Consider the following 144,179-nt stretch of genomic DNA (forward strand, 5'->3'; position numbering starts at 1 on the left):
AGACGGAGGAGAGAGAGCGAAGGAGCCATCGCGCGAGAGAGATGAGAGGAGAGCTGTGAAAGTGAGGGAGAGAAAGAGAGAGAGAGGGAGATACAGTAATTCTCAGGCGGTGAAAACTGGACATCGCTATAGACGCATAGGGAGGAGGGAGGGGGTGGTGGTGGTGATGACGATGGGGGGAGCGGTGGCGCAGTGGTTCGCGCGCTGCGCTACGAACCCGGCCACCCGACTTCGATTCCCGCTCACGGCCAACACCAGCACCAGTGACGATTGTCTGAACCGGTCCAGACCCTCCCCTAGGTCGACTCAGCCTCAAATTAGTACCTGGTGCGGTGTGTAAAAACATCGCCACTGGGGAGACAAAAACGGCCGGGCGTGGTGCTGGCCACCCACCCCCTCGTGTGCCGTGCCGGCCTTCATAGGAGCTGCTCGCTAACAGCACTTGCCCCAACAGTCCGTTAAGGCTACACGGGGGATCTTTGTCTTTTTTTGTACGATGTTGGTGGTGGTGGTCAAGGCGGCGGCGGTTAAGGGAGGTAGGGGGTGAGAGGGAAGGGGGTGGATGAGATGGGGGGGGGGGGATGGCTGGGTGAGTGGTGGATGGGATGGGTGGTGGGGAGGGGGGGCACCTTGCGGTTGGGTGGGGGGTATTATGGGGGGGGGGGGTGGAGAGGATGGGGGGGGGGTCCGTTCCCTCTCGCGACCAATGGCCTCGTGGTGCCCGTCTCGCATAAAACGCGCCGGGCAGGGCGGGGGCTGACGCAACGACCTTGAGTCCTCGAGCGCTCAGCACACGGACCGACCCCGCCTCTGTCACCTGCCTCACTCTCTCTCTCACTCTCTCTCTCTCGCACTCTCCACGCCGGAGGAGCTGCTGCGCCCTCGACTTCCTCCATCTCGTGAGAAATCGCCCAGGTGAGCGCGGATGATTAGACGCGTTCCGTGCATTCGGCGCGTCTTATCCGCGCTTGCGCAAACAGGTGCGCGCGTGCGTGTGTGTAGGTGTGCCTGTGTGTATAGGTGTGCGTGTGTGTAGGTGTGCGTGTGCGTGCGTGTGTGTAGGTGTGCGTGTGTGTAGGTGTGCGTGTGTGTAGGTGTGCGTGTGCGTGCGTGTGTGTAGGTGTGCGTGTGTGTAGATGTGCGTGTGTGTGTAGGTGCGCGCGCGTGTCTAGGTGTGCGTGTGTGTAGATGTGCGTGTGTGTGTAGGTGCGCGCGCGTGTCTAGGTGTGCGTGTGTGTAGATGTGCGTGTGTGTGTAGGTGCGCGCGCGTGTCTAGGTGTGCGTGTGTGTAGGTGTGCATGTGTGTAGGTGTGCGTGTGTGTAGGTGTGCGTATCGGTATCCGCGTGTGTGTAGGGGTGTGCGTGTGTACGTGTGTATAAGTATGTCTGTGCGTGTAGGTGGGGAGCGGTCGTGCCGTCGTTAGCGCACTGCGCTACGAACGCGGAAAACGGAGATTGGATTCCCTAGGTCAACTCAGCCTGAAATGAGTACTTGGTGCGGTGTGTAAAAACATCAGCACAAGGGAGACAAAGGCGGCCGGGGGTGGTGCTGGCCACCCACCCCCTCGAGTGCCCCCAAAATGTTATAGGGGACAGTAGGAGGGGGATGAATTGGGCGTGGGTGGTGTGTCGCTATGTGTGTAGGTGTGTGTGTGTCGATGCGCGTGCCTGCGTGAGTACGTGGGAGCGGTGGCGCAGTGGTTAGCGCGCTGTTCCACCACCAACATGGCGACGTCATGGACCGATTCCTGACCACCACGGCCAACATCAGTGGCGAGCGATATCCGAACCGGTTTTGGCCGTCGGCTAGGTCAACCCAGCCCTAAATTAGTAGCGCGTTGCTGTGCGCAATCAATCACCAGCACTGGGGAGACACAGGCGGCATGGCTTAATGATGACTGCATCGTGCAGTGTGCCGGCATTGTACGTATCACGTTGAACTTCTGTCGCACCGTACGTAGCCAACCGTGCTAATCGGAGGTGCGTTAATAGGTGCTCGCGAACAGCGCTTGTCCCAACAGTCTGTTGAGGCCATACGGGGGATCTTTGTGTCCATGTAGCGTGCGTCGTGTGTGTTGGTGTATGTGTAATGGATGTGCACGTGTGTGTTGCCTTTGTCGATGTTTTCGCATTTCCGTAATGAAGGTGCCTGCGTTAGATGTGATACAAATAAAAACAAATGTATAATTACAAACACGCACCTACGCATTTACATAGCGCAATATTATGATCATCATCTGAGCACACATTGCATGTTATAAAAACTAAATTGCCGTTTAACCGCATAACAAGTAACAACATAAAACGCCCGTAAAACATTAAAAAAAATCGCCATCGCATAAACCTGACGCGCAATTTCATTAAAGCTCAACAATGGTGCCACTCCACAACAGAGGTTTTTTTTGTTTGTTAGATCGCGTAAATATAAATGTGTCGTTAAAATCGCCACCACCACCCGACACAGCCAATTCGTAAGGGTTTTGTCACGTGAACCAAAGAGGCCAATTCGTTACTAGTTCAGCCTCAAATGAGTACCTGGTGCGGTGTGTAAAACATCGCCACTGGGGAGACAAAGACGGTCGGGCGTGGTGCTGGCCACCCACCCCCTCGTGTACCGTTCCGGTCTTCATACGTGCTTGCTAACAGCACTTGCCCGTACAGTCTGTTAAGGCTATACGGGGCATCTTTGTCTTTTTGTGAGCTCGGATACATGGAGGAGGAGACCTCCTGGGTAGTTTGGCACACCATTAGGCTGACCCCCAGTCCATGCTTCACGTAATTGAGGGATGATGATGATGATGATGATATTTTGGCAATGTGAATACAGGAATTCCAGAGTACGGAACATCTGTATCTGATAGAGAATTGGCTATGCGTGGTGCGGCATGAAGCAACGCACGTTAAGTATCATTACAGATGACGAGAAATGCATTTTCTCGCGATGTGAATGTGCATGGGTTCGCAACATTTTGTGGTCTTTCAACCTCCGCGTTCGATTGTTGGGATGCGTGGGTTGCAGGAATTCCAAAGTCGCCCTCACTGTCAGTTGACGGTACAGTGACCTTAGGTTATGCGCCATAGACTGTCTCTATATAGACTGTCTCTATAGAGACTGTCTCTATAGACTGTCTATGTGTTTGCCTATATGCTGTCGTGCATACGTGCCGTGCGAAAATTAGGTTTCAAATTTGGATTTCGACAAGATTTTTAAACACTAATTCCCTACATTACTTCGTTGTGTTCACCGCTGAGAGTACATTCGTTACTAGGCGTAACAAGACAAAGGTACAATATTATATTTTACGTTTTTAGACCATGGGGTGGGGGGTGGTCAGTGTTGTTAGCGAGCATCTATTAAGGCCAACGTTGCACACGAGGCAGTGGTGTGGTCTGAAACGCGTCCAGCCGCCTTTGTCTCTCCGGCGGTGACGTTGACGCACCGCGCCAGACGCTCCTTGTTAAATGAAGGCTGAGTCGACCGAGTGGACATGAGAACAAAGACCGCCAGGACAGATTTAGACATCACTCGCCGCTGACGTTACAGCCGTGGCCGGGAATCGAACTCAGGTGGGTCGGTCGGTCGGTCGGCTCACAGCTCAGCGCGCCGACCACTGCGCCACCGCTCCACTCCAGTATCAAAAGGTCCCATTTCGTAGCTGCTCACCCCGAGCTATAAATGTTCTGATCGTGGCATTGTCTTTGTGCTGGTCGCCTTTTGGCGTTCTCTGCTCTGACGCTACTGAGACATGGCCCCAAAGAAGGCTCCTGTCTCTGGCGTAGGCCAATCAGCTTCAACGGCAATGCATACAAATGATCAGAGCATGTTTGTTTGCACGTTTACCACAAGTACCTTGTGGTAACTGCGAACTTAATTCCTTGCAAAAGGTTTCTATTTGGTGTTTGAACATCTTAACACCTCCTGTTTTATTATTGCCAGCAAGGGTGTAACCCTATTGTTATTTTTTCATACTTTGATACTGGCTAAAAGGTTCCATGTTGTTTTTGTTGTTGTGACTTTCTGAACCCGTGATCCTACTGGACATCTGTGAAACAAACGAGCTTCATAGCTCATCGGATTCCTCCTCCTCCCGACGAAATAAAGGCGCCAATGCGCCTTGACAATGCTTACCGACTGCGGCACAAAATGGAAAAATAAAAGCGAAAAATGGGTGTGGGTTAGTTGACGGCTGTTAGCAATGGGGGGTTAGGGGGGTTGAAGGAGGAATGTATGGAGCGTGATAGTGGATGAGGCTGGTCGAAGGGGGGGGGGGGTAAGAGTGAAGGTGGATGGTACGGTACGAAGTGAGTGCACGGAGTGATAGGGTCAACCGGTTGTTCGGCTGAGCGTAAATACCAATAGATTCAGGTAGCAGGGGCAGTGGTCTGACAGACCACGTGACCCCGCAAGCGTTGCCGTAAACCACGTGACACTCAGTTGCTGCTACCGGTGTGCGCACGTATTGACTGATCAGGCTCCTAACGATGACCTCGTCCTAGCGAATCGATTCATTGCGATGATTTAGTGCCGCGATTCGATTTTATTTGATTGCAGTGCATTGTCAATGCCTCCTCCGGTTTCTGCGGGAACTCGTGACGTGCAACGAATCCGATTAAAAATAGAATCGACGAATCTATATTGGGCATAATCGATTTTTTTTATCGATGCATCGTTACTATTATGAATAAAAAAAAATAGGATGATTTTTTTAAACAACTGTAAACATTCTTTTCATTGGCTACATACACACAAAGGGAAGGGGAGTTAAGTCAAGGATGTAATGGAGGGAGAAAGAGAAAACGAAAGTGAGAGGGAAGGAAGGCGAGAGAGGGGAAGGGGGAATGGCGGGGCGAAGATGTCGGGGATGATGAAGAGGGTGGTGGTGGTGGTGATGATGAGAGGGGAGGAGGGGAGAGATTGGAAACTATAGAAGGAATGAGCGATCAGAAGAAGTGAAATAAACTAAGCTAAAAGTAGAATGTTTCACTTTTTTTACCAGGTAAGGCCCACTGAGCTATACAGCTCTTTTCAGAAGCGACCTGGCCACAAATGATAGCTCAAAGAAATGGCTTATCATCGTGTGGACATTCACAGTAGCCAAATACTCTAAACGCGTGACGTTGATTCTAAATGTGGGGGGGGGGGATGGGGGACTGAAGGATCCGGAGAAAAATCCACGCGACCACGGGGAGAGAGACACAGCAAATTCAAAATATACAGCAGGCGTCAGGGTCGGGATCGAACCCACGACCTCCTGTATACCAGGCGAGGTAGTTAACATCTCCTAGCCACCGTGGCGGCGTCCTGAACGCAGGAGAAGCAGCGTCTGTTTTCACAGTGGGCGGGGAGAGGGGAAGGACTCGGGAGAGTGGTGGCCACGCCCAGAAGTCACGTGATTTACTGGAGGGTTTGGCGCTGGTATAGATATATAGATTATTCATTGATTTGTTCTGATAACCAACAAAAATGACAAAGATATATTGTATTCACCTTATAGAATTTTGCGGCTGTTTGCGAGCACCTATTTAGGTCGGCACGGCACACGAGGTGATGGTGTGTGTGGCTGGACCTCACACCCGCCTTTATCTCACCAGGCACACGACACGTTTAAGGCGAGGTCAACTTCGGGGGAGGCTCAGGACCGGTTCAGATAGTCGTCACTGGTATCGGTGGCTGTGAGCGGGAATCGAACTCAGGTCGCCGCGTTCGTAGCGCAGTGCGCTGACCACTTCGCTCACAGCTCCCCACAAGCCTTTAAGCAAGACGCTACTGCTGACGATAATAATACAATAATAATGACACTGTTGCTGCGACTGCTGATGATAATCAAAAAGACTACACTGCTGCTGCTGATGATATCGCTGCTGCTGCTGATGATGATATCGCTGCTGCTGCTGCTGATAACGATATTGCTGCTGTTGATGATATTGCTGCCCTTGCTGCTGCTGATATTGCTGCTGCTGATATTGCTGCTGCTGATGATGATATTGCTACTGTTGCTGCTGCTGATATTGCTGCTGATGATGATAGTGCTGCTCTTGCTGATGTTGTTGCTGCTGCTGAGGATATTGCTGCTGTTGATGATATTGCTGCTCTTGCTGCTGATATTGCTGCTGCTGTTGCTGCTGATGTTGTTGCTGCTGCTGAGGATATTGCTGCTGTTGCTCTTGCTGATGTTGTTGCTGCTGCTGAGGATATTGCTGCTGTTGATGATGTTGCTGCCCTTGCGGCTGCTGATATTGCTGCTGCTGTTGCTGCTGATGTTGTTGCTGCTGCTGCTGCTGCTGAGGATATTGCTGCTGCTGATGTTGCTGCTGCTGCTGATGATATTGCTGCTGTTGCTCTTGCTGATGTTGTTGCTGCTGCTGCTGATCGCCACACTGTATCACGCATCGTCGTCGTAGTGATAAGTCCCTCGGGGCTATCGAACGGCAGCAGCCGCGATCGCCGATCGCCGAGTCCAGCGGTCGGAGCGAGACACGCGAGAGAGAGAGTGGGGGGGGGGGTCCATCACGCGGCAGAGGTCGCAACCGGGTACCTGATACCCGTACCCTACCCGATACCCGGCTACCCGTACCCGGCCAGGTACGAGTACCAGTTTGCGACCCTGGTGCGGCCGGGTACGGGTACGGGTAGGCCGTGAGTCACTGGTGAGTAACCGTTTGTCACTCATTTCGGGTAGGGTACGGGCACGGGTAGGGAACGGGTACCCATTTGCGACCCTGGTGCGGCCGGGTACGGGTACGGGTAAGGAATCAAAACCCGTTTGCGACCTCTGTCACGCGGTCATTTCACGACCGCTCTTTGGCGCGTATCGCTCCGACAGAGCCCAGGGGGCAGAGGTCTCGACAGCGGTCACCCACTAAGGGCAGGGAACGCCACTGGCGTCCGGAATAGAGGCCCGCCCCTGGTCTATCGCATCGATCGCATCAAATACATCCACCACTCACGACCACAACTCATATAGCCCCACGGCCAATGCTGCTGTCATCTGTACCGACCGCTGCCAATCAATCACTAACTCACAGCACAACCACCAACCCCTAATCGTGGCTCTTATCATCTCGACTACCCACCACTACCGATATCTCCTTGTAGCCTTAGGGGCCGTCCATAAATGATGTCACGCACCTGGGGGGGGGGGGGGGGGGGGGTCAGACATTTGTGACGATGTGTGACGAGGTGGGTGGGGGGGTTGAGAAATGTGACGTCACGTAAAATGCGCAACTTTAAATAAATATATATTTTTATAACAACACTCATTGTTATAAGAACACTCCTACAACATCAGAGTGCAGCGCCACATTAAATACGCACTACAATGACAATAGTTTAAAGCGATTTGAAGCAAGTTTTATTTTCAAAATGGAAATATGGTTTTTGGGGGGGGGAGCAGAGCAGAGCTTTGTGACGTCATATTTGAGGGGGGGGTCTGACTTTTTGTGACGCCGTGTGACGAGGGGGGGGGGGGTCAAAAATCGTCCAAAATCGCGTGACGTCATTTATGGGCGGTCCCTTCGCACCACCGAAGACAAAAATATTTCGCCCACCCACCCAACCGTGTAGCCTCAACAGACTGTAGGGGCAAGCGCTGTTAGCGAGCAGCAACCTACGAAGGCCGGCACGGCACACGAGCGGAGAGGAGGGGGGGGGGCGGATGGGGGGGGGGGTGATTGACCATACTTCACCATTCTGGCCAGTGTGCAGTTGATGGACGGGGGTATCATCTAGGACCGGTTCAGATAGACATATATAACTCAATCGCCCGCTGATGTTATCCTTGGCCCGGAATCAAACGCCGGGCGTCGTACGGAATAACAGCCGCCGCAGTGCTCTAATCACTGCGCCACCGCTCCCTCCACCTCCCCTCCGCCGCCCCCCCCCCCCCCCCGTATATACATACACGTATATACAAAGACAAAGATCCCCCATATAGCCTAAACATACTGTCGGGGCAAGTGCTGTTAGCGAGCACCTATGAAGGCCGGAACGGCACAGGAGGGGGTGGGTGGCCAGCCCCACGCCCGACCGCCTTTGTCTCCCCAGTGGCGATGTTTACACACCGCACCAGCTACTCATTTGAGGCTGAGTCAAACTAACACGTATATGCATACACGCACGCCGTCGTATACGTGACGTCTCGGCCTCCCACCACTCTCCTCTCCCATAAGACCCCCCACCCTACCCCCCCCACCCTACCCCCCCACTCTACCCCCCCACCCTACCTCCCCCCGCCTCTCCTGCCCCCCCCTCCCCGCCCTCGCCCTACCCGTGTTTCCTGCTGTTCGCGGATTCCATTCTCTCCACTCCGCCTTCGACTCCGCCGGGTAAACGAGCTCACGTCCAACTCACCCATCATCCATCCTCTCGCTCGCTCGCTCACCCACGTTCATCAATGCTTCGCGTGGGAGGAGGGGAGGGGGGGATTAACGATGGTGATGGTGATCATGATGGTGCCGGGTGATGATGGTGCTGAACCCTGTGTGTGTGTGTGACGGAGTAGCGGTTACGGTCCGATGGGATACGGGGTGGCTGGGTGGGCAGGGTGGGGTTGGTGACGGCGAGGGGGATGGGTGGGTCGGGGAAAAGAACATTGGCTGACCTCCCCCCTCCTCCATAAACCCCAACCCCTATGCGCGCTATGGAATGTGGAGCTTGGAGCACAAGCGAGCTAGGGATTTCAAACGGTCGGATATCCGTATGGAAATTCTCGTGCGGTGCTGTGCTCGCCGATGCTGCTGATGATGCAACTGATGATGCTGCTGATGCTGCTGCTGATCCTGCTGATGCTGCTGCTGTTGATCCTGCTGATACTGCTGCTGATGATGCTGCTGCTGATGCTGCTGCTGCTGATCCTGCTGCTGCTGATGCTGCTGCTACTGATCCTGCTGCTGCTGATCCTGCTGCTGCTGATCCTGCTGCTGCTGATGCTGATGGTTGTGTCGGTTGTCTGTGGTGATTGCGCCGAAGATTCTGAGAGTCCGTCTGCTAATTGCATCTCTCGTCTCATCCGTCCAATTCAGTTCAGCTCGTCACGTGTGCGTCTTCCTTCTATTCATATCTACGTTTCGTTCAATACGCCGGTCAGAACTGTCTATCAAATCCAGTCCTTCATTCATTCGCGCGGTTCATGCGTCCATACGTAATTCATTCATTGAAACAGGCGTCTGTATATTCAATGATTCATTCATTTAGGCTGCTCTCTGTATATAACCATTCGTTCACGCACCCGTCATCCGTCTATCCAATATACTCACCTATTACATCACTCAACTGTTCGTTCTATCTATCTATCCGTTAGTTAATCCATTCATTGGGCCAGTCTTCTGTAACGCCTGTCCTAAACGCATAATCTGGCTATTAATCAATCCATGCATTGGTCGCTCAGGCTGTAGCCATCCATCTGCCCTCTCATCCATTCAGGGTGTGAATTTGCCACGTGGCCATTGAGCCATCCAGCCATCCCCTCTGCCTCTCCATTCAGACAGCCATCCAATCTGCCGTCTGCAAAGCCATCTCTGGGTATTCTATACGTAATCTAATCTGTCTACACAGCAGTCCATCTAAAGATTGATCTACGTAGCCAAGATCGCTTTCTAGCCAGCTATCCAATCAGCCGTCTGCCAAGCCATCTCTGAGCATTCTATATGTACTCACATCATCGATCTGTCTACACAGCAGTCCGTCTATATGTTGATCTATATAGCAGCTATAGCTTTCTAGCCAACTATCCAATCAGCCGTCTGCCAAGCCATCTGAGTATTCTATACGTACACCCATCGATCTGCCTACACAGCAGTCCATCTATAGATTGATCGATGTAGCCACTATATCTTTACAGACAACCAGCCATCTGTCCATCGATTGTTGTATCCATCCATTTACCCATCCCTCCATCTATAGATTTATTGATCCATCCAGCAAGTCGATCATCCAACGTATGGAGCGGTGACGTGGCACAGAGGTTCGAATCCGGAAGGGCGCCCTGGTTAATAACGCGGGTGGATTAACCATAGCCTAGCACTCGCCGTCTGCTGCTTCACTGACAGTGGACGTTAAAGATCCCGTGACGCCATAAGAAACGAGTAGGCTAATCGTTGCGTGCCGGTGTCACGGTCGGAATGGGGTGCCACGGGGGCGAGGAGATGTTAACCACCTCGCCTGGTATACGGGAGGTCGTGGGTTCGCCCCCGACTATTGACGCCTGTTGCTGGATATTTGGAGTTTGCGGTGTCTCTCTCTCTTCCCGTGGTCGAGTGGATTTTTCTCTCCGCACTTAGAATCAGCTTCGGAGTTTGTGGCTGCTTTACATTTCCACACGATGATGATACGTCGCTTCGTTGAGCTATCATTTGTGATGTTCAGATCGCTTCAGAAAAAAAAATCTCTTTAGCCCAGTGGGGCCTTATCTTTTAAAATAAAATAAAAATCGTTTACTGTAGTTCTAAGTTTTAATAGCGCAAATTTAATAGCGAATATAATAGCGCATGAATAGATTTAATGGCACAGATGTGAATGGCGCAGATTCGCATGGAGGCAAACATCGCGCCCCCTTACTGTCAGACGAGGGCTCAACTTGCAGGTCGAGTCACGTTGTTCCGCACAGGGACAGCTGCCACTGGGAATGGGGGGGGGGGGCTTTGAACGTTTGAGATGCGATGCGATGTAAGGCGCTTTGATTTGCTGACACTTTTAAGTAAATGCCAAACATGTTTTTATAAATTACCATTATGGTTATATTCTTACGTTTGAGATGAGATGCGATAGAAGGTGCTTTGATATGCTGACACTTTGAAGTAAATGCCAAATATGCTTTTTAAAAATAAATTATCATAATTGTTATATTCTTACGTTTGAGATGAGATGCGATGGAAGGCGCTTTGAGTTGCTGACACTTTTAAGTAAATGCCAAAGATTATTTTAGAAATATATTATAAATATTGTTATATTCTTACGTTTGAGATGAGATGCAATAGAAGGCGCTTTGATTTGCTGACACTTTTAAGTAAATGACAAAGATGTTTTTGAAAAATGTATCATCGTTTATTATATTCCACTGGACATCTGTAAAAAAAAGAGCTTCATCGCTCATCGGATTCCTCCGGTATAAATATTCTGAATCTGATGGAACGCGATGGGTATTTGCGCTGTGTACAACGCGTGCACTGTGAGTGTCAGCACGACAGATGCGCCCCTCGAGTCTCGCCTCGAGATGCCCTCCCCTGTAGAGGACAAAGAAACAAGTCAACGCGTTTGTCGATAGCACCGCGTGTGTGTGTCTGTGCGTGCCCTTAAATAGGACACATATAATAGGCGACGTTTCGGGAAATGGCCCTTCTCCATAGCACGTACAAATAATAAAATCCCCAGGGAGAGGCAACAAAAATAAAAATAACGATGAGAAATGTGTTTTTGATAGAATTCGATCTGAAACAAAATAACCCCCCCCCCACCAACGCACAATTCAATATCTCAATAGTCGCCATGCAACGTGGGTGAATACGAACTGTGGTGGCCCTTTAATAAATGACGTCACAGAGTAGCAGCAACAACAACCACAACAACCGCCGCCATTCGCCACTTGGTGGCGGTGACGTCAGCACGGCGCTTTTCGTGCCAGGCTAGGTGCACGTTGAGGCCGCGTGACGTGTCGAACGCCCGCTGGCATGAGGTCACGAAGCCAAGGCAAAGATCTCCCGTGTAGCCTTTAACAGGCTGTAGGGGCAAGTGCTGTTAGCGAGCAGCACCTATGAAGGCCGGCACGGCACACGAAAGGGGTGGGTGACCAGCACCGCGCCCCACCGCCTTTGTCTCCCCAGTGGCGATGTTCACACATCGCACCAGGTACTAGTTTGAGGCCGCTTCAGACAATCGTCACCGGTGTTGGCCGCGAGCGGGAATCGAACTCGGCTCGCCGGGTTCGTAGTGCAGAGCGCGGTAACGGCTTGGACGTTACCGGACCACCCCCTCTCACCTGTGCTAGAGGTAGACGTCGTTGCATCTTCTCTGTCCCAGTGTTTCCCGGCGTATTGGAAGAGGGGTGCAAATACCCACGCTTTGAATGTCCATGTCGGCTCGCCAATCAATATGACCTTGACCCCCCCCCCGTGGCATATCGAGCTGCGGTTGGGTCAACGCAGGCCGTGCTGGATGGTCATTGAGTTTCAAAACCTCTTGAACTGATTAACAAGATGTGGGAGGGGGGGGGGGGTGTTGGGGGCCCGGAGAGGGGGGTGGAGAGGGGAGGGGGTGGGGGAGACACGTGTACATCGTAAACCGCACGCAACACACAAACCGATGTTGCAAGGTCAGAGGTTTTTCTTGTTGTCGTTTTCCCCACAAAGCGATTTTTCTTCTGTATTCCAGTAACACGCCGGATTTATGGTTGCCGCGCTTAATTATTAACACCGCTACCTGCTTTAAAACGAAAATTTTTTTAATTGTATTTTTGATTTTACCAGGTTAAGGCCAACATCTACGTAGCTCCATTTTCAGCAAGCGACCTGACCGTCACAAATGATAGCTCAACGAAGTGGCTTATCATCATCATCACCATGTGGAAATTTCACATCAGCTGCCAAATACTCCAAACGCCGTGATGTTCATTCTAAATGTGGAGGGAAAAACCGGAGGACCTGGAAGAAAAATCCAAGTAACCATTGGGGGGAGAGATACACCGCAAACTCCAAATATACAGCAGACGTCAGGGTCGGGAACCCACGACCTCTTGTATACCAGGCGAGGTAGTTAACATCTCCTAGCCACCGTGGCGCCTACCATTTATACCAAGTGGGAAAAAAATAGAAAACACCCGAACAAAACCCACGCCTTGCACACGGGGGAGAGCAACACTCTTATCCCCGTACAGATGGAAACAGATGGGAGATTAATCCACTCGCTGTACTGCCTTGTACAGCAAGAGGGCTAGGCACTGCCGCATAAATATCTCACTTTTTTCACTGCACCGACTCCGATGAATTGGTCACGAGTCGGGCGTTAGTGTTCGTACACGTGGCTGTGCCTGTGTGCGTGTGTTCTTTGTACATAGGCCGACGCGTTAAGCATCGCCACTCGGGAGACAAAGGCGGCCGGGCGTGGTGCTGGCCACCCACCCCCTCATGTGCCGTGCCGGCCTTCATAACAGTTCTTGCCCCAACAGTATGTTAAGACTATAGGGGGGGGGGGATCTTTGTCTTGGTACATAGGATGATGTGTTCCTTCCCACCCTTCGTCTGCCTGTCTCGCCGACATCAGTCCGTCCATCTATCCGTTTGTCAAATCTGTCCGTCCGTCCATGCGTCTGACGTCCGTCCGTCATATCCGCTCGCCCGTCTGTCCGTTCGTCTGTCTGACGTCCCTCCATCCGTCCATGCGCCCACCTGTCCATCCGTCCGTCCGTTCATTCGTCTGTGGGTCTGACTCCATCCGTCCGTCCGTCTGACGTCCGTGCGCGTGCCCGTGCGTGTGCGCCGTCAGGAGGAGCCACCATGCCGTTCAGCAACACCCACAACGCGTTCAAGCTGCGCTACTCGTCCGAGGCCGAGTTCCCGGACTTGAGCCAGCACAACAACCACATGGCCAAGGTGCTCTCGCCCGAGATGTACGCGGCCCTGCGCGAGAGGCACACCCCCAGTGGCTTCACCCTGGACGACGTCATCCAGACCGGGGTGGACAACCCGGGTGAGTCGCTCCGAGCGTTTGTCACCGCGGCAGCGGCGGTCGTGAATGGTGATTCATAATAATAGTTGTCATTGTAATGATCATGACGACGACGATGACCCTTGCGTACGAACGATGGGAGTGAGAGGAGATCAGGAGCTCTATAAAAAACTAAACTATTTTACCAGGTAAATGTCCCACTGAGCTGCGTAGCTCTTTTTCGGAAGCTACCTGGCTATTGCAAATGACAGCTCAACGAAGTTGCCCATCATGTAATGTGGACATGTATAGCAGCCACGCACTTTCAACGCGTGACGTTTATTCTAAACGTGGAGGGGAAAAAATGGAGGGATCCGGAGAAAAATCCACGCGACCACGGGGGGAGAGAGAGAGAGACGCAAACTCCAAATATACAGCAGGGGTCAGGGTTGGGATCGGACCCATGACCTCTTGCATACCAGGCGAGGTAGTTAACATCTCACCACCGTGATGATGATGAGAGAGAGAGAGACACGTAAACTCCAAATATACAGCAGGTGTCAGGGTCGCGATCGGACCCACGACCTCCTGCACAGCGGGCGAGGTAGTTAACATCTCACAACGCCTCCTACTCCAACACCCTCGTGTGGCACTGTGCCGGCCTTAAACAGCCGCCGCCACCGCCGCTGCTGCTGCTGCTCATGCTCACAGCACTTGCCACCCCTCCCCCCCTCACACCACCACAGGCCATCCGTTCATCATGACGGTGGGCTGCGTGGCGGGAGACGAGGAGTCCTACGAGGTCTTTAAGGAGCTCTTTGACCCCATCATCCAGGACCGGCACAACGGCTACCTCCCAACGGACAAGCACAAGACCGACATCGACGCAGACCACCTGAAGGTGCGCGCCACGCCGCTCGCGGGGTGCTGGCCCGTCTGTCCGTCCGTCTGTCCGTCCGTCTGTCTGTCTGTCCGTCTGTCCGTCCGTCTGTCCGTCCATCTGTCTGCTGGTCCGACTCTTTGTTCGTCTGGCTATCAGTCCGTCTATCCGTCTGTCTGTCGGTCCAACTGTCTGTCCACCTGTTTTCTGGTCCGTCTACCTGTCAGTCCGTCCGTCTGTCTGTCTGTCTGTCCATCTGTCTGCTGGACCGACTGTCCGTCTGCCTGTCAGTCCGTCCGTTTGTATGTCCATCTGTCCGTCTGTGTACTGGATCTACTGTCTTTACATCTGTCTGTGTGTCTGTCTGTCCATCTGTCCTTCCTTCTGTCCATCTGTCCGCATATCCTCGGTGGTCAAAGCCTTACAAGGGTTAAAGTCACTCGTGTGTTACGTAGAATTAATTCACCGGGTAAAGACGCTGCGTCCGTGTGTCCGCACCCGGCCGCGGTGTGCGTCGAACGTCATCACCGGGGGAGACAAAGGCGCCTCCCAACAGCCCTTAGCCCCGGCGGTCTGTTCGAGGCTACGCGGGGGACCTTTGTCTCTGCTGTGCGTGCAGGGGGGGGACGACCTGGACCCGGACTACGTGCTGAGTAGCCGCGTGCGCACCGGGCGCAGCATCCGGGGATTCTGCCTCCCCCCTCACTGCAGCCGCGGGGAGCGCCGAGCCATCGAGACCCTCTCCATCGAGGGTGAGAGTCGGGGGGGGGGGGCTGGGGTTGGGGGGGGGCAGGGAGGGGGGCACAGCTCATCGTCATCATCACTGTCGTCATCACCGTCATCATCATCGTCATCATCGTCGTCATCATCGTCATCATCATCGTCATCACCATCATCATCGTCATCACCATCATCATCGTCACCATCATCATCATCGTCATCACCGTCATCATCATGGTCGTCACCATCGTCATCACCATCATCGTCATCACCGTCGTCATCATCATCGTCACCGTCATCATCATCGTCATCACCGTCATCATCATCGTCGTCACCATCGTCATCACCGTTTTCATCATCGTCGTCACCACCATCATCGTCATCGCCCATCAAGGGTGAGTGGGGGTGAAAATCTCATCGTCATCATCATCGTCCATTGAGAGTGGGAGGTGGTGAGACGCAGCGTCTAATTTAGGCCAGGTGGTCCGTCCAGCTCAATGACCCGGACAATATTATCCATACCCGGCACACCACATCCATTGTACATCTCTCTACGGCTGTGGCTAATGTGGTCACGTGCCAGACACTTCTGTTAATCCCGCAAAGAAAAAAACAAATTAGTGACACCACTAAGCCCCGTCTCCTCCCCCAATTCCCCCTACCTCCTCCCTCCTCCCCTCTCCCTCCTCCCCTCCTACTTCCCACCAGCCCTGAGCCAGCTGGATGGGGATCTGCAGGGGAAGTACTACGCGCTCAAGAGCATGACTGACGCCGAGCAGCAGCAGCTGATCGACGACCACTTCCTGTTCGACAAGCCCGTCTCCCCGCTGCTGCTCGCGTCCGGCATGGGCCGCGATTGGCCCGACGGCCGCGGGATCTGGTACGTGGGGTTGGTGGTGGCAGTTGGTGGCGAGCATCAGCTGGCCGCCCCGGTTAATACCGCGGCGGTCGTGGTAATTGACCGTGATGATCTGAATTGTATGTTTCACTCAAGGCGCTCGATGACGCAGTCTTTACAAAACGGTGGCAGGGAACGGAATGATGGAGTTGGCAGGGGGGTGCGAGTGCTTGCAAGGTTTCGAGGAACGAGTGACAGCAGCGATATAGAGGGATACTTGGGGGTCACGAAAGGGCTATAGGGGAGGGACGGGAAGGAGTGGAGGGGGCGAGGGGATGGAAGAGGATGGGCATGGGTGATGGTAGACGAGAGGTGAGGCTTTGAGAGAGGAACGGGAGGAGGTTAATGAAGGGGACTTCTTCATGTGCAGAGGCAGTGTTGAGTCTATGGTGCAGTGTTGAGTCTATGGTGCAGTGTTGAGTCTATGGTGCAGTGTTGAGTCTATGGGCAGTGTTGAGTCTATGGTGCAGTGTTGAGTCTATGGTGCAGTGTTGAGTCTACGGGCAGTGTTGAGTATATGGTGCAGTGTTAAGTCTATGGTGCAGTGTTGAGTCTATGGTGCAGTGTTGAGTCTATGGTGCAGTGTTGAGTCTATGGTGCAGTGTTGAGTTTATCGGCAGAAGGATAGACAACAGGATTGGGCACAGGGAGAAGGAGGGACAGAGAGGGAGACGAGAGAGGCGAGATGAAGTGGGGCAAGGCTATGGAGAGATTTGAAGACGCGCTTCACGTGGTGATGACGAGGAGGATGGCGATGCCACCACGACTCCTACGCGCCCATCTGCTTCTCTCTCGGTGGACGTCACTGGCAGCTACCGTGTGCCGGCACAGTCAGTCCGGTTCACCATCGGAAAATTTTACAAATTTCCGCTGCGTGACTCAAATCGCGAAACTTAAGCCGAACTCTCCACTCCCCCCTCCACCTCATCCTCTTACTCCTCCTGATACTCCTCCTTCTCCTCCTTCATCACCTCCTCCCAGAGGTCGCAAACGGGTTTTGATTCCTTACCCGTACCCAGCTGGGTACGGGTAGCCGGGTATCGGGTAGGGTACGGGTATCGGGTACCCGGTTGCGACCTCTGCCTCCTCCTCCTCGTTCATCACCTTAATTCCTCCATCTCACATTCTCCTCCCACCTCCTCCGTCTCCCTCCCTCCCCACCACATCCTCCTCCTCCCTCTTCCTCCTCTATCTCACGATCGCCTCCTCTACTCTCACCCTCTTCCTCCCCTCTCCTCCCCGTGGTGCTGGTGGTGGTGGTGCTGGTGCTGGTGGTGGTGATGCTGGTGGTGCTGGTGGTGGTGCTGGTGGTGGTGGTGATGGTGGTGGTGCTGGTGGTGGTGGTACTGGTGGTGGTGATGCTGGTGGTAGTGGTGGTGATGCTGGTGGTGTTGGTGGTGGTGCTGGTGGTGGTGCTGGTGGTGGTGATGCTGGTGGTGGTGGTACTGGTGGTGGTGATGCTGGTGGTAGTGGTGGTGATGCTGGTGGTGGTGATGCTGGTGGTGCTGGTGGTGGTGCTGGTGGTGGTGGTGATGGTGGTGGTGCTGGTGGTGATGCTGGTGCTGGTGGTGATGCTGGTGGTGGTGTTGGTGGTGGTGATGCTGGTGGTGCTGGTGGTGGTGATGCTGGTGGTGGTGGTACTGGTGGTGGTGATGCTGGTGGTAGTGGTGGTGATGCTGGTGGTGGTGATGCTGGTGGTGCTGGTGGTGGTGCTGGTGGTGGTGGTGATGGTGGTGGTGCTGGTGGTGATGCTGGTGCTGGTGGTGATGCTGGTGGTGGTGTTGGTGGTGGTGCTGGTGGTGGTGCTGGTGGTGGTGATGCTGGTGGTGGTGGTACTGGTGGTGGTGATGCTGGTGGTAGTGGTGGTGATGCTGGTGGTGGTGATGCTGGTGGTGCTGGTGGTGGTGCTGGTGGTGGTGGTGATGGTGGTGGTGCTGGTGGTGATGCTGGTGCTGGTGGTGATGCTGGTGGTGGTGTTGGTGGTGGTGCTGGTGGTGGTGCTGGTGGTGGTGATGCTGGTGGTGGTGGTACTGGTGGTGGTGATGCTGGTGGTAGTGGTGGTGATGCTGGTGGTGGTGATGCTGGTGGTGCTGGTGGTGGTGCTGGTGGTGGTGGTGATGGTGGTGGTGCTGGTGGTGATGCTGGTGCTGGTGGTGATGCTGGTGGTGGTGTTGGTGGTGGTGCTGGTGGTGGTGCTGGTGGTGGTGATGCTGGTGGTGGTGGTACTGGTGGTGGTGATGCTGGTGGTAGTGGTGGTGATGCTGGTGGTGGTGATGCTGGTGGTGCTGGTGGTGGTGCTGGTGGTGGTGGTGATGGTGGTGGTGCTGGTGGTGATGCTGGTGCTGGTGGTGATGCTGGTGGTGGTGTTGGTGGTGGTGATGCTGGTGGTGCTGGTGGTGGTGATGCTGGTGGTGGTGGTACTGGTGGTGGTGATGCTGGTGGTAGTGGTGGTGATGCTGGTGGTGGTGATGCTGGTGGTGCTGGTGGTGGTGCTGGTGGTGGTGGTGATGGTGGTGGTGCTGGTGGTGATGCTGGTGCTGGTGGTGATGCTGGTGGTGGTGTTGGTGGTGGTGATGCTGGTGGTGCTGGTGGTGGTGATGCTGGTGGTGGTGGTACTGGTGGTGGTGATGCTGGTGGTAGTGGTGGTGATGCTGGTGGTGGTGATGCTGGTGGTGCTGGTGGTGGTGCTGGTGGTGGTGGTGATGGTGGTGGTGCTGGTGGTGATGCTGGTGCTGGTGGTGATGCTGGTGGTGGTGTTGGTGGTGGTGCTGGTGGTGGTGCTGGTGGTGGTGATGCTGGTGGTGGTGGTACTGGTGGTGGTGATGCTGGTGGTAGTGGTGGTGATGCTGGTGGTGGTGATGCTGGTGGTGCTGGTGGTGGTGCTGGTGGTGGTGGTGATGGTGGTGGTGCTGGTGGTGATGCTGGTGCTGGTGGTGATGCTGGTGGTGGTGTTGGTGGTGGTGCTGGTGGTGGTGCTGGTGGTGGTGATGCTGGTGGTGGTGGTACTGGTGGTGGTGATGCTGGTGGTAGTGGTGGTGATGCTGGTGGTGGTGATGCTGGTGGTGCTGGTGGTGGTGCTGGTGGTGGTGGTGATGGTGGTGGTGCTGGTGGTGATGCTGGTGCTGGTGGTGATGCTGGTGGTGGTGTTGGTGGTGGTGATGCTGGTGGTGCTGGTGGTGGTGATGCTGGTGGTGGTGGTACTGGTGGTGGTGATGCTGGTGGTAGTGGTGGTGATGCTGGTGGTGGTGATGCTGGTGGTGCTGGTGGTGGTGCTGGTGGTGGTGGTGATGGTGGTGGTGCTGGTGGTGATGCTGGTGCTGGTGGTGATGCTGGTGGTGGTGTTGGTGGTGGTGATGCTGGTGGTGCTGGTGGTGGTGATGCTGGTGGTGGTGGTACTGGTGGTGGTGATGCTGGTGGTAGTGGTGGTGATGCTGGTGGTGCTGGTGGTGGTGATGCTGGTGGTGGTGATGCTGGTGGTGCTGGTGGTGGTGCTGGTGGTGGTGGTGATGGTGGTGGTGCTGGTGGTGATGCTGGTGCTGGTGGTGATGCTGGTGGTGGTGTTGGTGGTGGTGCTGGTGGTGGTGCTGGTGGTGGTGATGCTGGTGGTGGTGGTACTGGTGGTGGTGATGCTGGTGGTAGTGGTGGTGATGCTGGTGGTGCTGGTGGTGGTGATGCTGGTGGTGCTGATGGTGGTGGTACTGCTCGTGGTGGTGCTGGTGATACTTGTGGTGGTGCTGGTGGTGGTGGTGATGGTGGTGATGCTGCTGGTGGTGTGGGGAGTGGTGATGGTCGCGGTTAGCGCGCTGCGGATTATCTGAACCGGTCCTGGACCTCCCCTAAGTCGACTCAGCCTCGAATGAGTACCTGGTGCGCTGTGTAGTAAACATCGCCACTGGGGAGACAAGCGCGGCTGGGCGTGGTGTTGGCCACCCACCCCCTCGTGTGCCGTGCCAGCCTTTATAGGTGCTCGCTAACAGCACTTGCCCCCACAGTATGTTAAGGCTACACGGGGGATCTTTGTCTTTGATGCTGGTGGTGCTGGTGGACAGGCACAACGACACCAAGAAGTTCCTCGTGTGGGTGAACGAGGAGGATCACCTCCGCGTCATCTCCATGGAGAAGGGCGGCGACATGAAGTCCGTCTTCCAGCGCTTCTGCACCGGCCTCACCAAGGTGAGCAGCGGCCTCCCCCCTCCACCTCCACCCCTCGCCTCCATCCCCTTCTGCTTTCCCCTCCCTCCTCCACCTAGTCCCCCTCCTCCAATCATCCCACATCCTTCCCTCCTCCTGGTCCTCCTACACCTCGATTTAACCGTCGGTCTCCGCCACGTCTTGCCCCCCTCCCCCTATGTCCCCACCCCCTCCCTCCCCCTGTCGCCCCCCCACCCCCCACACCCCCACCCACCCCGCCCCCTTCCTCCTCGCCCCACCCACCCACCCACCTCATTGGCCCCGGCGGCAGATCGAGGATATCTTCAAGCAGAAGGGCCACCCGTTCATGTGGAACGAGCACCTGGGCTACGTGCTCACGTGTCCCTCCAACCTGGGCACGGGGCTGCGTGCCGGCGTGCACATCAAGCTGCCCCACCTCAGCAAGCATGCCGGCTTCGGGGACACGCTCAAGCGCCTGCGCCTGCAGAAGCGCGGCACGGGTACGCGCGCGCGTGTGTGTGTTAGTGACCGCGCGGGAGAGAGAGAGACACCGCAAACTCCAAATATATAGCAGGCGTCAGGGTCACGATCGAACCCACGACCTCCTGCATACCAGGCGAGTGAGTTAACATCTCCTAGCCATCGTGATGATGATGAGAGAGAGAAACACCGCAAACTTCAAATATACAGCAGGCATCAGGGTCGGGATCGAACCCACGACCTCCTGCATTCCAGGCGAGGGAGTTAACATTTCCTAGCCATCATGATGATGATGAGAGAGAGAGAGACACCGCAAAATCCCAATATATAGCAGGCGTCAGGGTCAGGATCAAACCCACGACTTTCTGCATTCCAGGCGAGTGAGTTAACATCTCCTAGCTATCGTGATGATAATGAGAGAGAGAAACACCGCAAACTTCAAATATACAGCAGGCATCAGGGTCGGGATCGAACCTACGACCTCCTGCATTCCAGGCGAGGTAGTCAACATCTCCTAACCACCGTGATGATGATGAAAGAGAGAGAGACACCGCAAGTTCCAAATATATAGCAGGCGTCAAGGTCAGGATCGAACCCACGACCTCCTGCATACCAGGCGAGGTAGTCAACATCTCCTAGCCACCGTGATGATGATGAGAGAGAGAGAGAGAGACACCGCAAACTCCAAATATATAGCAGGCGTCAGGGTCACGATCGAACCCACGACCTCCTGTATACCAGGCGAGTGAGTTAACATCTCCTAATCATCGTGATGATGATGATGATGATAGAGAGAAACACCGCAAACTTCAAATATACAGCAGGCGTCAGGGTCGGGATCGAACCCACGACCTCCTGCATACCAGGCGAGGGAGTTAACATCTTGCCCCCCTCTCTGGCAGGCGGCGTGGACACGGCGGCCGTCGGCGGCGTCTTCGACATCTCCAACGCCGACCGCATCGGCTTCTCCGAGGTGGAGCTCGTCCAGATGGTGGTGGACGGCGTGAAGCTGCTCGTCGAGATGGAGAAGCGCCTCGAGAAGGGCGGCAGCATCGACGACCTCGTGCCGGCGCCCAAGTGAGAGGAGCCCGGTGCCCTCTTCGGTGATGGTGGGGGGGCGGGAGGAGCGGTGGTGGAAGATAAGCCGCTCGCCTGCTCGCTTGCCCGCTCGCCCGCTCGCCCGCTCGCTCGCTCGCCCGCTCGCCCGCTCGCTAGCCCGCTCGCTCGCGTGTCCACTGCTCGCCACAATACTTTGCCTGTCCGTCCAGCTGCCTGCTCACCGAAACGCTCACCTGTCAATATACTGAACCGATCAAATTGTCCGTCCGGCGAACTGCTTACCGAAACACTCACCTGTCTATATACTGAACCGATCAAACTGTCCGTCCGGCAAACCGCTCACCGAAACACTCACCTGTCTATATACTGAACCGATCAAATTGTCCGTCCGGCGAACTGCTCACCGAAACACTCACCTGGCCGTCCAGCCCTCTCTGTTCATCGATTCGCTCAGCAGTTCGTCCGTTCGCTTGGCTTGCGTGCTATAAGCTCCCTGATTCAGCCGTCTACCCACACACCTGGGAATCCAGATACCAACCAGTTCACCTGCGCGCCCACCCACGTACCCACGCAGCTGAAAGTCAGTATACCCATAAACCTACTTACACAGCCACCTACCCAGCCACGTGCCTACCTGCACAGCCACCTGTACACCCGCTTCCCTACCTGCCCAGCTACCAATCTGCCGAGCCACTTACTCGCATACCCCAACCACCGCAACCTTACCCCACCTATCCAGCGCAACCGCCTACCGAAGTGTACCCCACGTACCCATCCACTCAACCACCTCCCCACTCAGCTACCTTTATCATTACTCTGCGTTGGTAGCTCACGTGACGCCATCCCGCCTCACCCCCCTAGCCCCCCCCCCCGCCCCCACCACATCGAGTGATGTCTAATGATGTAGCCCCCCCCCCCTCGTGTTACAACGCGCGTGGTGTGATTTATTTTTTATGATTATTATTGTGATTAATTGTTAAACAGTAGTATATTTTTTGGGGGTTGCAATTTAGTGGTGATGATGATGACTCCGATTATGAAGGTTGACATAGGTCGTGATTAGGGCATTGTGGTGATGATGATGGTGATGATGAAGGTGATGATGATGGTAATTATGATGATGATGGCACCCGATGAACGTTAACTCTCATCGCGAGAGGCAATGATGATCGTAATGATGACTTCATACATTGTGATGATGATGATGGTGGTGATGATGTTGATGCGGTTAACGATGCTTTCTTAAAGAGGTTAGAAGCATTTCAGATGGCGGTACCACACTCGTTCTCTTCCACCTAAACCCCACACGGACACACACACACGCACGAGTGATCAAATGCTGCTAAAATGAACACAAGAACGTTGTACGCCACGCGTATTACACACACACAGTGAGAGATGCGTCACCACACGTACACACACAGGTACACAATATATTCCTAATGACATCACCATTAGCCTAGGGAAATAGATGAGGTCAGCGTTGGTCTGTATCGGGTCCCGCGTGACGCTACTCCCCTCTACCCTTGCCTCTCTTCCTCTCTGTCTCTCTCTCTCTCTTACAACTAAATTAACAAACACACAGAGACAGGGCCGTCCATATGGTTGGGCAACTCATCCAGTGTGACACCCCCCCCCCCCCACAACGCCTTCAAAATAAATCGAAAGTATTACATCTGACACCGTGATGTCGAAGCGCGGGCGCCCCCCCCCCCCCACTCCACTCCTCCCACCAAAGCGCGGGGCCCGGGGCGGTCGCCCGTGATTAGCCGTGCACTCGAGAGAGGGACGGCTCTGCCCAGAGGCTGAGAGGCCACTAAACTCACGCACCCCCCCCCCGGTCCTCCTTGATTGAAGAGGGACCACGGGACCACCCAACCACCCCCCTCTGTCACACTCCCCAAACCGCGCTCTTACCAGTGGACCTTGTTTTCTATGGAAGTCGCTCGAAACTGCGATCGATAGAAAACAAAATAAAAGCGGATGAGACGCGAAGTGTTTATGGCGCTGTGACTTCCTCTGTGCGCGTGTGGAGTGTGTGGAGTGTGTTGAGTGTGCGTGCGTGGTGAGTGATGGTGGCTTGCGTGTGTGGGCAATGATTGTGACCGTGTGTGTGTGGAGAATGTGTGATGAGTGTGAGTGGTGAGTGATTGTGACTGTGTGTGTGTGTGGAGAGTGTGTGATGAGTGTGAGTGGTGAGTGATTGTGACTGTGTGTGTGTGTGGAGAGTGTGTGATGAGTGTGTGTGGTGAGTGATTGTGACTGTGTGTGTGTGTGGAGAGTGTGTGATGAGTGTGAGTGGTGAGTGATTGTGACTGTGTGTGTGTGTGGAGAGTGTGTGATGAGTGTGTGTGGTGAGTGATTGTGACTGTGTGTGTGTGTGGAGAGTGTGTAATGAGTGTGCGTGGTGAGTGATTGTGACTGTGTGTGTGTGGAGAATGTGTGATGAGTGTGTGTGGTGAGTGATTGTGGCTGTGTGTGTGTGGAGAATGTGTGATGAGCGTGAGTGGTGAGTGATTGTGACTGTGTGTGTGTGGATAGTATGTAATGAGTGTGAGTGGTGAGTGATGGTATGAGTGGAGCGGTTAACGCCCTGCGCTACAAACCTGGCGTACCGAGTTCGATTCCCGCTCACGGCCAACACCAGTGACGATTATCTGAACCGGACCTGGGCCTCCCCAAGGTCGACTCAGCCCCAAATGAGTACCTGGTACGGTGTGTAAATATTGCAACCAGGGAGACAAAGGCGGTCGTGTGTGGTGCTGGCCACCCACCCCCTCGTGAGCCGTGCCGGCTTTGCAAAGGTGCTCGTTAACAGCACTTGCCCCAACAGTCCATTCAGGCTATACGGGGGATCTTTGTCTGTGGTGTAGCCCATGGTGGTACACGGTTCTAGTAACCGCACGGTAATATTATTCCCATTTAAAAGAGACAACTTTTCCGGTATCGATCCCGATGGGAGATCTCAGGGGCTCCGCTAAGCACCCTTTAAGGGTGTGTGTGAGCGTCTTACGGCTGTGGATATTTGGGGTGGCGTTTAATACATTTATGTAAGCGCAGCCCTGCAAGTGCTTGATCACGCCGCTGCTGACGGAAGTGGCCCCTCTATTGAAACAAACGTTTTTTATACTTTACCAGGTAAGGCCCACTGAGCTCTATTCGCTCATTTTAAGAAGCGACATTTCGTCGTGTGGAAATGTCTCGCAGCCAAATACGCGACGTGTGTGATGTTGATTACAAGTGTGGAGGGAAAACACCGGAGGATCCGGTGAACAATGTACGCGACCACGAGGAGATAGAGAGAAAGACACCGCAAACTCCAAATGTACAGCAGCAGGCGTCAGGGTCGGGATCGAACCCACGACCTCCTGCATACCAGGCGAGGTGGTTAACATCTCCTAGCCACCGTGATGATGATGAGAGAGAGAGAGACACCGCAAACTCAAAATATACAGCAGCAGGCGTCAGGGTCGGGATCGAACCCACGACCTCCTGCATACCAGGCGAGATGGTTAACATCTTCTAGCCACCATGATGATGATGATGAGAGAGAGAGACACCGCAAACTCAAAATATACAGCAGCAGGCGTCAGGGTCGGGATCGAACCCACGACCTCCTGCATACCAGGCGAGGTGGTTAACATCTCCTAGCCACCGTGATGATGATGAGAGAGAGAGAGACACCGCAAACTCCAAATATACAGCAGCAGGCGTCAGAGTCGGGATCGAACCCACGACCTCTTGCAAGCCAGGCGAGGTGGTTAACATCTCCTAGCCACCGTGATGATGATGAGAGAGAGAGACACCGCAAACTCCAAATATACAGCAGCAGGCGTCAGGGTCGGGATCGAACCCACGACCTCCTGCATACCAGGCGAGGTGGTTAACATCTCCTAGCCACCGTGATGATGATGAGAGAGAGAGAGACACCGCAAACTCCAAATATACAGCAGCAGGCGTCAGGGTCGAGATCGATCCCACGACCTCCTGCATACCAGGCGAGGTGGTTAACATCTCCTAGCCACCGTGACGATGATGAGAGAGAGAGAGAGACATCGCAAACTCAAAATATACAGCAGCAGGCGTCAGGGTCGGGATCGAACCCACGACCTCCTGCATACGAGGCGAGGTAGTTAACATCTCCTAGCCACCGTGATGATGATGAGAGAGAGAGACACCGCAAACTCCAAATTACAGCAGCAGGCGTCAGGGTCGGGATCGAACCCACGACCTCCTGCATACCAGGCGAGGTGGTTAACATCTCCTAGCCACCGTGATGATGATGAGAGAGAGAGACACCGTAAACTCCAAATATACAGCAGCAGGCGTCAGAGTCGGGATCGAACCCACGACCTCCTGTACACCAGGCGAGGTGGTTAACATCTCGCCACCACAACTGTCGAACTTAGAGGGGGGTAACTCGGTCTCCTCTTCCACGGTGAGCAGAGACAAAGACGCGTCTGGAGAAGAGATTCGGAGCACCCACATTTGACCCCACGGCACGCGCCACCTGCCGTTCGATCAATGGGCGAACAGCAGCGGCGAAGTCGTTGATAGTGCGGGACGTGGACAGAGGGCGCAGGAGAGGAGTGAGCGTGGTGAGGGGGGGGATTGCGGAACCGACGTTCAAATTGGCACGCAGGCAGATGGAATCAGGTCAGCTTTTAAGAGCGGTGGCGCTGCGGTTGGGCACGCCACGGTTCCCGCTCGCGGTCAACCACCAGAAGACGAATATCTCAACCGGTACCGGTCGTGGGTCTCCCCTAGGTCGGCTCAGCCTTCGACGAGGCAACGTCGTGCGCTGTGGCGATCATCATCGGCGCTTTACGCACTGAAAGCACTTGCCTCAATTGCCTGCAAGAGGCTGCACGGGTGACCTTTGTCTTTGCTTGACAGGTGTGCGCGCGTGTGTAGAGGTGGATGGGAGGGTGGGTGGTGGGGGGAGGGGCTGCGAGGCCCCAGTGTCGTATTTAATTGGAGCAAGGGAGGGGGTGATGACAGGGGGGGGTGAGGTGGGGGTAAAGGGGCTAGACGAAGGTGGAAAGGGCGAGAGGGGAGGGAGCAGGTGAGGGTGGGAGGGGGCCACGTGTGGAGCGAGGGAGGACGCTGGGCGGGGGGGGGGGAGTGGGGGGAGCGGGCGGAGTAGGGGGGAGGAAAAGGGGGGGGGGCGAGTGGGGGTGGGTGATGATCAGGGACGGAAACAGAGGGGAGGATAGGGGAGGGGGTGGCGGTCGAGACCCCCCCCCCCACCCCGCTAGGACAGGGGGAGGACGAGGAGGCTGTGAGTCGAACTCGCAGCGTACAGCTGCTGTGAGTACGCATTGTGTGGGAGTCCAGTTCACCATGGGAGTCCAGTTCACCATGGGAGTCTAGTTCACCATGGGAGTCCAGTTCACCATGGAAGTCCAGTTCACCATGGGAGTCCAGTTCACCATGGGAGTCCAGTTCACCATGGGAGTCTAGTTCACCATGGGAGTCCAGTTCACCATGGGAGTCCAGTTCACCATGGAAGTCCAGTTCACCATGGGAGTCCAGTTCACCATGGGAGTCTAGTTCACCATGGAAGTCCAGTTCACCATGGGAGTCCAGTTCACCATGGGAGTCCAGTTCACCATGGAAGTCCAGTTCACCATGGGAGTCCAGTTCACCATGGAAGTCCAGTTCACCATGGGAGTCCAGTTCACCATGGGAGTCCAGTTCACCATGGGAGTCTAGTTCACCATGGGAGTCCAGTTCACCATGGGAGTCCAGTTCACCATGGAAGTCCAGTTCACCATGGGAGTCCAGTTCACCATGGGAGTCTAGTTCACCATGGAAGTCCAGTTCACCATGGGAGTCCAGTTCACCATGGGAGTCCAGTTCACCATGGAAGTCCAGTTCACCATGGGAGTCCAGTTCACCATGGAAGTCCAGTTCACCATGGGAGTCCAGTTCACCATGGGAGTCCAGTTCACCATGGGAGTCTAGTTCACCATGGGAGTCCAGTTCACCATGGAAGTCCAGTTCACTATGGGAGTCCAGTTCACCATGGGAGTCCAGTTCACCATGGAAGTCCAGTTCACCATGGGAGTCTAGTTCACTATGGAACTCCAGTTAACCATGGAAGTCCAGTTCACCATGGGAGGCCAGTTCACTATGGGACTCCAGTTCACCATGGAAGTGCAGTTTACCATGGAAAGTCCAGTTCACCATGGAAGTGCAGTTCACCATGGAAGTCCAGTTCACCATGAGCAGGAGTCGGAAACCTGTAGTTCCAGAGCTGTTATTTATTTAGGACTACCCGTCTCGTCTTCACCACACAGTGCATTGCGGCTCTTTAAATGTTTGTGCATTTTACACCGAATTCGAAATAGAACGATCCTCTTGTTGTTATGTTCGTCGGATCCTGATATACATCTGTACGTCACAGGTCATTTATCGACAGGTCTCGCAGTGGTGGGGTAAAGTGTGGGTACTCACAACTGGCAGCAAAATGTTTACTACCTCGCTTGGTGTGCAGGAGGTCGTGGGTTCGATCCTGATCCTGACGCCTGCTGCTGTATATCTGGAGTTTTCGTCTCTCTCTCCCCTTTGTCGCGTGGATTTTCCTCCGGGTCCTTCGGTGTTTCCCCTCCACATTTTGAATAAACATCATGCGTTTAGGGTATTTGGGTTGCAATACATTTCCAAACGATAAGCCACTTTGTTGAGCTATCATTTGTGAAAGCCGGATCGCTTCTGAAAAATAGATAGCTTAGTGTGGGCCTTACCTGGTAAAATTAATATTTTTTAGTTTAGTAAATAAATACGCCAGGCCAGCGTGCGAGAGGAGGATACAAGACCTCTATACTAGTCTATAGGGTCTCCCCAGAGCTCACCTCGAGTGTAGGCCTCTTCCGCCAGCAGTGGCGAGAGCGAGACATTGCAGGTGCTGCGCTTCTACCCTTTCCCACCCCACCTATTCCTGTTTTTTTTTACAAAATTACACTTCTTCAACAACCTAGTCGTTCTTTAACAAAGCCAGTTCAACGAAACGTCGAGATATGAATGCCTCGTCAATTGCATCAAATTAATTATCTTTTATTTATACTGTATACATAAATGCACATGTACTGGACACCCAAAGACAAAGATTCCCGCCCACCCCCCCTATTAGCCTTAACAGACTTGTTGTGCCAAGTGCTTTTAGCGAGTAGCACCTATGAAGGTCGGCACGGCACACGAGGGGGTGGGTGGCCAACACCACGCCCGGTCGCCTTTGTCTCCCTAGTGGCGATGTTTACACACCGCACCAGGTACCGGACTCATTTAAGGCTGAGTCGAGCAGGAGGGGGGGGGGGTGTCCAGGACCGGTTCAGATAATCGTCACTGGTATTGGTGGCCGTGAGCTACACGACCGCTCGCCGAAGCGCGCACATTAACGCACACGTGTGTACGGAAATACACGTGCACAGGAACACGCGTGTACATATGCATGTTGAAGTTCTTTCGCACCTCCGATTAGCACGGTTGGATACTTACGGTGCGAAAGAAGTTCAACGTAAGCACGTACGTAGCCAACCGTGCTAATAGGAGGTGTCGGGGGAGGATAACTACGTACAGGACAACAGTGCATTGTCCTTGTACTGGACTGAAGTGTACAGGAACACACACGTGTGTACAGGTGACCTCTGTGTCCACATATTAGCAAGCCAGCACAAGTTCCCCACCCGCCTTGCCACGGCAGAATAATGTCACGCAGAATTTTTGTTACAAAAATATTTCTCCAATATATGTTGTTCCGATTGTGCTCTCAGCGTTCGGGTATTGAGACGAAAGGACCCCCCTATCTCTTTGCGTGCAGAGAAGTGACGCGCGGAAGTGGACATCACAGAGGCACATCTGAGTGATCTCTGGAACCACAACGTCGCAGGCGGCGCTTTTCACACTCACCCTGCCGCGGAGAGCGACCTTCAAAAGCTGCTCATGATTTTATATTTTAAGGGCAATGTTGATGACATATTTACGTCCTCGTCTGTTTACATATTGTTGCTGTGGTCACCCTGTTTTAATACTTCCGGAGTTTTAATCGTGGAATTGTTCTGTGATCAGTCTTGACAAAAATAACCTGCCCCAGACGATTTACGCTGCAGGGAATTTACTATCACGGTTCGAGATTGTGCAACGTTGTCAGTTTTCCATGTGACACGATTGGGTTTTTTTTGCGCAGATTTATATTTGCTTCATCGATGTACAGTACAGTACTCGTGTTCGTTTTGCTTGCGTCTTATTGGTGACCCAGGTCGGGTCACTCTTGCAGGTGAGACTCCATATTTCCTGACCCCATGAGTTATCTGATCCACGTTAAATCAAATCAATATTATTCAGAATAAAGGTATTTTGTGTTCGATCGCGTAAATAGAAATGTGCCGTTATCCCACCACCACCCGACACAGTCAATTGGCAAGGTTTGTAACCTATCCAAATCGTAGCCAATGAGTGGCTACTTCAGCACAAACGGTGTGTTGGAGAGTAAACCGAAATCAATTATAATTCGAGTACTGTGACGTTTCTCAGATCTATTTAGGACCAGAAACGGGAAAGCTTCTTCACAATTCTGGCTACATGGCCCGACGAAGCTAGCCGTTGTCCAAATCACCAGCGAAACGTCACGGCGACTCGAATTGCAAATTGTCGTGGGTTTACTCTCCAACACGCCGGTGGGGCTGAAACAGTAACTCGTAATCTGCCACGAACCAAGAAGATGAATCCCTGCAGTCACGAAAGGTTTAAATCGACATTTAACCGCCACTACGGGGTGGGATTCCACAAAACTTTAAGATCTTTCAACAAACTCCGGGATAAGAAGGCTCAGCTAATCGAGTCTCTCACCTTTCTGAATAGGTAATACCAATTGCATTTACACTAACCTCTGCTGCTGACCCATAAATATGCTAAATTCCTCTTGATATGCAAATTATTTTGTCAAGGCGCTCTTCCCCCCTCTATCCCAGCTTAAATAGTCGCTCCAAGCCTGAGACGTGTCATTCAGACTTCTCGACAGATCTGTTCTCCACCTGAGGACGGCTGCTTGCGTTGTGGCCAAAACGTCGTGGGAATTATTTTATTATGTTTTATTTTTATTATTTTATTATTTCCATTCTACGTTACTTTACCGAAAGAACCAAGAAGATGAATCCCTGCAGTCACGAAAGCTTTAAATCGAAATTTGGCCACGTATTGTTTACGCGGGTCGGTTGTTGGTGGTATAAACCCTCGAAGAGACGACGAATCAGCTCGTCTGAAAGCCGATGCCGACAGCGCGACGGGCGCTGAGATTTGTAAAGTGCTGCAAGTTCCAAGCCGCGAACAGCAGAGGGCGAAACGGGGGGAACCCGCCCGTTGGAACGAATGAATGCCGAACAAAGGCAACGCATCTCGTCAAGAACACTGTGACGTTTTTTTTTAAAGGAGGAGCTAAATAAATGGAGTATGGTAATAGGCGAATATGTATGTACTTGAATATATTCAACAAATAATGGCGCGGATGCACAGGTTAGAGATTATGGTGGTTAAAATCTGGCTTTTTCACTGTTACCGGTAACCGAATGAGAAAAACCGGTTAAACCCGGTTTGCCACACACACACACACACAAATGTCTCGCAACAAACATAACATTATGGGACCCCTTTTGGTGGCATGAAAATTTAGAAAGATATCATCGGCTTTAACCTTTCCGACATTAATACAGGAGGTGTTCAGACGTTCAAAGGTATATTAGCTGCTCGACCCGAGCTATCAATGCTTTTGTACCTTGGAGGCAACACTTTTATTTATAACAACGTATCACGGCACCCCTTTACCCCGCTCACTAAGGAGGTACAGCCTTCGGGCTCACGTGCTCTATCACTCGGGGTAAGCTAAAGCCCTCTGGCTAGGGGTGACCTAGGGGAGACTGGCTGACCCGATCCAGCCAAGGTACGGGTCCCGACCACTGGTCCGTACTCGGGACCGGCCCTTACAAGGACGTCGGGTCCGGGGGTCCCAGGGTCCTAGCCAAGCTGGTTTTCAGTCTTCGTAGCACTGCCTCGAGCCGACCTGAGAGCCGCCTTTTATACTCGTCCCGGGGACTCTTCGCCCCCGGTACCGCCCCCTTTCTGGAATCTTCCAGAGAATCCTGGAAAGGCCCCTTCCCTCCCCAGCCCTCACCTGGAGTAGGGGAGGGGAACCCAACCTCTCTATGATCCGGCTTTCTCTCTCTATCCCCTTGTACATGCTGGCACCCCCTACAGACCGCTGGCCGTAACTGCAGGTAGGTGAACAGGCGGTGTGTGCATACGTATGTCCGACGCTGCACTTTGGTGCTTGCATTGCCCTGGTGTTGTTCGCCTTTTTGGCGTTGTTCTCTGACTCACTAACACCGGTGGAGAGACGGGGCCATATAGGAGGGCTGCAGCTCCGGCGTAGGCCAATCAGTTTCAAGGACAATGCACAGCGTTTTTTCAAAGCACGTTTATGAAAAATAAAAATAGGTAAAGTCACGTAGGTATAAAGTAAAATAAATCACGACGTTTCGGGCGCAACACAAGCGTCCGTCATCAGGTGGGGAAGCATGGTCTGCTGCTGAGGCAGACTGTTTTAAAAGATTAATAAGAATAGGTTTTAACCCTTTCTGGCATTAAAACAGGAGTTAAGACGTCCAAACACCAAATAGAAACCTGTTTGCAAGGTATCAAGTCTGCATTAAACACACGTACTTGTTTGTGGTGAGCATGCAAACATGTTCTGATAATAAATAGCATTGTCTTTGAAACTAATTGGCCTACACCAGAGACAGCAGCCTTCTTTATGGCCTAGTCTCACCAGTGTCAGACCAGAGCACGTTTGTTATTCATGTTTTAACACAAGCCTCATGCGTAGTTAATGCAGACTTGGTGTGTCTATTTGGTGTACGCACATCTTCACACCTGTTAGTATTAATGCCGGGAAGGGTAAAGCCTATTCCTATTTTCCATCAGACGTCACGTCGTATGTTTGTTTTCATTCAGTAGAATAAAATTATCATTCGTTAAAACACGACTCCAATACCCAACAAGACAACGTAAATGTGATGGCGAGAAAAAAAAACCCACTCAATACATTCATAGCACTGGGTGGCCTTGGAAACAATACCATCGAATAGGCGACGTGTCGGGCAATAGCCCTTCTTCATGATAGCACACAGAGAGGTCGACTGAGGCCATTCTACCTCCCTGGAGATCGCTGTATACATCTCCGGCCTCTCTGTATACCATGAAAAAGGGCCATTTCCCGAAACGTCGCCTGTTTTACATTGCTCCTTGTAAAGGTCACACTCAGTGTTATTGACCCCACGTGTTGGTTTGAGCCGTTGTTGTTAATTGTGATTGTGCATCGTCGCCAACGCGGCAGCAGCAGCAGGGAATCTGTGTTAATGAACATTTGCTGCCATCTACCGATACGAGGTCGGTGATGTCGGCTAAAACAAAAAGGCACGTAAAGACACACCCCGACTTACGAACGAGTCACAGAGCTCACTATGTTCGTAAGTCGAGGACCGCGAGTACCATTTAAACCCCTCGCTATTCATGAGTTTCAACATATACCAATTAATTCTACACGCCACCTCGGCTGCCCACTTTGTCCTCAGGTGTCGTAATAAGCCCGCGTGCCACGGGATAGGCACGACCCTGAAGCTCCTCTTGAACGAGCGAGTGTGCGTTCTTAACTCTGCGCTTTGCTTGCGAGTTGCCCTTAATCGTGGCTCCAAGGCGTCCAGCGAGAGGGGAGCGTGCGTCTGCTCCTTTGCTTCAGTGATAATGCGTCACTTTCGCAATGATCGTGAGCCCGAATTCAAGTGTAGATGCAACTTCTCCTCCACGCTACTATGATGTTAGGGGTTGTTTTTTTCACTACCGTTGTCTAAGAGCTCATGGGACCCTTTTTTGCCAGCATCGAAGGATGAAAATGAAGAATAGGTTTTACCCCTTTCTGGCAATAAAACAGGAAGTCTACATCATGGGACCTCATTTGCCAGTACCAAAATATGATAATAGGTTTTCCCCTTTATTCTGGAAACAAAAGAGGTGTTAAGATGTTAAAACACCAAACTGAAACTTCTTACAAGGAATCATGTCTGCATTAGCCAATATACTTGTGGTCAGAATGCAAACAAAAACACACTGATAATAAATGCAATGTCTTTGAAACTGATTGGTCCACACCAGAGACAGCTTTCTTCTGAGCCTCGTCTCAACCGGTGTTAGACCATAAGACGCCAAAAGGCGTACAGCTTTCCATGTGTTTAATTTAATTTATGCGAGCCACACACTTTTTCTTGAGCACATCAACATTTGATTAATTTCGGGGGTAAAAAAAACGTCTGTTCTACTTTTGAGTGCAAATAAAAGTGTGTGCATTGAAAAGCTTTTCATGACCAATTTTGTCGTCATACTGATAATAGCTCACTTCCTTTAGTCGCGTGGCTGCTGTTGTTGTTGGAGACCAGTTGTTAAGATGCCAGCTGATTGCTTGCTGCGTCGAGAATTGCGGAGTGTTCCTGGGTGGTAAGTGTTATTTTCCAATTGTTTATGCCTCAAAAGTACAGAAAATGGCTATTATTCTCCACAAACTTTGCTTTTGTGATCAGGACACTTACTACCCAGGAACAAACATTGTGTTACATCGTGTTATGCCTCCACGTCCATATATAGAAATCTGCGAGCCTGATAGGCTGTGTGTGAGTTTATTCGAGCTGTGTGTGAGCCTAAGGACCCATGTATGAGCCTGGTTTTATATGTGAATCTACATATCTATGTGCAAGTCTGTGGGTTGCAGAGTAAATCTATAGATCTGTGTGCGAGTCTATGGGTCTCAGGGTGAATCTATAGATCTGTCTTTTGTGTGTGGCTGTTGATGCTGTACATTGAGGTATGTACCATGTTGCACTTCTTTCACACCGTACGTAGCCAACCGCGCTAATCGGAGGTGCTCGGTTGAAAAACAACAAACTAAACACAACAACAAGCAGTTCGAGGTGGTCTATGATGCAAGATGATTGCCGAGTCAGGAGTAGTGGAGTGTTGAATAACTATAATCGCTGCTGGGACGACGATGCCTCCTCATCTGCCTCCGTATTTGTGGATCGGCCACCGAGTCTTGAGTCGCCACCCGTTCCATGGCTCTGTGTCTGGGTGGGTACAACAGTCTCCGTACTACATCATCACCACCATCATTGTCATCAATTATAATACACTTGGTTGGTGCAATGGATGCGGTGGCGGTCAATGAACCTCGCGGATGATTGGGTCTTTCAAGGCGTATGATGTTCATGATGATGATGCTGCTTCGTGTGTTTTGTGCTGGTGATGCTGGTGGTGGTGATGCTGGTAGTGGTGCTGGTGGTGGTGATGCTGGTAGTGTTGCTGGTGGTGGTGATGCTGGTGGTGGCGATGCTGCTGGTGGTGATTGTGGTGGTGATGGTGGTGGTGGTGCTGGTGGTGGTGCTGGTGGTGGTGCTGCTGGTGGTGGTGATGCTGCTGGTGGTGTGGGGAGCGGTGGTGGTAGCGGTTAGCGTAATGCGCTACGAACCTGGCAACCCGGGTTCGATTCCCACTCACGGCCAACGCCAGTGACGGATTATCTGAACCGGTCCTGGGCATCCCCTAGGTCGACTCAGCCTCAAACGAGTACCTGGTGCGGTGTGTAAACATCGCCACTCAGGAGACAAAGGCGGGCGTGGTTAGTGTGCACTTGCTTGAAGTCATCTTTACCGTGAGTCGCCGCCACCTCGTGGCTATCGTTGCGATGAGTCGGAGTTGTGATGACGCGGATTGCCGTCTGCATGTAAATAATAATATTAATAATGTATAATAATATCCATCTCCCCATGTACATGGTGCAGCCTTGCATGCTTCAGAAAATCAAAGGGCCGTTGATCATCTTCATGACGATTATCTGAACCGGTCCCGGGCCTCCCCTAGGTCGACTCGGTCCTCAAATGGGTAAAGTACTGAGTTGCTATGTGGAACATTGTCGCCACTTGGGGGAGACAAAGACGACCGGGCGTGGCGCTGGCCACGTCATCGCTTCATGCCTGCTTCTTCACACGCACTACTTTGCTAACAGCACTTGCCCCTGCAGTCTGTTCAAGGTTACACGGGGGACCATTGTCTTTGTGGCCTTCAAATGAAAATAAACGTACATAAATATACAGAACCGACGTTTCGGTGGTTGGCCCTTCTTCAGTTATCATCTGCGACCGACATCAAACCTTCGATGATGGACGAGGCGCGAGTGTCCTCATAAGCTCACTCCGGCGACCGCTTGAACTCATACCTGAGATTGAAAACTAATTTCTTCGATTAAAAACACTCATGTATTTACAGCAGACACAAGGTTTTGTGGGGGTTGCGTGCCACTTCCCGAAACGTCTTATAAATCCGGAGAATGTGCTCATTTTTTTCGGTTCAAGTTTGCTTGGTTTCGGCACGACACTAAACGGCTGTTGCTCACGTAATGTCCCTCTGCATATTTTCAGACAGCTTTTTTTTGTAATCAAAACCTTTAGATATATTTTTTTAGGCATATTCTTAGGTTTTTTCGGTAAAGTCACGTAGGTAAAACATCAAAATTAATGAAAATAAAATAAAACAAAAATCACGACGTTTCGGAGGCAACACAAGTCTCCGTCATCAGGTGGGACCGTCACAGCCGAATGATGTTTTACCTACGTGACTTTACCGAAAAAACCTAAGAATATGAATCCTTGCAGTCACGAAAGCTTCAAATCTAGAATTTTTTAGGCATAGTTTTTCCGTAAACGTGAGTTACTGCAAATCCGGGTTTAGTGCCGTTTACGCAACAGTTCCACGTAAAACCATAGTTTTTTCAATTTAAAATGTTAGATAAACTGGTTTGAATCAGTTTTGAAGGCCAAATAATATGGAACAGCGTCCCCTCGTGGTCAACCGTTTTCCTTTCATTTGGTTTTGGTTCTTGTTCAAACATGTTGACACCGCGGTTTACAACAGATGTGTGTGGATTAATGAATTTGTTAATGTGGACTACAGCTCAGTGTTCGTAACGGTAAGCACTTACTGTATGGTTTCATGCTACAAAATGTCATGCTCCTTAATTTCAAATTGACATCATGCCAATAAGTTGCCGACCACTTTGGCAACAACGGTGTCCTAGATGTACATCGTTGTAAAAAAAAGTATTTCTTGCCAAATATTTTTTTTAAAATTGCTAATGGAAACTAACATTCCATAAACCTAACAAAGAACGTGGACATATTAAAAAGTGTAAAAGTTGAATTTGGTTTTCTATTTTCGAAGGAATATAGTTTTCGATCTTAGTTCCATGTTTTGGTTTTAGACATATCTTTGTACACAACTTAATCTGTACAACTTTTTTTTCTCTGTGGGATCGTGCGTCGGCAGTGGTGCATATGCACAAATAACAAAGAACCCAAATACATTCGTCAATAACAATGCACAAAAATAAATATATAATAAGTGATGTCTCAGGCAGTGGTGTGCCTTCTTTATAAAACACAATTTAAATTTGCATATAAATTACCACAAAAAAGTACTTACTACACTACATACTGATTAGTAATACTGTTCTGCCTCACGGCAGGTGTTTGTCTCACGGCAAATGTGGGGGTGTATGTACACAGGAATTTCCTGTTTTTATGCCGAGTTTGGTCACATGACCAGGAAGTTACGATTTTAGATTCCCTCTCAACCACGCGGGTGTCAGCCATTACACAGAGTACAAAATGGAGGCACAAATAACGTCTCGGTGACCACAGGTGCATCTGTTCATTGTGGGACTTTAAGAAGCATTGTCTGTAAGTTCGTTTATGTTCTTATAATACTGGAAATGCTGTTATAATGTTAAAATGACCGTTATAATGCTGTAAATGCCTTTATAATGCTGTTAAATTGTTATGATAAATGAGGCCCAGATACCAACGAAGCATGCCACTTGCCTTATTGTGAATGTTACTTGTAATTGAATAAGTCGAGTCAGACTTGTACCCATGTAACCTTTTTGCGATCTTGAGAGCAAGGATGACGAAAAATCTCATCCACAGTTCAGTGTTGTGTAAGGCTATACATTTAGGGCTGCAGTATGGTGATTACACGATGTGCCCTTAACACAGTAGCTTATTGTCTTGTATAGCTATTCAGTACTAATGTAGGTGCCTGGTCCATCCAGGATATATTGTTGAGTTTCATGTTATCTAAGACAATGTTATGATGCTGTAGTGTTCATTCATTGTATTGATATTTCCGAGTATTAAAAGATGCTGTATTTGTGCTGTGTTTTTCCATGACTTTTACCTCGTTCAATTCATTAAATACGTTTGGAGTCGGATGTTCACCCTGGCTCTGAAGCTTTATTGAATGCGAGGTTATCTACTCGGATAGTGGTGCAACGCAGCGCACAGCGAGGCCGAGACAAATACTCAAACACAAACATCAAATTGAAGAAAAAAATCATGAAATGTATATTCCAATGCTATCAGTAGCCACTGCGTAGATATACAGATAACAATGTTTTGCAGTCGAGACTCAATACTTTGCACACCAATACGGAGCTCAACATCAAGATGTTATCGTAGTCAAGCTGTTGATGCCACCACACCTCACCAATGCCATTTTTAAATCCTTTATATTAAGTTCGCTTGCTTGCTTGCGTGCTTGCTTGCTTAGGACCGTGCAAATCTTTTGGTCGTTTTTTAACCCACTTCCCGTGATCCAATCGAGCTGACATTTTCCACACAGACTCGTTGTTCCAGACAATTAATGTTCGTGAAAAAAAATTCCCAAAATTTTACACTTTTTAGGCAAAAAATAATATTTTACATATATTCAAAAGAACTCATTCTTGGCTTTGGCTGAACATCACAGTATAAGAGCCCAGAGCGTAACCCCTCCACAGGCCGTGGCGGAGTAGCGCAGTTGGTAGCGCCCTCGCTTCCCATGCCAAAGGTCACGGGATCGATCCCCGCGTCCTCCACAGGCGAATATATTTTTTAATCCTTTATATTAAGTTCGCTGCCACGCATATAAAGGATTTATAGTGAAAAACTTTGTTTTTACGGGTTATACTTATTTATCCTCCACAGCTGCTGCACAGTACACATGCAACCTACAAGATCTGCCCTGACAGTATCCCATCATCTGGCATTTCTAGTCTTCCCCCTATGTTACTTGATGCTTGGACAGCACTCCAGACCTGAACTAGCCATTTACGCCACTCCAAACTTATCTCTCCACTCTTCCAAAGTGATGTTCATAGCCCATCCACAACCTGGCCCGGCTAAATGAGCACAAAGAGTCGTAATTCTACTTTATAAGTAGATACAGACCAGAATCTACACGTTAACATCTACATAAAATGCCATGTTAGTTACATCTCGAGTTACAGAAACTGCTTAACTAAAAAAATATATCGATTCCATTTCGATGAGAATGTGTAAAGCAAGCTATATACAATCCTATTAGTTGGATACAATCTACCGGTCATTAATATACACGTGGTCCTATGGCAGAATGCTAAAAGTGTACTCAGGTCATGGGTTAAATTCTCAAGGGTGGTCGACTCAGTCCATCATACTCGAGGGTGCCGATAGAATTAGCGCTTTGCAGGAAGTGCACAATCGTTTCGATAGATTTGTCGCTGGCACGGGAATGTGCAAATTTTAACCCCAAGTTCAGGACTGCCATTGTAGACGAGGCACTGCCCATGCTCACCTGAATATTCGGACCACAATGTCTATAATGATGGGTTATTGCCGGTACACAGGTAGATCTCCACAAATCCACATTCCAATTGTCTGTGAATCCTAAAATGTACGGCACCTCCCACGGTTCACAAAAAAGCTCATAATATTGCAGGGGCGATACTCCTGAAAATCCGAGGGGTTTTTTTTCCCCTGAAGATGTCATTATTTACGTGGAGATGCAGGGAGAAACAGAGATACAAGAGGGGCAGATGGAGACAAGAGTCAAATGGAGCTTTAACGAAGATTGAGATACAGAAACGAATGGAGATAAAAAAAAAAGACACGTAGATCCGGCAACAAGAGGAGAGGCGAGAAACGTCCGGAAAATCAAACAGAGAAAAGACCCACGCGGGGATCGATCCCGCGACCTTTGGCATGGGAAGCGAGGGCGCTACCAACTGCACTACTCCGCCACGGCCTGTGGAGGGGTTACGCTCTGGGCTCTTATACTGTGACGTTCAGCCAAAGTGATGAATGAGTTCTATTTGAATATATGTAAAATATTTTTTTTTGGCCTAAAAAGTATAAAATTTTGGGAATTTTTTTTCATGACCATTAATTGTCTGGCACAACGAGTCTGTGTGGAAAATGTCAGCTCGATTGGATCACGGGAAGTAGGTTAAAAAACGACCGAAAGATTTGCACGGTCGTAAGCAAGCAAGCACGCAAGCAAGCGAACTTAATATAAAGGATTTAAAAATATCGGTGCACAGAGACAAACCAATCAAAGACAGATATACAAAGGCAAACGGAGGTATAGTACATATACAAAGGTGTATCTAGAACAGAAAAAATTGTGCTTACGTTATCTGTGGAATAGTTAAGCATTTCTGCATTACTTTGACTTGGATATTAAGTCTCAACATGCAAAAATCTTTAACTACAGATCTACATCGCAGAATTGGTCAATTCGGCTTTTATATAATAAACATTGAGAAACTCCAACAATCCACTTTTTTTTACAGATTGGAGTCGCAGCAAGTCAGTCCGAGCTGCTCCTGCAGCCCCCGAATAAAAATTGCGGATTAATGGAGTCGCATGGCCAATACCTCTTACAATAAAATTTCGACTGTAATATTATTTCAACTATATTGCATCCACTTGTAAAATGACTTGAGCATTGAGAAAATCTATCTTGAACTACAATTTTAACTCAAGCAATGTGTTTTTTTTCTTTCAACACGGAATGTAAAAGTGATGTGGCAAGTTGCTCTTAATACGCTCTATATGAATGGGCACTTTTTTTGCACACTTTTGCAAAAAAAAAGTACATTTCAAGCTGTGTTCAGTCTTTCTCTGGAGGGTTGCCAAATGACAAAGTGGCGTAAACAATATCGCCTTCGTTCTCAACGCCTCCTCCGTAATTATCGTCGCCAACACCGGCACATTCATCGGCAACATCGGCGCATTCATCCCCATCCCTGCCGTAGCCGGGGCCAGCTCCGTCTTCGTCTCCTGAGGGCCTCGATGCTTGCTCAGGATGGGTGGTCTGACCGTCTGCCGGACCACAGCATGCCTCCACTTGATCTTCCCGCCGAGGGTTCTCCAACACAACTCTTGGCCCCTTGCGCTTTAAATCATAAAGAAAACAATGTATCACTACAATCCTCAACACTGCCAATGACGTAGTGCTGTAAATAAAAAAAAGATGTAAAGTAGGCTAAATAATTTCATCAATTTCCCTTCAAAGCAGCAAGAGGGGAGCAGGGAGCGTTGACATTAGTGGTGATGGCATATTACAATCGTTGTCATCATCAGCCATGATCAATGCACTGTTGGACAAAGTCGCTTTAATGTCAGATAAGTACACAACAGTGTAAGTAAACATTTCCTCCTGCAATAATTTACAACTTAGTCGTAATTTAATTAAGCGTTCCAGTAGATAAAAAAAACATCCATAATATTGGTTTTGGGTTAGATCGCGTAAATATATAAATGTGTCGTTAGAACCTGCCACCACCCGACACAGCCAACTAGTAAGGGTTGTCACGTAAACAGAACGGGTTCTAACGACACATTTATATATTTACGCGATCTAACCCAAAAACCTATATTATGGATGATACTAGTCGTGAAAGCCTACGTGTTAAACCAAAAAAAACACTCCGTCCATCCAATGGAGGGAGGTTCACTGGATTAGTCGTTAGCTCTTTCACAATGAACTGGAACTTGACTTCCACAGGGAACACATAATTTAAATCAAGGATGACGTCTCCGTTCAACCATATACCACTGTACTACCAAGACCTGGGGCCCAAGTACCAAACGGCTTTCGAAATTGCGTAGACCAAGATTTTTCCCAATTCCAATTCCACGTGGGACAGGGTATATAGGCAAGGGGATTTGCGTAATTTTCCATTGGATTGTTGGGGGCAGTAGCGAGCAACCTTGAGTCTGCCTTGCGTACACACACCATCACAAACATGCACACAGACACGCACGTCCACACGAATGTGTGTGTACACACGAGCGTGCACAATCGTATACAAATACTTTCCCCACACATGTATACACTGTCCCAGATAGACAAAGACAGCATCTCCCACAGAGCATTTTAACAGACTGATATCGAGCACGTATGAAGGCCGACATGCTACACGATACACACGTACATAATACACACTCTCTCATGCACACACAAAGACATTCCTGCATACAACAAACTGCCATTCATCACTAAGTGACGATGACATCGCCACGGCACTTGTCCCAAGCTAGATGCACCTTGAGGCCACTTGAAGTGTTGAAGGCTCGTTGGTAGGAGGTCATGGAACAGACTCAGGTGTCATGGGTCGACTGAGATGACTGGCAGATCCATCGCCTGTGGTCCCTACTATGCCAACTTGCTGCGTGCTTTAGCGGCCCGGTGCTCCGCTCGTTGTTGAGAGCTTAGCTCCTCCACTCTCGACTGTTTCTTGAGGGCGACTGCCTCCAACTGTCCACTAGCGTCCTTCATGAGCCCCCTCCACAGAGGACGATTTTTAAACCGCTTGTAACAGTCAGCAAGTCCAACCAGCTCCACATCCTTCTGTACTGCATCAGCTCCCACTGGGATTTTGCACACAGCGTTGGTGTACGGTGTTTTTTCTGCAATATTTTGCTGTCTTCTTGGATTTGCACTCAGTCCCATATTCACTTTTAAGATGTTTTTTTGTTCATGTTTTTGTTTGTTGCGGTTGCACCCGATTCAAGAGCCGAATGGCTCACATGGCTATACCTAATAAATTAACTTGACCTTGAGCTCCATCTATTCTGTAGCTCGTGACACGCCCATTTAGCCCCTTTTACCCGGCCATACAGAAGCTGCTTGGGTATGTGGTGGCTGGGCATGCGGGCTACATGACCCAGCCAACGCAGCCTTGCCTGCCGGAGGAACTCACAATGGACTCTTTTAAGGATCTATGGTCTCCTAAAAACAATCCAGTCTGCTTAAACCCAGGATGGATTGTAGGCAGGGCAGCCTGGATGGTTTAAACTTTCGCAGATGTTTCTTTAAAAGGCTCCAAGTTTCGCAAGCGGAGAGGAGGGAGGGCATAACTATGGCCAAAGAGATCCGGAGCTTCGTATGCAGCTTCCACACAGAATTACGCAGCTGATCACAAGTTGATGCCACTTGATTGATTAGGAGTGAGACCTCTGCTACAAAACCAGAGCTGGTTATAAGCACAATACCCAGGTATGGACAATTCTCCACTCTCTTCACAACTGCCCACCATCACTCATGGGGAGTGGAGGGAGGGAAGGATTTAATTACGTAAAATACCCAGGCAGATGCTTTGTTTTTGTAGGGCTTATAAGACATAGATAACGCGATTGCGTTCATTGTTCGTCAAGTTATGGGTGGCCAATCTCAAATTGAAACCGGAAAAATGTCATCCATTACAAACATCTGTGCCGTATCTGGGCCATATTGTCAGCGCGTCCGGAATAGCCACGGACCCGGACAAGACGGCGTGCGTGCGTGATTGGCCAACCTCCAAAGTTGGTGGGTGAAGTGCGTAGCTTCCTCGGGTTTGCGCCTTATCACCGACGGTTCGTTCCGCATTTCGCGACGATTGCCAAACCGTTACACGCTTTGACCGCAAAAAAACAGAAGTTTCAGTGGGAGGAGGAGGCCGCGTTTGTCACGTTGCGTGATCATCTTGCTAACGTGCCTCCCCTCGGCTATACAAATTTCTCCCTGCCGTTCGTATTAGATACGGATGTCAGTGACACGGGCATAGGAGCTGTCTTGTCCCAGGTAAAAAACGATGGAGAGAGAGTGGTTGCGTATGGTAGCCGCGTGCTGTCTGCCGCGGAGCAACGATACTGTGTGACACGCAGGGAACTTGTGGCCATGGTATATTTCATACAGCAGTATAGGCCGTATCTTTACGGCAGGGACTTCGTTGTGCGCACAGACCATGCGGCTCTCCAATACTCCTTGCGAGTTGACCAGCCGTCCGGCCAGCTTCCACGCTGGCTGTAAATACTGCAGGAGTACTCGTTTAAGGTAATCTCCCGAAAGAATTTAAGAGGCACTGCAACACAGATGCCCTGTCCCGCCTGCCGCTGAGTGTGCGATGCGCGTGCTCGACGGGTGCTGCCAGGTGTACACCACCTGAGGCTGGGTCACCGCATGTTGTGGCGGCGTCAAGTCACGCAGTACCAGCCGAGGTGGTCACACCTGGAGACAGCACATTGGGCCTCACGCACGCCGAGTGGGGACGGCTGCAGGTAGAGGACGTGACACTTTTGAAATTGCGGCGCTGCACTGCGGCGAAAAGCGGAAATTCTGTCACGACGGGAGTGTTCCATATAGTCCTTCATGAAGGACTTTTGATCAGGTGGGATGAGGAGCTGCAGCGCTATTGTACAGTGGTTCCCACCGCCCTGCGGGTAGGGTGACGCGGGTGGTGCACAAAAATAAGTTAATGCATCTCGGAGCCCGGAAAACGTTGCTGATGCTACAGCGAAATTTTTATTGGCCGGGTATGTCAGACGATGTGTACCGCCTGGTCAAGGGCTGCACTGATTGCGCGCCGCAAACCACCGTTGAGAAAGGCTCAGCCTCCATTGCAGTCCATCACAGTGTCCCGAATTAACGAGCTGGTTGCGTTGACATTCTGGAGCCGTTTCCGGCTACCCAGAAGGGAAATAAATTCCTCTGGGTCGGTGTGGAATATTTTTCCCGGTGGCCAATGGCTTGCCCCCTACCAGACCAATCACCCGCATCCATTGCCGATGCATTTTTGCATAGCTACGTGATGGAGAAGGGAGTGCCTGAGCAGCTTCTCACGGATCAGGGGCGGAATTTCTCGTCGACACTGCTGCGGGAGGTATGCAATGCTTTGGGTACCAAAAAGATCAGAATGTCACCATACCATCCTCAAACGGATGGCATGGTAAAACGCCTGCACAGGACCGATGGTCTGTTAGGCAGCTAATGAGTTGCAAACGGACTGGGATTTGCACGTCCCATGGGTCCTAGTGGCATACAGGATGACCTCACATGCCACGATGGAATTTTCCCCGTTATATCTTATGTACGGGCGAGAGAACGAACCCCGCATGGAAGCTCAATTGGGCATGGCTTTGGGGAAAAAGGAAGGCCACCATGCCTGCGCCCATGCAGGTCATGCTTGTATGATTGTTCGAGGCGCGTGAAAAGCAGCGAGGGAAAATTACGCCAAAAAGCAGGCTGCAAATGAAAAGAGCACGGGGCAGCATGAGTACTTGCTTCCATGAAAAATTGAGGACAGGACTAGGTTACACTACCTACAGGTACCACTGGGTACGTACCCCAAATTACATCGGCCATGGCGAGGTCCCGTTGAAGTGGTGAAAATTAAAAGGCCACATTGTGTGTGGATACAGGCAGGGTGTCGCCGTTAGTTTGTACACCCGTCACGTCTGAAGCCCTATGTTCATCCCCAGATAGACAGCTCATCCCCAAGTCCCATACAGCTGGTGTCTGATGTGTCCGACGAGCCGGGGCAGCCGGTCCCGAACTGTGCTTCAGAAAGATTGCGTTGTGCCGCCCAGAGGATCCGAGCCTCTGAAGCCTGGAAATTCTCCTGAAGCCGCCTCTTGCGAAGGACCGGAGAAGGGGGGCGTGGCCAGGGCGGAGCGAGGCCACACTGCTAGGATAAAAGGGGCCGAGAGCCATAGCTCGAGGCTGTTTGTGGTAATCGGATTGTCTTGTCACCATCGTCGCTGCCGTCTCTGTCATCGCTCGACATCGCGCTGCTAGATAGCCTGCCTTAGTTAGCGCCGTCGATGTTAGACGGCTAGTGTTGTATCAAGTGTGTGTAGTTGAGATCGTGTGTGTTAATAAAAGGTGCCTTCACAATTATCGTCTCCGAAGTCCTGTACTACATTTGTATCCTCAAGACGAGCCACAAGAAATGCGCCTTATTTTTCTCCGCATCTTTTACATTATTTAACCTTTTGAAAGAAAGTAATGCAACAATCTTGATTTGAAGCTTTCGTGACTGCAGGAATCCATACTCTTTGGTTCTTTCGGTAAAGTCACGTAGGTAGAAAAATAATAGATCACAATGTTTCGATCGCAACACAAGCAATCGTCATCAGGTGGGACAACCACAGCAAGAAAAAACTGCTGAAGTAGGTGAGATGGCCTGCCAGCACTGAACCAATTTCTCAAACACATCAATTCCATACACCCATCTATCAAATTCACCATGGAAGTGGAAAAGGATGGCAAGCTACTGTAATAACAGCCATAGAGGGTTCACGTGGGGATTGGCTTGCCGGTCCTGCTTTGTAGCCAATAAGGGATGAGCCAGGGAGCATGGCCTCGGCGTGATCGCGGCATGTTAGCAGGGGTGATTGGCTGCGCCAATCGGGGCCTCAGCTAATGGGGAGCCGGATCAGAGGCGTGGTCCCGGGATTGACAGGGAACCATCGGGAACGGTCAACGCTGTCTATGGAGGATTGGCTGGGGGGTATCACGTGATGAAGGGATTAAGAGAGAGAGAGAGCAGTCGAGAGCAGACTTGGAAACGAGAAGAGCGGGAGTCACGCGCGTATGGGGGCTCTGGGTGCCACGTGCGCGGTGGGGACTTGGCGGGAAGTCTGCCCTCTCTCCGTTGTCTGCCAGCAACGGAGAGTGTGTGTGTAAAGTGTAACTGTGGAAGTTGAAAATAAAAAGGACTGATTCCGGAAGCCGTCTCAAGAAGGTTTATTACACTACCATTCCTGGATGTTTTGATCAAAAGAGACCTGATGGCTCGTTGGGACACTGTCTACAGGAAAGCCACCCACATGGATGCCTATCTAAAACCTGACTCCCTCCACCATCCAGCCCAGAAGAATTCCCTCATCAAAACACTACACCATAGGGCACGTTGCATCTCTGACCAGCATCACCTAGCCAGTGAGCTGGAGCATGTACACTAAGCCCTCAGGATGAACGGATATTCTGACCATACAATCCGCAAAGCTGTCTCCCCAGCCATGTGGAGACAACCTTCTGATGATTCAACAAAAACCATCACTTTACCGTACATAGCAGGGGTTACCAAAAAGATTTCCAAAATCTTAAACAAACCCAAGATCCAGGTACGTTTCAACACAGTACACAGCATCCGTGATTTTATCCCATCTGTAATGGATGTGATTCCTGATATACAATACCCGGGTGTCTACCAACTGAGTTGTGGCTGCGGCAGCAGTTACATTGGGGAAACTAAATGTCTCGGACCGCGTTCGTGAACACAAGGCAGATCTGAAACACGGTAGGACCAATACCTCTGCCGTTGCTGATCATTGTTTTAACGCAGTGGGCTCACACGAAATTGACTTTTCTAAGACGAAGGTACTCTGCAAACCCACCGGCTATTATCAGAGATTTGTTCATGAAGCCATCCAGATATATAAACACAGACACAACTTCAACCGAGAAAATGGGTACAAACTGACCAACCATTGGAAGGAAGTTATTAACCAGGTAAAGTATTAACTGACTGAAATGTTTCCATCCTACCTGCCTATGTCAGCTGTTATTTCCGACTCTGTGTCTTTCTCTCTCTCTCTGCATCTCTCTCCGATCTCTACTCCAGTGACCCAGGTGCTGCTGCGGGCTCCACTTTCTGCCCCCCCTCTTTCCCCCCCTTCTTTCTCCCTCCCTGCAGCCAACCTCTCCAGTGCTGCCGCGGTGGTCCACTTTACTCCAGTGACCCGGGTGCTGCCACGGGGTCTACTTTCTGCCCCGCCTCCCCCCCCTCTCTCTCCCCCCCTACTGCCGAGGCCTATATAACCTCCTGCCATGGCAGATCTCTCGCCTACTTCAGCAGTTTTTTCTTGCTGTGGTTGTCCCACCTGATGACGATTGCTTGTGCTGCGATCGAAACGTTGTGATCTATTTTTTTTCTACCAACGTGACTTTACCGAAAAAACCGAAGAGTGGAATGAACTAACAATGTATATACGGTATATTCATCACCACGTGGAATCTATAACTGGATGGCTCGCCTGAATTATGGGAAATTGCAGAATTCTAGAAATGCAGTCTCTACGTGTCATACTTGATTTTGAGGTCTCCGAGTGGACGATCGATGTTCAAACAGGGTCCCTAATTTGCTGTCCCACTCCACAACACAATAACACCGCACACATGGAATGAGAACTCACCATGAAGCTGACTTTGCTGTAGGTTACCGCGTTCTCGTTTTCCAAGGTCCTGGGCTGTTTCTGTGGTAGAGTGCTGGGGACTGTATCTGTTGCGTCTGGTGATGCGTGAATGGAGAATTCAGAATTATCGACAGTTATAATTGAACACGATCCTTCTAAGATATACAAAAAAAAGTATTGCAAAATGTGTCTGCGGTAATCTATGCCGTACTGTATATAATGCACAATTGCACAGACTTCTAATATAAAAGCCCGGCGTTCCGTTTGTCCGTCAATTAAATGATAAGAGCCTTTCAGAATTCCTGAATCAAAAAAAATTATGAAAGTGGACCCCCTACCCCCTAAATGTGGGGGTAAAAAGTTGATCCAACAGATTTACAAAATTGGCGGCTAACCACCCTCCCCCCCCAAAAAAAAAGCCCTCTGTAGGAGCTAGAATAAGGCAGTAGTAGGCCACTGCAATTTTTGTTATTTAACGTTTAACTGGAAAATACATAAACATGCAAAGAAGACCAAATAAAATATTGAACTTTTAAAACAGTAAATGCGTGCAAATTGTAACTATGCGTCCGCTGTGAGATGTCAACCACTTTTAAACATCCAGGTTATTCAGCTCTGAGGCATATACATTTTCGGGATATACTACGGGACGAAATATATCTCAAAATATCGGGAACAAGGAAGGGTACGACGTTAATGTGTCGTCTTGAGCAGTGTATTATTATCGTTGCACAAATGACCAAAAAAATATTGACTTTCAGTGTCCTAGAAATATTTAGAGATATCGCAGAGCATGCAGCCACGACTGAAGGAATACAATCCCAGAAAAAAACCGTGGCAGGTGGCAAAAACCCGAGTTTTATGCACCGTTAATGACTTAAGAGGAAGGCCTTGGTACATTTTGGGCCCCTTCTAGGAGGCACTTGACACGCATGAGGAAGTGGTGTCTTAGCAATGGACATCGTGGGGGGCCCGGGGGGGGGCAGGGGGATTAGTCAACATTGAGGGGGTTTCCGTGATTGAGCACCCCCCTGCCCCACTGCATATATATTCACTTTAAGATATTTTCTTGTTCATGTTTTTGTTTTTTGTTTGTTGCGGTTGCACCCGATTCAAGAGCCGAATGGCTCACAGGGCTATACCTAATAAATGAACTTGAATTCAGCCCTCACATTTAAGGATAGCGATTCGATTAAACGATGTTTTTTTTCTCACATTGTGTGATGAATGTGGCGTAAGAATAATCAATATGAAAAATAATTACGAATCCAGGAAAGGCAAACTGAGTACAATGGCTTTCTTTCAGGAGGGCCCCTGGCTTTAGACCCATAGAATAGAATGCGTGTAATGTTTACGTGTTTAATTTTACGCTGATTTTGGCCAATTTATAACTGTTCATACAAGGTGAGAGGAAACAACCTGATCAATCGGAGGAAATGTGGTGCCACAGCGACGGGGCCGCTCTGCCGAGCCAGGGAGCCGCCCGGCTTCCCCCACCGCACTGCCCCCAATCACCCGCCCCACATAAGCACACACCCGCACGCATCCCCCCCCCCCCCCCCCCCCCATAGAGCTGGAAGGGAAGGTTACCCGATCGACCGGTTTTTATCCGAGAGACCCTTATCGGGATTAATTCTCACGGTTTCCGGCGATCAGGGAATTGGATGACCTCCCCCGTGCTACGTGGTACCGCGGCGCTGCTGCCGGCCTTAATATGGTATGGTCGCGGCGTGGGGCATTCGGCCACCGCGGTTGAGGCGCATTTCCCCCCACACACACCCCCACGAGTCGACGGGGCAAGCAGGGGAGGCACGGGACAGCATGAATAGCGGGGTCACAGGGGCTGTTGCGCATAGTCATGGAGGGTTGGGATAATTGCGCTTGAGCGCGCAAGCCCCATTGTTAGGAAGGGTAAGGGAGTAATTAGGATTTACGCCTTGCACGCAGCACACTGATTAGCATATCAACAGCGCCTGGGGACTGCCGTGCGCGGGCTTGGGGTGCACGAGCCCATTGTTCAGCGCAGCATCCCCTTTGGGAGGTAGGGAGGATAAATAGAGGAGCGCAGAGGGGAAATCTCTCTCTTACTCCAGCGCCAGGCGACCAGACGCAGCTCGAGCCAGCGACCCGGACGTCCGTGCGACGCACCGAGGCACGCGGTTAACAGAAGGATCAGCAGTGAGTAAGAAGGGGAATTAGAATCATAGCCGATAAATAGGGAATAGGTACAGGTTTAGTGGAATAGGCCAGCCTCGTCGACTCACTGATTCAACATCAATTCGCAGGTGGCATATAATAAATCATTAATAGCGAAGCGTGGTCTCGCGTGATCTTGTCGTGCAGTGTGAGCGTGTGGGTGCGCTGTGTGCATAGTGGTTCGCCACGTGAGTGAGCGCTGCGCGGAGCTGAGCGCGCGGGTTGCGTGTGGGAACGCGTGTGGCACTGTGTGTGCGTAAGCTCGCGGCGTGCGTAATAGGCGTACCCCAGGTGCGCGATCATAACGCAAGCGGCCAGCAGACGGCGAGCGCTGCGCAGAGTGGCGCAAGAGTGGGTGTCGCGTGTGTTCACTCCGTGTGTGATACAGGTGCGCGATCATAACTTGCGTAGTTGGTGTGGAGTTGGAGTGCACGGAGCGGCGTGTGTGTGTGTGCATACGTTCGTTACATGTCGGATACGGATGCGCATTGGTAACGTGCCGCACAGGGCTATACTGCGAGCACGGCGTTTGATTGACGATGATGTGCGCACGTATGCTCGCAGCGTGGGAGCGCGGCGCGAGGCTGTAACAGTAGGGGCGTCGCATTCGAATGCCGGCGAAACCGTAGCGGGTAATAGGGAGGTGGGGTAACGTAAACGGAATAGGGGATGCAGGCGGGAGGGACCCCGGGGGCCAACGGCCCCCACAAATTGGTGTCGGAAGCGGTACGGACCCCCGCGTTACCTCACGCTAAAATAAGACTAATATTTACCGGCCGGGGGGCCCCTTCGTGGAAGGCATTCGCCCGCAATCTCTTAGGGGCCAAGGAAATTAATGGGTGGACGGACGCGCAGGCAGTACGTCAACTTAATATGAATCTTGATGGGCGGGCAGCCGATTTTGTAGAAGCGTTACCCGCGAGCGCACAGACACAGCTAGAGGAGCTGATGCACCGACTCGATCAGCGCTTTGGCACGCGTGACGAGGAGGAAGCAAAATCGGCCTTAGAGGCGCGCCGGCGCCAACCTGGCGAAGATCTACGTGATTACGCCGAGGATGTGCGCGAGTTAATAAAGATCGCACGCCCGGGGTACGCAACTGATGTTATTGAGGAACTGGCCGCCGAGAAAATCCAGCGGTACCTGTCTCGCACGGCGTGGTGGCAGCCAGACATGAGCTGCCCACGTCTTCCCTTTAACACCCTTGTCGAGCGCGCACGTAAGTGTGAAAGAATTCACAGCGAACGCGCGCAGCTCCGGGGGCTGGGACGAGAGCGCGCCATTGCGAGCCTGCTCTCGGAAGACGAGGAGGAGGAACAGGAGCTCGCGAGGAAGGTAAGGGGCCGGGAAAGAGAGCCTCCAGTGTCCCGCGAGACAACCCCGGGATGGGTTGCCGGTATACAAACGGGTATAAAGGATGTCTCCGGCCAGGTAAACCAGGTACGCGAGGACGCAAATAAAAATATGAAGACCCTCCAGTCTGAGATGGGTGAACTACGCTCGACAGTAGGGGGACTAGCCGGGAGGGTGTCCCAATTAGAGGCCGATTTGGGACAACTGCGTACTGGGAGAGGGAGCGGACAGGGGACCCGCTACGGAGCCGCCACCCCTCCCCGGGCGTGTTATGTGTGCGATCGGCGAGGGCATCTCAGGAGGGACTGTCCTCAGGTCGCCCGAGCTAGACAAGAGCTAAGGTCAAACACTAAGGCCCCCCTAGAGAGGGGACCACCGGGGGGTGAAATCCACGTAGCCCCGACACAAACAAGCTGTGAGAATAATGGCGAGCGAGTGATCTCCACACAGGTTCCAGCAACAACGCCCACGGAAACGGTGACTCCTGGCGACTGGCTACGGGAGCTGGTGGCGGGGATCACGGGGGCCACGTCGCTGGTGGAAGGGGAGGTAAACGGAGTGCGTACCCGAATCCTGCTGGACACGGGGGCGGTGGCCTCGCTCGTGAGCGCAGCGCACTGCAGCGCGATCGGGGTCGACGTGCGTCACCTGCAGGCCCCGGACCGCGCGCTGCACACTGCGAGCGGAGCCGGAATGGGGCTGCTGGGGAAAGCCACCCTAGAGGTCCGCATAGGCAGCCAGGTGTGCACGCAGGAGTTCTACGTGTCGAGTGCGTTGTGTCACGAGTGTATCGCAGGCACCGACCTCCTAGAACGGTTGGGACTCAACGTGCAACCCCGCCAGCGATGCGCCACCATGGAGAGCAACGGCGAGCGGATACCGTTCCTGGGACGAGAACCAACGCGCCGCCGCTTTGCACCTGTGGCCGCTATCCTGGCGACGGCAGTCACCATCGGCCCGCTCACCGAGATGCTGGTGCCGGTGGCAACATCCCCCACCGACCCCGCGCTCCGACCATCAGGGGAGGTAATGCTAACTCCTCACCCGGAGTTGGCAAAACGGTATGGGGTTGTGGGATCCGCCACGTTGGTAAACGCAGATGGGGACCGATTGTTTATGCGGATGTTTAACCCCCACAATACCCCCGCGATACTGCGACGGCGCACCCCGATAGCCACAGTACACCCCCTGCACGCACGCCACTCTAACGACTCGGTGTTCGCACTCTGGGCTGAGGACCCCGGTCGTCCTGAGGGTGAGCAGGACCTGGCCTGGCGAGTCGGCCCGACTCCCCGAGCCGAGGTCGTTCCCCTGCTCGACGCGTTACATGTACCATGGGCGGACTTACCTAAGGGAGAGGCCGATCGGCTGCGCGAGTTACTGCGGGAGTATGCCGACGTGTTCAGCGAACACGACTCGGACGTGGGTCGGACCGACCTTGTTAAGCATCAAATTGACACCGGTGCAGCCCGACCCATCAAACTCCCTGCGTACCGAGTGGGCGCACCCGAACGCGCCCAAATCAAAGAGGCAGTTGGGGACATGCTTCGCGATAACATAATTCAGCCCTCGGCGAGCCCCTGGTCAGCCCCGGTGGTACTAGTAACGAAAAAGGATGGGTCAACCCGGTTCTGCGTCGATTACCGTAAACTAAACGCAGTCACGCTCGGCGATGCCTTCCCCATACCTCGCATCGACGACACCTTCGACAGTCTCGCAGGAGCGCGGTATTTTTCCACCCTCGATCTGGCGTCCGGTTACTGGCAGGTGGAGATGACGGAGGAGGATCGGCCAAAAACAGCATTCACCACCCCGATGGGCCTGTTTGAGTTTCGAGTGTTGCCGTTCGGACTCACTAACGCGCCCGCGACGTTCCAGCGGTTGATGGAGTTGGTGATGCGGGGCTTGCAGTGGGAACAGTGCCTGATTTACTTGGACGATGTGATAGTGTTCAGTAGATCTTTGTCTGAGCATTGGTCCAGGCTTCGAGAGGTGTTCCAGCGGCTGCGAGCGGCTCATCTCAAGCTCAAGCCACGTAAGTGTTACATCGCACAACGCGAGGTGGGGTACCTCGGGCATCGCGTCAGCGAGGCAGGCGTGCGCACCGATCCGGAGAAGGTACGCGCCGTAGTGGAGTGGCCACGGCCAAGGAATCTGACGGAGATCAGATCATTTTTGGGGCTCGCCACCTATTATCGTCGATTTGTAAAGGGATTCAGCGAGATTGCACGCCCCCTCACCCAACTCACCTCCCCTAAGCACCCCTACCAGTGGACGGGGGCCTGCCAGACGGCCTTCACCACTCTCAAAGACCACCTAACCCACGCCCCCACCCTTGCTTTCCCCGATTTTACCACCGATTTTATTTTGGACACCGACGCCTGCAGCAGCGGGCTGGGCGCGGTGTTGTCACAGGTACAGGATGGGACGGAACGAGTCATCGCGTACGCCAGCCGGACCTTGAGTGGGGCCGAACTGAACTATTGCGTGACCCGCCAAGAGTTGTACGCCGTGATTTTCGCATGCAAACAGTTCCGGCCGTATTTGTACGGCAGGAGATGTCGCGTACGCACTGACCATTATGCTCTGCAGTTTCTGCTTACATTCAAGGAGCCGCGGGGGCAGATGGCCCGGTGGTTGGCGCAGTTGCAGGAGTACAACCTGCAAATCGAGTATCGGGCTGGCCGGACGCATGCAAACGCGGACGCCTTGTCGAGGCGACCCACGGTGTACGCCGAGACGAGGGCGGAGGAGGCCTGCCCGTGTTTCACGGGGGGACGCTGCCGGCAGGCAACGGACCCCCGAGAGGCCGCGGCCACTGACCCCCCCCCAGCGAGAGAGAGTGCAGTGTGCGCCACAGAGACCCTCACAGGTGGCACTGAGGATCCCGTCGACCGCCCGGCAAGCGCGGGACCCGCGGCTCGGGACCCGATCGGACGGATCCAGGAGGACGTCGGCTGCGCCTTCCCGGGCCTAAACGACGAGCAGCTGAGACAGACCCAGCAGCGAGATCCGGATCTGGCGGCGGTGGAGGCGGCACTGCGAGAGAAGAAGGATGCACTACCAGGACCCTGGAGCGGTTTGTATGCCCGGTTGTGTGTGCAGAACGGAGTGGTACGGGAGTTAACCGAGGCCGGCCAGCCGGGGTGCATCTGTGTTCCTGCCCAGGTGCGACCCCAGCTGCTACGGCTGGTGCATGACCACCCACTCGGGGGCCACGATGGGGAACGACGCACTCGAGAGACCCTGCGTCGCCAGTATCTCTGGCCCAAATTGGCACAAGATGTGGCCGCCTGGGTGCAGGGCTGCCGGGCCTGTCAGCAGTGTGGGCAAAAGCCGGCGAGGTACCAGGTACCCCTGAGGCCGTTCCGAGTCAGTCGGACGAATCAGTTGGTCGGAATCGACCTGCAGGGGCCCTTTCCACGATCCCACCGGGGCAACCGATATATTCTCGTAGCGGTGGAATACTTCACCCGCTACCCCGTGGCGGTGGCTATCCCAGATAAAACAGCCCTTGTAGTGGCCCGGGCCTTCGTGGAAAACTATGTACTTAAGTGCGGGATCCCCGAACGAGTCATTACCGACCAGGGTAGTGAATTCGAGGCCGAATTATTTCAGGCGCTGTGCCGAGAGTTCGGGATCCAGAAGGACCGAACCACGGCGTATCACCCCCAGGCGAACGGGATGGTAGAGAGGATGAACCAGACTCTGGCCGGGAAGCTTAAACGCATGGCGGCCGCGAATCAACAGGACTGGGACGAACACCTTCCCTATGCCCTGTTCGCCTACACCACCACCGTTCACACCTCTACAGGACAGACCCCGTTCCTAATGATGTTTGGTCGCGAGTCTCGCCTGCCCGCAGATCTGCTGTTCGGTGTCCCTCCGCCGCAACGGGAGGAAGGGAGCCACCCCGTGGAGCACTTGCTGGAGACCCTGCGAGGGGCCATGGGCCGAGCCTACCCGCACGGAGAGGCCGCGCACCAGCGGCAAGAGCAGGGCGCCCGACCCCGTATGGAGCCCCCCTTCTACACTGCGGGCTCCGAGGTGTGGCTGTACACTCCCCGCGTCGGTGCCGGACAGGTGGGGAAGCTGACCACCTACTGGCGAGGACCCTGGATTGTGAGACGGCAGATCTCACCCTGGACGGTACTGATTCAGGGAGGAGAGAGGGGCCGGGAGATGGTGGTCAACATCCGCCGACTGAAGCCGTGGCGAGCAGCCCCCGAGGGAGGGAGCCCCGCCGTCCAAGTACCCCGAAACCCCGGGGTCCCCCCACCCCCCGTGCCCGGGGGCCTCGCGCAGTACATGGGCCCCACGGAGCCCCGGGCTCCGAGGGGCCCCGGGCGGGGCCGGGGGCGACGAGGACGGCGACCCTTAAACCCCACCGCCTCTGAGTTTGTTCCCCAGCCCGCAGGTGCCAGGGGCCGAGGGGAGCCGTTGGAATGGAGGAGGAGACCACCGCCGGAGCCCCAGGAGACGGAGCCGCCACCCCCGAGGCCAACCACAAGGGCCGGGCGAATCCCGCGGACCCCGCGGCGATACCTCGTGGGGGCAACCCAGGCGAGGTGCTCAAGTCAACCCGGGACGGGGACTGGCACCCCGGGGGGCTATGTGGTGCCACAGCGACGGGGCCGCTCTGCCGAGCCAGGGAGCCGCCCGGCTTCCCCCACCGCACTGCCCCCAATCACCCGCCCCACATAAGCACACACCCGCACGCATCCCCCCCCCCCCCCCCCCCATAGAGCTGGAAGGGAAGGTTACCCGATCGACCGGTTTTTATCCGAGAGACTCTTATCGGGATTAATTCTCACGGTTTCCGGCGATCAGGGAATTGGATGACCTCCCCCGTGCTACGTGGTACCGCGGCGCTGCTGCCGGCCTTAATATGGTATGGTCGCGGCGTGGGGCATTCGGCCACCGCGGTTGAGGCGCATTTCCCCCCACACACACCCCCACGAGTCGACGGGGCAAGCAGGGGAGGCACGGGACAGCATGAATAGCGGGGTCACAGGGGCTGTTGCGCATAGTCATGGAGGGTTGGGATAATTGCGCTTGAGCGCGCAAGCCCCATTGTTAGGAAGGGTAAGGGAGTAATTAGGATTTACGCCTTGCACGCAGCACACTGATTAGCATATCAACAGCGCCTGGGGACTGCCGTGCGCGGGCTTGGGGTGCACGAGCCCATTGTTCAGCGCAGCATCCCCTTTGGGAGGTAGGGAGGATAAATAGAGGAGCGCAGAGGGGAAATCTCTCTCTTACTCCAGCGCCAGGCGACCAGACGCAGCTCGAGCCAGCGACCCGGACGTCCGTGCGACGCACCGAGGCACGCGGTTAACAGAAGGATCAGCAGTGAGTAAGAAGGGGAATTAGAATCATAGCCGATAAATAGGGAATAGGTACAGGTTTAGTGGAATAGGCCAGCCTCGTCGACTCACTGATTCAACATCAATTCGCAGGTGGCATATAATAAATCATTAATAGCGAAGCGTGGTCTCGCGTGATCTTGTCGTGCAGTGTGAGCGTGTGGGTGCGCTGTGTGCATAGTGGTTCGCCACGTGAGTGAGCGCTGCGCGGAGCTGAGCGCGCGGGTTGCATGTGGGAACGCGTGTGGCACTGTGTGTGCGTAAGCTCGCGGCGTGCGTAATAGGCGTACCCCAGGTGCGCGATCATAACGCAAGCGGCCAGCAGACGGCGAGCGCTGCGCAGAGTGGCGCAAGAGTGGGTGTCGCGTGTGTTCACTCCGTGTGTGATACAGGTGCGCGATCATAACTTGCGTAGTTGGTGTGGAGTTGGAGTGCACGGAGCGGCGTGTGTGTGTGTGCATACGTTCGTTACATGTCGGATACGGATGCGCATTGGTAACGTGCCGCACAGGGCTATACTGCGAGCACGGCGTTTGATTGACGATGATGTGCGCACGTATGCTCGCAGCGTGGGAGCGCGGCGCGAGGCTGTAACAGTAGGGGCGTCGCATTCGAATGCCGGCGAAACCGTAGCGGGTAATAGGGAGGTGGGGTAACGTAAACGGAATAAGGGATGCAGGCGGGAGGGACCCCGGGGGCCAACGGCCCCCACAGAAACCCATGTTGCTGGCAGGGGCAACACTCCCTCTCCGTAGAAGATGGAAACAGATGGAGATTAGTCTACTTGCTCTCCCGCCATCCCTCAAGTCGGGGTCTGGGCACCTCGACAATCCACGGGAAGGAAGATCACACATACCCTGTGTGATCCACCAATTTATTCGAGAACCACAGCGCTTGATTGCAAGGGTCGTGGTTACCGCTTGGTTGAATTGACGAATTGTTAAAATACGAGGAGACATGGGGCTCCCTAATCATAATGCGGTGTTGCTTTGTGTGGGGCCGCCGATAAGAGGGTACCTGCCTAGCCTCGAGCCCTCGGAATATGCGCAAACTACTCCCCCAGCCCCCCCCCCGTTGTCACGCTGTGCTTGATGTGTCTGGCCACCTGCCCAGCGCTCAACACTGAACATGCGATGAGAGGGCTTTGTAAAAAAGAAAAAACCCCGAGCAGGTCCGACTCAAGACGCGCAACAGGGTAACACCTGAAATGTGCACTCGCCTGAAAGTGTTGCACTGTCGACTACTGGGCCCGCACGGCCCAGCCCTTGGGCACTGGAAGCCCCTTTGTTGATCTTTCGAGGCTTCTTTTCCACATTGCTGTACACAGCCTCGTCTGCAGACACCCTGGTAGGCTTATCGTACCCCGTATCTCTAGCCCTCGGAACCGCGTCTCGCGGGTTTGCATCCAGGCTGCAGTCGTCGGACGGAGGTTGCGCCGATGACATCAGTTCTGGATGCAGGCACTCGTGAGGTCGGCTTTGCTTTGCTTAAGGTAATATAGAAAAGCGAGAGAAAAACACACGAACCAGTTCTGAGACTATCCGTAAAACGGCGACGCACAGTGCATCAGACAGACAAGCATATGCAGGCTGGAGACGAGGATAATTCCTCGAGAGATTGTGACAAAAGGATCGCTGCTCCTGTCATGCCTTCTTCGCATGCCACATGACACCACCGAACTGCATGTATAATGCACGCAACCCATGTCGTAGGCCATCGGAGTAGAACGAAATTCGCCACACTGAAGTCCCAGTGGTACGAACAAAAAAACTGTTGGCCAATGATGGCTTTCACCGCACCGATGATGCCGAACAAAAACTAATCTGGATTACATTTGTCTCGTTTTCCTGCACCTCCGATTAGCACGGTTGGCTGCGAACAGCCCGAAATAAGTTCAACCTACACACAGAATATGGCGGTTGTCGAAAACAGCTGTGTGTGCATGACACATGTTGGTGGTGATGGCACGTGACATGCAAGGCATTCTGGGAGGACCAAATACCATGGCCATTATCGCACCATTTGCTCTCTTGACAATATATATGCACGGTATTATGTAGCGGGCTTTAGATTTTTCTTTTAACGGAATTTCAAACGTTGAGTGAGGCCATGTTTGGGATATTTAATCCTCGACCCAGAGATGATAAGTTGAGGGCAGAGAGGATACGTGTTTTGACACGTGAACAATTGTAGTTCGTCACGTTTCTACTGTATATATTGTATCCACTTAAAGTTTGGCTTTGCAATAGACACACGTGGTTACGAAATATGTATGGGCAATGCCATCAGAAACATTGCATGCTCTGGTGGGTCCTTAAATGAGCAGAAGGAACTCGCAATGTTTGAGGCAGATAAGGCAACGACTACCACAATGTTGCTAAATTTCCTTTTTCGGAAACAAAAAAACAACCTCGCTTAAATGTCCTTCCTCATGTAAACCACCCATCATCAACATCATCCATGGTCAATCCACTGCTGGATGAACCCCTTCCCAAGCCACCATGACGACTCATAATCCTGCAATGTACCAATCCACATAGCGGCCTACGCGCAAGCTCATTGCATTGCTCCATCTCCACGGTATATGGCCTTGCAGGGGTAATTCCATGCCTTGGCTGCCACTCCAGTATTCTTGATCATCGTCCGTCATCCCTTCTGGTAATGTGTCCGACCCAACCGTCATGGATTACGTCATTAACCTGTACATTAGAAATCCGATGGAGCTGTGCACTTTTAAATCTAGATTGAAAAAACATTTTTAGAATAAAATGTTGTGGTTAGTTTGTTGTCCTCCCCCCCCCCCCCCCCACGGTTGTCTACGTATGGTGCGAAATAAGTTCAACATACATAGACTCACACAGAGTACCATAGACTCACACAGAGACCCACATACTCTCACAGAGAACCATAGACTCACACAGAGACACATAGACTCACACAGAGTACCATAGACTCACACAGAGACCCACAGTCTCTCACAGAGAACCATAGACTCACACAGAGACACATAGACTCACACAGAGTACCATAGACTCACACAGAGACCCACATACTCTCACAGAGAACCATAGACTCACACAGAGACACATAGACTCACACAGAGTACCATAGACTCACACAGAGACCCACAGTCTCTCACAGAGAACCATAGACTCACACAGAGACCCATAGACTCACACAGAGACACATAGACTCACACAGAGTACTATAGACTCACACAGAGACCCACATACTCTCACAGAGAACCATAGACTCACACAGAGACACATAGACTCACACAGAGTACCATAGACTCACACAGAGACCCACAGTCTCTCACAGAGAACCATAGACTCACACAGAGACACATAGACTCACACAGAGTACCATAGACTCACACAGAGACCCACATACTCTCACAGAGAACCATAGACTCACACAGAGACACATAGACTCACACAGAGTACCATAGACTCACACAGAGACCCACAGTCTCTCACAGAGAACCATAGACTCACACAGAGACCCATAGACTCACACAGAGACACATAGACTCACACAGAGTACCATAGACTCACACAGAGACCCACATACTCTCACAGAGAACCATAGACTCACACAGAGACACATAGACTCACACAGAGTACCATAGACTCGCACAGAGACCCACAGTCTCTCACAGAGAACCATAGACTCACACAGAGACCCATAGACTCACACAGAGACACATAGACTCACACAGAGTACCATAGACTCACACAGAGAACCATAGACTCACACAGAGACACATAGACTCACACAGAGCACCATAGACTCACACAGAGACCCACAGTCTCTCACAGAGAACCATAGACTCACACAGAGAACCATAGACTCACACAGAGACCCATAGACTCACACAGAGACCCATATACTTACACAGAGTACCATAGACTCACACAGAGTACCATAGACTCACACAGAGACCCATAGACTCACAAAAGAGACCCATAGACTCACACAGAGACCCATAGACTCACACAGAGAACCATAGACTCACACAGGGACCCATAGACTCACACAGAGACACATATACTTACACAGAGTACCATAGACTCACACAGAGTACCATAGACTCACACAGAGACCCATAGACTCGCACAGAGACCCAGAGTTTGTTGTCCTTCTCCCCGCACCTCCAATTAGCATGGTTGACTATGTATGATGCGAAAGCAGTTCAACATATGTTCTGTAATCCATTACCAGCATTCGTATTTGTGCATACATTTCTGTTTTTTCTATATTCCGTGTTCATGGCCATGTTTTCTGAACCATATGTCATTGCACGCAGTACACACGGATTCCTTAGACGCATGAATACTATGTTACTTTTCATAATCAAGCTCAGCTTCCCAAAACTCCAAATCTGCGCTTGTCCGCCCCTTAATTTCATTTTTTTTTTATTATGATCTACCTTTAATCGCTGTCCCAGATTTCTCGGCTCTGTCATTTAATTGTGTCCCTCTGATAGCGATCTCAAATTGTTTGGCGAACTGGTTGTACCTTTGCTTTGCTGATATTTTTCCAGAGCCCAGCGTTCCATACTTCTCTATTAGGCTCCTGTCGAATTTCTTGAAGTTTTTTTCCCATTGGTGGACGTGACGGTGACGATATCGTCAGTCAACTGGAGATTTAGTTAATGTTCTCTGCGTTCATAGTTATGTCTTTGTTTCTCCCATGTGGACAGGCGTCACTATGAACATTTTTGCATGATGGCATATCACCTTTGTCTTACTCCCCTCTTGAAATGTACTGTGACACTTTCTGCCTGTCATTCTAGTGCGGCTCTTCTGCTTTATGGAAATAAAAAAAACGCCCCATTATCTTCTAAATGTTTTGTATTTCGGCCTGGGTTTGTGAGAGCTTCGATGATCAATACATTTCTACTTTAGATAAAGTGTCTTTTCGTAAGTCTTCAAAAGGCTAGGCGTAATGGTTAATTAAAGTTAATTGGTCTTTTCCAGAATCTGATTATTAGTATGTGGTCAATGGTGAAGAAACCTCTTCTAAACCCTGTTGGTTGGTTTCTGATTTGTTTATTACCGCACAATTGTTTCAATTGCCGAGCCAGAAGATGGAATCGCACCGGCGACCTCTGGATTGCAAGTCCGGTTAGACCAGGGGTCGGCAACCTACGGCTCCGGAGCCGCATGCGGCTCTTTACGGGCTGCTTCTTGACGATGAGTACGTATGTACTCAGATGCATTGCGGCTCTTGAAATACTGAATTTTGTACCGAATTGGAAAGAAATGGCTCTTCTTGTTATTTTGGTTGCCGACCCCTGGGTTAGACAAACTGCAGCGATTCACAAAAATATAACCGTCATTATTTGTTAACATTCTGTTGTCAGGGTTGTTACACAGTTCTGTGTTATGTTATTGTGCAAAAAGTGATCCCGTTTAAATTGATACATTGGAAAAGCATTTTGCTGCTCAGCAATTGGATCTGAGGAATCGTGGAGTTGATCGGATTAGCTCAACGTAGAATTTGGGTGGAGACTGGCGATTAGGTACTATTACGCCCAATTGTGCACCCCTAGTATTTTTTTACAACCCTTTGCTACAACATTTCTGGATGAAGGCCTGCCTGGTTATCGCAAAGGTCCACATTTCGATTGCCAATAACTTTAGCTGCGGTTGGCTTGACTGCCAAACCAGGAACACACTACACTATGACCCCAGTAACCTAAGTTCAATTCCCAGCCATGGTTTGCAAACATTCTTTGCGAGTGATATCTGAACAAGTTAATAAAGGGGGGCCCTCAACCAGCACTGACCAGCATGGCGAAATATGGTCAAAAAACTCCCACAACTGACACAGCATGGGAAGGCCTTCATCTGGCAATGGGCTGAGAAATTAGCCGTGCATTGCTGCACACTTCTGAAATGTTTTTTTCTGTACGTTGGTTGGAAGCAATTGCGAAAAAGCAGTGTACCCCTTCTCCGTCTTCGCAGAATGAGCAGTATGATAAGCAGAATAAACAGCACGCCCAATGCAACGACTCCGACAGCCACCAGCTTGACTATATCCAAGTGATCTGTGAAGGCAAAAAAAGCATGTCAATTCAGCCATTTGGATGGTGTTTGTGAAAGGGTGACAAGGCTGAAGCACTTAAAGTTATTGTCGTCATGCTCCTATGAAGATTTTGAAGGCGTTCATCACCTGTTGATGGATATAATGGTAGTGATGATCGTGGTATAGGTGATGATGAGGATGGTGATGATTATGGATGTAATAATGGTTAAGGGCGTTGATGATGGTGGTGGTGCTGATGACAGTGGAAATGATCATTGCAATAGAGGTGTTGATGATGGTGGCAATCATGGCCAGGTTGATTCCACTAAAGTTCCTGCATGGACAAGTCACCCAGAACTCACTGCTCTTGCGCAGATAAAAGGTGACGCATAATTTTCTGATGAATCTATTCATATTACCATTGTGTATTCCACAATGCTACTGGGACACGGACAGTAAAATGTGTGATTTGACAAAAATAAGATCCAGATCTCCCGTCACCCCCAAACATCAAAGCGGAAAAGAGAAGTACCACGTTCTACACTGATCTACAAATATATGATGTGCTCTGTGTGAATGAGTTTAATTCGCCCAGTTTCATAACAGACATCGAATAATCACAGCGTGCGATGCCATTCACTCCGGAAAGTCCATTAAAGACGCCCCGTTAATCGACAGAGCCTTCACTCAACAAGGAAAGGACCGTGTTGGAAAATCCTTGTGATATTGAGTTTTCATCACCTTTGTCTTCGTAATGGAGTGTGATAGTTTCCTGGAGCATTGACGGGAGGTTTACACCCCCGACAGAGCAAGGACACTTCTTCACATAATGGTCTGCTGATGGCGTGAAGTTAAGTCTGCTTGTGATGTTGAACGTTCCATCTGGAAGCGCCGTTTCAGTCTTCGTGATCACTCCTCCAGTGATGACATCCTCGCACCAGGTGATGTTTATCGAGCCCCTGGGGTACACGTTCGCTACACTGCAGCTCAGGGAGGCCGGTTTTCCAATCGCCAGTGCCGGCACATCTTGCTGTGCGAGCATGCTGTCTGGTACCGCTGTGATGCAGAGACAGAGAAGCGGACATTAACACATGCTTTAGTCTATACGATTAAACGCTTGTGAAGTTTAGGTTAGACAATCATGGCATTAAGCCCACGAGTATTATTGTAGTCAGTTTAACACACAGTAGGGTTTCGCGGCCAATAGTATCTATAATAGAGGTGTTTGGGTGAGATGGCGTAAATATAAATGTGTCGTTAAACCCGCCACCAAGACAGAGCCAATCAGTAAGGTTTGTCATGTAAATAAAATATGCAAAGTCGTTACTAGTTTAAGCACACAGGTGTGTTGAAGAGGAACCCACAACATTGTAAATGATGAAGCTGGAACCCACAACATTGTAATTGTTGTGAGTTCCAGCATCATCAGCGTTGCTCAAAAGATGCAGACATTGTACTCGAATTGTCAATATTGTGGGTTTTACCCACCAACACACCGGTGTGCTTAACTAGTGTAATAGTGTTCCAGGAGACCTTGACACCGGGGTTGGAGGCACACGTATTTATTCCGTGTCGGTACAGTACAGCACTGACATACAACACTGGAGGGGGTATCGGCCCACTCACCCGTCTAACTGGGGATACACTTCTAGCTACGCCTAGCCTACCCCTGGGTCCTCCACTAATGGGCTAGGGAAGGCTAGCTAGCCCAACACTGGTAAGTCGGGCTCACGGTACCCGGAGTCCCAGACCAGCTCTTACAAGAGCACCGGCTCTGGCTCTCGGGACCACGCCGCTGGCTCGATCCTGTCCGGCCCTGACAAGGGCGGCGATCCAGGGGAGTCCAGGGCTCTATCTATGACGATCTTCGATCTTCACTGGTTAGCTTCAACATCTCTCCCTGAGCCCTCCGGCTCATCCCCTTTTATACCAAAACCCCCCGCTCCGAGTCAGCCCCCCAGGCTGCCCGATGCGGACGTCGCTGGGAGCACCTGCCCGTGCACCGACATAGCCACGCCCACTGTGTTTCTTTCCCATCTGATCCCATTGTATACAGCCCCTCCGTAACACCCCTACATCACCCCCCCCCTATACAGCTCGCAGCCGTCCCGACTGCAACAAACAACAATAAAAGTGCATTTACCCCTTGAACCCGCGTGTGCCTCACAATTTTTTTCAACAATAACAACAACAAGAACACCAACAAGAACCACAACAGCAAGAAGAGAATTAACCCGGTGCACCCCCCTGAATAAATACGAATACCGTAAGAGCACCCTATATACAATTTGTAGGAGAACACACCACACACACAACACACAATGAACACAACATATGTACATTTCTCCGGGCCTCACAAAAGTCTGCGCATTTTCGCGCGCGTTCTTGCAGCAGGCCCGTCACACGGGGCAACCCCGGATGGCGGACTGTTGGGTGGCAACCGTCCGTGTCCGAGTGAGTCACTTTCCGTTTCCGAGTGACCCTTGGCATCCCCAGGAGGGGTTGTCGGGCGTGAGCCCGTCACTCCCGGTGCACCTGGGGGTGGGACAGCTGGCAGCACGTTAGGTGAGAGCAGCGGAGACGGACCCTGTGAGTCGGCGGACCCCCCACATGTCTGGCCATGCGTGTGCGAAGTGGGAACTCGGACTGCAACGAAGGGTTTCTTTCAATCTGGAGGGGTGCACAAACCACCGCCGCTTCCCCCATTTGATGTGTACACACTGAGGCCGCAAAACCTGAACCACCTCCACAGGGCCCCGCCACGGCCGCACCAGTTTAGAGGAGGTTGCAAGCGGTACCTGTGGACAGTGTAACCATGCCTTGTCACCCGGTTTCCACTGCAGTACGTGCGCCCGACCCAGCCTGAGCCTCTCGTTAGCCTTCTGGCGGAGGTCGGAATTTTGCATAGCAGCCTCCCGTGCCTCTGTTAATTTAGCAATATTGAATTTAACGTGGTCGGCCAATTTAGTTTTACCCCGCGGCGCGGAGATCCGCAGCTGGGTCTGAACAGGTGGGTCAGGTTCGCGGCCGTACATCAAGAAGAAGAGGGAAAATCCCGTTGCCGCATGGGGAGCCATTCTATATGCTGCCAAGACCCCTTGAATTTGAAGGTCCCAATCGGTCTGTGAGTCCGAGACCTGTTGGGACAGCATCGACGTGATGGTTCGATGCAGACGCTCGACCATCCCGTCAGTTTGCGGATGATATGGGGAGGTACGAATTTTTTTCGTGCCCAGGAGCTCACAGACTTCTTGGAGAAGTTTACCAGAAAATTTTTTGCCCTGGTCGGTCAGCAGCCTCTCCGGAACACCTTTGTCCAGGACGTATCCCTGGACAAAGGCCTCCGCGATGGCTGCTGCCGACTGGTTGGCAAGGGGCCAGGCCATAGGCCAGCGCGTAAAATATTCCACCCCGGTCAATAAGTATCTGTTGCCCCTGGGGGTAGCGGGGAATGGGCCCAGAATATCAAGCGCGACAAGCTCGTTGACCCTGGAAACCTTGATGGATTGCAAAGGCGGGTTAGACTCCCGTGCTGGTGGTTTACGTTGCGCACACCGAGGACATGATCCCAACAGATCCCCGACATCCCTTGTCATGCCCGGCCAAAAAAAATCTAGCTGGAGCATGGCGAGGGTTTTTTGAGTCCCCAGGTGGAGGAGGCGCTCATGAGCGGCCCACACCACCTTACCCCGCAACCCAGAAGGGACCACCAGCCGGTGTCGATGGGATCTCCCGTCCCAATGCATTAACAGACCCTAGACCATCTCCCATGAGTCGACATCACCCCTCCCCCGCCCAGCACTTCCGACGCGACGACACAACGCGAGGAGGGAGGTATCCTCCATCTGGAGGCGCCCCCATTCAGCAACAGGCAACCCCAAGAGGGAATCTTTTCCCTCTTGTGCTATTGAATCCGTCATCGACGTTGCGTCAGCGGCGGCCGCCAAGACCGGAACGGACATTTCACTCGGAGGCCTGCAACGTCCCGACCCCAGGAGGCATGCGCATTTGGAGGTGGTTGGCATCCATGACAGAGCGTCCGCATTTGTGTGGCGAACGTCCTTACGGTACGTAGTTTCGAAATCGAAGTCCTGGAGAATCTCCAACCATCGAGACAATTGCCCCGATGGTTGTTGAACTCGCAGGGCGTACTGTAGTGCCGCATGATCTGTGCAGACTGTGAAATGCCGGCCGTACAGATATGGGCGATACTGTTGGATGAAGTTAACAATTGCCAACAGTTCCCGACGGGTGACACAATACCTTTGCTCCGCTGGAGACAACACCCGACTACCGTACGCGTCCGTGTCGAGCAAAAAGGGTGTGGAAAAATCAGGGTACTTGGTTTACCCTGATTTTTCCACACCCTTTTTGCTCGACACGGGGGGAGCCTTAACCAATGCGTCCCGGAGGGATCGGAAGGCAGCCTCCTCCTCCTGGCCCCAGTGGAACCGGACCCCCTTTGATGTCAAAGCGTGTAGGGGCTTTGCAATCATTACAAAATCCGTGACAAACCGTCGGTAATACGACGCGAAACCAATGAAACTCCTGACCTCTCCCACAGAGGTGGGAGTCGGCCAGGAGCTGACACACTGCGTTTTGGCGGGATCGGTAGCAATACCTGAGCGTCCGACGATATGCCCCAAATAACGCACGGATTCGCGTAACAAATGACATTTTTGGGGTTTAAATTTCAAATTAGCAGCCCGCATTTTGAGGAAAACCGCCCGCAACCTCTGGAGATGTTCGTCGAATGTTTTGCTAAAGACGATAACGTCATCCAAATAAATCAAGCACCAGTCCCATTGTAACCCAGCCAAAACCAATTCCATCAATCGCTGGAAAGTTGCCGGCGCTGAGTGGAGTCCCATCGGCAAACGGTTGAATTGGAACAGGCCGTGCGGTGTACGGAATGCAGTTTTGGGTTTCGAATCATCGTCCAGAGGAAGCTGCCAGAATCCCGAAAGCAAATCCAATGTGGAGAAGAATTGCGCCCCCGCCAAGGCATCAAGCGATTCGTCCATCCGTGGGAGCGGGTATGCGTCGGCAACCAAAATTTTGTTGAGGCGATGAAAATCGACGCAAAATCGCAACGAGCCGTCATGTTTTTTAACTAAGACAATCGGCGCTCCCCAAGGGCTGGTGGAAGGAGAAATGATGTCGGCGGCTAACATGTCATCAACGGCCGATTTGACATGGTCCTTTTCGGCGGGACTTAACTGAAAAGGATTCTGGCGAATTGGCGCGCTGTCACCCGTATCAATATGGTGACGCAGCAGATGAGTACAGCCCAGATCGTATTTGTTCCGACTGAAAACGTCGGAAAATTCACGCAGCAATGTCTTAAGCTTTTGACGCTCTAAGTCCGACAGGTCCGTCGATCCCGCACAAAGCGCCTCGAGCCACCCCTCATCACTGTCCGTATGTGGTCGCGGCAGAGCGGCAGCGCTCACGTGATTTACGACGGGCTCCTCACAGGGCACCGGCGTTGCGTGAGCAAGCACGGTCCCCTGTGGAACCACCACCGTCCGCGGCCCCACATTGAGGACCGCGATGAAAGGGTCCCCGTCCCCTTTAACGATGGTCTGGGCCGGAATTAAATGAGGTCTGCTAACCCCGACCCTAGATGGCCCCAGCAGAACCCCCTGGTCCCCAATCCCTTTAGCGAAAGGCCGACGTAATTTAAGAGGCACCAGCATCTGGGCCCCCGGCGGTACGCGTACCGTTCTGTCAACGAGCGCCAGTACCGTTGCGAACGCCGTCCGACCCGCAGAGGGAGACGGTAGAAATGCCATACGTCGGCCCGACGGGAGCTCAATACAGCCCTGGTCGATTAAGATATGTATCGGCATTTTGCCCAGGAAGTCCGTCCCCAGCAGGCACGGAACCGCCAGCGAGGAGGAGACAAAAATTGGGGCCGATAATTTGATATCTCCGATACAAATTTGCGCTCGAATTTGCCCAATGATGCCCAGTGAGCCCCCGTTAGCAGCATAGAACGGAACATCAACGGGCAGCAAAGGACGGCTTTGAACGGGAAGAATGTTGTAAATCAATTCCGAAATAATGGTCGCCGATGCTTCCGTATCGACCAGGAAGCGCACCTCAACCCCATCAATGTGCCCCACAACGGCTGACGACCCCGACAACGCGGCCACAACGCGATGGGCCAACACGGACCACTGGCTGGGTTGGATATTAGTCCCCACAGTGGTACGTGTTGGCGCGACGGTGTGCAATCTCGGCCCCCCGTTCGTTGCGGTGCGTGAGTGTGTGACGGGTGTGTGCGTGGGCCAAACATGAGGGGTGCCGCGACTCGCCGGGTTATGTTGGAGCTTGGGAGGAGGCGCGGCGTCCTGTCGATGCGTCGCCCCGCACTGCCGAGGAGAGCGGCATCCCGAGGCGACATGACCCCGGAGGCCGCACTTGTAGCAGCGCGGGAGCGCTGCCGATGACGATTGCTGGTCGAGGTGGCTCGGTTCGTCCCGAGCCGGCCGTACTCCCGCTCTCCACTCCAGCTGACGGTCGACGGCACAGATTTCCTCCGCCGGGAGGGTGGCTGCAGCCACGGCACGGCCGGTCACCGCCTTGCTGGCCTTTCATCGCTGCGATAGTAGGTTGGCGTGGAGGTGTTGTGTGGCCTGGAGGGAAGACATCTCAGCGTCGTCCTGCGCCACGACGACGATGTCCAATTGGTCAGCCAGCAAGAGGATCTTTTCGGTGACCATGGCGTCCACTCCTTCATCGTCCATTTGCGGGAAAGCCGTTCTTGCAAGCGCCAGGAGACTCGTGCGATACGCCAGGGGCGACTCCTTTGCACCCCGCTGACGATCGTAAAATAGCTGTCTGCAGTCAGACGGTGGTCCGTAGACTGCAGCCAGCAACTGAAGTGCCATCTGCAGCGTGGTGCGCTTGTCTTTCGGCGCCGAGGTGAGAGTGGCGAGGGCATCGCTGTCGAGCAGCAGTGGAAGGTCGCCCCCCGTTGCTCCCGTCACTCGTCTTGGCTTCGGCTTCGGCGCGAACGACGAGTGGCATCGCCGGTCGCACCACTGGTGACGCGCTGGCCGCTGTCGATGACGTTGCAGCCACTGTACGGCCGACGTCGGACGCGAGGCTCAGCCTGGCCACGCCCTCAGCAGCTGCTGCGGCGCTGGCGGGAGAATCAAACTCCGGCTCCGTCGAAATGGCGGGAACCCGTGCTGGTCGTTGGCTGTTGTCGCTCCGTGGCGGTCCACCAACCCCCAGCCGCGTAATTTGGTCGAGCGTGGCGGCAGCAGCTTAGAGCAGCTCCGCCAGTCTCGCGTGAGCCTGCCGCAGTCCATCTGCTGACGGCTCCCCTCCATCCAGACGCTGCGGTGTGGACGTATCCGGCCCCGGCTGCTCGGCGTCGCCTTCAGCCATCTCGGGCTCAACTTCTGCAGCGTTGTCCTCCGCCCCCGGTACCCTGGCACGAGCTGTCCGTCGCGTGTCCATGTTCGTGGATGATCACTTCTAACACCAGATGTAATAGTGTTCCAGGAGACCTTGACACCGGGGTTGGAGGCACACGTATTTATTCCGTGTTGGTACAGTACAGCACTGACATACAACACTGGAGGGGGTATTGGCCCCCTCACCCGTCTAACTGGGGATACACTTCTAGCTACGCCTAGCCTACCCCTGGGTCCTCCACTAACGGGCTAGGGAAGGCTAGCTAGCCCGACACTGGTAAGTCGGGCTCACGGTACCCGGAGTCCCAGACCAGCTCTTACAAGAGCACCGACTCTGGCTCTCGGGACCACGCCGCTGGCTCGATCCTGTCCGGCCCTGACAAGGGTGGCGATCCAGGGGAGTCCAGGGCTCTATCTATGACGATCTTCGATCTTCACTGGTTAGCTTCAACATCTCTCCCTGAGCCCTCCGGCTCATCCCCTTTTATACCAAAACCCCCCGCTCCGAGTCAGCCCCCCAGGCTGCCCGATGCGGACGTCGCTGGGAGCACCTGCCCGTGCACCGACATAGCCACGCCCACTGTGTTTCTTTCCCATCTGATCCCATTGTATACAGCCCCTCCGTAACACCCCTACACTAGTAACGAATTGGCACGTTCTGTTTACGTGACAAACCTTACTAACAGGCTGTGTCGGGTGGTGGCGGGTTTAACGACACATTTATATTTACGTGATCTAATCCAAAAAACATCTCATATATGTTGTTTTATGTTCGTGTTTTAAGTTGTGCTCTATGTTGTGTTTTATGTTCGTGTTTTATGTTTATATATAAAGGGAGTGGATTTGATGTATTCGATTTCAGTCAAGTTCCGAATGCAAAAAACCGACACTGCTTCTGAACGCGCAATAACATTTTCACCACAGTATTGCAAGCATTGGTACATTGACACGTAAAGTACGTAGTCTCACATGCAATACATACTGTTATTTAGATATTTGGGACTGACAAATTAAATTGTTAAAGCTCCCAGAAATGTGTCTTTACGTGCATAATTATAAAGCCTTGTCAATAAAAATGCTTTAAAAAGACTCACCAGTAACCTTCAGTTCAATTCCCATTCTTGCAACTATTACTTTACGATCTACTTCCAAGTAAAAAAAATAAGTGTTTGCATCCGATATTCTGATGTCTTCAATGAGTAGAGAACAGTTGCGTGCTGTCAGGTCACCAGGTAGAGACACGCGGCCTTGATAGTCCATTATTCTTGTGGATTTGGCACTGACTCGGTAGACAAAGTTTTCAAAATCTCTCGCATCGTTGAGGAGCCAGTAGCCTTCCACGTGTGACGATTTAATAAACGTTTCAGTGCAAAATGAGCACGGGAGCATGGCCTGTGCACCCTTCGTCACATGCACCACCTTGGCCCCATACGTCACTGAGGAGTCAACGCCGCCTCTACCTGTTGTGAATAAAGAGTCACGTTTGCATTCGAGCGTTCGTTTTGGGAGTTCTTTCAGTAATATTTATTGTGTGTATTACTTTACGACTTTTTGTATTTGTATTAATTTTGAAGATATATTTTTCTTGCAAAGATTCTACGCTGATTGCATCCACGCCGCTTTTTCGAACCACACAATTAGGCCATTTCTACACATTTTTATTGAATTTGCTCTGTTGTCCGTATATATATTTGACGCTTAATACCTTCGGATTTACTAAGCCCAACGAGCTGACATTTTGTACACACAGACTCGTCGTCTCGCGAGACAATTAAAGATTTCATTTCAAGAACCGGTCCAGATCCCACTGATCCTGGGTCTGTGTTTTTTGCTTTATTTTTAATTGCACAAGTTTTTTTCTGTTGCATTTCGCATGGCACACAACGGCGTAATTTGGTTCTACTAAATTATGACGAAGGCTTCTTGTCATAACTTCCCATTAATGTTTTTTTTTCTTCTCCAGGTTAAATGTATCAGCCTGGTTAAGTCACCTGCCTGTAAACAAGTCATATCTATTGCCAACACACAATGGTGCAGGTAATGGGATTTAACGATGTGTTTTGCATGAATGGCAGTTACTTGTCACTTACACAAGACTTGTAGATGTTTATATGAACTACCACTTCCTTTGGTGTTCGTTGCTGTGCAATGGTACCAGCCGGAATCTTCCACCTGTACTCGTCGTATTGTTATTCTTTCTCCGAACGTGGCCAGTGACTCTTTGTGCCCATTACGCATTTCTCTGACCCACGTGACGTTGTGAGCCGGGGGCCAGCTGTCACTCTCACACATCACAGTCACATTCATGCCCTCTGTCACTTTGTCGGGGTCAAACTTTACTTTCATGTATCTGGGTATATATGGATCTGAAAATACAGATGAATAACATTGGGAGAGAATTATGGATTATGGTGATGGAAATAATTGAATGATATTGAACACAAATGTTTACTTAATAAATTCGCAATATCATTGTGTTACTTCACACACATTAAATAAATACCAAATATCTTTGTAGTTCATCCATTTTAAACGCGAACAAAAATGTACATTTCAACTTCACTTGTCCATTTACGAGTATCTTTTACGTCAAGTATAGATAAGTATTAAAGGAAACCCACTAATATATATATATTTTTATTAATGTCAAAATCCTGTGGAACGCGAGGAGCGCCGAGCAATCGGAATGCATTGCACATTTCAAGTATCCCTGGGAAGAGAATGTCAGAGTGCACAGGTAATGGTTCCATTTATCGCAATGGTGAATAGTTACCGTGTAAAACAGTTGTCAACGAGTAATGTGATGGTGAATGTATTCACCGATGAATCACGACCTTAAGCTCACGACTCATGCATTCACCTGCAGGCGTGAACGGTGATGTTTGTATATCTGTATATGCTCTATTTCATGGGATGTTTGTATATCTATATATATATTGTATTTAATAGGATGTTTGTATATCTATATATGTTGTATTTAATGGGTTTATATAACCCCAGCCAGCTATTAAAATCACGACATTCACTCCAAGTGTTTAAAAAAAAAGAGGATTCATTATTGAATCAAACGGCTCCGTTGAACCATGACAAGTTATTGCACGGCAGGTTGGGCAAATCTGCGTACACTTACTGTCAACTCGTGGTGGCACTGAAACTAAAAAGGTCAAATCAGATTGCATAAACACTACGAATTACGTATAAGAATGTATCCTAAATTGTGATGTTAATATTTGAAATCGAAAAATGCATCCACAAGCAAATAAGTAAAAAAAAAACTTTGTTAAAGATATGCAATGACTATATTTTCAGGACGACTTAAGAACATGAATAAAAATTAGTGTGGCATACATTTCACTTCCAGCGTAATTCCTCCCGCTCCAGTGAAGCCCTTCGTCACCGCAAACCGAAAGAAATAAGTTGAAGCATCATAACTATTTACGTCGATAATCTTAAGGGAACAGTTATTTTCCTTCAGGTCTCCAACCAGAGACATCCGGTCCTTATACGATGCCACTGGAGCTGTTAGGCTGTACACGTGAGGTGATGAATGCGCGTAGCCTTTCTTCCAAACAGCCCGCGTCACTTCAGATCCATCACTCTCGGGGTACGCGAAGGAACAGGGAAGAATCACGGTGCTTCCAGGGCAGGTCACGACCTTTGGTCCATAATTCACTCCCCACGCCACTTCAGCTGCCACTAGAAGCAGAGCCAACAGAAGCAGCAATAATCACGGTCATGTAAAACCTGTCAACCAGCAGCCAAATATGGGTCATGATACGAGTGAAGCATCCATAGAATGTGATGTGACCAGCAACCGATGATATAAAATGTAAAATGTTTCTATTTTACACATGACCAGTCAAAATCATTCGTCATACCATTACGTGATCATCACACGGTTGGTGAATCGGTTGCTTAATTATCATATTGCGAAAGATAGGTCCTCTATCTATTCATAAAAAATATATATACATTTACAGCTAAGCGGGTTGATGTCATGGTGTCATAGTTATCACACTGGAATTATCATCCACAGGTTGCCGAATAGATTAAATCTCCCGGCGTGGCAGTTTGAACAATGGGCAAGTTTCTACGATCGCCCTGCCATGCGCACCCAGCAGTATAAATGGATGCCCCGCAGTCGATTGGCAGTCCACGTGTGGTGGGGCAAAGAGTGGGTGCTCATGCCTCTTCCCAGGCACGTGACCAGTGCGGACAGTGAAGGCCAAATAGCCACTCGAAAGAAGCTCTCTGGAGCTCATGCGCGGGGAAGTTTCTGCTAGCAGTGCTATGAGCTTAAGTGATTGCAGGCCTGCACATTTACGGCTAATATATATGTCAATAGATTTATAGACTCCATCACGTCCTCAAGGTCTTTTGATCTCCAACTGCTCGGCACTTCCAGGTCTAGGTTGTGCTCTTTTGGTGATCGGGTTGTTGTTAGCGTGGCACCCAAGCTATGGAACGCCTCGAAATCAGGCAATCGGAGTCGGTAAATATGTTCGTCTGCTTTGAAAACCGAACGTGGCCTTCCCTCTTGAGTTTAGTCGGTTGTCCCTGGTTCTGTTTTTGTTTCCTCCTTTTCATGCATTGCGCATTGGGATCCTAGGCTGGAATACAATTTAAATTGTATTATTATTAATGGCAAGAAGCAGGTCTTTGGTTTCATGATAAAGTTCCAGGAGCAGCAAAAAGAAGACGTGCGCCCCATGATGAGGGCATTTCATTGCCAATGTGCCATGGAGGGGTGGATATGGCGGGCATTCTGGCCATGTTCGTATGAGACGGTGTAACATTTGTGTGCATGGCATAACGTACCTTCTGGGTGGTGTCTCAAGGCAAACAGACAAATGACACCGATCCACATTTTGCCAAACACTGCCAAGCCTTGCACGTAGAAATGCATTCTCATCGCATTGAAATAAAAAAAACCTGGGTACAATGGCACGACACAGCAGCACAGAAGCATTGTTTTACTTATTTTTACCCTCATTGATTATCATCAATGATCAGCTAAGAAAACATGTAAAAAAAATTCGAAAAAACATTCAAATGACTCATTGTAAAACATCTCGTTATAATAAGTCTTGGAAGGCTGTAACATGAAGTGATGATGTGAATATTGTTACCAAAACCGGGGAATTATATTCACGATTTAGTACAAACATTTGCCGCAATACTTCCACAGAATTATAAAGTACTCCATTTGTACACAAATCGGTGTGTGTACATCCACACCACTGCATGCATCTCGTGCCACGTGTTAACATCTGCGCTGGGAATACTTCACAAAGATGTCCAGATGCGGTGCCGCGTCAACCTCCTCCTCGTGCCTTGTCGGGTGATCATTAGCGACACTAAAGATTTGACCATTATAACAATCTTTTATCTTTGCATATATACACAGGCAATTATACACTGATGGAATGCATTGATCAAAAGTTTCAATGACCACTGCAATCCCTATCTCCATAGTTTGGGTCTAAGCCGGTGGTGTAAATTACATTATTTATTGATAGGAACCAGCCTTCCACTAGGACAATCACTATTGACTTCACATCAAAAGTAATCTTCTCATTATATTAAGCGTAGAGGGACAATGAGTTAAGGCCTCCCGGCAACAGGGATTAGAGCTCTCAGCCTTCTGAGTGGGAGAATAACGCTCGAACCACACAATCTGGGTTGTCGATGTTATATCTGCACTGATGCTCGTTTGAGCAGAGATACAAGGGGACAATAGACTTGGTAACATTAACCAGCCCAAGCACACTGTGCCATTATGGGAGTTAGGTGCTCGCGAATAACACTTTCCACAATAGTCTGTAAAAGGCTGTAGGAGGGATCTTTGTGATTCTGGAAGTTATCTCCTATCATGGCTGCAAGATTTGTACGGAATGTAAAATTACTAAAATCTAGGAATAATAGGGTACGTTTTGCACGGCGTTTTAACTTTTGGTAAAGCTATGAAGGTTTTAAACTATTTTAAACTAAACTATTTTTTCATTTTACCAGGTAAGGCCCACGGAGCTTATTAGAGCTCTTTTTCAGAAGTGACCTGGCCACAAATGATAGCTCAACGAAGTGGCTTACCGTGTGGAAATGTATACAATCCAACTACCCTAAATGCATGTTTCTTAATGTTGCGGGAAAAACACAAGGACCGGAGAGAAATCTACACGACCTTGGGTAGAACATGCAAACTCCAAATATACATCAGGCGTCAGGGTCGGGATCGAACCCGCGACCTCCTGTATACCAGGCGAGGGTGATAACATCTCGCCCCAAACAACAAGTGCAAGAAAAATGATCAATATAAAGTATACAACAATGAAAATTATCCTTACCTCTGTAATGTCCAGCCTTATTTTGGATGAAATGAAAAGCAATGCTCTCATCTGAGAAGTTGATTAAATCAGTTTTCTTGTTTTATACTTCATGAGAAAAGGGAACCAGCCTTGTGACGTCCAAAACTCAGCTTCTTGTTTCTTTTTTAATAAATGGGAACTCGCACGTTCTTTGGACACGCCTGTCCCTCCCTCCCACCATCTCTGCAGATAGCCAATCAATGTTTTTCATGATAGAGGTTTTTTTGGTTACATCGCGTAAATATAAATGTCGTATAACCCGCCACCACCCGACACAGCCAATTAGTAAGGTTTGTGACGAAACAAAACAGGCCATTTTGGATAGATTTTCTAATTAGTCTTGGCCAGTAGTAACTAGGCTTGCACAAAACTTCAACATTATCAAAATCAATTGAGTATCCTTGTGCCACACGTGCTCTGCTTCTGCTGACAGTTGTATTTGGGAGTATTTAATATTCGTTTGGTGTTGATAATTGGTATTTTACCCTTCTATCTGGCAACAAAACTGACACCTTTTTTAAAGGAGTCATGTTTGCATAGACCACAATACCTGCAGCCATAATGCAAAAAAAGTGTCCGTTTTGTTGCCAGATAGAAGGGTAAAAAAACAATTATATTTTTTACTGGCAAATGAGGTTCCAATGGTGTAAATGCTTATCCCGAGCTCTCATACTCTGATGGTGCATTGTCTTTGAGTTGTGCGCCTTTTGGCGTCATCTGGTCCAACCCATGTGAGACTCGGCTCTAACGAAAGCTGTCTCGGGTGTGGACCAATCAACTTCAATGACAGTGCATATATTATCAGAGTTATGTTTTTTGTTTGCATTATGGCTGCTTGGTATTGTGGTCTATGCAAACATGACTTCTTGTAAAAAAAGGTGTCAGTTGTGTTGCCAGATAGAAGGGTAAAAAACAATTATCATATTTTTTACTGGCAAATGAGGTTCCAATGGTCCTTTGGTGTTCTTTTGGTCTCGTGCTGATCATTCGTCCTGTCTGACCAACATATCATTTGCCACAATAGCAATTCATCCGGTACACACTTTCTATTAATGGCTTTGGTAGTTCATCTTTAGGACCATATTATTTGTTTCTGTATTTTATTTATCATGCCAAATCTCACTCGGATGGTTTGTTTTTCGAAAAATCTGTCTAGTTCAGCAGTTACTCCCGCAATATACTCTATTGTAATAGATTTAATTTTATTTGCTTTTGGCATTCAATGCCCTGTTGATCTTGTGCATCATTGTAACCGTTCAATTGCAGCACTTCTTTTAACACGTTTAACTTCACTTCTCAGACCATCGCCATCTGACACTTTCGTAGCCCGATGTATGAGCGTCACAATGAGAGAGGATTTCTGTTCGGGGTGATGGTATTCACTCTGGCATTCAGACAGGCGTCATTGTGCCTTTTCTCTGGTTGAACGCTGTGCGGGTTCTTCTTATTATTACACGCTTTTATTTAACTCACTATTGTCTGTTGTCATTGTATCCTCTAATCTTGTAACTCAATTTTAACCCACTTCCCAATGCTGGTATCGACTGCAAACTTGGTATACTTACGTCATACTGATGACAATACTATATTCTATCATAAAATATATATATTTTTAAACATTATTTTTTATATGTTATGTTTCGGCTTGGGTCTAATTGTCCACGTTCAACTAACGTTGGCTGTAATTGCCCACGGTCCCTTACGTTATGACAAGCTACGGGGCCACTTCCTGGAGTCGTGGAGTTCTTCTATCACTACAGTACATTCATGTTGACGCTGTGACGATCGATATGTCTTTACTTTTTAGTACATTTCATAAAAGCGTGTTTTAAAAAAAGTTTTTGAAATATATTTTATTTTACCATTTTGGCTGCCCTCCCGAGCAGAACTTCCAAAAAGTTGGATATCCAAAGCTCTTGCTGCTGACAAGGGCCAATCAACTGTTGCGGTGCCTAACGCACATGACATGTTGTACACAGACTCGTCTCGCGTGACAATGCAATATTTAATTCACAGAATCAATCTAGTTCCCGCGGATCCTCGGCCGCTTAGTGTTATGTACTTAATTTAATTGTGTAATTAATGCTCGGAACTTTTCGACAACCCCCCCCCCTATTTCAAATCGTGAATGGTCGAACCCAGTTACACGGGTGAAGGTCTCGTCCAATCGGAGCGGCTGTTGTTGGGGGAGGTCCTGACCAATCAGGGGCGGGCTCATTCAACTCTCGTCATGGCGCCGGAGCGGCCGTTGTGGTTCCCTCTGCCTTAGCGGAGACCAACAATGACAATATCTACAACTATTGATATTGTGAAAATAATTACACGGTTATAATAGTTATGAATAATATCGTGTGCTTTGTCACGTCCGTTCCGAAGCGCTGAGGCTTATGCTGAAGTTGAGTGAACAGGTGAGAGCCATTAACATGATTTTCAATTAAATTCCATTATGTTATCACTATTCAAATTGTCTATAGAAATGTTCTAATCATTATTGGTGAAAACCAATGCTTTAAATTAAATTAAAGTGCTTCATCTGTACACGTTCAAAACGGTGTTGTGCATATGCGTTCTGCGTGTTATCAACCTTTCATTACGTACACTTATATAGCAATGCACATCCTTTCATTTATTGGAGGGTCAAGGTTTGACATACGCAGTCCATCATTGCCATCTGTACAGGGTCATGTTAACTACGTTGCCTGGTATACAGGAAGTCCTGGGTTCCATACTGACCCTGACGCCTGTATATTTGGAGTTATTCTGTTCTACTCATGGTCGCATGGATTTTTGTGCAGGTACTCTGGTTTTTACCCTCCACATTTATAAACATGCGCTTAGAGCATATGGCTGCTATACATTTTCACGTGATAACCCATTGAATTGGGCTATAATTTGTGGCCACGTCGCTTCTGAAAAAGAGCTATAAAGCTCTCGTGGGCCTTATCTGGTAAAATTAAATAGTCGTTAAATAGTTCCAAGTTTTCACGGTAAAAACAAGCTTTTTAATGCACCCACTCTTTTTTGCATTAAAAAGTATAAAACACGTTATTTTGACCCCATAATTAATACAATTAGATGTTGCTGAATGAAAGTTGGTGGTTTCCTTTCGATTTGTTTAATTTGCTTTCTGTAAGCCACGCACTTTTGTTCAGCACATAAAATGTGATTAATTCTGATGTCAAAATAATTTGCTTTATACTTTTGAGTGCAAATAAAAGTGTGCATTGAAAAACTTGCTTTTTATCTTTTTTCTTTCATAAACAATCTCGCACGCCCTTTATACACGTCCATCCCTCCCTCCCACCATCTCTCTAGCTAGCCAATCAATTTTTGTTCTCATACAGTATAGTAAGTTTGCAATTTCCTGACTAGCTGTGGACATATTTGTAAGTCGTATGCCCAAAAAATATCATTCTAGGGTAAGCTTCATTTTCTTTTCATACATTATCCGCTTGTTAAATACTCTACTGTTTACTTTCTAAGTCTCAACTATTTTGAGGAAGGTGCTGCAATGGTTGCACAGTAGGGTGTGATGTTCCTGTTTAATCACAATTGAGTAATTGCATGTAATTTTATCGACATCGGATGTTTGGCCTATACCTGTTCATTTGTCTGCGTTTTTATCCATGGGATAACCCAGAGGATACTCATGAAGAACGGGGTAAGAACATGTGAACTTGACACAGCATGACCAGAATTTCTTCCATCAGATGCACAATTAAATTTATTCACAGAATCCCAAGGGAAACCGATCTCACCAAAGCCCAATACACTATTTCAAGTTGCATTATTATTAATAATCCAATGCAACATTTTCGTAGTATAATAAAAATTGGTTCTCGAGCACAGTAAGACACACAGGGAAGTTAAGGCATTACGGGAACTCTGTCTTCCAGTTGCTCTCCCGACATCCCTCTTCCTGCGTGTCAGATTCGGAGTGTTTCACCCAACCAATCTCAGCCACGAGTTAAGACCGATCACCTGCAGCGTAATGAGCATGGGGGTCAGGCAGGGGGCGCCTTGGCCCCCATGGTGGCCAAAGCTTTGAGTCGGGTCCCCCTTGCAACCACCATGAGATATATTTTCAACAACAGTGTCAAAGAACAGACGTGGTTTAATTGTCTTTTTAAAAAATGAAAATGCTTAAAGATGTGATTAGGCAAGAAGAGCTGCGATATATAATAGGCTCGGTGCAACCGTGGTGCCCCACCTGACCCGATTTCTGCACCCCCTGAGCTGATGTCGTTACTACGCTACTAAATTCACAAACATAGATGCATGTACTCCATACGTGTGTTTTTCTTTTTCAAATAATAGTGTGCATTTTAATTATGAAGCCATTAAGGGATCCGCTCCTCCATTGGCAGCGCATAAAATAGCAGACGTTGAATTTTAGTGCAGTTAAAGAGTAGAGAGGAAGCTCATTACTATCACAAATTGTGATAATTACATACAAGATAAGAGTGGTTGGACCTCCATTATACCAAGCATTGCAATACATAGGTAATAGGTGGTTCCGACACGGCAGAGCTTTATTTATTCATTAAAGGTTTTTCACAGCCACGACTCCTCTCGTTACGTGGATGCCGTCGTTCGTTCTTCGCGTGACTGCGTTGCCCCGCGCCACGTGGCACTCACCCCGCTCTCCACCGCACCGCTGGCTGGCGGCGCGCTGGGAAGCGACTGAGCGGCTGGAGGTTGAACCGCCACGTAGCTGGTGGACATGGCGGGGCAGTAGCGACGGGGAGCTCCTCTTCGATCTTCAACCACCGACCCCAACCCTTCCGCGACTCCCCGCTTATATTCCCTTTTTCCAGGCTAAGCCCCGCCTCTGGCCACGCCCCTCTTGGAACCTTGGAGAATGTTCCAGAGGCTTCCATGGTAGCTCTGCCCATTAACCTTTCCCCCAGATAGAATCCCACTACTGATAAGGCATGGACTGTCTAACAGTATATGACACATATATCACGTTGTGTAAGACTTTATTTGATTCCGCAAATTTTCTTAATCCGTGCAAGAGCGAGCAGTGTTTGTTGAGTGAAGGCGACGCTTAATTTACATGGACATACACCGTATAACAAGCCTCCTTTATAACCATGAAATCGTCAAATCTATACCGGAGAGATCACCTCCAAACATTTGATCAGCATTAACATACATGTCCTGATACATACGTGGCACAACAGAAGTAAAACACCCACCCCCAATTATGTATTTGCATTGCCAAAGTGAAATGTGTGTTTGTTTATTAGGATCCCTATTTACAGACATTCATAATGCTAATCGTGTTGCCATCCACTTGGAGCCATTCTCTTAATTTACAAAGTTTTGTGAGGAAGACGTGTTTTAAGGCACTATTCTATGGGCTGTCGTTCCGTCATGGCGAAGACCTCAGTCATATTTGTCGCCCATATTTGAGCAAGCAAGGACACGTACGCTATTGCGGAATTGCTAAGCACAATTATAAAACTTAGGTAAAGAAAATTTGGATTGAAAACATTACACACATGTACAAACAGTAGGGGGCACTGTAAGATGTATAGAGTACAGTTATCCTGTAATAGCCGGTAAGAGCATAAGTTATGCCACTCAAGGAGTTAATTTACTTTTTACACTGCAACCTATCATATTACAACAAAATACTGAATTTTGTCACTTTGTGAGCAAAGTCATTCATATTTAATGTAACTTCCATAAATTTGGTTAACTGGACATCAAATGGAGACCGAAGCCAAAGGAGGCTTCAGGTCACCAATGTGGTGCAGAATTAAACATGATCGCAGTTTAAATAAATAATTCAGTCCGTAGAGTGGGCTGAAACCATCTTGTAGGCTTCTCATGGAGTTGTAAGCAGTCCTTTATTTTCATGTATAGCATAAGACATTTGTAAATCTCTACTTTGTGGGAAATAGACATTTCCTGGGTTTGAAAACAGTTTAAGCAGAATGACATTGAAGAACCAAATCATCGTAAACTTGAACCTCTTCTCTATGGTCAGTTGGAGTGATGGCCGGTGCTGTAGGAAAGAAATGTAATGCCACACACAGAGTTAAACCATAGAGGGCATGACAGGGCGATGTGTTTTTCCAAATACATGTCGAAATATTTCTTACACTGTTAGATTTCAATGTAGTTTAGTTACTGCAATTCACATATTATTAATATCGCATATGACTATAAAAATGGTGTGTGTTTTGAAAACTTAATTTGCTAATGAAAAGCAACGTAGCAATATGGCAGCACAAGACACTTTTCAAGTCAGTGCACATGAGCAGTTATGGCATGGGTTTGCTTTGGATAATACATTTTATAGTGGCCAATATGCACTGATTGGAAGTTTAATTCTTTCTAAGTAATGGCGTTATGTACTGGTTGTAACATCGATCAAAAACCCAATCGCTGACGAAAATGGAACAATAGCTGTGCAAAAAGAAGAATTGAGGGAGATTCTAGAAATTACCATAATGGGAGAAATATTGGGAGACATTAATGTATGTGACTGTTAAAAACATCAAATGTGCTTGAGGAGGACACCACTCGACGAAGAGTTGATGGGTGAGTTGATGGGTGAGATGTTCCGAAAGATGATCGGAGAGATGATCTGTGAGATGATCGGTGAGATGTTCTGTGAGGTGAGCAGTGAGATGAGCAGTGAGATGAACCGTGAGATGATTCGTGAGATGTTTGGTTAGGTGATTGGTGAGGTGGTGGGTGAGGTGATCGCTGAACAGCTATTTTAGGGCATACGCATCTAAGAGGACAACCCCAAATTCAGCGACATTGTTAGCAGGGCAAGCCGGCCTGTGCAGGACACATCGCTAGACAGAACGATGGTGGATGGACAGGATTGGCGATGGCATGACAGCCAAAGGAGGGAATGTGCCCGGGAATATGACCGCCACGGAAATGGAGTGATGACGCCAGTTTATTCGCAGATGGATTGTGGGCACTGCAGCACCATGATGGATGACGACGATATGGAAAGACCTTCATCCAACCTTGATTTGAAGCTTTCGTGACTACAGGAATCCATACTCTTTGGTTCGTTCGGTAAGGTCACGTAGGTAGAAAATAAAACAAATAAATTACGACGTTTCGGGCGCAACACAAGCGTCCACCTGATGATGGATGCTTGTGTTGCGCCCGAAACGTGATTTATTTTTTTATTTTATGCCTTCATCCAGTAATGGCTCGACAAGGGTCGATGATGATTGTGATATATTCTTGATACACGGCATTCATTACAGCACAATAAAGTAATGCTATTCTTTGAACAAGATGTGTATTGTATAACAATATTGTTATTTTATGCAGTTTTTACCTTTCTTTTTCTTTAAATAGAAAAAACACAAGCCCACAGCTCCCCAGGCCAGAATAGGTGCTGCCAGAGATATGAGACAAATCCGTTCACTGATGCCCGATGCTGGAAGAAGAAAAAGTACACTCTGCAGCTTTCGTCTCAGTAAAATTGAGAATTACGGTATGCACAAAATAACTCATCACAAGTATTTTCTGCGATATAAAATGGCGTTGCGACGTACATGTCCATCGTGTGCAATTAGTGTACTCGTGGGCTGAAGCAGATTCTGCGCCACAAGCCACGTTGCCATCGATTGTGTCGTCTTTTGAATTTGTGGATTTAAGCAACATTTTAAAAGTCCATTCCGCCGCCTGTTTACTGCCGATGGTGTGAGATAACCATGATGTTACTACGCGCCGTCTGCTCATTCACACTACTCAATTGGGGCTCAACATCGCAATCATTTCATGTTTTGCTTCCGATTGGTAGTATAATGCCCCAAGTGACTTGCGAATTACACTATACTGGTTTTGTGAGTTCTGACCAGGTTGGGAAAAAAGTGGTAATTTCTCCAGTTTAATAATGAATTGATAGTTGACTGTTTGCCTATTTGTGTCAATTACTATCCACCCATTTGCTGAAAGTCTCACTGAATAGCGGATGTTACCCAAACGATGTAAACATAATTATTTCCATCTCCAACAACTGGGGGAAAGGTGTATGGACCAACACAAAATAATGTCTGGCAATCGACAGAGACATTCTCCTTCATCTAGATCCTTGTCCAGTATATTGGCACTAATTGTTATCATTGCACAGTGCATTGCTTACTTTCAAAATACAACGCGATGGTTTCCTGGAGCATTGACCGGAGGTTCACACCCCGGACAGAGCAAAGACACTTCTTTCCACAATGGTCTGCTGATGGCGTGAAGTTAAGTCTGCTTGTGATGTTGAACGTTCCATCTGGAAGCGCCGTTTCAGTCTCCGTGATCACTCCTCCAGTGATGACATCCTCGCACCAGGTGATGTTTATCGAGCCCCTGGGGTACACGTTCGCTACACTGCAGCTCAGGGAGGCCGGTTTTCCAATCACCAGTGCCGGCACATCTTGCTGTGCGAGCACGCTGTCTGGTACCGCTGTGATGCAAAGACAGAGGAGTGGACATTAACACAACGTTTTAGTCTATACGATTAAACGCTTGTGACGTTTAGGTTAGACATTTATGGCATAAAGCCCACGAGTATTATTGTTTAAGAATGTTGTAGTCCGTTTAACACACAGAATGGGTTTCGCGACCAATATTATCCATAATAGAGGTATTTGGGTGAGATCGCGTAAATATATAAATGTGTTGTTAAACCCGCCACCACGTCAGAGCCAATCAGTAAGGTTTGTCACGTAAACAAATATGCAAAGTCGTTACTAGTTTAAGCACACTGGTGATTATTCTGGAACCCACAACATTGTAATTGTTGTGGGTTCCAGCATCATCAGCGTTGCTCAAAAGATGCAGACATTGTACTCGAATTGTCAATGTTGTGGGTTTTACTCTCCAACACACCGTTGTGCTGAACTAGTAACGAATTGGCACGTTCTGTTTACGTGACAAACCTTACTAGTTGGCTGTGTCGGGTGGTGGCGGGTTTAACGACACATTTATATTTACGCAATCTAACCCAAAAAAGCCTCTTACGGATAACGTTGTTAGTTGTTCACCCTCACAGTGTACAGAGAGTGCCTTTACCAGTGACGAATGGTAAATCAGTAGGAGTGTATTTCTTTAACGTGGCCGACTCTGCTGGTGTGAGACGCAGAAGACCCACGCGGGGCCGGTTTGCTTTCCGATGGACCAAGAGACGAAAGCAACGTTCGTGTTTTATGTTGTTTGATGTTGTGTTTTATGTTGTGTTTTATGTTGTGTTTTATGTTGTGGTTTGTGTTTTATGTTTGTGTTACATGTTTGTGTTTTATATGTTGTGTTTTATATGTTGTGTTTTTTGTCGTGTTTTACGTTGTGCTATATGTTATGTTTTATGTTGTGTTTTATATTTGATTTGTATGTTGTGCTGTTGTTTTATCTTAGTGTTTTACTTTGCGCTATATGTTGTATGTTAGGTGTATTACGTTGTGCTATATGTTGTGTTTTAATTTGTGTTTTACGTTGTGCTATATGTTGTGTTTTATGTTCATATTTTAAGTTGTGCTATATATTGTTTTATATTTGTGTTTTACGTTCTGCTATATGTTGTTTTAAGTTCGTGTTTAACGTTGTGCTCTGTTGCGTTCTATGTTGTGTTTTATGTTTGATGTATTCGATTTCAGTCGTGTTCCGAATGCACACAACTGACACTGCTTCTGAACGCGCAACAACATTTTCACCACAGTATTGCAAGCATGGGTACATTGACACGTAGAGTACGTAGTCTTACATGCAATACATACTGTTATTTAGATATTTGGGACTGACATTCAATTGTCAAAGCCCCCAGAAATGTGTCTTTACGTGCATAATTATAAAGCCTTGTCAATAAAAATGCTTTAAAAAATCTCACCAATAACCTTCAGTTCAATTCCCATTCCTGCACCTATTTGTGTACGATGTACTTCCGGGTAAAAATAATAAGTTTTCTCATCCGATATTCTGATGTCTTCAATGAGTAGAGAACAGTTGCGTGCTGTCCGGTCACCAGGTAGAGAAACGCGGCCTTGATAGTCCATTATTCCTGTGGATTTGGCACTGACTCGGTAGACGATGTGTGTAAAATCTCTCGCATTGTTGAGGAGCCAGTAGCCTTCCACGGGTGACGATTTATTGAACGTTTCAATGCAAAATGAGCACGGGAGCATGGCCTGTGCACCCTTCGTCACATGCACCACCTTGGCCCCATACGTCACTGAGGAGGAAACGCCGCCTCCACCTGTTGTGGATAAAGAGTCACGTTTGCATTCGAGCGTTCGTTTTGGGAGTTCTTTCAGTAATATTTATTCTGTGTATTACTTTACGACTTTTTGTACTTGTATTAATTTTAAAGATATATTTTTCTTGCAAAGATTCTACGCTGATCGCATCCACGCCGCTTTTTCGAACGACACAATTAGGCAATTTCTACACATTTTTATTGAATTTGCTCTGTTGTCCGTATATATATTTGACGCTTAATACCTTCGGATTTACTAAGCCTAACGAGCTGACATTTTGCACACACAGACTCGTCGTCTCGCGAGACAATTAAAGATTTCATTTCAAGAACCGGTCCAGATCCCACTGATCCTGGGTCTGTGTTTTTTACTTCATTTTTAATTGCACAAGTTTTTTTCTGCTGCATTTCGCATGGCACACAACGGCGTAATTTGGTTCTACTAAATTATGACGAAGGCTTCTTGTCATAACTTCCCATTAATATTTTTTTTCTTCTCCAGGTTAAATGTATCAGCCTGGTTAATTCACCTGCCTGTAAACAAGTCATACCTAATGACAACACACAATGGTGCAGGTAATGGGATTTAACGATGTGTTTTGAATGAATGGCAATTACTTGCCACTTACACAACACTTTTAGATATCCAAATGAACTACCACTTCCTTCGGTGTTCGTTGCTTTGCAATGGTACCAGCCGGAATCTTCCACCTGTACTCGTGGTATTGTTATTCTTTCTCCGAACGTGGCCAGTGACTCTTTGTGCCCATTACGCATTTCTCTGACCCACGTGACGTGAGCCGGGGGCCAGCTGTCACTCTCACACATCACAGTCACATTCATGCCCTCTGTCACTTTGTCGGGGTCAAACTTAACTTTGATGTCTCTGGGTTTATATGGATCTGAAAATACAGATGAATAACATTGAGAGAGAATTATGAATTACTGCGATGGAAATAATTGGATGATATTGAACACAAATGTTTACTTAATAAATGCGCAATATCATAGTGTTACTTCACATGTTAAATACCAAATATCTTTGCAGTTCATCCATTTTAAACGCGAACAAAAATTGTACATTTCAACTTCACCTGTCCATTTTCGAGTATTTTTTACGTCAAGTATAGATACGTATTAAAGGAATCTCTTCCACTAATATATATATTTTTTATGTCCAAATTTTGTGGAACGCGAGGAGCGCCGAGCAATCGGAATGCATTGCACATTTCAAGTATCCCTGGGAAGAGAATGTCAGAGTGCACATTGGTGAATAGTTACCGTGTAAAACAGTTGTCAACGAGGGGTGTGATGGTGAATATATTCATTGATGAATCACGACCTTAAGCTCACGACTCATGCATTCAGCTACAGGCGTGAACGGTGATGTTTGTATATCTGTATATGCCGTATTTAATGGGATGTTTGTATATCTATATATGCTGTATTTAATGGAATGCTTGTATATCTATATATGCTGTCTTTAATGGGTTTATATAACCCGAGCCAGCCATTAAGATTATTGAATCAAACGGCACCGTTGAACCATGACAAGTTATTGCACGGCAGGTTGGGCAAATCTGCGTACACTTACTGCCAACTCGTGGTGGCACTGAAACTAAAAAGGTCAAATCAGATTGCATAAATACTACAAATTATGTATAAGAATGTATCCTAAATTGTGATGTTAATATTTGAAATCGAAAAATGCATCCACAAGCAAATAAGTAAAAAACAAAACTTTGTTAAAGATATGCAATGACTATATTTTCAGGACGACTTAAGAACTTGAATAAAATTAGTGTGGCATACATTTCACTTCCAGCGTAATTCCTCCTGCTCCAGTGAAGCTGTTCGACACCGCAAACCGAAAGAAATAAGTTGAAGCATCATAACTTTTTACGTCGATGATCTTAAGGGAACAGTTTTTTTCCTTCAGGTTTCCAACCAGAGACATCCGGTCCTTATACGATGCCACTGGAGCTGTTAGGCTGTACACGTAAGGTGATGAATGCGCGTAGCCTTTCTTCCAAACAGCCAGTGTCACTTCAGATCCATCCCTCTCGGGGTACGTGAAGGAACAGGGAAGAATCACGGTGCTTCCAGGGCAGGTCACGACCTTCGGTCCATAAATCACTTCCCACGCCACTTCAGCTGCCACTAGAAGCAGAGTCAACAGAAGCAGCAATAATCACGGTCATGTAAAACCTGTCAACCAGCAGCCAAATGTGGGTCATGATACTAGTGAAGCATCCATAGAATTTGATGTGACCAGCAACCGATGATATAAAACATAAAATATTTGTTTTTTACACATGACCAGTGAAAATCATTCGTCATTATACCATTACGTGACCATAACACGCTTGGTGAATCCGTTGCTTAATTATCATATTGCGATAGATAGGTCATCTATCTTTTCATAAAAAATATATATATTTACAGCTAAGCGCGTTGATGTCATGGTGTAATAGTTATCACACTGGAATTATCATCCACAGGTTGCCAAATAGATTAAATCTTCCGGCGTGGCAGTTTGAACAATGGGCAAGTTTCTAATATCCCCCTGCCATGCGCACCCAGCAGTATAAATGGATGCCCCGCAGTCGATTGGCAGTCCACGTGTGGTGGGGCAAAGTGTGGCTGCTCACGCCCCTTCCCAGGCACGTGGCCAGTGCGAACAGCGTAGGCCAAATAGCCACTCGAAAGAAGCTCTTTGGAGCTCACGTGCTAGCAGTGGTAGCAGTGGTATGAGCTTAAGTGATTGCAGGCATGCACATTTACGGCTAAGAAATGTTAATATATTTGTAATGCGGGCGTAAATGGGCGGGGCGGATATGACGATCCGAGAGGGAGGAGTCAGGGTCACGTGGGGGAGAAGTTATAGCGGGGAGACAGGAAGCCATCTGGGTCAGTCGGGGGAGTGAAGGGTGGTGAACACGTTGGGTGGTCGCCGTGCCTCAGCCTGGTGGCTGAGGGGCTCATGACGGCGCCAGCCAGCGGGGTGGAAGAGAGAGTTGGGGATAGAGACAGGGAGTGGCGAGATAGCCACACACGGTAAGACTCGGCACCGCCGGCCAGCGGTGACCGAGCACGGAGGAACAGGGAGCAGCGGTGGAGCTGCTGTGAGAGCAGCCGGAGGGCTGCACCAAGAGCCTGCAGCGGAGCTGCAGGAGCGCGGAAGGCTACGGGAGCGAAGGCAGCTGTGGAGCTGCCAGGCAGAGAGTCTCAGGAGGAGTGCCGTGTGGGAAAGAGAACGCGAACCCAAATAAAGGACACGGAGACAGAACCAGGGTCGAGTCCTTTATTACACTGGTGTCAGAAGTGAAACGGCATCTCAAAACAACTGAGAGAAAAAAAAAAGAATATTCCTGCGCCATCATCTGCTACATCATCAGACGACGACGACCTTCCTCAGACGGTGGACCTGCCTGCGATGGAAGAGGAGATCCGTGCTGGAACGAGTACGGGTCCGGGTGAGCAAGGTGTCGCCGCGTCGGTGGACCTGTCTGTGCCGGAGGACGCCAACTTACGATGGAGACAGATGGCGGCGCAGATGGAGACCTTGAAAATCGTGCTGGCGCAACTGTGTGAGTTCACCAAGCCGAGGACGGCGTCGGGGAGGCCCGGTGGTGATCCGCAGGCCTCCGCCTTTCCTGCGCTGCCAGCGCCATCTGCCACATGGCACGAAGACGCCATCTTGGGCGTGGCAGGGGAGAAACGGCGGGAAGCCGCCATCTTGTCTTCACCGCGGCGGGGAGACGCTGCCATCTTCAACATCACGGCGGAGAGGCAGCCTTGCGCTGCCATCTGGAGGTGCCGCGGGGTGAGCAGCCTGCTGTGAGCTGCTGTTTTCGAGTAGGAGCTGCGAGGAGAGGACGCTGCAGCTGCTGGGACGGGAGCTCTCCCGTCCTGGCTCGGGTGCGAGACGACGGAGCAGTCAAGTCGCCGAACGAGTTCTGCGAGGCGTCTCAAGTTACCACCCTGCGTCATCTGCTTGCTGCAGCCCCGGGCGAGTCGTAACGATACGCACCCGGCCTTAACACACACCTCACCCATCTAGCGTGTGCCGGGGGGGCGATTTTTGCATGTCTCGGCCGTGTGGAGCGTGGTTCGGGCTGTGTGTGTGTGTGTTTTCTGGATGAACGCGTTATTTGCTTGTTGCTCGGTGTCATTTAGTGTGTATGAGTGTGTGTTGAGGATGGAAGGAGAGTCTGCTGTGCTTGCTGAGTGTCAAATAGTGTGTGTGCGCTGCGGCGTGGAGTTGTTATCTTGATGGTCAAGTTAATTATTAACTCGGGAGCGTCGGGTATCCTGCGCTGTACCATCTCGTGGGTTACCGTGTGCGACGGGCTTAATTGAAAAATATTTTTTTTGGTGTATTGTGCTGCGAGGTGCTGTGTGCGATGCGGTTGTTGCAAGAGAGAGAATATTTGTGTTGTTGCTGCAAAGTTACGATAGGATTAATGGTGTGTTGGTTGCCTGCAGATCTGCTTGCTATTGTGCTTAAATGTACGCGTGTGATCGCGATATGCTGACTGCATGTGCTGTTACACCGTTCTGTACGGTTATGGGGTGCGATGCAGTGGTTGACTATTGGAATTGGGATTGTTATTATTTGTGCGTACCTGTTGGAAATTGGTAACAAATTCGAGGGGGACCCAAAAATTTGGTTGTATGGGTGTTGTGCACACGAGATTGCGTGTATATTATAGAGGGGGACCCAAATATTTGGTTGTATGGGTGTTGTGCACACGAGATTGCGTGTATATTATAGAGGGGGACCCAAATAGTTGGTTGTATGGGTGTTGTGCACACGAGATTGCGTGTATATTATAGGGGTAATTGAGCTTTTTGAAAATGAGGGTGCGCGATGACGCCGTTGTGGGTGGCTCAGATGTTCAGGGTGATGGGACCGTAAATTGGCGCCAAATGGCGTCGCTCATTCGGTTGATTGCATGCAGCCAGGAGTTGCTTGCGGGTTGGTGTGTGTAACCAATGTGTTTTGGTAAAATATTGGTTGAAATTTCCACGATATGACTGCTGTGCGCAGCAAGCTGGGGCTGTGCGTCTATCGTTGGTGGGGTTGTTATAACGTGACGGGGGATGCGTCTTGTGACCCCCAGCAAAGGGCAGCTGGGGTGCACGCACAGAGAAAACTGGCCACGTGTTCGCACGTTGGGCCGCCATTTTGCGCGCACGCGGGGTATGGCGACGATGCGCTTTGCGCAAAGGGCCGCCATTTTGAGTGCGCGCGAGTTATTGCGAGAACGCGCTTGGCGAAGGGGGCCGCCATTTTGAGCGCGCGGGAAAAACCGCGGTGGGGCAAATATTCCATCTGTTATGCCTGCCATTGTTGATTGGGTGATGCACGAGTTGTGGTCACATTGGCCTATGGCTGATGGCTGACCTGACAGCCCGGAGGCGAAACCTCCGTGGTATGTCTTAAACTAATGGGCCATGTGCTCATATGGCTCGGGGAGTCATGGTTCAGTTGTGCGGTGGCAGACTGAACCTGGTGTGCCGGGGGCTCACGGGATCTGGGTTAGGGTGTTATTGTCTCTATAAGAGAACATTGCCCTGTGGGGGGAGTCCATGGGGTCTGGCATTGCCGGGGGATGAACCTTCCCTGGGCTATAAAGCATCAGACTATACGAGGCTGGTGTGTGTCCATCTCTGATGGGATAGTAAGGGAGGAGCATGGCCGAGTTGCTGCTCATCCCCGAAATTGCACTAGCCGAGAGTATGGTCAGTGGATGTTGCTGTGGGTTGACGACCACGGTGGGGGTTAGGGCGAGTTAAATGTTACCGCTGGGGAGCGTGGCTCTCTCCACGCGGGGGTGTGCGACTGGGGGCTTTGCTGAGAGTGACCGTGGGTACATGCTGTGTACGTGCGATGTCTGTGCTGGTCCTCAAGGGAGGATTGCTGGTGGGCAAGAGCAGGAAATTTTGTTGTTGTTGTTGTCACGTGTAAATAATATTGTTGTTAAAATGTAAATACTGGGGCATCCATCGCGTCTATTTTGGGTATTTATGGGGGTTTTCTTAAGCGGGCCGGATTTACATCATCTCCACTACCCTGGGGCCGGGTGGCTGTCGTGTACGACATGTGGATGTGCGTTGTTGTGCTGTGCCTCAGGGGATTGGATTCTCCTTCTCGTCACAGATCTTCAGTGCCTGCCACACTGGGTGTTACCTGGTGTGCTAACTGGATGAGGACTTGAAGGAGCGATTGAGCGCCCGTTCGTCATTCCTGCTCTACCACTTGCTCTGACGTTGGACTTGAGCCGAGCGGATGGAACTGCAACATGGACACGCACTAAAACACCACATTCCTGGGTTGTGCGCATCGGCCGTTCTTGCGTGTCAGTTGCCGTTGTTGTGCATTGTGCCATTCTTATTCTTGTTGTTGTTGCGCGGAGGACAGGCCGGTGTTCTGTTCCAGTTCCTGATACCTCCCCTTTCGTTACTTGTGTTGTTGTTGTTGTTATAATCTCCGTTGTGTCTGGGGGACTCCTGATTGTGATGCCTTCGCCCGCATTATTTTGTTTTGTTTCAGCCGAGGACGGCTGGAATTTTCTCTACGGGGGAGGGTGGTGTAATGCGGGCGTAAATGGGCGGGGCGGATATGACGATCCGAGAGGGAAGAGTCAGGGTCACGTGGGGGAGAAGTTATAGCGGGGAGACAGGAAGCCATCTGGGTCAGTCGGGGGAGTGAAGGGTGGTGAACACGTTGGGTGGTCGCCGTGCCTCAGCCTGGTGGCTGAGGGGCTCATGACGGCGCCAGCCAGCGGGGTGGAAGAGAGAGTTGGGGATAGAGACAGGGAGTGGCGAGATAGCCACAGAGGCCACGCAGGGCTGAGGTTGGAGATGGCGAGATAGCCACAGAGGCCACGGAGGGCTGAGGTTGGGGAGTGGCGAGATCGCCACACACGGTAAGACTCGGCACCACCGGCCAGCGGTGACCGAGCACGGAGGAACAGGGAGCAGCGGTGGAGCTGCTGTGAGAGCAGCCGGAAGGCTGCACCAAGAGCCTGCAGCGGAGCTGCAGGAGCGCGGAAGGCTACGGGAGCGAAGGCAGCTGTGGAGCTGCCAGGCAGAGAGTCTCAGGAGGAGTGCCGTGTGGGAAAGAGAACGCGAACCCAAATAAAGGACACGGAGACAGAACCAGGGTCGAGTCCTTTATTACATATTTATATAGTCCTTCAAGTCCTGAAGGTTTTCTGATGTCCAACTGCTCAGTTCTCCCAGGTCTAGGTTGCACTCATTTGCTGATCGGGCTGTTGTTAGCGTAGCACCCAAGCTATGGAACGCCTCGAAATCAGGCAATCGGAGTCGGTAGATATATTCATTATTTGGCCTTCCCTCTTTAATTTAGTCGGTTGCCCCTGTGGAATGCGCTTCATAAATTTAAACAATTGTATTATTAATGGCAAGAGCAGGTTTTTGGTTTCATGGTAAAGTTCCAGGAGCAGCAAAATGAAGACGTGCGCCCCATGATGAGGGCATTTCATTGCCAATGTGCCATGGAGGGGTGGGTATGGCGGGCATTCTGGCCATGTTCGTATGAGACGGTGTAACATTTGTGTGCATGGCATGACGTACCTTCTGGGTGGTGTCTCAAGGCAAACCAACAAATGACACCGATCCACATTCGGCCAAACACTGCCAAGCCTTGCACGTGGAAATGCATTCTCATAGCATTGAAATACAAAAAACCTGGGTACAATGGCACGACACAGCAACGCAGAAGCATTGTTTTAGTTATTTTTTTTCATTGATCATAATCAATGATCAGCTAAGAAAATTCGAAAAAAACATTCAAATGACTCATTGTAAAACATCTCGTTATAATAAGTCTTGGAAGGCTGTAACAGATGTTGTGATGGCGTGATTGATTCAACATGGTTACCAAAACCGGAGAATTATATTCACGATTTAGTACAAACATTTGCCACAATACTTCCACAGAATTATAAAGTACTCTATTTGTACACACATCGGTGTGTGTACATCCACACCACTGCATGCATCTCGTCCCAAGTGTTAACATCTGCGCTGGGAATACTGAACAAAGATGTCCAGATGCGGTGCCGCGTCAACCTCCTCGTGCCTTGTCGGGTGATCATGAGCGACACTAAAGATTTGACCATTAGAACAATCATCTTTGCATATATACACAGGTAATTATACACTGATGGAAGCATTGATCAAAAGTTTCAATGACCACTGCAATCCCTATCTCCATAGCTTGGGTCTAAGCCAGTGATGTAAATTACGTTATTTATCGGTAGGAACCAGCCTCCCACTAGGACAACCACTATTGATAGGAACCAGCCTTACATTAAGACAACCACTATTGACTTCACATCACAAATAATCTTCTCATTCTATTAAGCGTAGATGGACAATGAGTTAAGGCTCCCGGCAACAGGGATTAGAGCTCTCAGCCTTCTGAGTGGGAGAAGAACGCTCGAACCACACAATCTGGGTTGTCGATGTCATATCTGCACTGATGCTCGTTTGAGCAGAGTTACACGGAGACAATAGACTTGGTAACATTAACGCAGCAGCCCAAGTACACTGCGCCACTATGGGAGTTAGGTGCTCGCGAATAACACTTTCCACAATAGTCTGTAAAAGGCTATAGGAGGGATCTTTGTGATTCTGGAAGTTAGCTCCTATCATGGATGCAAGATTTGTACGGAATGTAAAATTACTAAAATCTAGGAATAATAGGGTACGTTTTGCACGGCGTTTTAACTTTTGGTAAGGCTTAGAAGGTTTTAAACTATTTTAAACTAAACTATTTTTTCATTTTACCAGGTTAGGCCCACGGAGCTTATACAGCTCTTTTTCAGAAGTGACCTGGCCACAAATGATAGCTCAACGAAGTGGCTTACCGTGTGGAAATGTATAGAATCCAACTACCCTAAATGCATGTTTCTTAATGTTGAGGGAAAAACACAAGGACCAGAGAGAAATCTACACGACCTTGGGTAGAACATGCAAAACTCCAAATATACAGCAGGCGTCAGGGGTCGGGATCGAACCCGCGACCTCCTGTATACCAGGCGAGGGTGATAACATCTCGCCCCAAACAACAAGTGCAAGAAAAATGATCAATATAAAGTATACAACAATGAAAATTATCCTTACCTCTGTAATGTCCAGCCTTATTTTGGATGAAATGAAAAGCAATGCTCTCATCTGAGAAGTTGATTAAATCAGTTTTCTTGTTTTATACTTCAAGAGAAACGGGAACCAGCCTTGTGACGTCCATAACTCAACTTGTTTAAAAAAAAATAAACTCTCATCTGAGAAGTTGATTAAATCAGTTTTCTTGTTTTATACTTCATGAGAAAAGGGAACCAGCCTTGTGACGTCCATAACTCAACTTGTTTAAAAAAAAAATAAACTCATCTGAGAAGTTGATTAAATCAGTTTTCTTGTTTTATACTTCAAGAGAAAAGGGAACCAGCCTTGTGACGTCCAAAACTCAATTTTTTGTTTCTTTTTTTAATAAACAGGAACTTGCACGGCATTTGAACAGGTCTGTCCCCCCTCCCACCATCCCTGCAGCTAGCCAATCAATGTTTCTATAATAATTTTTTTTGGTTACATCGCCTGAATATAAATGTGTCATGAAACCCGCCACCACCCGACACAGCCAATTAGTAAGGTTTGTCACGTAAACAAAACGATCCAATTTCGATAGATTATCTAATTAGTCTTGGCCAGTAGTTACTCGGCTTGCACAGAACTTTAACATCAATTGAGTGTCCTTGTGGCACTCGTGTTCTGCTCCTGCTCACAGTTGAACCAGCCTTGTGATGTGCAACACTCAATTTCTCTTCTTTTTTAAATTAACAGGAATTCGCATGTTCCTGGAACACGTCCGGACCTCCCTCTGACCATAATAGTACGTTTGCAATTTCCTGTCACGTAGAAGGGAAATAATACAATTAAAACAATAAAATTCTCACGTTTCGATTGCAACACAAGCAATCGAAACGTCGTGAGAATGTTACATTTTTTTTATTTTATTATTTCCCATCTACGTGACTTTACCGAAAGAACCCCAAGAACCAAGAATATGAATCCCTGCAGTCATGAAAGCTTTAAATCGAAATCCTCCTAAGATTTTAAATGGGTTTTTTTTTCAACCATTTTGGTTGTGAATTCCAACATCGAATGCCTACTCAGGTGATACGATCAGCATCAGAGGTGCAGCGAAATGCGTTTAATCCACCTCTCCATCCGCAAACAGCACTTGCCCCTGCAGTCCGTTAAAGGTTACACGGGGAATGTTTGTCTTTTGAGTGTGCGAGTGTGTCGGTCTTTTTTCATGTTAGACCTTAATTGTCACCAGGCGCAAGTGTTTTTAGTGGTTGCATGTGTAATGAGTGGCTCCGACACGGTAAGTAACTTCAAGTGCTTTATTTATAAATCTTCGGTACAGCCACTTCTCTCTCTTCGTGGATGTCGACCCGCTCTCGTGGCTTTCGCTGCCCCACGCCACGTGGCGTTCACCCCGCTCGCTAACACACCGCTGGCTAACGACGCGCTCGGGAGCGGCTGAGCAGCTGGGGGTCAAGCCGCCACGTGGAAGGTGGAGATGGCGGGGCAGCAGCGACGGGGAGCTCCTCTTGATCTTCAAACACCGACCCCTCACGTGGCACGTTGCTGTGCCCCCCGGCTTATATTCGCTCCCCGGAGGCTAAGCCCCGCCTCTGGCCACGCCCCTCATCTGGCCACGCCCCTCCTGGAACCTTCGGGAACGTTCCAGAGGCTTCCCTGGTAGATCCGCCAAATCATCTTTACCCCAGGTATACGGTAATCCCTACGATCGATAAACCGTGGACTGTACGATAAGTAATGTAACCCCCACAATGATTCAGTAGATGGCGCTCTCGTATTACACATGCATGCCAATCCTGAGAATGCGCAATTCTTTTGGGTTCAAGTTTGATTCGGTTGTGGCAGGGACTCCACTAAACGGCTGTTGTCCACGTAATGTTTTAAAATCGGAATTTTTTGATATTTTTTTGGCGTAACGTGTTTGTTCCTGAAAACCTCCGGATTTGCAGAAACGCTCCGGATAAGTTAAGACGGAACCTTACAAACATCGAACATGTACGCCTGATACTCGGCAGAATACGGTAATTAAACATTTTTACGCGTAACATTATTTCGGTGATATACTATCACTATATTAATCGTAAAACCGATTTTAATGTGCGGATTTGCTCCCGTGAGTGTTTTTGGCGTCCAAATTACGGGGTTTTTCATGCGATTTTACACCAAAATCGTGCCGTCTAGTGGCGAGAAATCGCACATTTACTGCTTCCCACTGCGTTGTATGCGAGCTTAGTACCGTCCCCACAGCAGTTCCACGTAAAACTATGATTTATGGCTGAAATTTGTTGATAATACGGTTTGAATAGTTTTTTTTCTTCAAAAATAGCGTTTTGAAGGCCAAACGTCATGGAACAGCGCTCCCCTCCCACTCTTTTCCATTCTTCCTCAAGGTGTTACCTCCTCCCTTCCAGGTGTCTCCACCATGTTGCTCACCTGTGCACAGAGACCCATTGCATGTTCTTGGTTCTTTCGGTAAAGTCACGTAGAATGGACCTGTTCTTCACCTGAGGACGGCTGCTTGCGTTGTGGCCGAAACATCGTGAGCATTATTTTATTATTTCTATTCTACGTGACTTTACCGAAAGAACCAAAAAGATGAATCCGTGCAGTCACGAAAGCTTTAAATCGAAAAAAAAAACAATTGCATTGTGAGTACATCCACTTGAGCGCTGACCTGTAGCTCGGAGAGAGAGACTGCGCTGATCTCACGTTGGCCATCGACGTTCGAGTGTGACGAGAGCTCCCCTCAAAGGAACGGCGCTGCAATAGAGCGATTACAATCGTACACCCGACAAAATCACCGGTCAGAGATTTGCCCTCCCGTGTCTGATAATTGTGGATCATGAATCGAGACTAATTGCAATCCATTTCGCTCAGTCGATCTGGCACCACCCACCTCAAAGTCGATCAGGCAGGCGTATTGAAAATGTATGATTTTATCTTAAGTTAAATTCCACAGTTCACAGATACAAAACAACGCTATTGATCCACAATACAGGTTTTGTTTGGGTTATATTGCGTACATATAAATGTGTCGTTAAACCCACCACCACCGGACACAGCCAATTAGTAATGGTTGTCACGTAAACAGAACATGTTTGTCACAACTGTGCAGACATTTCTCGTTCTGTTTACGTGACAACCCTCACTAGTTGGCTGTGTCGGGTGGTAGCGGGTTTTAACGACACATTTAAACATTTACGCGCTCTAACCCCCCAAAAAACCCTCTTATTATGCACAACTCATTATTATTTTTGTTATTGTACCCTAATCTCGACTCCAAGACAGCCGAGCAGCGCCGTTCCGGAAATGATTGAACGACAAATGGAAAGCTCTGGTCCTGGAGACGCGCGTGGTGATGGGAGTGGTGGCCCGATCGAGACGTGCCGTGCCGGGTCTCATGAGGGTGTCGATGGAGGGAGGGGAGGGGTGAGGAAAGGGGGGGGGGGAGGGAAGGAGGGTGGGTGGGGGGTGTGAAGCAACGGAAGTGCTTTATATTATTTGGAGTATTATTTGGGTCTTTCGGTAAAGTCACGTAGATATAACTATAGCTTGCTCTATCCACTGCTGGCCTAGACTACCTCTAGTACACCATGCCTATTACATGTGCTATCCACTGCTAGCCTAGGCTCCATCTCTATAGCTTTTGCTCTATCAAGGCCGAGACTCCATCTCTACAGGATGCTCTATCCACTGCTGACCTAGACTCTTGTGCCCGCCCACTCCGTTCTGACACTTGGGCTACGCCCACGTTTAAACCTCTATTAGCAGTTGCATTTAGAGGCCTTACCCCAATTTCCTCTCCACCTGATGACGACCGCTTGTGTTGCGATCGAAACGTCGTGAGTTTTTTGTTTAAATTGAAAAATATATATATTTTTTAATTTGAACCTATCTACGTGACTTTACCGAAAGACACAAAGAATATGAATTCCTGCAGTCACAAAAGCTTTTAAGTCAAGATGTAAGTGCTTTAATTATATTTTTCCTGTCAGTTGTAATTATGGTTGACGCAATATCAAACGGTTATCGATGTATGTACCATTTTCCCATGACTTAATTGTAAATATTGTTGATCTGCTTTGCTTACTCTATTACAAATTACGATTTTAGTACCGTTCTTAAAAGGTCGATCGCAGTGCACTCAACCAATTTACGCCTACAAAAACAACTCTTATTACGAAATCACGCATTCATGTCATTGCAGCATGTTATATTTGGGCACAATGTCTTGCATTTTATTTAATTATTTACCAACTGCATGAAGGCATTAACGTTTGAACCATTTTTTACTAAAGACTTTCAGCAAATTTTGCGGATCGTGTCGGTTTGCAAATAAAAAAATGTATCCCCCAAAACATTCAAAATTATTTTCATGTTATGCAGTCACCAAACACAACCCTATTTAGTATTTACTACTATAATGAGCCAATTATGTTTGAATGTCTGTCCCGCGCGTGACGTCACTCCACGTCGGCCAGCCCCCCTCATTAATAATAATGAGCAGGTGATGTCCTCCAAATAGATCCCTCCCTCAATAATCATGAGCGGGTGACGTCACGCCACATGTAACACCCTCCACCCTCATTAATAATCATGAGCAGGTGACGTCACTCCACATCGAACAGCCCCTTCATTAATAATCATTTAGAGGTGACGTCTCAAAATGTACACCCCCGCCATTAATAATAATTAGCGGGTGACGTCACTCCACATGGGGGGGCGAGGGGTCTCCTCCCCCCTCCTCAGGGTCAACTGACAACCCTCACTACAAAGGCAGAACCCCACGTCACGTGATCTCCGTCACGCTGTTGAGACATAGCAGTAAAAATAAAAAAATTAACCCGTAAAAACAAAGTTTTTCACTCTAAATCCTTTATATGCGTGGCGGCTAGAGTCTTCTCGTCCTCTGGCTTGAGATGGCTGCCACCTATGGGTCAGATGATTGTCTGCAGTATTAAACAATTGGTAATTAAATATTTAATTTGTTTTCCCTAAACAGTGTAAAATTTTGGAAAAAAATTTTCACGAACATTAATTGTCTCGCACAACGAGTCTATGTGCAAAATGTCAGCTCGATTGGATCACGGGAAGTGCGTTAAAAAACGACCGAAAGGTTTGCACGGTCGTAAGCAAGCAAGCAAGCACGCAAGCGAACTTAATATAAAGGATTTAATGACGTCATGATGAACAAGGGATTATGGGGCCGTCCATAAATGACGTCACGCGATTTTGGCCGATTTTTGACCCCTCCTCCCCCCTTGTCAAACGGCGTCACAAAAAGTCAGACCCCCCCCCCCTCAAATATGACGTCACAAAGCTCTGCCCCCCCCCAAACCATATTTCCATTTTGAAAATAAAACATGCTTCAAATCGCTTTAAACTATTGTCATTGTAGTGCGTATTTAATGTGGCGCTGCACTCTGATGTAGGAGAAACACGTATTAAAAAGGCGTTGGAAAGCTTACATTTAGCATAAAATTTACTTGAAAATAGTCAACGTCTAACTAAAACTGCAGATGTTCAGAATATGATATTTCAATTCTCTTATAATTATAAAATACTTTAAACTTTGTAGTAGAACGAAGCAAAATGGAGAGTACAATTATAACAATCACATATTCATTCAATAGAATGAAAAGCCCTGGTAGAATCATTTGAATAAAAATGTTTAATAACAATCATTCAAAAGATTTACAAAATGTATCCTTCTCCATTCTCCCATGGAGAAGCAAAATGCTCTTTCATGGAATAAATAAAAGGTGACCTTAGTAAATTTATGTAATAAATTAGTTAATAATGAAAATTTATAAAAAAAAAAATAGTGTTATAACAATTATATTGGTTATATTTATTTAAAGTTGGACATTTTGATGAGACGTCACATTTCTCAAACCCCCCCTCGTCACACATCGTCACAAATGTCTGACCCCCCCCCCCCCCACTAGGTGTGTGACGTCATTTATGGACGGCCCCTATAACCTTTAAATGAAACTAGCTTTTTTGCCCGTACCAAGGACGGGTGTATATTGCATTAAATCTGAAATATCCAATAAAAAAATTGTTCAGCTCATCATTATTAATGAGGGGAGGGGGGGGTTGCTCCATGTAGAGTGACGTCACCCGCTAATGATTATTAATGAGGGGAGAGGTGCGGCATGTGGACTGCGCGACCTTCTTGTGCGTTCGTGTAAATCTCCACGCGGGCATGAATATTAATGAAGGGGGGGGGGGCTCTTTTGTAGTGACGTCACGTACGGATGTAGCACTGCTGCGTAATTTATTTTACCATCACTTTTTGTAAAGAAACGTCATATTTGAAGCGACAATGCGTAATGCGTCAAGTGTAAAAATCCACCCATCATGAATATTAATGAGGGGGGGGGGTGGGCCTCATGTGAGGGGTGGGCCTCATGTGAGGGGTGGGCCTCGTGGAGTGACGTCACGCACGGGACGGACAGACATTTCTCGGTGATTATAGTCGGTTATAAGTCTGTCACCGCGGCCTTAAAAATTGTACACGAATTGATGCAATGAATATCACGTCGCGGTCTGCTTTTCACTTGCAAGTTTCAGATTTACTGAAATACACCCGTCCTTGGATGGGCAAAGGTTAGTTTATTTATGCCGTTGGTTTCCAGTTTTTATAGAAAATAAAAAGGAACATTCTGGGATGTTGAGCCAATTTTACTTTTTCGGGCAAGTGCAACTCACGCAATTTGTTCTTGAATTCCGTTCGGTGCCATTGCACTAACCGCTTGCATCTCATGAATGCATCTGATGCAAGCAGTTTTTACTTTCAAACGACGCCAATATATATTGAAAAAAGTACGTTTGGCCAAACAATACCAAAATTTATTTGTGGAGTATTATTTCTCATTGCAAAAACATCATCCGTTTTGGCCTGAAATTATTAAGGACAATTTGGCTTTCACGAACAGAGCAATTATGCATTACCATTTGTTATCTTTTGCGACCTAAAAAAAAAATCAACTTTACTATTAAAATGAAACCATACAAGTTTAACAACCACACTGCGACTCGCTGTTGAAAACAACACAAATTGACTTTATTAAAACCATTGCACATTTTACTCGAAAAAAATTCAGAAAGACAACCAATTATACTAATTCTAATAGAAAATACAAAAATACAACACACATCACACACTTGTTATAGGGAACTCTCAGGGGGAACTTGCGGCAGTTTAATTACTACACATTTATCTTTGGGCAAATGGAGATGCTCGCAATTAAAATCATCCCAACACAACCCCGGGCACATCACACTAGCGTGTGATGTCCCACTCAGCCACCCCACTGCATGTGGCGTTCAGAACTCTGGAGACGACCCAGAGCGGTGTGATCCAATCTCTCGCGTCGTGACCACTCCGTGCTTTGTGCCGTACATCTCGGCACGTGCGGCCAATGGACCAAAGGGGTGAAACTCCACAAACGAACATTGACATTGAAGCTAAAATGGCCAAACGACGATCGTGCGTGGGGGGAAAAAAATATTTTCCAAATCTGACGCTTGGGCGACGGGCACACCACCCGGAAATCATTTTAGGGGTGTGCGATTGATCAGCGTGGACGTGCCGATTTGTCTCTCGCCGGATGCGATCGCTGGCCAGGAGACGTACGCAACGCCATGACCTGGGTCCCCCCCCATAGCCGCGGGAGGTGGTAATTGGTGACGCCATGAGCAAACTCCCCTGAGAGTAAAGTGGGCTTTAACAGTAAGATCACACAGTGCAAACAGGATTGCAGTGGGCACAGCAGCGTAGCCCAATGTTGACGTTAACATATATAACGCGGTGATTGCGATTCCGATTCGGATTGACACGTTATTAGCTTTGTAATTTTCCAAGAAACAGGCAAGCCCGTGTACATTCGTAACGCCAGCCCATTTCCCTTATAATGACAGCACACTTCGGATGGAGCTGGCGTTACAGCACTTTGAGAATCAAAGTTCAGGTGCAAATTAGTTTTTTTTACGATTGAAGAACCAAAAAAATATATACAACAAAACGCCAAGGTTAAATATTAAACCGTTAGAAAAAGAGATGAACGTTAATGAATAACCAAAAAAATCTTCACAGTGGAATGTTTTACATGGTTCGCGAATAATCTACTTTTGGCAAATCACCGACTTTTTTCAGTCACGTGAAGAGAGCGAGAAAACACGTGGACAGCTGTGCAATTTAAAGGCAAAGAAACATACGAGACGTTTCCACGTAGCAACAAAACGAAAGCAAGACCCGGGCACAGCGTCCTTCACGACGCATTTAGTGGACCAGTGGTATTGTGGCAAGTCCAGGTCAGGCATTCAAAGATAGTTTCCCACCAAAATGCACGCTTTGTAAAGAAAAAAAAAACCGCACGGTGGATCACGCTGGACTTCACCTCCGTGATATCGCTGGTGTAAACTATGCAATACAAAAGTGACAAAATTAACACATCGGTCATGTTAATTTTCAAGTAAGTTACAGTTGCTTTGTCACGTATCTATCCTTATTCAGAGAAAGAGGTTTGGGTGAGGTGGGGGGGGAGTTGCATACCAAGAGGATTTACAGCAGAAAGTTATAAGATTCCACAGGTACAGTCACAATGATGTGACCGTAAAACAGTTGATGATGTAACTTTCCTATGATCTTTCGATTATACATTTTGTCAGCGAGATTAAAGCGGGCACCAAAATTGCAGGCGGTGTGACAGGCGTCGGGCTTTAACCACGGTTTAAAAACCTCACAGAAATTGGAAACTAAATTCAAACGCAACAAATTGCACGGACGCTGCCGGTTGACGGCCTATTAAAATAACGGGCGTCGTTTTTTTAAAAACCGTCCACGTGAGGTTTCCACTAATCCAACGCTGTTGTTCCGAGTTTGTCGATCGTACACATTCAAGTTGCAAGATAATACACGGAGTAGAGGGGGGAAAAAAACCCCAACACGACGCTATAATCAAAACGAAGTAGCGTAAGACGATTCGGTGGAACGTCTGGGGAAAAAAAGTTGTGACTGTGCAAATTGGTGCCAGGAGATTATTACCGCAACCCCTCCCAACTCCCACAGCTCCCCCTCACTCTCTCACATATCATCTGCCAGCCACAAACACCGTCTTCTTTTTTTGGCATAAGCCCGTGGTGGTTAACGCCACCCGCGTGACAACCACACCATCAATCGTGCCAACTCAAACCACCCCCAGTGTTGCTCAACCGAAGCGGAACGCTCAAGTTCAGAGAATAACCATCGCTCCGCTGAATAAAAATGGGCGACAGCGAACCTCCCAGACGACAGAACGTTTTTGCCTTTGGTAATCAGGGAATAAGTCATTAGCTATTTAAATCTGTGTTGATAATCACCTCTTTAAATTGGCCTTTACCCTCTTGTAGTGGCCATTTGTACTGGTTCCATTTAATTTCCTGCTTTCCATACGCGATCTACAGATGAAATGCGCCTTATAAATTCAAATGTTTATTTTTAAGGCTGAAACTTGAGACTTGAAGAGAAATCCGACAGTGGGAGTTGGCTTTTGGATAAAAAGGAAATTTGCTTTCAGAGTAAGAATTTTCAAACGACAAGGTAACTGGTCATAACAAAGTGTGATTTGATGTCAAATTTCGGCTGCTAAACTGGATTATAACGGCGGCGCGGGGGAAACGATTGGTGCAGGCAAAACTTGAGAACGACAGAAAGTGACGCAACTACATGTAACACTGCTAAGTTGAAAATTAAAGTATTAACTAAAATGAAGTGAACAGTAAACAAAAAATTCCGACTGCATTGAAACTCAAAAGCGTTTTGGTGTAAATGTTGGCCGTTGCGTTGGTGGATTCGCGGTCGATCGACCCCCTCGCTAAACTTTTGACACCACGCTCGCAAGGCTCCTTTAATAAAACGCATCCACACCTCCTACACAGAGGGCAATGTTACATTTTCCTGAACGGCATCGGTGCTTAACGTCACTTGACAACTGCCAACGGATATCTTCACCCTCAGTTCAAAGTTTCACCCGTTCCAATTCGTCAGATTTGACCATCGGGTTCTGCTTTTTTTTACTTTACGTTGAAAAAAAAAAGACCATGAAACGAATGAATGTGGAAATCACAGCGGTAGGAGAACTTCTCGAAATAAAATCTCCTACCTGTAAACCATACCACCATTAACCCTCAGCATGTCTGTCACTGGGCTCGAGAAAGGCGGCATAGATCCTCCTCAACACTGCCAAAGAAGTGACCGTGCCCAGCCCTGCAATTTCGCAAAGGCACAAACGCCTATTTCACCGCGGTGGCCTAACCAACCGTGGCACAAAGTGCACTACCGTACGCATCGTGGCAAACTGGCAGCCCTCTCTAAGGTGCGGCATACGCGTTTTATTTTGGCAAGGCGTGCGTGCTTGCCACCTCCATGTTCAACTCCGCTGGCAGACGGACTGAACGGTGGCGGCGACCACGTCAAGCGTGCAAAGGTAGAGGGGGGGGGGCTAATGTTACAAGCTAGGATTTTTTAGTTTTTTCGCCGTTGGGAGCGAATAAAAATAGAAATTATTTCACGACGATTTTGGCTTTGCCGGCAGACGCGGTGGTAGAAAGCAACTAACCATCGTCAAAAGCTGACATCAAATCCGTTGACAACGTGTAAGAAAAGCAGTAAGAAAAATTTAAGACCACTCTTGCACTGCAGCTACTATGCAACGTTTTGTAGTTGTACTCTAGCTCTCTCTGTGTGCTTGGGAGCTTCTTTAGGAAATAAATTCCTCCACACACTGGGAGCTTCTCGGGGAAATTAGTTCCCGAGCATAGCTCCCAGGACAAGGAGCGAAACACCGGACACCATGCCTGATAATACGCGGCACAATCCGAAAACACCATCCGGGAGCTGCTCCGTTTTGCCATCGGCAGCAACGATGACGACGACGACGACGTTGAATTGACACTTTAACGTAACAGCGACGATGGTCGCGTGTTTTCTCGCGTAACCAAGGCGTTTTTTCATGCGATACCCTGCAGAATGGGCCAAACCACAAAGGTTCTTTCTTGCAAGTCAATTGCTCGACTACAATGACAACCATTCGGAGTCACTGAAGGTGAAATTCTGACAACAAAGAAAACGTAACCAAAAAAAAGATTGAAATATTAAAAAAGGAAAAATACAAAATAACCACAGTTGTCCGACAGTAGGTTACAAGTTTTGCGTGCGAGCGTGTGGGTGCTTGCGTGAGAGGTATGTAGCGGTTTCACTGACCTATCGAATTTATGCCCATGCTGCACGCATAGCATCATGCTCTTGCAGAATTATTACTATTTACTGCACACCATATGCACAACATAACGCTGATGATACATGTAGTGAACGAAACAGCACGGAACTGAAAAAAATAATACAACCGAGACGGTCAAAATTATACTGAAAAAAAAATTGTTGATCCAACAATGCAACTAATCAAGTGAAATAAATCGGTGGGAAGCAGGCTGGTGACAACGTTGAATGAATGAATCACTGGACTGGAGGGGGGGTGGTGAATGGTTACGTGTCGATTGTGCGTTGTGCGATTGGGAATGCCGTGCGGTAGTCGGAGTGTGCGCTGCCCATACACCACGACGTCAAGCAGTAGCAGCAGCAGCAACACAGCGAACCTCCCACCACCGTCAAGCTTCGGCACAGTTGTTGTAATAGCTGTGTGGTGGTAGTTGTGGTTATTGTGGTGGCTCTCCCTCTTTCTCTAGGACTGCGGCGTGGTGTACGGAGACACCGAGAATCCTGGACGTCCGTGCACCAGCAGCGGCGACGCCGACCTCGTATTGCTGTTGCGGATGGAGCCATAGCGCCCGGGGCTGCCGTACAGACCGCACATGCTCGATAGGCTATGGGGTCACACAGATAAAGACAAAGATCCCCCCCCCCCATATGGCCGTTAATACACTGTTTGGGGCAAATGCGATGAGCGAGTGGGCTGGTAAGAAGGCTGGCACGGCACACGACGGGGTGAGTGGTCAGCACCATGCCTTGTCGCCTTTGTATCCCCAGTGCTAATGGTTAAGCGCTGCATGAAGGTACTCATTTAAGGCTGACTTGATCTCGGGGAGTCACAAGATCGGGTAATAATTTATCACCCTTGTTGGCTGCGAGCGGGAATCAAAGTTGGGTCGCAGTGCGCTTAACCCTACACGACCGCTCCCCCCATAGGGGCATGCACGAAGCATACAGACCAACAATGCTCCAGATTAGCTGCATACTTGGCATTTTACCCATTTAAACATATTCTCTCCCAAAGTTTACCCTACCACACACATCCTGCCATCGAGCACCTACACACACCAGACGAATTTATTGCCCATCTCCACGACGGATATCCTCTCGAGCATCTGCCCTCCCTATTTTATTACCCCAAAGCGGTCCATTATCGTTTCGTAATTAGCTATTTACGATTCGTGCAGTATTTTATTGGTTCGTGATTCACATAGTAGTTGTAGTAATGGATTTACTGGATGGAAATTCAACAGTGATACTTTAGTCAGAATGATATATTGTAATGACGAAATGAAATCCACTGGCTAAGACTTGACTAGATTTCCACATTTGTCAGACTGGACCAAGACGACAATGACTAGAAATTCCGACTAAATTAACACTGCCTCAACGTTTGACAATTTCCACTGCCTATCAGAAGCACTCACCTCCCAATGAGGCCGTTGGGATGGGCTCCCAGGGGTCGCGTGAGGTCATCCTCGCTGTCGTACCTTCGCGGGTTGTCGAAAAAATGAACACGGGAGGCAAAGCCACGCACGCCGATCACTCCGGCAGCAGACTGCGGGGAAGAGACACGTCAATTACTGGAGTTCTGTTATTGTTACTATTATATTGCTTTATTTGTCATATCCCACCCAATTGTATCCCTATCGTGCTATCGGCATCATGTTATCAGACGAAGCAATCCATGTGCTTCGCTCTCACACAGCAATGTATACCTCCGTGTGAGACAAGACCCCCCGAAGCGGACATCACAGAGCTACCTCTAGAGAGCCTTAAAAGTCACCTCTGGTCCACACTTCTTCACCCATTCAGCATAGGAGAGTAATGTTCCATCACATTGATATACCAAAACGAAATTTAATTTAATTATAGAGGATTTATTAGTCAAAAGGATTAAAACCGATTTAATGCAATGTTTTTTTTTGTGCAAGTCATTCATTGATGACCGGCTGAGACCATCAACCCGGTTTGATCAAAGGATACCGAAACTTGCAATGTAAACCCAGGCTTTCACTAGCGCAGCCTGAACGCTCTCACACAGTATTCGAGTTAGTGCCTGCTGAGACTCAAAGGTCCTAAGAGGCACCTGCAGAATTCCCACAGTTCATTGTGAACATCTAAAACCACAGCTAGGGTTTCCTTCCTGCACGATATGGAAATGGCGGGATAGGGAACTTTGGGCATGTGGCTCCTCGACTGCCCTTGACTGACCCTGGTGGATGGTAGGCACATCGGCCTTGTGCCTACATCCGTACATCCGATCGACCCTCAAGTGTCGGGGTTAGGAAGGGATCCCCCGGGGGGGGGGGGGGGGGGGGCTATGCCAGGAGGGACCCTTAGGATGAGAGTTTACTTGGGAACAGCGGACCCTGCTCGTCGCCCTCTCGTCGCACCTGATTGGCTCACAAGTGACGACATCACATTCACCCCCCCTATTTAACTCCGATACAGGAGGAGGATTTCCCCACAATTCTGGTCGTTGCTTGATGAGGCTGGTTGTAATTACCAGAAAAATGTCGTACTCGAATCGTAAATGTTGTGGTTTTACTCTTCAACACACTGGTGTATTGAACTCGTAACTAATTGGCATGTTTTATTTATTTAACAAACCTTACTAATTGTCTGTGTCGGGTAGCGGTGGGTTTAACGACACATTCATATTTACGTGATCTAACCCCAAAAAAACCCTCGGGCGTCAATGTGCGACGCTCGCAGGGACAATTCCCAGAGTGGCGGTGGGGGCGTGAAAGGAGCCCGATCGTCGACGAAACCCTCTCTATCGGGTTTAAGGTTGGCAAGTGAACGTTACCAGGTTCTGGTTAGGCTGTCGGACGCGGAAGAAAATGACGACAAGGCCGGTGGGCAGCAGCTCCCAGACGAAGAGCACGACCCCGAACAGCACAAACTTGCTGTTGGTGTGCAGCTCCTGCAGGTCGGCCTGCCAGTGACATGGGGTGAGCGAGAGAGAGAGAGAGAGGGGGGCGGTTGTGGGTGAGTGAACGCAAACGCCCACGCCAAGCCGCACCACTGGGAACCCGGATTGTACCACGGCGTTGTCTTTAAATCTTTACAGATGTTAACCAAAGAGAAAAACACAAACGGCAGCACAATTGAATCAACTTGAACCCCAGGATTGGAATGCTCATTCTTCTCTACCCAACCCTCCCCCCTCGCCTCCACCCAACCCCCTGCCACCACTACTTACCACACATACCACAGATGTGAATACACGACAAGGCCTATTTAAAAGGTAAACGACGACTATAATGGTCAGCATTAATCAGACTTTGGTCGGTGTTTTATCTACAAATTATCAGTAACAGAGTAAGATATGGTAAGTATAGCTCTGTATCCAACTCTGTAAGAATTGTGCCCGTTGCTCAGTCTTCTCTAACACTGTGCTGCCGTGAACATACGTGACTACGTGACAACAGCCACATGGTCCACTGTTAACATTTCAATAAAATAGGCGCTCCTGCTGCTGCCCGACGCAACCACATCCAGCCATATCGCTTTTGCACAAATAAAGACAAGGGTGCGTTGTTTATTGCTGTTTAAACTGGTAAATTGAATGATTTTTTTTACCAACAGCATGTTATTGTTTATTTGTTACTAAAATAACATCAATCAACATCAGTGCGGCGGTACAAGTCTGCTCCCCTAAACAGGAAACCGACGATTAACCCATGCGCTGAATTATTGACTCTTGTTTGACGTTTGTCGGTGCGCACCAATAACAAACAGTGGCCCGATAAGACCGGTTCTGACCGCACAACGAGTGAAGAAGATATGAAAATCAAACTTCTTAGTTTATCTAGTAGGACCCACTGAGCGATGTAGCTCTTTTTAAGAAGCAACCTGGCTATCACAAATGATAGCTCAAAGAAGTGGCTCATCACGTGGAAATTCATTGCAGCCAAATACTCTGAATGCAAGTTTCTAAATGTGGAGGGAAAAACTGGAGGACCCTGAGAAAAATCCACGCAAATACGGAGAGAGAAACATGCAAACTCCAGATATATAGGCATCAGAGCGGGATCGAACCCACGCCCACCTGCTTGCCAGGCGAGAGAGTTAACATATCTCCACCGCGGCGTTCTGCAGCTACAGTGCCAGTCTCCCAACGTGCACAGCACGTCGTGTTGTAGATTTATTTTAAAAGGCGCAAGTCCAAGTGCAGTCATGTCACTAGAGGGCGCAGTGACAACGTTTGAGCCGCGTTGCTGCGACTTCAAAACTATTTCTTCTCACAAAGGAAGGCTCAAACTGCAGCGAGGTATATATCTGAATAATTCAAGCTGTTTTGTTGTTTGACTTGTTTGTTTTTCGAGTCTAAATGCATGGCATCCAGCCCCCCTCATCAACAAAAGTGGCACTTTGAAATGAAATATTGATAGCGCAAGGGTTAACAAGCTACAATTTCAAGAACATTAATGAACTACATCGACACCTTCATTATTATATTTTGTTGAATGATGCTATTTGTTATGAAGTAACACCTTATTTGGCTACATAATAGTAAAACAAATGAAAGTTGCGGAAATAAATTACCAACAACGAATCCAACACCTCTCCTTTAGAGAACATGAACGCAAGCAACGTTTCACACACAAAGACAGCCACAAACTTTAAATGAATTTAAACTATTAATTCAAAACTAACTTTCATTCAAACCAGTCCAAATTATTGCCAGTACAGTAAAAAACATAAATAACACTGCCAGTATGGTGATCTTCCATCGCTAAAAAAGACACTCAACCCAAGTTGCTCACCACTTTTCCTATGCCTAATAATGAACTCTCCCTCCGCCTGCCTTCTGGCCAACTGCTACCCTCCACCACCACCTGCCCCTCTCACTGCCCCTGCCTGACAGCCCCTTGCAGGCCCTCCACCCACCCACCCACCCACTCCCGCCTTTTCTTGCCTGTCACATATCTCCCCGCTGCCCTTTGGCCTCGATCTGAACCCCTGCCTGCCACCTCTGCCTGTAAGCTGATGCTTGGTGCGTTAGAAAAAATGCACTTTACTTTTTCAAAGCCCTTTGTCAATCCACTACATTGCTGTGTTGGTCACGGGGGTTGGGGGGGGGGTTCTTTGACCATACTTAACCATGTTGGTCAGTGCAGTTAATAAAAAAAGAGGGGGCAACATGACAGGTTTCAGATATCACTTGCCAAGGATTTAAAGCTTTGTCAACTATCCAACACTGTTTTGACAGCTTCTTATAGTGTGATGCCCTAACCACTATGCCAGCAGTATTTCTATTTAAAAAAATACCACTGCCACAAAAAGTATAATTGCTTTCGGGTCTCATGATGCTTGGCAATAGGTGTGTTAATAACAGGCACGCCCTAACTATATAATAGGAACACACAAAAGGGGTTGAGATTATGGCTTGCAATTGGCCACAGCCGTGTTGCGGTACCTGGTCGGACACGTTGTACCAGTCGTAGTTGAAGGATCCTGGAGCGGACTTGGCGAGCACCACCAGGTTGTAGCAGGCGCGTGTGGCGTACAGCAGGATCACCAGCGTGCCCACCGTCACCGCCTGGCACACGGACGTGCCCTGCTCGCAGGCAAACGAGCACATGCACGGGAGGTGGGCGTCCAGTTAGGCAAGCTCATGGACAAAGACTCCCGGTGTAGCCTTTAACAGGCTGTTGCTGCGAGTGCTATTCGCGAGCACAGATTATAATGGCTGGCATAGTACACACAAATGGGTGGTGTGGCCAGTCTCCCCAGTGCTGATGTAGACACACGGAACCAGGTATTCATCGAAGGTCGAGTCGAACGATGAGAGGTCCTGCGCTGGTTCCGATCACACTTTTCTACTACTGATGTTAACGCTGGCCAGCTATCGCAACCAGGTATCTAGGTTTTGGCTAACCACTCTAATACAATTCCATACAGCAGTAACCACTGCAATACTGCTCCACAGTACGGTGGTTAGAGTGGACGCACGGACACATGCAGACATACACAAATGTATTGGCGGTACATCGGTGTGCGGTATGAAAAAAAAATGCTCCAAATAATTATTTATCTTCCCACGATTCACAACACCGGCCAGAAATTTTTGCGGGGGGTGCGTTTAAATCAGTTTTTGTGATGTCAAAGCAGTCGGAAGACGAATGTTATGAGCAGCTCGATTTGGTTGGATGGTTCCTTGACTCATTTACAAAATCATTTCTTGGTAGACGGTGGCATCAAAAGATTATGACTCATGTCACACATTCGAATGGGGAAGCAGCTGCTGAATCGATGTCAACTTCTGATGGGGAAACTGCAAGTTACTCAAGGACAACAGCAACATCGTCAGACTGTTTGAGGAGGACCGGTGTGTTATGCTGCAGCGGTGTATTGCCAATACGTTCATATGGATAGACACACCTAATGACTACCACAGGGCATAAACACAGGGTACACACACAGGCACATTCACGACCGAGAGAAACATGGGTGCACACAGACACATGTGCACACATTGACACACAAACACGGACATACAGTATAACACGCTTGGTAGAAACATGCACGTGAAAATACAGACTGCACATACTGAACAATTGCACTGTAAGAACAATGGCAAGAAAATAATCATCACTGCAATTTAGCACTCAAACGATTGTTGTTGTATGTAATATGCTATGGTCTATCTCTGAAACGGTATACTCAATATCCACAAAAACAACAATAAACCAAACGGAGTAACAGACAATTATAATGTTTACTGAAGTTGTAAATCTGTTGAAGTTGTGTAATAAACAGGTTGCAGTGGCCTTCCTTTGCAGACTTAGATCTAAACATGAATGATAGATGAAGAAGAGGGGTCAGAACACGTGTCCTTTGATCGGCCGTAATTACAGCGTCATCATTTTCCAAATCGCTCCGCAATGGGGTACGGTCGCCAGGTTGCGATGTTTTATAATGAGGGCAATTACGTGCGGGAACACATTTTTGCGCCACTGCCCTATTACCATCGAGGCATCTGCAGGAAGGGCTGCGAAATAAACTCCGCGGATAGCAGCTTGTGTCCAGTAGAGACGGTGGAGTGAAGGGGCGGACACGGGGGGCGAGAGCACGGCGCAGCACGCCGGCGTGACGCCTTTCGTGTCCTCAAGATGTATGGCAATTTCATTATTTTCTTCTTCTGCAGTGTTCGCTTTAATTTGAACAGGGGGGGGCATTGTACGAAGGTTATTGAGCACGCTCCTTTGGTAGGAAATAATCTGCAAGGCGCCACACCCCAGCACCCCCTTCAATGAAGATCATATTTTCTTCCTTCTCGAAATGCACTCGTGTTTGAGAATTTCATCATGAGAACGTCATCGTCTATGCAACGCCTGTTTCATTTCTTTACCCCACGGGGCCAATAGGGAAAGGCCAGTCGCTTCCAAAAAGAGCCAGCATTTGGTACCTCTACAGATAAAACAACAGGTCTTTTATAACGCGCGGCACACGATGGCTTCTCGATGCCTTATTCTCAAACCGCTAAGCTTGCATTGGGGCCACACGTCTGAAGACAGAACTAAAATGTACAATTATTATATGTATCAAATAAAAAGAACCGTTAAATGTTGTTACGGATTTTAGAAAATAAAGTCAATAATACCGCTCCATTAATAATGATAAAAGTGGAAAAGCATTATTACTTTCATTGCTTTATACGTAATATTTTAGTAAAAGCACTACATTGAAAAATCACAAAGCCATTACTGGATAGCTCTGACATAATTGGTACACATATAATATTTCCACGACCATAACGTCTGGAAATAAAATAACAGGCTGCAAAACATCGAGATAGAAAGGAAATTACCCAATCAGCCAATTGTTAGTCAAAAAGTGTTTTCCAACGGCAAAATGAAAAAAATTGCAATTTATTTGCACAAAACCTGCAGCCAATTGTTTTGCGCAAACACACTGTAATGCCACCTTACTAAATAATTCCATTGCCATGTTATTTCAGGAGTGGACAATGGGATGTTGTTGTCCATTATTTGCACGCCAAGTCTCCCTTGACAGAGAGCAAATTGTCACCCTTTAGTAAGTTCCCATACTTGCGCATGGTATGCACGTCTTAAGTCACCAGCCTTTAAAATCCTGAATGTAACGCAGTGCACGATTGTGTCGTATGGAGGAATAGCAACATGCTTTTGTGCGGTTTTACGTTTTGATTTCCAGTCAATAGATTCGGGAGATGCAGAGTGAATTTCAAAGATGTTTCCGGGAAAATTAGGACAGGGGACAGTTTTTTCTTGTATGTTCCATTGAAATTGTGATATGCAGACGTGTAACGATTCCCCTGTACTCCCACCTTGCCCCCAGTGATTCTACAATTGTCACAATTCGATTAAAGAATTTTTTTTTTACATGTGGTAAATATAGTCGTCACTCGTGGCTACAAGGGGTCACGTGAACCCATTACAAAAAACACATGCGGATTAAAATAAACACATCGATTTTTACACATGCAATTCGATATGTTTCCCGCAAGCTCAAGAATCAATATTAATTAATCGATGCATTATTACACCTCCGGTGATATACAAAAAATAATTGTGACAACGGGTAGAACGGTGGCACAATCGTCAGCTCACTGCGATATAAATCCGGCAACCCGAGTCATATTCATGTAAATATTATTGTTTTTGCGCTTGTTATTTTACACATTCCCACCCTACAATATCCTGTAACTGCCGCCACTGCCGAATGTCTTGGGCTGTGGTCGGCCTCGTAAAAGTGTTGTTTAGCTCAATAGGGCCTTGACAACTGAGATATACTTTGAGTTGGAATCTCCAGTAGCGAGTGATCTCCAAATCAGTCCTGTATCCCAGCTTCATTAAACCCGACGACTGGCACAGCATGGGCACGGTTTTATCCAGTAATTGGCTGACAAAGGGCAGAAAATTAATCCGTATCTTTTTTATTAGAAGAAAACATTTTACCACCAATTTTCAAACCGGTGATCTTGATACTGTGTTTGCCTGCATCTGGCTATAGATGGCACACATTGGTTCGCACAACCGCACGCTGTTTTTCCAGCTCAATCATTTCCAAATCGCATCCCCTACATCCATCCCATCCACTCGGACCTTCCTGCCTCACATCCCACTAATGGAGGAGGTGTACACACTTAAGTTAACCCGAGGCAGCAAAACAAAAACGCTGACCTTGAGCAGCCGGGTACGAGGACCAAGAGGAAGTTATACTGCGTTTGTTTTGCTTGCTCCAGTAAACTGTGTGGTTTAGATCATATCGGTGCGTGCACTTGTACTAAATATGAACGAATAGGCAGACCTGGAGGGCACTCAAAAGGGGGCACGCGAGTTTTCTCTCCGTGCCATCTTTTAAACTGTTAGTAAAACCAGCATGACCGAAAATGTAAGTGTCCTATATTGATGCTAAATACTATTTATAGTCACGTAGAAGGGAAATAATAAAATAATAAAAATAAATTATAATAAAATACAATTTCTCGCGATGTTTCGGCCACAACGCAAGCAGCCGTCCTCAGGTGAAGAACAGGTCTGTCAGAAAGAATTCAGACGCTGTCTTTCTGACAGCCCTGTTCTTCACCTGAGGACGGCTGCTTGCGTTGTGGCCGAAACGTCGTGAGAATTGTATTTTATTGTTTTATTTTTATTATTTTATTATTTCCCTTCTACGTGACTTTACCAAAAGAACCAAGAAGATGAATCCCTGCAGTCACGAAAGCTTTAAATCGAAAAATATTATTTATAGTTTGTTATTGCTTAATTTTTCATGTTAAATTCAGGTCTGCGTATCAATCAAACCAATATTTGTAACGTGCCAGTCATTAAAAGCCGTGATGGAAGTGCTGTTGGATCCCGCTTTGATGGTGATTCGTGGAGCAATGGTGCAGCAGTTAAAGTACTGCGCTACAAGCCTGTAAAATCTGAGTTTGATACCTGGCTATGTTGATCTGACTAACAATCGATATCGCACATAACACCTCATTCATGGAGTGACTGACGTTTTATAATTGGGGCGACAGGAAAGCGGCGATGATTTATTTTCCACACGTGCGGTGTTTTCAACGAGCTGGGAGTGGATACGAATGCTTGTCGTACACGGGCAAGGGTTCTGGAGCACAACGGATTTTTGTGAAATATCATACAACAAACGAGTAATAAGTCTACCAATTGGGATATGGCTAATGTTATCCTCTTGCACGTGCGATAGGTTTTATACGGGGGCCCTCCAGTTTCCTCCCACATGCAAAACCCTCCTGAGAAAGGATTTGGTTAAATCTCAAATTTAAGGCCGACCTTGAAAAAAGTCTTCAGACTATGAGGCTTCGTTATCAATAAATTACATTATTTATAATTGATCACGGGGTGATGTCTTATATAAAAAAAACTATCACGAATCGTAATATTGGCTACGAAAACCTATCTGTTAAGACATAATTTTTTATTACAACTACTATATAGAGCCCGCCAACGCCAAGTTGCAAAATCCAAGCAAAAATGTCAACGTTGACCGCATTATGTGTTATGTTGAACTACATAGACAAAGATACCCCGTATAGCCTGAACAGACTGTTGGGGCAAGTGCTGTTAGCGAGCACCTATGAAGGCCGGCACGACACATGAGGGATGGGTGGCCAACACCACGCCCGGCCGCCTTTGTCTCCCCAGTGGTGATATTTACTAAACAGCCTCACTGGTGTTGGCCGTGAGCGGCAATCGAACTTGGTTCTCTGTTGGGTTCATAGCGCAGCACGCGAACCGCTGTGCCACCGCTGTGCCACCGCTCCCCACACACACTACACATACGCGCACAGGGAGCCACGAGATTTTGAAAGAGGAAGTTTTCGATGTACAATTCTGATTTTTTAAAACGCGCGCTGTATGTGGGAGAAAACGCGTGATTGGTAAGCAGCAGTGAATCGCAATGCTTGTGCAGAGAGAGGCATAACGCGCTGGTGCTTTGCGGTGGTCAGACAAGTTAAAAATAGCTCCAGACATCTTGGCAACTAAGAAAACAGCTCCTTTCGTGACACAACATCACGGGGTTATCCTGAGCCTAGGGTGCACCAAGCATTCTTTGCAGCACCTCCTATTACAGGCTTGGCAGTTGGGGGGATGTGGGTAAGGCTTAAATATATGTTGCAATAATAATAAAGAAAAACAAACTTCTCTCGGTGGGAATTTCCCAAGTTATGACTGTTTAATAATGTCTTGCCCTGCCAGCCGAGACACTTGCGTATTGGCGTACAGTGTTTTATATATGGGGAAGTGAAAATATTACGTGAATGTACATACACAAGAAAATGGTATGTACTACTGATGAGGACTAACTAAAAAATTATATTTTTTCTGAACATCATTAAGATAGTCATGGCCGTTTAGTACAAAGCACTACAGCGGTTTCCAAATATGACAAATTACTGCAATTTTGATTTAAAGCTTTCGTGACTGCAGGGATTCATATTATTGGTTCTTTTGGTAAAGTCACGTAGACGGAAACCAATAAAATAACAAAAATATAAAAAAATACAATTTTACATTTTCAAATGTTCTTGCTGTAGAATGTCACACCTGATGATTGCTTGTGTTGCAGTCGAAACGTCGTGAGATTTTTTTACTAGTTTTATATTTTTATTATTTTAATATTTACCTTCTACGTGACTTTACCGAAAGAACCAAGAATATAAATTACTGCAATGTCATCTCGTTGATTCTGTCTGACACGAGAGATTGGCTGCAAACACTGCTCTGGCTCATGTTAGTTCTCTTAATCGAGTTGAGCAACATATGTTTACAATCTTAATTAAGCTGATAATGATGCGGTGAGGATACAATAGTATTTCAGAGTGATGGATATAAAACAACAGGAAGAGTCCTGACTGACATTCAAGTAATTATAAAAGCATACATAATTAGAGCTATGTACACTGTCTAAATAAATTAATGCAAATATTGGTCTGTAAAGCTAATAGACCGATAGGCTAAACGGTCTTTATTTATTTGCACGTGAAGATAGCCAACAGAGTTTTTTTTATGAAATACCCGTGACTCTCAGCAGCAATGCACTACGAGTTTGATTCCAGTTATTATGATGCACGCAGGGCTTGACGCGAGATGTAAAAACATTACCTGCTCCAACCGATGATCAATACTTAATCTCTTAACTGGCAACACAAGAAGCTCAACCCTGAGCGCAGGTGACGAGAAAGGGCAACAGACACCCGAATACCAAAGTTACAAATCGATGGGGATGGCACGAGCGAGCCCGTCCCGTGTCAACGACATCGATGCGACGACGAAAAGGGATCTCAGCCGACGACGGGCTCTGTGTGTGTCACTGCGACTCATTTCACCCGTGACTGAGTGAGATTTTAGGACCGGCTGGTCAGCTGATGTGGGGGTGGGGGGGGGGAGTTAAAAGCGAGTGGCACGTTGTCCTCTCCTTTCACAACCATTATGCACACGAGGGAGGAGGCACATAAGTGATAAAAATTGGTGGCGCACCTGCGTGATTGGACAATTTTCAACAATTACTGTGGTGGGAACAAGAACGAAAATGCATTTCTGACCATATTCGCTGCACAAATGAGGTGTTAACAAAAATAATGAAGGAAAAAGTCAACAACAACGTATTCAAATATTTAGCATTTTATGAACTGCATACAATAAATACCATGAAACTTTTACCATGTATGGCAGATAATTTTTTTTTTAAACATAGTTTTCGTGGATTTTTAATCCACTTAAATTGGCCTAGGTTATAAAGGTAGCAGATGCTACACAAGTGGTTTGAAAAGCACCAACATGGAGTGTGATCAACAGTGAATAAGCGTTGCACTGTGGGCTTAAGGTTGTGACGTTAGGGGTATTCTTGTGAATTGCCACATGCTCACAAGGTAATGTAAAACGTTTCTACCACTCATTTATTTTTCACCTTGGGACATAAGAGCCTGAATAACAAAGACACTCACGGCTGCTATAAATAAGCTAAACTTAAACAGTGTTAAAATGCCTACGACCATATCAGCTGGAACACGTACAATCTCGAAAACTAAGCAGCCTTGGTTGGGTGACCATCATACAACAATCTGATTTTCGTAGCGTTTGTAGGGGAACGATGTGGTTGGCAGCAGAAGTCTGCGCAGCAAAATCCATTGTTGCCAAGTGCGTACGTCCACACTCCACCGCTTCCACCAACCCGCACTGATCAGCGTGGTCAAGTATGGCCGCACCTCCGATTAGCACGGTTGGCTATGTACGGCGTGAAAGAAGTTCAACATATGTACATACAAACAACCTCCATGACTCGCACAGGGTGTGGGGGAGGCCCTCTCATCATTCAGCAGCAGATTGACAAAATATTGTAAACTTAACAGTGTGGCCATTCATTTTCCCACTGCACAGGTCGGCATTTGCGTGTGTGGGGGGGGTTGAATAAGCAGTTAAAAAATATTAAATGTGGGCGTGTCGGCTAGACAGCCTCACTTTGTCAACATTGCTCGACTAAGCCTCCTAAACTGCACACCATTAACCCTACAATAACCACAGGTGCCAAAGCAGACAGTCGGGTATCTCAATAGCCACCACCCCACCCCCGGGTAAAAAGCATCGTGTAGGCATGTTGTTTGTGCTGCCATATAAGCATGACGTTAGTGCGGCCATGGAAGTTCTCTTTTGCGTTTCCGAATCTCTGTCAAGTTTTAAGACACTTAACGATCGACTTCGTTGCATGTCACAATTCTGGGGCACGATCCAAGAACTGTTTTGTTTTGAACTATGTTTGTGCTGTTAGTATATATGTCCAATTCCTCAGTCTCAAACCGTCACTTTGTAAGGCCATATCATTTGTAACACCACATGTACGCCCAGTCAACACTGTCTTGTTAATTATATCGTTTTTTTGTAGTATCTCATTTGTATGCCTCAATCGTATTCCTTTGTAGACCCCTTAGAAGGAATGCCTTTGTAGAGAATCCTTTGAACAATTTGCTATATTTATACTGACCATTAGTATATTTCAAACATGTCGCATAACATTTGCATCAATCGCAAATAACTTGATTCTTACAAGGGCAAATTTAAAGCATTTACTATGAGCATAAGAATCCATTTTTATGGAGGAATTAATTATGATATCACTTTTGACTGTGTTGCTCTGAAACAACAAATCCATAAGTTTCATGAAACACAACAGTGTGCAAGCCTCACTGATGAAAGTCATTAAGGTGTATATACTGAACAACACATTTTTTTAGTTTGACAAATAATGAATGCAGCTAGCGGTAAGTGCCTAATTAAATTTGTTATATGCAAAAGTCTAACGAGGTCTGTTGGGAGTTTTGTGTCCATTTCTCAACGATGCCGATTGTTTAATGAGATCTGCCCAGACATGTCGAGGCAAGTGTGGCCTGCAGACCGAACATGCCAAGTAAAGTTCACCAATTTATAATCCCTGGGTTAACCCCGCATGTTATGCTTTAGTATTTTTAGTTACATATTTTGCCAGCCTCTATAGGCTTGGGTGTTAATTTTTAACTCCAACTTAAGCACGTTTGAAACAGCTTGTAGCTGTGTAGTACATAACGTGTTACATTCATAATGTTACTTTACATTGAGTTCATATTTATGTATTTTAAATTAAAAATCCCTTCATGTCATAAGAGTAAAGCTTGAAATAAAATAAACATTAACTATTTAGGTGAAACGTCAGTCACATGCACCACCCCTCGCAATAAACCCTTTTGCGAAAACCACACAAAGCCCTTGTTGCAAACAATATAACATCCTTGACCTAAAACCTTTACCCCAATAGCAAAAAATAGCAAAAAAAGCTACAAAAAGCGTCTCCATGCTTAAAAACAAGCATTTGGCAGTTCACATCTCTGAGAAATTGGTGGAAACTCCACATTCCTGTGGAAGGGACCTCTCCACCCACAGCATAACCAAAAAAAGAGTTCCACAAAGTGGAGTTCATTATTTTAATCCTGTAACGATGACGGGCTAACCCGACCCTCCTCTGCAATACAGCCACCCAAGCAGGTTAATTGAATCAAAGCAAGCACAAGTGGCCAAAACAGCCAAGGTCGATGATGTGACCATTCCTCACTATCGCTTATTTCCCTCCTGCTCTAGCCACCTGACACTAGCTCCTACCCTAGGAGTGGGGCCTACCACCTCCGAAATAGCCTGCAAACGATATTTTATACACAATTCATAACTGATACTTGGGTTAGGCCATGTAATGATCGACCAAAAAAAATGTGAAATGTCACATGCAGTCAGACTTCTTGGATTTCAAGCATCTGGGAAATCAGACTACCTGGATTCTGTCCCGAAAACGCTTGGCCCAGTTTCAATCGAAACATCAAATCTAATCGCTAAATACCAGTGAGCTGAAACAATAAGTTAAACGCTTGCACACTTGACAATATTGTTTGGCAACGTCACGTGGTGAAAGGGTCTGATGACAGCATCATTATGTGTCCTGACCAAAAGGAAAATTCCCCATCATAACATTGGCTGCAACAACATACACATTAAATATGTTTTTTAACACACGCCCACCAGCTCTTAACCCCAAATGCTTGCTCTCTGACCCCCCAAAGAATTGTATATTTGGAGTCACGTGGATTTTTTTCCGGGGCCTCCAGTTTTCCCCTCAACTTTTCGAAGTGACATGCGTTTAGAGTATTTGGCTGCTATAAATATCCACGTGATAAGCCACTTTTGTTGAGCTTTCATTTGTGGCCAGGTCGCCTCTGATAAAGGGCTATATAGCTCAGTGGGCCTTACCTGGTAAAATCCAAATAATTTATAGTTTTAATTGGCTCTAAGCTCCGACCTGGCTTGAGCCCGACCCGCACCTTAGACTCCAGGTAGATCCCCGTGGCGGGCAGCTTGGCCATCTGCCAGATGCAAATGGCGAGCCCCACGGCGCACGCCACAAACAGCACATCGTTGACCAGCACGCGCAGCAGCACCAGCCGCTTGAGCACCATGTAGGAGGGGCCGCCCGCCACGAGGACGGCGCACGACACGTTCACCGCCAGGAAGAGCAGCGAGGCTAGCAGCAGCACCCCTCTGAGCACCCGGCTATTCGAGAAAGAGACAGACGCACACACACCAAAGGAGGACAAATAATAATGATTTAATAGTTTCGTAAAGCAGTTTTCATTCACTCTCACAATCTGTCTTACACCTGCACATGACCTGAATTCGTAGCTCAAGGGAAAAATATCTTTACGATCACAAATATTGTTCCCGAATTTCCAAATCTAATCTTCCCCAGATCGAGCATTCCATTTTTCTGGTCCACTTTAATAACGTTAGCTAAGGGTTCCACTGCATTTCCAGCAGACTTTCTGTCTGTTTATTAAAGAAACCCAGCCATATCATATACATAAACATGAACAAGGATTGGAAGTCCTTGGCTCATATTTGAAATAAAGTGCTCATTTCCAGTCCATACAATGAATGTTTGATCACATGGTGCATAGCTCCATTTATTTACTTACCCAGGAAAATCCCAATGCTCATTATGATGAGTCTCATTATCAGGAGGGTTTTGCATTGGGATATTTGGCTAATGTTTTAAAAGCATGGTTAGCTTTGTGTGGGAGGAAACTCAAGTAGCTGCAGAATAGGCACTAAGTGTACTAGGTGATAACACCAAAATCTTTTGCGATGTAGATGGTTCCCAAACCCATTTGCTGTACCTCCTGACAACATCACATCCCAGCAGGATGTTTCGGAGTTTCAGAACTTTACATAACACACCAAACCTCACCCCACAACTTTACATAATACACCAACCTTCACCCCACGCCCGTTCGGCACACAAAAGAAAAACCGAATATAAATATACAAGTGTAAAACCAAAACAATGCAGATTTTTTTGCATGCTCAAGAGCTCACACACAACAATGGATTTACAGCCAGGAAGTTGAATGGACAACATCAGCAGGACTGCTGCCCTCAGCACAGCTGAGAAAACAACTGGGCTGCATGGTGGATGGCAATGAGTGCCTAACTCACACGCAATAAAAAAATGCATCACAGTGACTTGCAGAAATTAGCCTGCTCTGATTTGCCTCATTAAAACGGCTTCGTGGAACACACTCGTTGCACCATGAGGTTTTTAATTCAGCAATGCAGATTGCCAGGAATTCGGCCGTGTGATTTTGTCACTAGTTTTAATAACACCCACACGTTTGTGTATGTATCAAACAATTGGAAAGTTTCCCAGGTACTCATTCTTACTTGTTTTTATGTTGCTCTTCAGCGTGCTTCGATTTTGCTCTTATTACCATCTGCAATTAGAAACAAAGACATAACATTTGCAACAAAACTCGACAATGTTATGATCATTAAATAGGGACACATACATGCATCTTCATTAGCACTATTGTATGAAACTCTTGTATTGCTCCGTTGGCAAACAATTTGCGCATGTTCATTTTCCACGTAACTGCTCAGGAAAATTACTGCTGCAATTAGTGCAAGCCTTACGCGTTTTTGTTGTTGAAAACTACACATCTTCAAGACTAATAGCTGCACATCAACACATCATTAAGGTCTTGATTTAGCATTTGTTAATCTAGGTCTTGATTTCAAGTGACACAATAACCAGATGGGTAACGCATCCCTTCTTTCACTTAAGGTTGAATGGTGCCAGTGACAGGTGAGACAAAGCTAATGGCTTTTCTTTTAACTTTGTTCTAATAAAGGCAAGAACAATAAAGACAAGAATGTGCTCTTCCATCACAACAACGAATCAACACAAGGCATACACACACATAAAAAGCACGTGCTTCCAAACGAGCAGGATTGGTTCAACATTATTGAACTGGTTTCGACATTTAGTGTTGCATCGGCAGTCACACTTGCTTGAACCAATGGTGGTGAACTGCCAGATGTTTATTGGCAACAAATCTCAGCAGTCAAGCGACTCTGCTGACGACACTAAATGTCAAAACCAGTTCAGAGTTTGCTGGTATTTAACCAAATGTCACCGAAACTATACATTCTCGTAGACCGTGTGGCTCACGGAATGTGAAAAAAAATATTGTATTTTTGATATGATAGACATATGTGTGATAGAGGCATATTGTCCGATTATAAGTTTCTTAACTTACATTCTCCACGATGGTTAATGATTATTTTGTGTGAGATTAGCTTAAAATATTCTCCCCAATGTTGCTGTGCTGAAGGACTATGGTCAAGAGAGCAGTGTGGGGGACAGATGAGTGTGATTGTTTGCCGGTGTTAATTGCATTGTGCGTTTACACTGCGGCAATGTTGTTGACAGCTGCCGACCTGCAAAGCTCCGAAATAACATCGGTTTGTTCAGCAAAGTGTAACCAAACAAGCGAAGTTGGCAAACTTGGGAAAGATACACACACACACAAGCAGAGCCTTGAGGCAAGCTGGCCAGCTGGCCTCGACCTATTTGGAAAATACACCAAGTAATATTCAAGGCCGATAATGCACCCGACTAAACCCAGTGGATGCCGTGTAAACAATATGCTGGGTCTCTCAGGGCACTGGCTGAAGCACAGCAATCACAAATCCATCACCACATTAATCGGTCCGAACACAGGCAGTCATTTGTGCCGTAATCGATGTCGTTCACCTAAAAGCAAGTGATAGGCTTGCAGGAATTACTCTTTGGTTCTTTCGGTAAAGTGACGTATAAAGAGAAAAAAATAAATTAAATACTAGCATACGACGTTTCGATTGCAAAAAAAGCAATCATGATCAGGTACAAATTAAATAGGAACACAAATCTAGTATACTTAGAAATGTAATGTAATACAACAGAGAGTCGGATAACATAACAGTCAACACCCTACCTGGTTGATTACGTTCTTCCTGAGAATGCTAAATTTGAGAGAGAGATAAAACACAGAACCAGAGACATATAGACAGACATATAAGTAGAGACAGATATCACAGAGATACATAGAGAGAGACAAACATAGAGAGACAAACATAGGCACTCTCTCTCTATGTATCTCTGTGATATCTGTCTCTACTTATATGTCTGTCTATATGTCTCTGAACCAAAGAGAAATTCCTGCAGTCACGAAAGCTCCAAATTAAGTATAGGCCTGCAGGAGACAATACACACGAATAAATACCTCAAGCCAGGTGAGAGGCCATAAATAACAATGGCTGTTTTGTGCAGCGGTGTGATGAGAATAAACAGCAACTTAGATAGAATTTATTGGCATTATCCCATTGGTAGGAGATAAATCGTGGGAGTAATAAAACATAATTGTTTACTTTAAACACCCTAAGAGCCCGCTGACTCACAAAGCCTCTTAAGCGAGTTATTCATGAAATAAAAATGAAATAAATAACAGCCCTGCATAGAGATGCGATTAAAAGTCTCTTCAAGTAAAGATGATGTTGATTAACCTCATTGTGGTAAAGATGATGAGACTGATTAAACTAAAATGGATAAGCTTTAATGACAATTTTACAGACGGCAATGATGAAGCTTAACACAGCGATGCAAAAAAATGGCAGCAAAACGATTAAAATTTAAATTATTAAAATAGCGCCAGTGAAGATGTTAAGCTGATTATTTATTACATGGATGACAGTATTAATATGATGACATTGATAAATATAATGGTGACCATGGTGAAGATGACAGCTCAACCGAGGACCGAAATTGTGAACATGACCATAATGCAGATTATTGTAATGGTAAAAGTGAAGATAATGCACATGATATAAATACCAATGATGATACACATTCTATTTAAGATTATCCCAGCGATGGTGATCATGATTTTGAGGAAGATGTTGCTCATATCCAGGAATCAGGTGGCCAGGATCGTAGCACCCATCACCTCACCTGGGCGTAAGCCTCAACAAGAACATCCACAATTCATCACGAAGATTTGGTTTTAATTTGAAGCCACACACAACTGATGGGCAAGATGCTGTTCGCAAACACCGATCAAGGCCCGCAACGGGGCGGTGTGACTAGCCCACCCACACAGCTGTCTCCTTAGTGCTGAAGTGTACAAACATCGGGTACTATACTCGTGCAAGACCTGGGGGAGACCCAACACCAAATAAAATACCAACAAAAACGTCTCCACGTCGCTCGTTCCAACCTACGTGCACCTTGAATCAACACACGCACAAGTACGCATGTGGTATACACAAATACTACACCATTATCTCACCGAACAAAAGTATTTACACACTACACCAAACTACCTCGATTTGAAGACCTCTGGTAGGCCAGTCAGTCCACAAAGACCTAAACAGACTGTTGGGGAAAGTGCTCTGCTAAGGAGCATTTATGAAATGCCGGCATGGCACACGAGGGGTTCGGGTGACCAGCAACGACGCCAGGCCGCCTTTGTCTTCCCAGTGCTGATGTTTTACACACCGCACTAGGTACTCATTGGTGACCGAGTCGACCTAGGGGAGAGTCCCGGGACTGGTTCAGATAATCGTCACCGGTGCTGTTGGTCGTGAGCTGGAAATGAACTCGAGTAGCGCAGCGCGCTGACCACGACACTACCGCTCCCCATGCCAGACAACACACAAAGATCCCCCGTATAGTTCTAGATTTGAAGCTTTCGTGACTGCAAGGATTCATATTCTTAGGTTTTTTCGGTAAAGTCACGTAGGTAAAAACATCAAAATTAATGAAATTAAAATAAAATAAAACAAAAAAATCACGACGTTTCGGAGATTTTTTGTTTTATTTTATTTTAATTTCATTAATTTTGATGTTTTTACCTACGTGACTTTACCGAAAAAACCTAAGAATATGAATATCCCCCGTATAGCTTTAACAGACTGTAGGGACAAGTGCTGTTAGCGAGTAGCACCTATGAAGACCGGCACAGCACACGACGGGGTGGGTGACCAGCACCACGCCCGACCGCCTTTGTCTCCCCCAATGCTGATGTTTTTTTTACCGCACCAGAGTACTCATTAGTGGGCCGACTAGTCATAAGGTGAAGGCCCTGAACACACACACGTACAGCATAACAACAACACCACCACCACAGTACCTGTGAGAAGTACAAGTTGAGGAGGCATAGCGTGAAGAACTGCAGACACACGGGGCAGCAGTAGAGGAGCCAGAAGGCGAATGCCCCGAGACGATTTGCCGCCTGGCAGTTCTCGAAGTAGAACACGAAGAGCGTGGTCCTGAGGCCGGCCCAGAGGAGGCACAGGGCCAGGAAGACGGTCTGGAAACTAAAGCGTTTGTACCTGTACCTGAGCACCAGCCACAGCTGCAGGTAGACACAGAGGAAAAGTAGCCCGTAGAGGCCCGTGAAGAGGCCCGTGAGAGCCGTGGCTACCGACGGAGGCACTGCGGGCCCTACAGGAGCTGGAGGGCCCGGGACGTCGCCACCGCCTGCCCACGTTGAAGGGGGTTGTGGTGGTGGTGATGTGAGAGATGATGATGGTGGTGGTGATGGTGCTGCTAACATGGCCATCGACAGCCACAGAGACATGGTTTAAGACCAAATTGCCGCGGGGCAACACGCGTACACGGAATTGGGTGAAGTCCTTGGAGTTGATTACTGCTAGTTCTGTACCCGTACTAAAGTTGATAAGAGTTGGTTGGTTGGTTATAGCAAACGAGCCAATGTTGAGGTATTACGTTGTAGTAACACTAGGTTCTATTGTGCTGTTGGTGATGCGAGATTGTTGATATATTCCTACTGTATTACGGTAATCGTGATATATTATTCCTCTTCTGCTGGTTGCTATGGTTTGTTAGTACAATACCACTGGAACTGCAGTTCCTGTTGGCGGCTACGTGTTGTATGTTAACGATTACATGACATCGAGCATAAAACGTATTTAACTACGCCAAAATGCGTTCGCGTAATTACTTAAACGAAACAACGTTTCAACACTTGCCATGCAGCGTATTTAAATTTTACGTCAGAACTGTGTTTATTTTAGCAATTTAAATTAATATCCCAGTACTTTATGACCTAGTAATGTCAAGTAAATGCGTGAACGCGTTACGTTTACGACGACTGTTGTTGTTGAACTTCTTGCGCGGACTACATCTTTTAAATGCCCCTCCGCCCGTCCGTCACAACATTTGAAATCTGAGGTAAAAAAAAAATGTGTTCGTGAAAAAAAGAAAAATACAATTACTGCGAATGTATCCGATCGCGACGGTTTCCTAACAGGCCCATGAGTGCGAAGGCTTGGGGAAGGAAATGGAAAACAGAAACTTTGTGAGAAAGGGAGAAGAGAAACGAAAAATTAAAAATTAAACGCAAAAGCGCGCGTAACGCCGCGAGCGCGCAGCCCGACTAACTTCCGGTCGTCCAACGCCGCACTTCCGGTAACCCCGTGCGCATGCGCGAGACTGGCCCTTTAAAGTTTCTTGGGTTCTCGGTTGAGTCACTCGCGTGGGTGGGGTTCAGGTTGAGGGGGGGAGCGGTGGTGCGGCGGTTAGCGCCACTGCGCTTAAAAGCCCTGTCGAGCAGAGTTCGTTTAGCTCTCACAGACCTGTCAACCCCTTATCAGTGCCCTACCTTATTGCAGACCAATTGAGACCTTGTTGGTCACCCTTATAAATATCAACGTTCATCCTACAAAGTCCCATCACAAGGGAGAAACACAAACAAATAGACAACACATTTTTGTTGCCCCGTATTGAAACGGCAGTACGCCGTATGGACCTGAAAACTCAATGTCCCTGTACAAGAAATACGGGTAAACCGTATCGGTTGACAGGTGTTATTTTCATGGCCAAATTCGGTGACGTACATCAGAATCGCTCCTGGGCCTGCCCTAAGTCGACTCAGCCTTTGAAAAAGTAGTATCTGATGCGGTGTGTAAAGAATCAGTACTGGGGAGACAAAGACGGCCGGGTCTGGTGTTGGCCACCCACCCCCTCGCCCCAACAGTCTGTTAAAGGACCACGACCGATTCAAATATCGTAGCGCAGTGCGCCAACCACGGCGCCACCGTTCCTCACTCACCTAAGACGCATTGTAAATAAATCTACATACAGGGTGTTTAAAAAAGATGGAAGCAATTTGAAATCGCTATATCTCTGCAACCACGAACCGCCCATGAATGAAACTCTTACCACTTGAAAGGGCGGGGCATAGAGTTTCTAATTATTACCACTGTATGCCTCTCACAGCGCACAAACAGCCCCTAGCCTCAGTCATTCGCAAGACACACTGCCTCAACGTTGGATCGGTCGCACGGGACCCCAAGACTTGGCGCTACACTCTTGGCCCCCAAGATCCCCAGACATCACACCCTGCGACTTTTTCTTGTGGGGATACGCAAAGACCGTGTTTTTGTGCCACCATTAGCGACTCGTCTGTATGACCTAAAAAACAGAATCACGGCAGCGGTGACTTCAGTGGAAGAATACACTTTGAGAGGGGATTGGGGAGAATTCAACGATCGTCACGATGTTGTCCTTACAGCAGGTGGAGGGCACATAGAGCATTTATAAAATGGTTAGTAAAACTTGATAACTCATTAAAACGTCAATAACTGTTTGTGTATTTGTAACATGTTGCCATCGTGAAATATACAGCTTTGAAATTTGGTCCATCTTTTAAAACATCCTGTATTTAAAAGGGAAATTTGTGAATATGTGTGTCTTTTCGAAATGTTTAGCATACTTCCCGACATGCAACAAACTTGAAATTTGGCATGTGGGTAGCTTCCAGACTGTACACAATGCAACAAGTATAAAAGTAGATAATGGATATATTTTGCTCGGCAAGTGAGTGGTGACGTCACATCGGTGATGTCACCCGCATGCGGCAGCGTCACGCAGTGTGCCTGCTGACGTCACCCCCCCAACCCTCCAAGTAGGCCGCGTATTAATCCAAGACAAGATTCCAAGTCCCGGGCGAAGCCGGGTAGTAACGCTAGTACAGTATAACATACGCACAACTCCCACCCACGCGAGCATTGAAAAACTCGCTCTTTCAGTTCCTTATCATTCCCCGCCTGACCCGTCACTCCCTCCACCCCTTCGAGCAGTTTATCTTCATTGCAAGGCTCGTCGGCCACTGGCAACCCCTGGTGACCTTTAGTGCAAACCCCCGACAATACATTAATGGTGAATTCACCCACCCCCGCATCATCATCATCGTCGTGCTGCTGTCAAACCCCAAAGGTTTCAAATTATGTGTGGCAACCCTCGCACACACTGGCGATGTCTTATCTGAACATTTGCGAAGAACACCCCTCCTATCTCATTTAACCGGAGCGTTCTTCGCTCGGAGCGTTCCCCATCCCGACCATTCCTGGAATTCCTGAAGGTTTTCGCGATTGTTGCCGTAGTAATCTCTCCCGTGTGTTTTCGAGTTGTACCAAATGTGTTGTTCGGTATGATGTCCGACGTTTCTGTGGGTGCTCTGGTTTCCTCCCACGCGTGCAACAACAACAATAATAATGAACAAGTCATGCATTTTTCTTCTTGGTTCTATCGGTAAAGTCACGTAGAATGGAAATAATAAAATAATAAAACATAATAAAATAATTCTCATTTTATTATGTTTAATTTTTATTAATTTATTATTTCCATTCTACGTGACTTTACCGAAAGAACCAAGAAGAAAAATGCTGAATTATTTTATTATATTAAATTTTATTATTTTATTATTTCCATTCTACGTGACTTTACCGAAAGAACCAAGAAGATGAATCCCTGCAGTCACGAAAGCTTTAAATCGAAATTTAAGTCATGCATTGGTTGAAAGCATCTTAAAATCAGATCGAATGTAGCAGCAGGACCCTCCTAGAAAAAATAATCGTACGACTCAGTGAGGCTCTCTCCTAGATAAATCATTAAATTATATTTGATTAATATACTTGCATTACAGCAGCGGGGTGAGTGAGCAATTGCAGGGCTGGGCCTTTATCTTTTACGAGCGCCACATGAAGGGCAGAATTAAGCAAAAAAAAAGTTAGACAGCCTGATGGGATATTGAAAGCACACCATCAATCACGCACAACTGTATATATATTTTGCTCTTTTTTGTGACTGCAGTTGATGTATAGCCACCGTGTCAAACCATCGGCGAGCCTCCGCTTTCAAGGCAGGGGTTGGTGGGTCTCCTAGAGATTTGCGCATTGGTGGCGCTAGGTAGAATCACACTAAATAATCGCTCAGGGTCCCAAGCAGCCCAAGGGGCCATGGATTAATACAAAAATGAGTATGCGTTGTCTGTATAGGGATAGAGTGTTTCCCCCTCGCGCACGTCGGGGTTTCTCCCAGTGCTTGCGGTTACCTGTGGAAAATACTGGACCTCTGTGCAATTGCTTGACATCTATGAAAAAGAGATTCATAGCTCATCTGATACCCTCCTGTATAAATAAGTATTCCGATTTTTACTCCTTCCACATGTAAACGGTCATTAATTCTCCGATAACACCTTGATATAAAGAGGATCGCAGAACATGGCCAATTGTTGGTAGCACGTCAGGTTTCTCACTGCCTGGCTGCTGCCTTCCAGCTCGTCCGTGGATCCTCCTCGCGCCTCCGAATCGTTCTTTGTCTAGAAAAGTGAGCGAATCCTGTGCGGCGCATTACCAATTAAAATTTAAATGCTGTAGTAGTAATACTCATAATAATCACGTGATCTATTCTGCTTCACCACTAGGAGTGTATACATTCACAACGAATGGCAGGCAAAACCAGAAAAACAAGAAGTGCGAATTTTTTGACGATTTCGCTAAAATAAAAACGTTGCAATATTTCAAGAGCCGCACAATGCACACGTGGGTGAGCACGAGACGGCGGTGGTCCTCAACGAACGAAGTCACAAAACAATGACGTCACGAAAATAGCACGCGGCTCCGGAGCCGCAGTTTGCCAAATCCCTTTGGCTTAGGGGCCCCCCCAACAACATTGGCGAACACCAAACCACTGGGCAGCTTCACGGTGGTAAATATAGCCACCGGTGACCAGAGTAGGCCTCTTTATCGCCTCGTGTGCATGGGGGGGGGGGGGGTCCTCCAGGATTGAAGTCGTCCTTCTCTCAAGTCCAATGGGAGCGGCGCCCGTCTCTTCTGGAGGTCCTGAACCAGTGGGTGGACATTCCACGTTATATGTGGCGGGGACGAGTCCATGCAATGTGGACCACACTCTCTCTCTCTGTGGTACGAATTTGATCGATCCCTTCATGGGGTGATGATGGGCTGAGTCGACTCCAGACATGCAATGTAACCTCTTGACGTTTGGATTGTGCGTCACGTGCTCTCATTGGATCGGTGTCGATGTCGTCGTCATCAGCCGTGGTCTCTCCACTGCTAGATGAAGCCCTCCCCACGCCGTCGCCATCCCTCACCCTCCTGCGGCGACCGTCGCAATCCAACTCGCTCCCAGCACGCGAGAAGATTTCACCGCTCCATCTCCTCCGCTTCTGACGCGGCTCCCCAAGCGTCGTTTTCTCTCCTCCGGCTGCCGTTCTCTCATTGGTCTCAACCACCGACTATCATCCCCTGGTGTTTTTTATGTGTTATATTTTTATTGCTTCGTAACGTAAAACAGTCTCGAACGGTGTACAATATGATTATTATCTAGGATTGTGTTGCAATATATATTGTTATTGTATTATACGTGACCCCAATATGCCCAGCGTTCGTACAGAGCATTGCAAATGTAAACAACATCCATCCATCATCCTGGAGACAGAAATTAACCTCTCCAGGGTCGATTTGTTATTGTCTTTTACAAAACCTCTTAGCAGCAGCAGCAGCAACAATCAACACCCACAACCACCACAAACGACAAAGATGAAAGGCACCCATGTAGCCTTGAACGGACTGTTGGGGCGAGAGCGCTGTGAATGGCCACCTATGAAGGTCGGCATCGCACACCACGTCGCCTTTGTCTCCCCAATGGCGACGTTCACACACCGCGCCAGGAACTCATTTGAGGCTGAGTTGACCTAGGGGGAGGCCCTCGACCGGTTAAAACATTCGCCACTATCACCGGTCGTGAATGATTGGCAATGCAAAGCGCTAACTACAGTACTACACTACCGCTCCCCACACAACCACCATCACCACGAGTATCAACCACTACCACCACCAACAGCAGTAACGACAACAGCAGCTAGACCACTACTACGAACAATGCCACAATATGACAATAACAATCACCACCTATAATCACCACCAGAAACTGCCGCCTCCGCCACCACAAACAACAACCACAGAGACCACTACCAAAGATAAAGATCCCCCGTAAAGGCTTAACAGACTGTAGGGGCAAGTGCTGTTAGCGAGCACCTGTGAAGGCCGGCACGGCACACGAGGGAATGGATGGCCAACACTACACCTCGCCGTTTTTGTCTCCCCAGTGGCGATGTTTACACACCGCACCTGGTACTCATTTGAGGCTGAGTCGACCTAAGGGAGGCCCAGGACCGGTTCAGATAATCGTCACCGGTGTTGGCCGTGAGGGGGAATCGAACTCGGGGGCTTCGTAGCGCTGCGCGCTAACCACGACACTACCGCTCCCCACAAGCACACAGACACACACACACAGACACACATACACAGACACACACACAGCACCACATTCATTCGTGACCCACGGCCAATTTAACCGTGGATGACCCGGACGGGAGGTAGCCCATGACTGATTCGGATGTCCACTGGTCTCCGACATTTTTCTCGGGTGGGAATCGAACTCTGGTGGTCAGGCCCGTGTAGGGTGGTGCGCGAACTTTTGCACCGTCGCATCCACCCCGACCTCCCTGCGTGGCGTGCTGGGTTTCCTCCGGGCGCTTTTCCCGAAACATCCCAAAACGCGGTAAAGGCGCGGCCCTGCAACTGCTGACTGACTTCACTGTTGGCAGGAGGGCTTGCACTCCAGGTAGCTCTAGAGTCGAGTCCCCATGTAGCAGCTATTTTGGTCTACTCTTCCACGATCTACCCACAATTTACCCCACCGCCCAGCATGAACCTTCTGTAAAAAAAGCCTCCTCATTGCTGTGACTCAGTGAGGCTTTCTTACGTCAAGGGCATGATTATTATATTATTATTGTCGTGGTCCGTGGGAAGCATAGGTATCATCATCATCCCTTCCTCCCTCCCTCCCTCTCCACACGGAGCTAAGAGTCAGGGGACGTGGAGGGAACAGCACGGATCAAAGAGGCAGCAGCGTGGGAGGGAGCAGAGTTGATGGAGGTAAGAAAGATGGACTCTGCTTTCTCTCTCTATATATATTCCTGAGCTAATGACCTGTGTCCCTGCATGACCATATCTCAATTTCAATATCCGTAGCGCCTCTGTGCAAGAGTCAAGGAGGGTGAAAACTATGAAACGCAGCAGGACCCCTTTGCATTTGACGGGACCACAAAAAAAACCGACTCAATGCGTTCGTCAGTATCGTTAGTTGCCTTAAAGGACCCCGCGAGAGGAATCCTCGAGCGGCCCTCAAGAGGAAGGATCCGAGTTTAAATCCTGGCTGGGGTGGGATGGAATGTGGGACATCCACCACTGGATCAGCTCTGCGACACGGGAGATGAGCGCCAATGCACAAATGCTCGCTGGGCGGAAATCGCTGTGAATTTTTAAGGGGATTTTTTTTAGACATTTTAGGCAATGGCCCTTCTGCATAACACATGGATCTAGCGCAGAGATAGTCTATGTGCTATCAATCAGGACAATTGCCCGAAACGTCGTCTAGAATTGCCAACGAAGCATCACCAAACGCTCTGTTCCATTTCAAAATGAAGCATTCTTGTGAAACGGAAATCATTCTTTCTTTCTTCTCAGAAGGAGACCACATTGTGAATTCACTTCTGACTCAAGTCTTGAGGGATTTCTCAGCCGTTTCATTGGCGGCCAAGGCGCGGCACTGCCCCCGCACCCGTAAGCCTGCGACTCTCTCTGTGCGTGTATCTCGGGGTCTCTATGACCTTCGATGTTGACCGTGAACTCGTTAATCGATCCATGTGGTCGGTCCACTGACACCCGGAGCTGTCCCTAGGGTAACGATGAATCAGGGCGACTGCCCCGGGCCCCGCACTTTGGGGGGTGGGGGGGAGGCGCGCTTCGACGTGATGGTGTCAGATGTAAGACTTCCGGTTTAGTTTCAAAGGAGTGGTGGGGGCTCAGAGTTGCCCCGGGTACCGCACCAACCCATTCCCCCCCACCCATCCCCCCCACCCATCTCCCCCCACCACATTATGGACGGACCCTGCTAACACCTCACTCGGATTCGAAGTCGGGTCCTCAGCGGCAGCGGCTCAGCGTCTCTGTGACTCGTGAGGCCCCGCATCGCTCCCTCTGGCTCGACCCCCCTCGGAACGCGTGCAAGTGGCACGCAGGAGACGCACGCTTCAGTGAAATGGGCACCACGCTTTTGTTGTGGGTTTCTCACCCCCCCCCCCCCTTAACCGGCCACACAGAGTTTGTAAAAAGGGGAAAAATACAAAAATGAAACAAAAAATCAAGGAGACGGATTACCAGGTAATACGAGATGTGTGTGTGTGTTGTGTGTTGGCCACCCACCCCCTCGTGCGCCGTGCCGGCTTTCATAGGTGCTCGCTATCAGAATTTGCCACAACAGTCTGTTAAGGCTACACGGGGGGATCTTTGTATTTCGAGGGAGGGGTTAGCGCGCTGCGCTACGAACCCGGCGACCCGAGTTCGATTCCCGCTCACAGCCACCAACATCAGTGACGATTATTTTTTTTGCGGTCCTGGGCCTCCCCTAAGTTAATTCAGCCTCAAATGAGTACCTGGTGCGGTGTGCAAACATCGCCACTGGGGAGACAAAGGCGGCCTGAAGCGTGGTGCTGGCCACCAACTATCAGGCATGCATGAATCTAAAACAACAAATGTATTGAGGCCTTCATCCAGCAGTGGATTGATTATAATGGGTCATGACAACGATTGGCATCACAGAAGGTTCTGTGGAGTAATCATCGGAGTGACCACCAGGGGGTGTGTTGCCCTTGATAACTTAGTCCGCTGCCTGTCTAATGAGCTGTGATAAATGGTTTTGTGATGAGCACGGTCGACCAGACAGTGAGCGTTTAGCCTCATCCACAACTGTGTTCAACCACCACGCACTCACCCAGCCACTCACTAAATCACGCAACCACTCACTAACTGTCTAACTCACCCACCCACTCATTCATCACACCGCAGGTCACGACAACACGCTCACGCAGTCACTGACACAGGCACTCACCACATTCATCACCCAGCCACTCACCCACTCACTAACGCTCTCACTCATCCACTCACACAGCCACTCATTCACTCACTCACCACATTCACCAAACCACTCACCCACTCACTAACGCTCTCACTCACCCATTCACCCAACCACTCACTCACTCACACAGTCACTCATTCACCCACTCACTCACCCAACCACTCACAAACTCACTCGCTAACTCATTCACCCACTTACCCATTCATCAACTCATTAACTCACTCACCCACCCATCCATTCCCCCAACCACTAAATCACTTAAACACTCACTCGCTAACTCATTCACCCACTGACTCATCCATCACCCTGCAGGTCACAATATCTCACTCACCCACTAAATATCGAATTCACTCACTGCGAGAGCGAGCGGACAGCGCATTGCTACAAGTTGAACTCATCGTTCTTATCGTGTGCGGTGATGCCATGTGATTTGGCATGTTAGGGCCGATTCTATTGTAACAGTCACGCAGTTTGCTGTCTATAAATCGCCTATCGCGTGTAGTATCATAAATAGTGTTGTTGAGTCCACCTCTGTTTGCAGCTACTACCACTGTTTAAGACCGAATGCTTACCTGGTGCGGTGTGTGGTAAACATCGCCGCTGGAGAGACAAAGGCGGCCGGGCGTGATGCTGGCCACCCATACCCCCCCTCCACCCTTACGTGCCGTGCCGGCCTCAATATAGGTGCCACTCGCTAACAGCACTTGCCCCAACGAGCCCGTTAAAGGCTATCGGGGGGACCTTTATCTTAGTTTTGTTTTTCTCGCTGCAGTGGTCAGCGCACTGCGCGACGAACCTGGCGACCCGAGTTTGATTCCCGCTCGCGAACGAATACTGTACTCTAGGTCGACTCAGCCTTAAATAATTAGCAAGGTGCGGTGGCAGAAGCGTGGTGCTGACCACTCACCACCCTCCTTGCGGAACGTGCTGGCCTGCATCAGTGCTCCATGTCAGCACTTGCCCCCCCCCCCCAACAGCCTGTTAGAGGCTATACGGGAGATCTTTGTCTCTGTTAAACTAAACTAAATATCTTACCAGGTAAGGCCCACTGAGGTATGGACAGCTCTTTTTTTCAGAAGCTACCAGGCCGCAAATGATAGCTCGACTTCGTGGCTTATCATGTGGACATTTAGAGCAGGCAAAATGACTCTTAAACGCGTGATGTTGATTCTACATGTGGAGGGAAAACCCGGAGGACCCGGTAACAAATCCACGTGACCACGGGGAGAGAGAGAGAGATATCGCAAATGCCAAATATACAGCAGGCGTCAGGGTCGGGATCGAACCCATGACCTCCTGCATACAAGGCGAGGTGGTTAACATCTCATAGCCACCGTGATGATGATGATAAGATAGAGAGCCATGGTTAAAGGTGTCCGCTCGGCGATACGAAAGCCACGCCACGTGGTGATTGTTCCACTCACGCGTGGCATTCACCGCGTGCGCCTCTAACCCCAAATATACAGCAGGCCTCAGGGTCGGGATCGAATCCACGACCTCCTGCATACTAGGCGAGGGAGTTAACATCTCCTATCCACCGTGGCGCGACTGTTACATTATGTGGTATGCGAAAGTCCTGTTTTTGACTCTTGGTAAGAAAAGACAGCCCCCCTCCTCCTCCTCCCCCCCTCCTCCCCGCCCTCTCCTCTTCCCCCCTCTCCTCTTCCCCCCCATCCACCCCCTCTCCTTCCCCCTCTCCTCCTCCTCTCCTCCCCCTCCCCTCCCCCTCTCCTCCCCCCTCTCCTCCTCCTCTCCTCTCTGCTTTCCTACCCCCCTTCCCTCCCCGCCCTCTCCTCTTCCCCCCTCTCCTCCCCCTCTCCTTCCCCCTCTCCTCCCCCCTCTCCTCCTCCTCTCCTCTCTGCTTTCCTACCCCCCCCTCCCCGCACTCTCCTCTTGCCCCCATCTCCTCCCCCCTCCCCCTGTCCTCCTCCTCCCCCCTCTCCTCCCTCCTCTCCTCCCCCCTCCCCTCCTCCCCCCTCTCCTGCCCCCCCTATCCCCGGCCTCACCTCCAATCCACTCCTCTCCCCTCCCCTCTCCTCCCCTCTCCTGCCCCCTCTAAACACGTGCATGCAGCCAGGAGGGCGAGTTACTAAATTCTTGTATTCCGTTACACTCCCGAGGTCATGAGAGGTGAGGTTCTTTTTTCTTTAAAAAATAAAACTGGGCCCGCAACTTCGAGGTCCCAGGACCCGCGCGCTTGTGGCCGACGCGTGGCGCGCGACTCTGTTGGTGTTAAGCGTCAACGTAGATTTCCTTTGACGTCTTAATTGATGGAGGCATTTATCGCTACAATTACCTGTGTACGGGTATCGGATAACTTTCTTTTTTTCTAAACAAAACAATTCGCTTAGTGGTTAAACGGCGCGCGGGGTGGGGGGGGGTGGCAGCTGGAGTGTTTAAGATTTGTTATCGTAACTGTGTTGTTGTTGATGTTGTTGTTATAGGAGACCGGAGAGAGAGAGAGCGCGGTTGATCCATTGGTAGTCCCCGGTTTAACGCGCTTAGTGGTAGATGCGTTCCTGAAAAGTCCCGCGTTAAGGTGAAAGACGCGGTTAAGCGACAACGATGTCCCCCCGTGAGTAAATGTAGTCGGGATAAAGTGTGGGGCGACATGCGGAGTGCGACTGCTGCTACTCCTGCGCACACCGCGCTGTGAGTTGGCGGCGCCAATAACGGAGGGCAACGCCGCCACGTCACCGCGTCGTTCCGCGTGCTCTATCACTCCGCTCAGCTGCGCAGCTCAAGCTCAGAAACCGCGTTATAACGGGACGCGTTCCGCGTTATAACAGGGCGCGTTCTGTGTTGTGTAATAAGTGTTCCACAATGGGAGAACCGCGTGATAGCGAAAACGCGTTGTAGTGTGCACACGCGTGAAGCGAAGACCTACTGTATAGGCAAAGGGGCAGCCCTGCAATGTCCTCTCTTCTGCTGCTGGTGCAGCAGCTGCTGCTGCTAAGCAATCCCATCTGTGGGGTAATTGTTTTGGTGACCGAATCTCTTTTCAAGGCTGGTGAGAACCCACACTTTACCCCACCGACGTCAAATATCCCCCGACCCTCCCCCACATTTCCCTATCGCCTTAACAGATTCTTGGGGCGAGTGCTGTGAGCGAGTAGCACATGCGAAGACGCCGACACGGCACACGTGGTGGTGCGGTGGCCAGCACCACGCCCGGCAAACCCTTTGCCTCCACAGTTACAATGTTTGCACACCAGCCCAGGTACAGCGCTCATTTGGTGCTGAGTCGACCTGGGGGAGGCCCAGGACGGTTGGTTCGTTCAAGCAAAATCTCTGGACCAGTTTCGGCGTCTCATCAGCAGCTCGCTTGAGCCAATAATATGCACAAAGTCGGCGCGTGCACACTACACACGGTAACTTCTCAGCAGCTCCGCAACAGAGGCGTTCTGGGGTTAGATCGCGTAAATATAAATGTGTCGTCAAACCCGCCACCACTCGACGGAATTAGTAAGATTTTGCCACGTAAACAAAACGTGCCAATTCGTTACCAGTGCAGTAGCGGAACGCGTGGGGTTAGCCAAGGGTACTGTGATGTGACACTGGAGTGGCGTGGCAGCGATTAGTGGGGGGGGGGGGGGGGTGCATGGATGGAGAGAGTGTGACTGAGGTCGCACAAGTGCAAGCGTGGGGACAAGGATTACACGCCGGAGAGGCGGCAGCAATTAGGGAGAGAAGCATCGATTTAGCGGGTGCACTTGGGGACGAGCAGGTGTGAGCGTTGGCGCCGGAAAGGCGGGAGATGGAGGTGATAATTGTGGGGGGGGGGGGGCGTGCCGGAGGCGCCGTGGAGGCGCCAGCTTAATGGGGGGGGGGGGGGTAAGTGGGGACCCCGAATGAGGAGGGAGATATAAGGGATTGTGCGGAGCAGCGCGGGGGAGTTGGTTGATCGGTGCTCAAGGGATGAAGGAGACAAGAGTCGGGCAGAAGACGCCTGGGAGCTCGCCCTGCTCACCTCGTCCTCGCCAGCGGTGTTGGCTGATCCCCTGCTGGGGGCAGGGTCGAGGGCGCAGGTGTGAGGGAAGCAGGACAGGCTAGCGGAGTATAGAGCGAGAGAGCTAGCGGAGTATAGAGCGAGAGATTTAGTGGAGTATAGAGTGAGAGAACGGGGTATAGCGGGGGCGACAGGGTGGTTACCGCGCACAAGATGAGCGGAGGTGAGTCGGGGGAAGTCGGGGAGTTCGGAGCAAGGGTGAGTGTGTGTTTAGTGCAAAGTGAGAAGCATCCACACTGGATGCAGGGTAAATAAAGTGGCACAGGTGGAAAGTTAAGAGTGTCCGTGTGAGTACAACACTACACTGGTACAGCACACCGGTGTGTCGGAGAGTAAACCCCACAACATTTACAATTCGAGTCCTTGCTTCATCAGGCGAACGGTCGTGGATAAACCCTCCTGCTTCGGTCGGCGATTTCTCCACAAATCTGGCTGTCCGCCTGATGAAGCTTGTCGTAATTACTGGCGAAACGTCGTACTCGAATTGTAAATGTTGTGGGTTTGCTCTCCAACACACCGGTTTTGCAGTACTCGTAGCGAATTGACATTAGTTACGTGACAAACCTTACTAATTGGCTGCGTCGGGTGGTGGCGGGTTTAACGACACGTTTATATTTACGCGATGTGACCCAATGAAACCTCGATTATGGATAATGTTGGTCGCCAAAGCCCTCCTGCGTGTTCAACTTCCCAACAGCTGTTGTCGCTCTCGGGCATCAATGGCTGTTACGTGCAGGGAAACAAAGGCGGAGGGGGTAAGAGAGACGCCGGGGGGGGTGGGTTAGAGGAGGTGGGGGGGGTAGGAACCGAGGCTCATTTACTTAATCCCCACTCAGAGTCGCCGCTCTCGATGTGTCCGTGAGTGGAGGGTCGCACGATGGGTGCCGCTCACTCTGTTGGTTTTACATCTCTCTTACCCTCCCCCCGCCCCCCCCCCGACCCTCCCCGACCCCCCCCCCCCCGGCCGCCACCAGCCGAGCGACCCGGGAATGTGTGTGGGCACCATTGACAAAGCTCACCCGCTCGGGTGTCGCCAGTTACTCACGCCGCTGGGGCAAAGTGCTTTAAGCCTGCAGCCACGAAACCAATGCTAATGCGGCAGGCTACGGGGGGGGGGGGGTGAGGAGTGCGGTTGTGGGAGGGGGGGTTAGCATCACGCCTGCCCGGCCGCCTTTGTCTCCCCAAAAGGTTGATGTTTTACAAAGATCAAATATCTTTTTAAAAAACACAACATCAAAAACAGGCTTTTGGGGCAAGTGCTGTTAGCGAGCACCTATGAAGACCAGCACGGCTAACGAGGGGGCGGGTGGCCAGCACCGCGCCCGACCGCCTTTGTCTCCCCAGTGGCGATGTTTACACACCGCACCAGGTACTCATTTTGAGGCTGAGTCGACCTAGGGGAGGTCCAGAACCGGTTCAGACAATCGTCACCGGTGTTGGCCGCGAGCGGGTATCGAACCTGGCTCTCCAGGTTCGTAGCGCAGCGTAGCGCTAACCGCTGCGCCACCGCTCCCCACGCAACACAGCGGCCGAGTGGACCGAGAGAGCGGTTGAGACGCTCGCCAGCGATGCTGGTCGTGAGCGCGGAATCCCGAGTCGGGTCGCCGGGTTCGCAGCGCGGTGCGGTAGCCACTTGCGCCACCGCTCCCCATGGGAGAGAGACGTGTGGGAGGGACAGCGGAAGAGAGCGTGTGAAGAGGGCGAGTGGGAGAGCGAGAGAGATGGGAGCGAGTGGGGCCAAAGAGTGAGAGGAGGGTGGGGGGAGAGACTTTTGACTTTTCAACAACTTTTATTGCCGCCAGCAGCAACAGCACTGGAGGCGATTCCGATATGAAATACACAAAGTCACCAGCAAATAAATAATCGCTATAAATCCACGCGCTGTGGCGCTAAATGCGCCGCGCACAACACGAAAGACAAGTCACGTGGTGGTGGTGGTGGTCATCGCGCACGCCACGGTGACGAGCGAGCGCTTCAGAAGGTGAACACGAGAGCGCCGTCCACGCTGGTACAGAGAGGGGCTTTTCCGGTTCCCCAGCGTTCGAAGAAGACGTGCACATCACCGACATGTGTGTGGTATGCGTGCTCCAGCCGGAGTCGCGCCTCGAGAAAGCCCCTGAACACTGGAAGCACAGAGCAGCCGTCAGTGTCACCTTCCAGCATCTTTTTCCTCGTTCTGTACACCGCCATCTTCGCCTGAGCACAGGCGAAGTTGGCGAGGTCATGGCGCTTGTTAGCCAGGAAAAGCACCCCCCATATACGAAGCTGCTGTTGTAGAAGGGCACCCCCAGTTTCCTGAAGATGAAAGCAGAGAGATATTGGGGGAGAGTGGGAAGAGAGAGAGAGAGAGGGGGG

At 48.8% G+C, this 144,179-nt stretch overlaps 4 protein-coding genes across 9 annotated transcripts; 1 reads left to right on the plus strand and 3 right to left on the minus strand.

Moving 5' to 3' along the window:
- Nucleotides 1-739: 739 nt before the first annotated feature.
- LOC133362721 (creatine kinase B-type-like) lies at nucleotides 740-23,820 on the plus strand. 3 transcript variants are annotated; one of them, XM_061581654.1, is made up of 8 exons: nucleotides 740-915; nucleotides 13,475-13,678; nucleotides 14,383-14,537; nucleotides 15,136-15,268; nucleotides 15,945-16,116; nucleotides 20,184-20,307; nucleotides 20,597-20,786; nucleotides 21,669-23,820. In XM_061581654.1, exons 2-8 carry the CDS (start codon nucleotides 13,486-13,488, stop codon nucleotides 21,845-21,847), a joined length of 1,146 nt encoding a protein of 381 aa, XP_061437638.1. In that variant the 5' UTR covers nucleotides 740-915; nucleotides 13,475-13,485; the 3' UTR covers nucleotides 21,848-23,820. The 3 variants fall into 3 exon arrangements, with proteins under 3 accessions (XP_061437638.1, XP_061437634.1, XP_061437645.1); XM_061581650.1 differs by lacking the exon at nucleotides 740-915 and adding an exon at nucleotides 959-980; XM_061581661.1 differs by lacking the exon at nucleotides 740-915 and adding an exon at nucleotides 8,259-8,325.
- A 16,365-nt stretch (nucleotides 23,821-40,185) lies between these two features.
- Nucleotides 40,186-75,539, minus strand: LOC133362312 (MAM domain-containing glycosylphosphatidylinositol anchor protein 1-like). 4 transcript variants are annotated; one of them, XM_061581250.1, is made up of 9 exons: nucleotides 75,433-75,539; nucleotides 73,963-74,310; nucleotides 72,705-72,980; nucleotides 71,709-72,074; nucleotides 63,926-64,240; nucleotides 63,105-63,206; nucleotides 58,371-58,637; nucleotides 48,237-48,322; nucleotides 40,186-41,172 (listed from the first exon to the last, which is right to left on the minus strand). In XM_061581250.1, exons 1-9 carry the CDS (start codon nucleotides 75,524-75,526, stop codon nucleotides 40,888-40,890), a joined length of 2,139 nt encoding a protein of 712 aa, XP_061437234.1. In that variant the 5' UTR covers nucleotides 75,527-75,539; the 3' UTR covers nucleotides 40,186-40,887. The 4 variants fall into 4 exon arrangements, with proteins under 4 accessions (XP_061437234.1, XP_061437228.1, XP_061437240.1 ...); XM_061581244.1 differs by having other exon boundaries at nucleotides 48,237-48,331; XM_061581256.1 differs by lacking the exon at nucleotides 58,371-58,637 and having other exon boundaries at nucleotides 48,237-48,331.
- A 7,344-nt stretch (nucleotides 75,540-82,883) lies between these two features.
- LOC133362564 (cell adhesion molecule DSCAML1-like) lies at nucleotides 82,884-96,997 on the minus strand. The gene is made up of 8 exons (XM_061581510.1): nucleotides 96,361-96,997; nucleotides 94,807-94,920; nucleotides 89,014-89,361; nucleotides 87,831-88,103; nucleotides 86,836-87,201; nucleotides 85,111-85,419; nucleotides 84,301-84,402; nucleotides 82,884-82,995 (listed from the first exon to the last, which is right to left on the minus strand). The coding sequence occupies exons 2-8, from the start codon at nucleotides 94,898-94,900 to the stop codon at nucleotides 82,916-82,918; spliced, it is 1,572 nt and encodes a 523-aa protein (XP_061437494.1). The 5' UTR covers nucleotides 94,901-94,920; nucleotides 96,361-96,997; the 3' UTR covers nucleotides 82,884-82,915.
- Nucleotides 96,998-103,395: 6,398 nt separating this feature from the next.
- On the minus strand, nucleotides 103,396-129,919 carry GPR137B (G protein-coupled receptor 137B). Its single transcript, XM_061581628.1, has 7 exons — nucleotides 128,640-129,919; nucleotides 124,855-124,904; nucleotides 123,459-123,687; nucleotides 113,025-113,165; nucleotides 110,409-110,537; nucleotides 109,024-109,154; nucleotides 103,396-108,210 (listed from the first exon to the last, which is right to left on the minus strand). Exons 1-7 carry the CDS (start codon nucleotides 129,087-129,089, stop codon nucleotides 108,069-108,071), a joined length of 1,272 nt encoding a protein of 423 aa, XP_061437612.1. The 5' UTR covers nucleotides 129,090-129,919; the 3' UTR covers nucleotides 103,396-108,068.
- Nucleotides 129,920-144,179: the final 14,260 nt, after the last annotated feature.

The sequence above is a fragment of the Lethenteron reissneri genome, chromosome 8 (assembly GCF_015708825.2).
Source record: "Lethenteron reissneri isolate LAM-NWPU_2019-01 chromosome 8, ASM1570882v1, whole genome shotgun sequence".
Lineage (NCBI taxonomy): Eukaryota > Metazoa > Chordata > Hyperoartia > Petromyzontiformes > Petromyzontidae > Lethenteron > Lethenteron reissneri.

What these genes read in the sequence shown, in the direction of transcription:
- GPR137B (XM_061581628.1), bottom strand. Translation starts at nt 129,089, where the DNA reads ATGTCTCTGTGGCTGTCGATGGCCATGTTAGCAGCACCATCACCACCA. An exon ending in GAAGAGCAACATAAAAACAA is followed by an intron (nt 123,688 to 124,854) that starts GTAAGAATGAGT and finishes TTTCTCGAATAG; the next exon opens with CCGGGTGCTCAGAGGGGTGC. An exon ending in CCCAACGGCCTCATTGGGAG is followed by an intron (nt 108,211 to 109,023) that starts GTGAGTGCTTCT and finishes GTGACCCCATAG; the next exon opens with CCTATCGAGCATGTGCGGTC.
- LOC133362564 (XM_061581510.1), bottom strand. Translation starts at nt 94,900, where the DNA reads ATGAGAATGCATTTCCACGTGCAAGGCTTGGCAGTGTTTGGCCGAATG. An exon ending in AATTACGCTGGAAGTGAAAT is followed by an intron (nt 88,104 to 89,013) that starts GTATGCCACACT and finishes CTGTATTTTCAG; the next exon opens with ATCCATATAAACCCAGAGAC. An exon ending in CTATTTAAAGAAAAAGAAAG is followed by an intron (nt 82,996 to 84,300) that starts GTAAAAACTGCA and finishes TCTTTCCTACAG; the next exon opens with CACCGGCCATCACTCCAACT.
- LOC133362721 (XM_061581654.1), top strand. Translation starts at nt 13,486, where the DNA reads ATGCCGTTCAGCAACACCCACAACGCGTTCAAGCTGCGCTACTCGTCC. An exon ending in GACCGGGGTGGACAACCCGG is followed by an intron (nt 13,679 to 14,382) that starts GTGAGTCGCTCC and finishes ACACCACCACAG; the next exon opens with GCCATCCGTTCATCATGACG. An exon ending in TCTGCACCGGCCTCACCAAG is followed by an intron (nt 20,308 to 20,596) that starts GTGAGCAGCGGC and finishes CCCCGGCGGCAG; the next exon opens with ATCGAGGATATCTTCAAGCA.
- LOC133362312 (XM_061581244.1), bottom strand. Translation starts at nt 75,526, where the DNA reads ATGAGAATGCATTTCTACGTGCAAGGCTTGGCAGTGTTTGGCAAAATG. An exon ending in TCTGCGAAGACGGAGAAGGG is followed by an intron (nt 58,638 to 63,104) that starts GTACACTGCTTT and finishes TATTACCTTAAG; the next exon opens with CAAAGCAAAGCCGACCTCAC. An exon ending in ACAGCAAAGTCAGCTTCATG is followed by an intron (nt 41,173 to 48,236) that starts GTGAGTTCTCAT and finishes TATGATTTAAAG; the next exon opens with CGCAAGGGGCCAAGAGTTGT.